This window comes from Podarcis pityusensis, assembly GCF_964106645.2.
Source record: "Podarcis pityusensis genome assembly, chromosome: 10".
NCBI lineage: Eukaryota > Metazoa > Chordata > Lepidosauria > Squamata > Lacertidae > Podarcis > Podarcis pityusensis.
Window position 1 is genome coordinate 41,219,738 of NC_138035.1, and position 144,179 is coordinate 41,363,916.

At 41.8% G+C, this 144,179-nt stretch overlaps 2 protein-coding genes across 3 annotated transcripts; one reads left to right on the plus strand and one right to left on the minus strand.

Annotated features, from left to right (window-relative positions):
* Nucleotides 1-58,510: 58,510 nt before the first annotated feature.
* Nucleotides 58,511-114,193, minus strand: METTL25 (methyltransferase like 25; the record flags this gene model as incomplete). Of its 2 annotated transcripts, XM_080971484.1 has the most annotated exons (12): nucleotides 58,511-58,796; nucleotides 61,152-61,223; nucleotides 62,131-62,205; nucleotides 70,038-70,131; nucleotides 72,027-72,100; nucleotides 75,155-75,184; nucleotides 82,783-82,877; nucleotides 94,368-94,512; nucleotides 95,535-96,173; nucleotides 103,384-103,490; nucleotides 110,347-110,511; nucleotides 113,905-114,193. In XM_080971484.1, the coding sequence occupies 12 exons, from the start codon at nucleotides 114,191-114,193 to the stop codon at nucleotides 58,692-58,694; spliced, it is 1,890 nt and encodes a 629-aa protein (XP_080827610.1). In that variant the 3' UTR covers nucleotides 58,511-58,691. The 2 variants fall into 2 exon arrangements, with proteins under 2 accessions (XP_080827610.1, XP_080827611.1); XM_080971485.1 differs by lacking the exon at nucleotides 95,535-96,173.
* Nucleotides 114,194-114,454: 261 nt separating this feature from the next.
* On the plus strand, nucleotides 114,455-119,303 carry CCDC59 (coiled-coil domain containing 59). The gene is made up of 4 exons (XM_080971531.1): nucleotides 114,455-114,595; nucleotides 116,674-116,899; nucleotides 117,881-117,980; nucleotides 118,967-119,303. Exons 1-4 carry the CDS (start codon nucleotides 114,457-114,459, stop codon nucleotides 119,126-119,128), a joined length of 627 nt encoding a protein of 208 aa, XP_080827657.1. The 5' UTR covers nucleotides 114,455-114,456; the 3' UTR covers nucleotides 119,129-119,303.
* The last annotated feature ends 24,876 nt before the right edge of the window (nucleotides 119,304-144,179 follow it).

The following is a 144,179-nucleotide window of genomic DNA, read 5'->3' on the forward strand; positions in this document are numbered from 1 at the left end:
TCGCTTTCTCAGTACAGTCGTACCTTGGTTGCCGAACGCCTTGGAACTCGGACGTTTCGGCTCCCAAACTATCAAAAACTGAAAGTGAGTGTTCCGGTTTTTGAATAATTTTTGAAAGCCAAACGTCCGGCACGGTTTCCACTTGGCTGCAGGACACTCCTTCAGCCAATCGGAAGCCACGCCTTGGTTTTTGAACAGTTCCAGGAGTTGGAACGCATTCTGTTCGAGAACCAAGATACAACTGTAAATGATCTGAACACCCAGAGAAACATTTGTGGTCTGCTGATTTTCTATGGTACTTTGGTCCCCCTAATTAACAGTTGCATTCCCCTATATCTTGCATTCACCTATATCTTGCTGGACCATAAAGAAGGCTGATCGCCAAAGAATTGATGCTTTTGAATTATGGTGCTGGAGGAGACTCTTGAGAGTCCCATGGATTGCAAGAAGATCAAACCTCTCCATTCTGAAGGAAATCAGCCCTGAGTGCTCACTGGAAGGACAGATCCTGAAGCTGAGGCTCCAATACTTTGGCCACCTCATGAGAAGAGAAGACTCCCTGGAAAAGACCCTGATGTTGGGAAAGATGGAGGGCACAAGGAGAAGAGGACTACAGAGGACGAGATGGTTGAACAGTGTTCTCGAAGCTACGAACATTGACAGGGGAAGACAGGAATGCCTGGCGTGCTCTGGTCCATGGGGTTACGAAGAGTCGGACACGACTAAATGACTAAACAACAACAATATCTTGCAATTATGGGATTTCCCCCACTGTTTCTGAGCCTGGTGTTTTTCCTGCTCTCTTCTCTTGGCAGTGCATAGGCCCATTATTTATTAGATTTGTATACCACCCTTCATCTGAAGATCACAGGGTGGGTCAGTGCCAGATTTATGTACAGTGGTTTCTCGGGTTACAGACGCTTCAGGTTACAGACTCCGCTAACCCAGAAATATTACCTCGGGTTAAGAACTTTGCTTCAGGATGAGAACAGAAATCATGCAGCGGCAGTGCAACGGCAGCAGGAGGCCTCATTAGCTAAAGTGGTACCTCAGGTTAAGAACAGTTTCAGGTTAAGAACAGACCTCCAGAACAAATTAAGTTCTTAACCCTAGGTACCACTGTATAAACTAAACAAGCTATAGCTTAGGGCCCCACTCTCTTGGGACCCCCCAAAAAATTAAAGGAAAAAACACCTGGATGTACATTTCCAAAATATAAGATAAAAAACAAATAAAAAAACTGTTTTGTGTTGTGTAGGCTCCAATGATGTTAGTAATGGGCCCCACCAGCTAGCCTGCTCCCTAAAATATCACTGGTTTGCTCATTTCTATATATAGAGTGCCTACATTCTGCATGGGGTGGTTGCATGGCAACATGTGCAAATGGCTTTAGATACCTATTAGGTCCATAAATAGCATATATTCAACACAAAAAACAGTGGCAATTTGTTGTTGACAAAGGACAGCTGGACATATAATGGGCCCCATTACCTTCAGTAGCCTAGGGCCTCATCAAACCTAAATGTGGCCCTGGGATGGGTCACAACATAAAATGAGAATGCATAATGCATGATAAAACAAAAGCAAACCAAGAAGGCACCTCCCTCAACACATTTAAAAGGCCACAGAATGTTAATCAACCCAAGGCCTGGTGTTACAGTTGTGGCTTTTTTTGTTTAAACAAAGCTGACAGCTAGGTCTGTTTATTCATTCTCCTCCCCACCCACTCCCGCCCCTCGCTCAGTGTTGTGGTATTCTTTGTGTGCCTCTGGGCAGTGCCAGCCCAGAGTACAAAAGCCATTTTGTATGAGCTACCCAGGTGAACACTTGTGGCATGAATGTGCTCGATTGTGCATGAACACCCAGTTTCCTAGGAATAACAACAGCTTCTCAAACACTCATTCAGACAGGACTCTGGCACACAAAATATTTGATATATGGCAACAAAGATGATGGTGATGCCAGAGTCAGAGCTGTCAGAAACTGCAATCACTGCTTTGGTTCAAATAGAGCAACACGGTGCACAAAAAGGGCCCATCCCACCTGCAAATATTGTTTTGCCGACATGGTCCTCCAATATTTGCCCAGTTTTCGTAGGCAACATTGCTTTGTAATTATTATTTCAAGAATGGAATGTCCTTAAAAAAAAAAAAGCAGTTTGCTAGCATATTATCTCAGAACCTAGGGAAACATTCTCATATTTTTTTAATGAAGTGCCGTTTTAATGCAAACATTTGGAACAAAGTAGATGCAAAAATAAATGCTTCTCAGACGAAAAACAAACGGTGCCACTAATCAAAGAGACATGCCTGTCTGGCTCACATTCATTTCACAGCAATTGCTTTCATTGAAGTTTTTTGTTTAATGGCAAGTTGTCATAGAAGCTTAAAGAATTATCTGGAGTGGCTTTTGACCCGGTGATTTCCCGATCAATAGGCATATTGAGACACAGAAATATAGAAGGCATATCTGACAGCCCATCTAGCAAGGAAAATTAGAACTTGGAAATCACAGAGGAATAAAAAATTGGGAAGAACCATGCCAACAATGTTAAGTAACTGTTATTGCCAGTTTGTTACCTTATGGATTACATTACAGCTAATTGTAGCTTTAGTTTTGCTCTACACACAATCTGAACTGAACCAATATGTAGTTGAAATGCTTCAGAATTCTGCTTCTCATTCAACCATTATGGTTGATTTAAGCAGGGTCACCTGAGAAGCTGGAGCCCTTTGTTAAGGGAAGAAATATCAAGATTCCATGCTTTGCTATGCAGTTATACATCCTCTAATGTAGGGTGAAAGACATCAGGGGTCATGCTGATTTTCTATCTAGCACATTGTTTATGCCAATGTTAAGCAGTAACAGTAGTGGTAGCAATGTTGATGGTGTGTTGACACAATAGCACCAGTCTTGTCTCTACAGAAAGAAGACTACAGTGGTACCTCGGGTTAAGTACTTAATTCGTTCCAGAGGTCTGTTCTTAACCTGAAAATGTTCTTAACCTGAAGAACCACTTTAGCTAATGGGGCCTCCAGCTGCCGCTGCGCCGCCAGAGCACAATTTCTGTTCTCATCCTGAAGCAAAGTTCTTAACCCGAGGTACTATTTCTAGTTTAGCGGAGTCTGTAACCTGAAGCGTATGTAACCTGAAGTGTATGTAACCCGAGGTACCACTGTATTCCCACTTGCCAGAGTGGGGTACCAATGTGAATGGCCTACCCTCAGAGATTGATGAACTCTGGTGGATTTTTGGAGACTGTGGAAGATTTCCTGGTGGACAGAGAAAGTGATCCTGTCAAGGCTCTTGTTTTTGTGGTATCTCATGTTTCATTTTACTTGTGTAAATTTTGCACACTGCCTCGATTTTACCTTAGCAGGTGGTTTATCGGTATCTGTATGCATAAATAAAATGAATACAAAGTATGAATTTTGGAGTGAAATAATTTGAACCATGAAAATTGTTGAATGAGGAGATGGTACCCTTTGCTAGGTACATAATTATTACTATTTCTGCATTTCTCCAGAGTCTATCATTTCTCTATAGTCTATATTTTAAATCTGTCCTAGAGTTTATGTATGGGATTAAATTATCCTAATGCAAAGATTTAGGAGGCTTTAGAAAGATACGCACAGACTGTAGACTGTATCTTGTATGCTGCTCTTTCTAGGGCTGTCTAAAAGTGGACATGGCCCTCCAATTTATTCAGTTTTGCACTTTTATCTTGTTCTTAATCACCATTGATTTCTTGCTGTAAACAGGAAAAAATCAATTTTCCATTATATTTGTTAATCAGTCATGGCTGAAGTTAAAGTGTACTTGGTATTCTAAGTAAAACAGTTAATAATTATTTAGCATTTGAAATGCTGGCGCTACACACACACAATGATGGACTACAAACGAGGCTTTTAGCACCTGATAATTACTGCAAACATATCCCAAAATAATGTGTCTCACTTTGATCTATCTTGAAAAGGATTAGACTGTACCCCTTCCTGTGCATACATCAGTGAACACAGAAACCTAAACTGTAGAACTCTGTCATATAAGAAAGATAATGTGTCCAGCCTTACTAATTATCTGACCAGATATCAGCACAGGAACCATTCTCCCCAAAGATCACAGTGCTTGCCCCTCTTATTTATGTGATTGATAATAATGATTCACATTGATACAAATGATAATGGAACTAGAACATTCAGCCATATATTTGTGTAACTGTCTAGGCTACCTATGATCCAGAAAACCTTACAGGTCAGTCCTAATGCTTTAAAGGTAAAAGGTAAAAAGGTGAAGGACCCCTGGGCGGTTACCTTTACCTTAATGCTTTTAAAACTCCCCTATACTATAGCTTCTAGAGGGACGAGATGAGATGGTATTGATCTAGTTAGGTAAAAGAGATATCTTCTGTGCAGAAGCCCATAGTGCAGCCTCTACATATTTGAGTAAGTCAGTCTCAATGGCATAAGATAAAGGTAAAGGACCCCTGGATGGTTAAGTCAATTCAAAGGCGACTATGGGGTTGCAGCGCTCATCTCACTCCAGGCTGAGGGAACTGGTGTTTGTCCACAGACAGCTTTCTGGGTCCTGTGGCCAGCATGACTAAACTGCTTCTGGCGCAATGGGACACTGTGACGGAAGCCAGAGCGCATGAAAACATTGTTTACCTTCCTGCCACAGTGGTACCTATTTATCTACTTGCGCTTGCATGCTTTCGAGCTGCTAGGTTGACAGGAGCTGGGACAGAGTAACAGGTGCTCACCCCATCATGGGGATTTGAACCGCTGACCTTCCAATCGGCAAGCCCAAGAGGCTCAGTGGTTTAGACCACAGCGCCTCCTGCATCCCTCCCAATGGTATACTCCCAGCTAAGTGGGTATAGGATTGCAGGCTAAATGTCTGGGTTTTTGTTTTTATTGTTTGTATATATTTGATCTTGAAAAAATGAGATTTGCAGTGCATCTATAGATACATATTTACTCATTGTATTTGGTAGGATTTATACTCCCAGGTGGGCTTAAGGTTGTAGTGACAGTCTTTTGTCCCCAGCCTGATGTTAATGACTTCACCATTGCAAGAATAGTAGAAAGCCACTGATCTTCTCTCAAAGCAGGGCCTCTCCCTAGAACCTCAAAGATGTGGAACAAATCTGCCTCAAGATCTTGGGTGGGGGAAGGAAGATAGTCACAAGGTTAACGCAAGATGATAATCTAGCAGTTTTGCCTGTGACGTAAATCACAGCAAAAGCAGTGCAGAAAGTTAACATAACTTTTCACTGCATAAAAGGTTAATATAGCAAAACAGCAGCTCCACATCCCCATGAGAAGCAAAAGAATGTGATTGCCCCATTAATCACACTTTTACACTTCATCACATTCCAGTATAAAATATTGATCGATGGCACTCTCAATCACTCATGCTCCATGGTGCTAGTCAAGGGACCATACAAATCTCTTGTAGACTAAATGACCTCCATGCTCTCACTCAGTGCTAGAAGTAACCCCTCTAAGTCATTGTCGAGGTGCACATTCTCAGGGCAATGCGAAGACAGTTTTAGTGCTGCTATGCCTGTTGTGTACACAGAGACAATCAGAGGCCTGGAATGTCAATCTGTCACACGTCACAAGGAGGATATATATTATGCATATTTTCAGAAGTCTTGAAGGGAATGTTATGGCAAGGAGAAGCCAGCTTTTTCATCGCTCTTCATTCCCATTCAAAGACAGAGGAGCAGAAGACCAGCATCTCAACCTAACAGAGGAATGTTTGGGGGGGAAAAGAGAAAGTAACCCTATTCCAAAATTTCATTTTTTGAATCCATAGTTTATAACGTGGAGCTCTGGATGGTGTTTGTAGATATCATTGCATGCCACCTCAATCTCTGAGTGCACAGATCCACTAATTTTGTTCCCTTAATGGCACATTAACTAGGCTGTCACCTCACCAGGAAGCTAGCCTGGCTATTCCAGGAATTTGAACCCTTGCTTATATTTTAACCCTTGCTGGATGAGAAGCATACAGCCTATTCCTCACCTCCCAAACTCATAACAATATCCTTCAAGCAGAAATCTTGCACATGATCATTTGCTTATGCATTTTGAAAAATAATAAAAAGGTGATGGCGCATACCACCAGAAAAAAACACCCGTGTCTCCTGATATAAATTGGGCACCTCTCTTTTACATTAGGAAAAAGACAGACCCATGGCATCTGAGCAAATCGGGAGTGGTGGGTGGGATCCAGGAAGAAGGAAGTAGAAACAACAGATGCAAAAAACTGATGGAATGATTCAAGATATGCATCATCCTTAATGGGACCTACTTCGGTGGCAACAGGCACACACAGTTCTTGTTTTCATGATTTGGTGAAACCAAATAACGTTCAGGCTCTGTGGACCTGGCTTAATTTTAGCTGGAGAATACAGCTCTGAAACAAATTCATTTTACCAAATCAAGAGGATTTTGTTATGGGCTATCCCATATGGGGGGAAAGAGGGGGAGGGAGAGAAATGCTTTAGAGTTTGGAGTGGGGGAGAGAGAAGCTATAAAACCTGACAAGGAAATAAGAGGGGGAGATTTCCCCTTATTGTTCCTCAAGCTCTGTCAATAAAGCATTTCAGAGGGAGGCAAAATAGCATCCTCAGCAGCAGGGTAGATTCAAAGGCCAAGAGAGCAGATGTTCTGTTCTGAACCATGAAAACTCACAAGCTATTGTTTTTCATTTTCGCCCGATGTAACCTCATCCCCTTTGTTCCATCCTGTGAAAACACTCCTATACTCTTTCTTGGCTCTGCCACCACACTTGGCAATGCCACTACCAGGATGGGTCAGGCGCCCTACATGGGCCATCTGGTAGCTTACAGATGGTCTCTGCCCAGAGGCCTTCTGGAGAAGGAGAAAAATGGTCTGCAGCAGGTTGCAATCCAGAGCATGCCTCAGCATGGGACTAGATAGGAAGCAGAATGCAAGTGGAGACTTTTGAATATTTCTAGGAATGGAATTTCTGATTTCAAGGACGCAGAGATTTCACTGGGAGCAGCAGCAGGATTTAAAGGTCTCTTCTTAGGTATACTCAACATCAAAATGCAAAATAACAGTGTGTTTCAAGGGTATTTTCTGTAGTTGCTTAGTTATACTTCATAATAGCTGTGACAATGTAATCAACACAGGCCTGAAAATTCAAATTAACTATAGAAATGTAATCAACAGAGGTCAGAGACTCACTCCTTTTTTCTTTTTACAGATTTGTACTTTTGATACTCAGTACGCAAGCCTAATGCATTGTTGATATTGTCATTCAAAAATGGAATTGGCTAGATATAAGGTACGCCTGAGGAAAAATAAGATGGTCTAGATGGGGAGGGTGAGCAGGCATCCCTAGTTTCCCTAACTGGTGTCCCTCTACACCTCTAGAAACATGGCATTCTCCCTAAAACTGAACAGTTCCAGTAAAAAGAACTGCAACATCGTTGGGTAGGTAATGTGAGACACTGACTCCTTGGAAGAGTATTTTGATTCCTTATAGGAAAGCTAAGTGCTATTCATTTACTCACTTAAAGCCATCTCACTTTGAAATTTAAACCAAAGATAACACCACTAGGAAGGAAGGCTAAAGTTCAAGCTATGTTTTAAAAATTTATAGTGCAATACTATGTACATAGGTTTCCTTGGAAGTAAAACCCATTGAACTCCATTTAATTCTCGGATAATTTCAGCCAAAGTGTACCTTTTGCATCCCTCAGATTAGCTGTACATTTGGTCTACAGCAGTAGGATTTTTGTTCTTTCAAAGCAGGTATTGCTAAAACTCTTATAGGCTTTAAGCTTAATCAAAATTCACAGTGCAAAACGATATTGAGTGTAGAGTCAGTTTTGAGGTCTGGATTTAGCTCTTAAAATTCCTAACCTCAGTTAAGCTGGGTAAAAGCATTTGGAAGACTGGATGTTCCAAAGTACTGAAGTTTTAGAATAGCTAAGTTTTAAAACAATTTGTAGACTTAAACTGAGTTATCATTTAGTCTTCAGCGAAGTTTGAAATGTAACCGCCAATTAAACTAAGACTAAAAGGGTCAGATTACTGATCTAGGTGTGGCATCTGGTCTAAATGAACAGACCCAGAATTTCATAGTGCCGTGTTCCTTTTTCTTGGAATGAGGCTTGATTGATTATCTAAAGTATTCCTATACTGCTTTTCAAGTGCCCGTCCCAAATGAATAAAATTGGCAGAGAGATATCTCTAGTGGCAGAGAGATATCTCTAGATTTGTCTGGCAGGGCAAGAAGCCTCAAATAAAATTTAAGATATTAACTGATGCTAAAGAAAGAGGTGGATTTGCCCTGCCAGACTTTAAACTTTACTATGAATCAGCTGCTTTTTGCTGGCTGAGAGAATGGCTACTTCTTGAAAATACTGATGTGCTGGATTTAGAAGGTTTCAACAATGTATTTGGCTGGCATGCATATTTGTGGTATGATAAGGTAAAAGCACATAAAGCGTTTAAAAACCATATTGTTAGAAAAGCACTGTTTAATGTTTGGATAAGATATAAGGATCTGCTAGAAAACAAAACCCCAAGATGGTTGTCACCAATGGAAGCGAAGGCTCAGAAAAAACTCAATATGGAGGCCAAATGGCCGAAATATTGGGAAATTTTAGAACAAGATGGAGAAAGAATAAAACTGCAGAGCTTTGAAAAATTGAAAAATAGAGTGCGAGATTGGCTCCATTATTATCAAATAATGGAGGCATACAATCTGGACAAAAAAGTTGGTTTCCAGGTGGAAAAATCAAAATTGGAAACAGAATTGTTAGATCCAAAACCCAAGAATTTGTCAAGAATGTGTAACTTGCTGTTGAAATGGAACACTCAGGATGAAACGGTGAAATCAGTTATGATTAAATGGGCACAAGATGTTGGACATAACATAATGATGGCTGAGTGGGAACAGTTATGGACCACAGGTATGAAATTTACGGCATGTAATGCCCTAAGAGAAAATTTAATGAAAATGATTTATAGGTGGTAGATGACACCAGTCAAGCTTGCAAAAATTTACCATTTGCCCGATAATAAATGTTGGAAATGTAATGAGACTGAAGGTACATTCTTTCACCTTTGGTGGACATGCCCAAGGATTAAGACATTCTGGGAGATGATTTATAACGAAATGAAAAAGGTATTCAAATATACCTTCCTGAAGAAACCAGAGGCCTTTCTCCTGGGCATGGTCGGCCAATTGGTGCCAAAGAAGGATAGAACTTTTTTTTATGTATGCAACAACAGCAGCAAGAATACTCATCGCGAAGTATTGGAAGACACAAGATTTACCCACCCGGGAAGAATGGCAGATGAAGTTGATGGACTACATGGAATTGGCGGAAATGACTGGCAGAATCCGAGACCAGGGAGAAGAGTCGGTGGAAAAAGATTGGAAAAAGTTTAAAGACTACTTACAGAAATACTGTAAAATTAATGAATGCTAGAAAAATGTTGGAATGAAGTTATATGGCTTTAGTAGAAATGTTATAAGGAATTAAGTATAAATAGATTAATAGAGTATTAAAGGGAAAAATAAGGTTAGAATGTGTTAAGATAATTATAGGATAGAAAACAGAGGAAGATGGAAAGGAATTGCTGAAACAATTAACAGAAGTGGAATACAAAAAGGGAGGTGTGAGGAGGTCGTGGAAACAAGTGAATGAAAGATAAGATAATGAAATGGTTTTGTTTTTGTTTTATTAGTTTTATGTGTTAGTGTTTTGTAGTGTTTTTGTATTGTGTTGCTGTTTTTTTTCTTTTGTTTTTAAATTGTTGGAAAAATTAATAAATATTATTTTTTTTAAAAAAAAAATATTATCCAAGTGAATAAAATTGGCTAGAACAGTAACTATAGAGTAGTCACAGGTATATTTAGAAAACGCTTACAAAAGCTCTTCTTTAAACAGAGAGCTCAGATTACAGAGAATGCTAAGAAGGTAACATGAGTGCTTGATTCCTTGGGAGAGTTTTACTGTATGGAGATGGAGACTAAAAGAGGAAAGGTTAAGCATAATACCAAATGATTCAGGATGGTGAAATACAAAGGAAACTGTGAAGGACTCCAGACTCCCCCCCCCCCCCAAAAAAAAGGTTATGAATGGGCAACATAATGGCAAATGAGATTCAATATAAAGAAAATGAAAGGGATATATTATGTTATGATTTATTTGTATGCCACCTTTGGGCCAAAGATGTTCCCCAAGGCAGCACACTAACAAGAAAAGAAAACGCCTAAATTTAAAGATGGAGTCTGGACTGGTGGTCCATGACTAACCAAGAAAAAGATGGGGGAGTGGGATAGCTCACTGAAAATGAAAGTGAAAAAAGCCAACACATCCTCATTCAAAGCTGGGAATAATTAGAGGAAAGCACAAAAACAAAACTACAAATGCAATAGCGTCCATATAAATTTGTGGTGCAGCAGGATTTGGAGTAATGTGCACAGTTTTAGTTATTCCATCTCAAAAGGTCATAGCACTGGTGGGTGGAGAAGGGGATAATCAAAGGGTTGGAAAACTTTGCCTATGAGGAATGGCTAAAGCATTTGGGCAAAAAAATGACTACAGCACAAGTCTATAAAATGAGAGAATGAAAAGAGAGAGGATTCTCTCTTCTCATAATATTAGTAATAAGTCTTGGTATCAAATTCATTAGAATTCTATTGAGAGCAATGGAAAGGAAATATTATTTCACACAACACATTGTGGGAACTACCTGCCATAGGACGTAGTTGGACAATAACAGGTCTATTGATGGCTGCTAGCAATAATAGCTAGGTGTCTCCATGCTCCAGCTGAATACCAGAGACTGTCAACAATGAATAAAGTTGTCTTATGTCAGGTGTATAGAAGGATCTGACTTGATGCTTCAGAGAATAGGATAGACAGCCCTTAATACCTGTGTAGAAGAAGGCACATCTGCAGCCTGCTGAAATTCCCTCTTCTACACAACTATTAGCCTTTCAGGAGCCCTACTGTGCTGGTCCCGGGGGGAAGGTTACTGTTACCGTAGTCAAAGTTCAGTCCTAAGTCACTAGCCTGGAGATAGTCCACAAAGTGCGAGGTGAGGTCCGAAACAGGGAGCCGGGCGGGGACAGGAACACTCGAAGATCAGAAGCAGGTAGCCGGGCGGGGAACAGGAACACTGGAGGAACAGGACTGGATGCTGGCCAAAACAGCTCTTCAATGACGACGTTGCTCCCGCAACCTGGGACCGGGCTGACTGCCCTTTATCTTCTCTAAGGCCAGGGGCGGTCCCGGCCCCCAGGAGCCCCGCCTCTCCTGGCCTTAAGGCGAGCACTCCTCCTGGGAGAAACCAGTTCCCTTCGCCTCTCTGCCCTAAGCCTCTGCAGTTCAGGAGAGGCCGAAGGGTTACTGGGCCCCGGGGAAGGCTCACCTGTAGACACTGAGTCCTCAAGCACCTCTGGGGCCAGAATGGTTTCACCTGGTGCCTGCTCCTGAGGATCTGGCACAGGTGCAGGCTCCTCAGAATCTAGGCCTTGCCCCAGTTCAGCCGGCCCTGGAGGCGGGGACTCCTGTGCCGGCTGGGATTCCTCCGGTTCACTCTCAGAATCGGAATCCCAGGCCATCACACCATCCCCCCTCCCAGGCCCCCCCCTTAATCGAGGGTCTGGACCCGGCTTGCTGGGGTACGCCGCATGGAACTCTCGGAGGCAGGCAGGCGCGTGGACGTTGGCCGCTGGTTCCCAGGAACGGTCCTCCGGCCCATACCCCTTCCAGTCAATGAGATACTGCAGCTTTCCCCTGCGGTATCGGGAGTCCAGAATGCGTTCCACCTCGTACTCAGGCTCTCCCTGAACCAAAACTGGCTGCGGTCGGGGACGGTCCGGGTGGAACTCGTCGGGTGGGGCCACCGGACTCAGAAGGGACCTGTGGAATACCGGGTGAACCTTCAGGGTTGCGGGCAACTGGAGACGGAATGCCACAGGCGAGACCTGGTTCACGATAGGGAACGGGCCGGTGAAACGGGCGTCCAGCTTCCGCGAAGATCGAGAAGGGTGGAGGTGGCGAGTGGAGAGCCATACCAGGTCACCGACGTGGAGTTCCGGCCCCACCTGGCGGTGGCGGTCGGCCTGGACCTTGTACGCCTCCTTGGCCTGGCGCAGCTGCTCCATCAACAGCTGTTGCTGGGACTGGAGCTCCTGAAGCCACTCTGTCACCGCAGGGACCGCAGATGCCGGCAGCACATCCGGAAACAACCGTGGATGAAAACCGTAACTGGCCTGGAACGGGGTCTGCTGGGTGGATGCATTCACCGCGTTGTTGTAAGCGAACTCCGCCAATGCTAGGTGGTCGACCCAGTCATCCTGCTGGTAGCTGCAGTAGCACCGGAGGTACTGTTCCAGCACCGCGTTCGCCCGTTCCGTCTGGCCATCAGTCTGTGGGTGGTAGGCAGATGAGAGACAGACCTCTGTTCCGAGGGCCTGGTGTAAAGCACGCCAAAACCGGGACGTGAACTGAACGCCACGGTCGGACACCACACGCTCAGGTAGGCCATGCAGGCGGAAGACATGCTGAAGGTACAGCTGAGCGGTTTCCTTAGCCGAGGGTACGGATGGGCAGGGGGCACAGTGCACCATCTTCGTGAAATGGTCAGAGAAAACTAGAAGGCAGGTGCAGCCACGAGACGGGGGTAGCTCCACTACAAAGTCCAGAGAAACCGTGTGCCAAGGACGTGGTGGAACCGGCAACGGCTGAAGAAGGCCGGGGGGTCGCCCGGTAGGCCCCTTGGCCCGCCGGCAGACATCACAACCAGCGACGTAGCGAGCCACGTCAGCCTTCAGACGGGGCCACCAAAACTCACGGCTTACCAGATGGGTGGTCCGATACCGCCCAAAGTGCCCTGCTGCTGGAGCATCATGGGTCATCCGGAGAACCTCAGCCCGCAGCGGCCCTGGCGGGATGTACAGGCGCCCGTGGTGCAGCAGAAGGCCCTGATGCAGGACCAGCCCCGGGTACTGAGGGCATGACCCTTCGGCCAGTTCCTGGAGTCGTTCCTGGGCCCAAGCGTCGACCCGCTGCTGTTCCCGCACCCGAGCCTGCAGTGGCTCAGCCTCCTGGGTGGCCAGGAATGCAGCCGGTGGTAGGATCGTGGTGGGTACTGCCTGCTGTACCGTGTCTGTGTTGTCTTCAGGTTTCCGGGACAGGGCATCCGCCTTCTGGTTTTGGGAGCTAGGGATGTAGCGGATCCAGAACTGGAACCGGGAAAAGAACAACGCCCACCGGATCTGCCTTTGGTTCAGCTTGCGGGTGGTCTGGAGGTACTCCAGGTTCCGGTGGTCGGTTCTCACCTCCACCGGGTGTCGTGCCCCCTCAAGATGGTGGCGCCAGACCTCAAAAGCCACCTTGATGGCCAGTAGTTCCCGCTCCCATACAGTATAGTTACGCTCCGCCGGCAGGAGCTGGCGGGAATAAAAGGCGCAGGGTAAGAGTGGCGCATCAGGTCCGTACTGCTGAGACAAGACGGCACCGAGAGCCGTACTGGAGGCGTCAGTCTCTACCACAAAGGGTCGAGAAGGATCCGGATGTTGCAAGATCGGCGCTCTCTGGAAACAGGCCTTCAACCCCTGAAACGCCTCCTCTGCCTCGCTGTCCCAGGAAAACGGCGTCTTGGGGCGCAGTAGCCGGGTCAATGGGGTAGTGCGATGAGCGTAACCCGCAATGAAGGTCCGGTAATAGTTGGCGAACCCCAGGAAACGCTGTAGGTCCTTGCGGTTCCGAGGTGCCGCCCATTCCCGAACCGCTGCCACCTTCCCAGGATCCATCTGCACCCCATCTGGAGAGAGTCGGTGACCCAGAAAATCCACTGTCTGCTGATGGAACTCGCACTTGCTGAGCTTCGCATACAGGCGGTGCTCCCGCAAGCGCTGCAGCACGGTCCGGACATGACCCTCGTGGCGAGCTGGGTCACGGGAGAAAATCAAAATGTCATCCAGGTACACCACCACGTACTTGTCCAGCAAGTCCTGGAACACGTGGTTGATGTACCGTTGGAACACAGCGGGCGCGTTGCACAATCCGAAGGGCATAACCAGGTATTCGAACTGCCCGTACCGGGTCCCGAATGCTGTCTTCCACTCATCCCCGGCTCGGATCCTAATTAAATTGTAGGCCCCCCGGAGGTCAAGCTTGGTGAACATCTGCGCCCCTTGCACCCGCTCCAGCAACTCCGAAATAAGGGGCAAGGGGTACCGGTCCGGGGTGGTAATTTTGTTCAGGGCCCGGTAATCATGGCAAAGGCGAAGCTCCCCACATTTCTTCTTAACGAAGAGTACTGGCGCAGCGGTGGGTGAGGTAGAAGGCCTAATGAACCCACGCTCCAGGTTCTTGCGCAGGAAGTCCTGCAAAGCTTCGCGCTCTGGCTCTGTTAGAGAGTATAAGCGACTCACCGGCAGGGGTGCTCCGGGCTGGAGGTCTATGCCGCAGTCAAAAGACCGATGCGGCGGCAGCTGGTCTGCCCCCCGTTCCTCGAACACGTCTTGGTAGTCCCGGTACACGGCTGGGAGCGTGGGTGCTGCCTCCTCAGTGGGTGCGGCCGCTAGCATCTCGGACCGAGCATGGGGGCATGGGTATGGGAAGTGCACAGTCCGATTAACCCAGTCAATCTGAACATTGTGAGCCTCCAACCAGTCCATACCAAGCACCAGGGGGAACCGGGGCATGGAGGCAATGTCCAAAGTTCGCACCTCCCGGTGCTGCTGGAGACACAGGACCAAGGGCTGGGTCTCCCGAGTGACGGCACCCGAACGCAGGAGCCGTCCGTCGATTGCCTCCACCTGTACCGGTTCTGGCTTGTTCTGAAGTGGCACCTGATGATGAGCGGCAAAGGCAGCGTCCATATAGGAGCGGGTTGCCCCCGAATCTACCAGAGCGTGGGTAAGAATCCAGGGCCCACCTGGAGGGTAGAGACGCACTGGAACCATGAGATGTCGCAACTCCACTGGTGAGGGCCCCTCTTGCATGGTTTGGGACCCCACGTTGCTAGGGCCTTCGGCTACCGAGGTTGGTGGTTTTCCTGCGACTGGCATTTTCCTGGGACAGGAACGGGCGTAATGTCCACTCCCACCGCAGTAAAGACACAGGTTTCCCTCCCGACGCTGCGTCTTCTCCGAGGGGGAGAGGCGAGGTCGCACAGCCCCGAGCTGCGTTGGCTCGACTGGCAACTCGGCTGTGGGCGTGGACCTGTTGGGAAGGATGGGCGCTAGGAGCCGGGGGTGCTGGCGGTCCCGGGCCTGGCGACGGTCCTCCAACCGATCGTCTATCTGCAGGCTCCGCTGAATGAGGGCGTCCAGCGTGGTGGGACGCTCCATCATGGCCAACTGGTCCAGTATCTCGTCCGACAGTCCCTCCAGATACTGGTCCCGTAGTGCAGAGTCATTCCAAGACAAGTCTTGTGCCAACAGCCGAAATTCTGTGGCGTAGGCGGCGGCTGTGGACTTGTCCTGTCTCAACTGACGAATCGCCCGATTGGCTTGGCTCTCCTTCAGAGGGTTGCCAAACACAGTCTCTAAGTGGTTACAAAATCCCACATAGTCCGTTAACAAAGGAGAGTCTTGCCGGAGCAGTGGCAAAGCCCACTTGGCCGCCTGGTCCTTTAACAAACTGATCAGAAAGTGCACCTTGGTGCGGTCGTCAGGGAAGTTCCGGGCTCGCCCCTGAATATACAACTTGGCCTGGGCGAAGAACATGGGAAAACTGGCCAGGGTCCCATCAAATTTCTCTGGCAAAGCCACTGGGTACTTGCCTGGAGCTGGGGCGTCGGCCCCATGATCTGTAAAGGTTTCCAACCGTTGCTGAAGCGCCACAACCACATCGCTTAACTGCTGAACGGTGTGGGTCAAGGCCTGGTTCTCCTGGGCCAATGCCACCAGCGCAGCTGCCTGGTCAACCATGGCCTCTGGCTGTTCCCGAACGCACCCCAACGAAGGGGGAGTGCGGGTGTGGCGGGAGCAAACTGTGCTGGTCCCGGGGGGAAGGTTACTGTTACCGTAGTCAAAGTTCAGTCCTAAGTCACTAGCCTGGAGATAGTCCACAAAGTGCGAGGTGAGGTCCGAAACAGGGAGCCGGGCGGGGACAGGAACACTCGAAGATCAGAAGCAGGTAGCCGGGCGGGGAACAGGAACACTGGAGGAACAGGACTGGATGCTGGCCAAAACAGCTCTTCAATGACGACGTTGCTCCCGCAACCTGGGACCGGGCTGACTGCCCTTTATCTTCTCTAAGGCCAGGGGCGGTCCCGGCCCCCAGGAGCCCCGCCTCTCCTGGCCTTAAGGCGAGCACTCCTCCTGGGAGAAACCAGTTCCCTTCGCCTCTCTGCCCTAAGCCTCTGCAGTTCAGGAGAGGCCGAAGGGTTACTGGGCCCCGGGGAAGGCTCACCTGTAGACACTGAGTCCTCAAGCACCTCTGGGGCCAGAATGGTTTCACCTGGTGCCTGCTCCTGAGGATCTGGCACAGGTGCAGGCTCCTCAGAATCTAGGCCTTGCCCCAGTTCAGCCGGCCCTGGAGGCGGGGACTCCTGTGCCGGCTGGGATTCCTCCGGTTCACTCTCAGAATCGGAATCCCAGGCCATCACACCTACCCTCTTGTTCATCTGGTCACTCCATGGTATTCTGGTGTGGTTAGAGTCAAACAAGATCTGTACCACCTGACCATCCTCTCTGGAATGGATTATTCTGATCTGGCAAGGTTCTTCCTGTCCTGGAGAACTCATTGACAAGGAAAGAACCCCACTGAAACTATTTTATTTTGTATTTGAGGCAATGCAGCTCAGACACATCATCTGAACTATAACAGCTGGAGGTGCTGGCCTTAATCAATTGGCCCTCCTGTTGAAATCTGCAAGAGCTTTTAATCTGTCATCATGATGGGAGGTGTTTGTCAAGTTGCACCTGGTGTGAACATCTTATTTAGGTATCACATCACCTAACTGTTGTCAAGTGTAAGAGTTGCGTTCAATTAGCTTTGGAACAGATTGTGAACCAAAGCTTTATTAATTACAAAATACCACTATATATTATTTATTTTGCAGTTTGCATCTGGAATGCTTTCTTAGGTTCTTTGTGCATGGGTGTTTCCATACAATGATGTAATTCTGTTCACAGCAAATAGAATAAATTGGATACTTAAATCTGCTCCACTGACATAGTATTCTGCACATACACCAAGGGTGTGCACTGACCACAAGAAGTCACATCAGAGGCCCTGCAATGTGGGTGCCAAGCACCCACAACAAAAAAATTGTGGGTGCTCAGGCAGCCAGGCCCCCCTATAGTTGGTGCCAGTGGTTCCTGACAGAGGTGGATTTAGGAGACAGTGACTGCTTCAGTCGCACTGAGCTGCAACTATGATTTAGGGACATGCCAATTTTTGGCATCGCACAGGGCATGGCTGAAATTTGAGACCCTTAAGGTCTGCCACTGTTCCTGGCACTACTTCTTCACAGCCCTAAGAACTGCAAAGAAATGATATAAGGAGCTGCATTTAAAGGCATTAGGACCAGTTTACAAAACTATCTCACTAGGACCTTAGGAACATGTTTTTTACACCCTCTGATTCTTGCTGTAAAGATGATAAGGAACCTCGCTGCGAGCCTCACTGATACCCTTTACCTAGGCATCATAACATACTATTTATGAAATATATGGTTGTTATAACAAATAGTACCAACAGAAACCTTCCCATAGTCAGGTTCTTAATGTCTGGATAAAAGCTATTATATACCTAGTTCAGAAATAAGAATGTACAAGCATTAAAATAAGCATTATTATAACCCTCCTAGGCTGCTATTAATTTGTTCTGTGTGAAGATAGCTAATTGACAGATGTCTTTGTCTTTCAGCAGAGATATATGATCTCTAAGCGGCTGGAGTGGAAATCAGAAAACTGCCGAGGCCACAGTGAAGTGTACAATTTTATTATTACTTAAGTGATGTAGATGATTGATATGCAGCAGTTAACTAGTCATCTCCATACCCTATAAGGAGCATGCATCGTTAAAAAAAAAAATGAAACAAACTTATACAAATTTCATGTACAATCTTAGACACATATGATGACTGGGGATATTGAAAAAGCCCTCATCTGCCAATTGAACACAAGATAGATCAGTGGAACATCCCAGATATGCCAGAAGAATGGCTAAAATGAGGTAGAATTTTGGGTGGGAAGCAGGAGGAGTACACTTATACCATATCCTAGAGGTTTCAACTTTTTTGAGTCCACTGCTCCCTTGACCAATTATATTATTTCTGTGGCACCCCTGTGGGGCTCAGGAGCCCAGTTATGGGACACCTTGCCTGCAGAGCTGCCAGCCTCTCACCTTTTTTTGAACACCCTTCCTTGTGGAGTGTTCCCTCAGTCTCCTCTCTTCTCTCATCTCCTTGGGAGTCCTTTGGGTAGCTGCTGCCACCGCCCCTTGTCTTTAAGCTGCCCCCCAGTACCCCAAAGAGATGTGCCTCCTCATACTGCCTCACAGGGGGCTGGAACATGTCTGTCCATTCCCAACAGCAAGGGCTGGCAGACTGGCTGGCTGGGCTCCCTTGCCCACTTGCTTGCTTACTCCAAGGCCACTTCAGCTCCTGGCAACCAGCACCCCCTGGCCAGCTCCTGAGGCACCGTTCACCTGGGGAGCTTGAAGCCAGGGCTGCTGCAACAAAGAGCTGTGCAAGCTTTAGGAGGCAGAGATGCTAGAAGGCATAAAAGGATGGAGGGAAGGAAAGAAGGACAGTGGCCCACAGCACCCCTGGTTGAAAACAACTGCCATATCCTATAACACATTAAGGCTTTATAGTGCCATATATATATGACTTTATAATGTCTTGTATGTTAGTACCAACACCTTGACCTTGGTAGCAGATTGGCAGCCAGTACAAATCTCACAAGCATCTCTCCCCCCACCAAGTAATTAACTGTTGCATTCGGCACCAGCTGCAGCCTCTACACCAACCTCAAGGGCAGCCCCACACAGAGTGCATTGCAGCTATCCAGCCTTGAGGTTACCAGTGCATGGACAGCTGTGGCTAAGCTATCCTGATTTACACCCACTGCCATGAAGAGTCGGACACGACTAAACGACTAAACAACAACAACATGGGAATAAACCCCACTGAATGGGACTTACTTCTGATAAATCAAAGATATTTATTGACTTATTTTAACCATTTATATACAATCGTCTCTAAGTGGTGTGTAGGACAATACAGAAAATATATGGAGGGGGAGAATGAGGGAGAGAATGAGAGAGCTGGGCTATGAATCTCCAGTGCTGTTTCCCTTCTCTTGTCTCCCATTTTCCCCCCTCCCTCGCCTCCTTTTAAACAAGATTTTGTTCCAAGCACTCATTTGAACTGAAGGACAAGTCATTTCTATAATATCCTCACAGGAACTGAGCTTAGAGGGTCAGAAGGACAAAAGGACAATTTCAGACTAATTTTCTTCTTTTCTTTGAACCATTTGTTCCTTTTCAGGGAACTTTGTACCAACTTATAGTTTCTTTTTATTTCAGATTTGTCATTATATGTGAAAATCAATAAAAAATACTTAATTAAAAAAAGCACACTTCCAGTCCTCAAGGTTCTTCTTCATCATTTTATAGAAAGCAAGTGTTCTGCTCCCTGTAACAGAGCAATCCTATAGGTATCTATTTAGAAACAAGCCCCATTGAGTTCAAGAGGGCTTGAAGAGAATTGTGGTCTAGGCATTCCATTTTCTTCTTTACCTTAAGCATCATTGGCACGTGCCTGTCCATTAAAAAACATACAAAGACGATTTCACATCAGGTTTTAGTTAAACTGGAAATTGAAAGTGCAACTGAGAATATTCTGTGGATGTTTCTGGGATATGCCCAGTTTATAGCTCACTAATAAACTGCAAAATGTGGGGAACACATACTGATATGCTGCCACATGTCTATTTTATTCTGGATCATAAATCTACTTTGAAACTTTTTTTTTTGTAAACTCAAAGTCATGTTTAGGCTGTAAAGATATGCTGATCACATGCACTGATGTGCCATTCGTATGCAGGGGAGTTGTGTATTTCAGCCCTGCTTGAACAGCCCTACCTGCGCAAGAATGGTTCAATGGTTCCAAGAATCCCCATTCTAATAATTTCCCTTCAAATTTATGAGCACAAATGGATCAGCAGTATGTGACACACATCTGAGTGACATAATAAAAACTGGGAGTAAGTCAACAGCAAAATGATCCAACCACCTTTATGCATCATCTGTTTCTCTTAACAAAACGATAGGATGGAGTCATTATATTAATTCATATATGACTCTTTAATGTAAGGGTTTGGGGGGCTTTTTTGGTATGTCGAACCTGTCTTGCATTCACTCTTTGCAAGGCATTATGTGGGTGCTTTCTCACAAAAGCTAAATGAACCTTTAAAAGGTTAAATTAGTTGATTCTAGAAATACCCAAGAGAAGCTGATATAGGGCAAGATGAGATCCAAATTCAGTGCTTAACCCTCTGTGATTATACCTTCTTTATTTATTTCTGTATAGTCTTTATTCAGGTTCCAGAGACAAAAGTAGTGTTACCTCCATGCTTTATCACTTCACAGTGCAATCCTATGCATGCCTACTGAGAAATAAGTCCCTCCAAGTTCAGTGGTATATATGCTTAGTGATGCAGCCTAACTGTCACAAAAGATGTTGTAGAAGGCTTTGAAACTGGCGCGATAGCAGTCACAAAACAAATAATGTAATATCGTTTTGCAGCATAAGTGCTGCTCTCATCTTCTCTATCAAAACAATCTCATTTAATACAATAAAAAGTGGGCGCAGGGAGAGAGAATAGAGCTTTAAACGTATCTAGCCCTCAGATTTCCGGAGCAAATCTTGGAAATTGTGTGGGAAGTTTCTGCTAAAGTTAGTATTTCTCTGCATGAGTCACCTTACCTAATTATTACCCACAATGTCTTGTCTAGTAAATCAGCCATTCACTTTGGCTGCACAACTGGAGGTGGGTTTTTCCATGCAATTCCAAGTGTTAGTAAATGACTCACTGTTAACACCACAGGGCATAAACCCACGCCATATATTGAAAACACATGACTTCCCCCAAATAACCCTGGAGACTGTAGTTTGTTAAAGGTGCTGGGATTTGTAGCTCTGAACTACAATTCCCAGGATTATTTCAGGGGTGGGTGGGAGCCATGACTGTTAAGGTGGTATAAATATGCTTTAAAGTATGATGTGGTGATGTGACCAGTTATTGCAAAGGCTCTTGCTTTCCCATTGGAAAGTGACACTACATGAAGGATGAATCCATTGGTTCTCATGGAATCACAGGGGTTTAAGTTGAACACCATACGCAAAGAATAATGTATGGATCCCATCCTAAATTCACTTTAACCTGCATACAGAACAACCCACATTGCCAGATAACATTGTGCCACGACCACCTGAAAGATACAATAATCTGCATAATGATTCTTGTCTTCATTCCCAGTCTTGGATGCATCAACCATCTTTACAGTGTTAGAAAGGATGTTCCATGGTGTGGAATTGTATCCAGCAACATTTTGGGGGTGGGGTCCTATTGAATGCCATCTGATTAAGCCAGCCAGTGCGTTTGCTTTGTAGGTTTTGGCAACACACCAGCTCCTGTATGGCATCGATGGAGCTGTGCAGAGCCAGCTGTATGGTAAGGAGTGAGAGCTAGGTGATGTTTGGTGATTTCTCTCTTTCTCAGCCTTCAGTTCTATGACTGCTTGTACAGCTAATGCCTCTGAAATTCCTTGCCGATATCAAAGCAAACAACAGCTAAGATAGTTACCCTGAAGAATGTTATTTCAGACTTCTCAATTCACCCATACTCAAAAATATAAAAACACGATCTGTGGGAGGCTGCTTCCATACTGTGTATTTTGATCACCTAAAATAATAGTCACTGCAAAATCAAAGGACCGCCACATGATTGTATCTTTTCACAAGGGTCATTGACTGTACTAATTAGCCAAGTTCTTCCAGAGCACTTTATACTGATGTATTCAGGCACTAATAGAAAGGATTAAGATGAGATGAAACCAAAGACAGATCTTTTTAAAAAATAAAATAAAATAAAGACTTGTCAATAGAGTAGTGAATGGAAAAGAATCACTAACCTCTGGGTCAAATCGCCCTGCCAACCTGCTGCCTTAAGGTAGCAGCAATCACTTTTGGAAGACGGATTATTTGTCTAGCAGCACTGCGGTATTTCACACACACACACACACACACACACAGCAATTTGCTTTCGCTGGCTCAAAGGATTGGAATGTTTGCCTGTATTTCTAAAGAGATGGAGAACAGATGAAGCTGATCAAGATAAAGATACGGTCATTGAGCACATAGATTTCCTGTGTGCTCTGCCTTTTGGAACACATTTCCTTTGTCAACATGCACAAAAGGAAAGAGATTACTCAAAATTACTTGAATATTAAAATTCCTATTTAGAATTCCATTCTACCCAGTTTTAATTTGAGGTAGGATTTGCCTTGGCCCAGCCCTGGAACTTGTGGTGTCACCAAGTCCCAAAGGACCTGACATTGTAAGGAAGAGAAGAACAAGCTATCACTTTCCTTTGAGAGGCCATGGGACTCTGCAACCATAAAACCTGACTGATGCACTGACCTCACCCTGGAATGAGGAAGTACAGCTTACCCAGAGCTTATTCCACACCAAACCTCCAAATAAGACATAGGCAACACTTCCCACCTATAGGATCTCTCCATTGATCCTTAGAAGAAAAGATGACAGCACAGGACAAAATATGAACCCAGCCACATTCCATCAACTTGAATATCTCTTACTAAAGAATGGCATCTTCTATTGCATTGGCTGTACAGTAATATAAAGCATACCCAAATGATCTTGCAGGTAGGTTTCCATCCAGGAGGACGTAACGTGTCCATCAGGTGATTTTTATGCAACCAGATCACCACCACATCTAGGCCAATGTAAAATTAAGCATTATTTTTCTTGCTTTCTGCAACGAGTAGCTAGTGTTGGACCCCATAATTTGTTATTGTCAAACCCTGGAACATCAATTTCCTAAACCAGTCGTTATCTAAGGACACTTTCACCCTGCATCTGTAGACAAAGGAGGATCTGAACATGCACCTGCTGTATTTAATCACCTGCTAGAGACCAGCCACCATTGATGGGAAGAGACTTCCTTCCCACATGTCATTGCTTGAATCCTAGCGCTTCTCAATTTAGAAATTAAAGGCAGTATCCTTTTGAATGTATCACTAATTTCCACATATCGGCTACAAAGGGGGTGGAGAAATGTGTAATTGAAGGGGACAGTTAGCACAGATTAAAAGAGCTAGTAAAGGGGAGCCTAGCAAAGGTTTCTGAAATTATGCAGAGTGTGCATATTTTTTCTTCTTCTCTTCTCACAGGATCCCAGGGCCATCCAGTGAAGCCAAATGGTGACATGGGGTAGAGAAAAGGAAGTACTTCTCCTAGGGTTGCCATAGTTTGAAGAGTAAAAAATATGACGCTATGACTACTCTCATTTTAAATACCCCTACTATATGTAGGCTATAGAAGCTGTGATATACTGCTGAGGGGGACAGGAGAAGAGAAGAGGAAAGCTGGTCTTCAGCCACTACAAAGGAATGATAGCCAGAGACATTTTTGCAAGTTTAAAAAACCCACCTGGACAGAAATTTTACTCCTGGAAAAGAGAATGTGTCCTGGAAAAAGAGGACACATGGCAACCTTACTTCTCCATACAGCACATAGTTAAATTATGCAATTTGCTAACATAAAATCTAGTGACAGCCAACAACTAATGAAAGGGTTAGACAAATTCATGGAGCATAAGGCTGTTAATGGCTGCTAGCCATCATCACCATCGTTGTTTAACTTGTATGTTGCTTTTCCACGGGAAATTGTCTCCAAAGTGGTTTACAGCACATAAAAATAGAACAATGAACATCACATAGGAAAAATAACATTGCCATATCAATAAATAAAACAGTAATTTCCATAACTATGTAAAGAACATTTCCTAGTATATGCTAGCCACGTTACCTCAAGATGGTGTGCGTGTGTGTGTGTGTTTATGGGCGAGACTTTAAAATCATTGGCTGATATTTATCTACATTTTACTCAGAGGAGATCTATAGAAATAAATAGGCCTAACTTATGTTCATTAATTTCAGTGGGTCTATTCTGAATAAAACTTAGTCAAATATCACCCATAATGCCTATCTTCTGAGAAAAGAACAGAACACATAGCACTGATATTGTTCCATGTGGGCCAAAGTCACCATCTAATCAAACCAAAAGATATATTATTTAACAAAATTCTGAGATTCCGAATCAGAATGATTTTGCAACTTGTTGTTGCCAAATGTCGCATATTTATGAGAACACTGTAGTTGAAAGGAAGAAAACAAAACACACACGCACAACTCTTCCTGTCCAGATTTATTCCAAAGGACTGTACTGTTCTTATAATATAGGACAAAACTGATGTTAGCCACCCACTGCACCATTTGTACGTTATTCTCATTTCACTCCTACCCTTCATCTGTCTTCCTTATTTAGGCAGTATTTCTTTTAACAGAGATTTAATAGGTATTTTGCTTCAGCTGCATTTTCATCCTATTCCTTCAAGTTAGACAGCGCACATGGCTCAGCCCTGAAAAGAAGATTACATAAAGCTGTGTAGCCTGCCTATTTTTGTTATACGTAACCATCGTATGTAGCAACTTACACTCTGTGATAGAATTTGCTTCAGCTTCTCACCTTGGAAAAAAAATAGAAAGGTTCTGTCCTCGAAGTTTCAGCTTCGCATCTTAAAAAAAAATAAGAAAGCTTTCAGCTCTCACAGTTCTAGCCTGTGTGCCTACCAGAGTGTTAATGGGATGCTCCAATTTGACTTTTCCATGTGCAATTTTGTGCATGCTCATCTACACACGAGCACTTTCAGATGAAGTGTTGCCTATTGAGCAGTGCTTTGAAAAGATGTACTGTATGCACACTATGGTTTTATTTTTGAGTATGTGAGCAGGTATTATTTGCTTGTGCGTGGCCAAAATGATTTTATTATTTGAGTTTTCTGATATACCAGGCTTGCACAAAACAGTGAGTTTAAATAATAAATAAATAAATAAATAAATGTCAAACCCAGCCTCACCAGCAGTCCACCAAGAAGCACCTTACAAATGGAAGTAGGGTATGTGGTGACAAATGGCATCCCGAAAAACATTACCACAAATGGGGTGGTGTGTGTGTGTGTGTGTGTGTGTGTGTGTGTCTGTGAGAGAGAGAGAGAGAGAGAGAGAGAGAGAGAGAGAGAGAGAGAGAAAATGCCCACATAAAGTGCTTCAGCATGTTCACAGCTGGGTAACATGTGATTTTTTTGGTTGGATTTCTTTCTTTTTTGCTTTAGTTTAGTGGATTATCCATGCACTAGGAAAATTCACATTAAACGGGGGAGAGGAGTGAGGACCATGTCACGTGAACAAGGCAAAATCAGGCACACATGGGATGAAGCAAATCCACTCTAAACTATACGTTCAGAGTGGCTCAGTTGGTAGAACATGAGAGTCATAATCCCAGCGTTGTGGGTTCGAGCCCCATGTTGGGTGAAATATTCTTTCATTGCAGGGAATTGGCCCTCATGGTTCCTTCCAACTCTACAATTCAATGATTCTGCTGTGTGTTCTCAGCCGCATAGAAAGGTATACAGCCCACTTAAGACTCCATTGCTAGGAAGTTGCAGCTCATCACAGAAAGCATGATCAGGTCATCTAACCTCCCGACCCCACACCCATGGCCTCGCTCATATTCTCTCACCACCACCACCACACACCTTCTTTTCTCTTCTTTTTTTGCCCTTAAGATGTCAGTTTGGGGGTGGTAGTATGTGTAGTGTTATGGCCTCAGCACAGGATCATCAAAATTGTTTTGACTAGTTTGCTCCCTGATTTCCTCTGTAGTGGAAGCCAGATGGATTGACTGGAACCTGCACACTCACTGGGCGGAGTTTTCTGAGGAAAAACTGTTAGAAGACTTTCACTTCCTTGCCTTGATAATTCAGTCGTCGTCATTCCCCCCCTCCCCCCATTTTGGCACACACAAACGGCGTGGGAAATTTGAGGAAGCCATTTTTGCTCAACCCTAATTTAAATATAATTTGTAATCTTACAAAATGTCTGGAAAATGCTCAAGATTTAACAATGCCAAGCACCAAAAAAAACTAGAGGATGTTTCAGAATTGGGGAGGATCCATAAGAAATCATTCCCCTCTCCTTATGTTCAGAAATGTTCAGAAATGTGTTTAGCACCTAATAGAGAGAACACAGTACAGTGGAACCTCGTGTTGTGTACCATCCTCCTTACGAACACTTCGGGTTACAAGCTCTGCTAACCCGGAAGTAGGTATCCTGGTTGCGAACTTTGCCCCGGGATGCGAACGGAAGTCGCGCGGCGGTGCAGCAGCAGCAGCAGCAGCAGCGGGAGGCCCCATTAGCGAAAGCACACCTCAGGTTAAGAACGGGTTTGGCTTAAGAACAGACCTCTGGAATGAATTAAGTTCATAACCGGAGGTACCACTGTAGTATGGATGTTCTCATACTGCATCTACAAATGTTTAGCTAGAACAGGTTCAATGTGGTCACTGGAAGTTAATTGAATTACTTCTGTTTAAACTGAAATCATAAAATCATCACTAACATTGGCTGCCACCATTAACACAAGCCCATTTTTTTGACTTATGTAAACTTCAAAGAATATAAATCTAGTCAGGCTTAGTGTGGTTTACATTTTAGACATTATATTCAAATTATAACAACAAACTTAATGTAATTATGTACAGAGGTCTTTGATACATGAGAACTGGATTACATTCCTCAACATAATGAAACTTTTCCTCCCTAAATGTGAGTTTTTAAAAGGAGGGTGGGGAAACTGTGGCCCTCCAAATTTGGCTGAACTACAAATCCCATAATGCCTGATGATTAGCCAGGCTGGCTGGGGTGGATGGGAGCTGGAGTCCAGCAACTTCTGGAGGTTCATAGGTTCCCAATCCCTATTTAACAAAACAAAACAAAACAAAACAAAACAAAACAAAACAAAACAAAACAAAACAAAACACAAAGCCTCAAGAGACACTAATATTTGCAACCAAAGGTCCTAACCTACTTCCCTGTTGTAAATGATTAAGAAGTCTGGCTCCTTGTGGATTACAACTGGCAGCTGTAAGGTGTAAAATTTTGCAGTTTATTGTAGGGGGATTTCGTCGTAATCCCTTTTTTCTCTAGGTTATTTGAGAAAGAAAACCCTTTGATTTTTTTTTGTCTGCAGTTTTTATAGAATGTGTATATACATGGTTCTGTTTCTTACATAAAACATGTGCACATCTACAAACGGAACTTGCATGGTGAATTTGGTACAAATAACTGATACGGATTCCTGTGAAAATTCATCATCAAGGACATTCTCACAAAAGACCAGATCCATTAGATCATTGTGTCAAGAATGAAGCAGCCAGGATAATGTCCCGTAGGCACTGCTACATATCGAGATCATGGCATGATCCTGGCCACAGTCACTATTGCCAAATACAGTCATTCGCATTGTCCTTTTCCTGAATAGTGAGAAGCCAGAAGCAGACTTCCTTTCAAAGACAAAGCATCTGAGACTTCAAAATATCAGATTCCTTTCAAAGACAAAGCACTTGAGATTTAACAAGTCTTCATGATAACATCTTTGTTTGCTGATGCAGTGGTTGAGAAATTATTATTGTGACACAAAAGTTAGCAGGCAAAACTAGATTCACAGTGACATCAGTCCAGTTCTCCCCCCCCCCCACATACACACATATCTCAGACTAAAATATCTTACATGCTCCAGCCAACTCCTGATTGTTCCCGCTGAGGCCCTTCTCTCAAATGATCTGCCAGACCAGGCAAAACTGGTCTTCAGCTCCTTCCTAAGCAGGTGGGTGCAACCAACATTCCAAGCAACTTTAGATAAAGAACTCTGAGCTACACAAAACCTAGGAAGAATGGACAGTACAATCGCATGACTCACAACATAAAAACTTCATCAACGTGGCAGAGTAGGTGAGAAGAGAAACAGGACTGAGACAATTTGCCTGTATATCTCCCTAAAGGCACTTTGGCCACCCCATGGCATATATATACATGCCATGGATATAACTGCAAACATGTGTATGGGATTGTAAAATTATTATTATGGTAAATTTGTGCAGTAAACTCCACATTCCACATAAACACAATAAGCACAAATTCCAGAAAATTAGGATATTGCTGTGTAAGAAAGTTGTAGAATCTCTCTTGGAGGTTTTTGAGAAAAGTTTGAAAAACTACCAGCGAGACAGTTATGAAAACTGTCTTTGAGCTATTGTTTAGTGGCTCCATGGAACTTCAATCTTCTAGAGCAGTCACGTCCAACTTCCAAAAGACTGTGATCTACTCCCAGTATAAATAAACTGGCAGTGATCTACCCATTGGATTGATCAGGGTTGTTCAGCTTTTTGGGGGGAGACTTCACCAAAGTTGTACAGCTTTTGGGGGGGAGGATGAGCCAAAGTGGCTGAGCTTTGGGGGGGGGAGTGATTGATCAGGATCCCACGATCGATCATGATCAACCACAGACACCCCGCGATCGACAGGTAGATCACAATCAATCGGTTGGACATACCTGTTCTAGAGCAGTTGCCATATTCAAGAAATAGGAAATCTAAAATGATTGCCTGGTCACTGCGGAGAGCAGAGTGTCTGGTCTCTCTACAGCGAAGGGAATTTCAAGTGTGGTAACAATAGATGAGTGTGTGGAATAAGAAAGGGAAAGGTGCCATTTTGAAAAAAACCATTGTGCATTCTTGCCAATGCATATTTGCCACTGAATTTAAAGAGTGGGGACAATACAAAAAGTATTGCAATTACAAAAAATAAACGTATCACAAAAAGGCTGCATATTAGCATAATGTATGGATGAAAATTATTTCTACTATAAATTAAATAGAAATATATCTCCTGATAATGGGAGAGACTGTGATCAGGTGACCTTTGTCTGCTGTTCAGGTGTTAACTGTTGATGTAGTACTTCAATAAATTAAGACACATGGTCACCCCAACCCCAGAGTGGAGCCAATGATAGATTTTTCTGAAAAGGGCATCAAAAGATGGGCCACCAAAGATTTTCTAGCAGTTTCCAACAAAATATTATGAACCTATAATGCAATGCAGCTGTTTCAGCTGCAGTGAAATATGAAGTGGGATTTATGGAAATTTGCATTTTAGAGGCCAATCTTTCTATACATCAGAAATCAGATGGGTGGCTGAAGAGTGTCTCAAGAGGACAGATTTCATTTCCAAACCTGGATGCAGTAAGCTTTCCTTCAATGGCAACAGCTAAGTTCAGAATACCAGTGACAGTTATAAAAGACATGCAAGCATCCAGTCCAAAATCAGATTCAACTGGAGAAATATAAAAGAGTTTCCTGGGTGCCAAGAAAGGAACCAGACTAGGGACTAGGCAAGCCTTCCTGAGAAAAGTTTTCCATGACTTTAGTCAGTACTGATTTGGGTTTATTTAAAAATAAATAAATGAAGTGCACACATATTATGATTAAAGTGTTGAGGGTGCAGCACAAAATGGCCGTGATGGGCAGCAAATAATAAAGAAGTGCCACTACTCCACCAGGGCCAGGGCTTTTTCAGTGACGGCTTCGACCTGGTGGAATGCTCCATCCACGAGACTAGGGCCCTGCAGGACTTGATCTCCTTCCTCAGGGCCTGTAAGACAGAGCTATTCTGCCTGGCCTTCAATTTGAATTAGCCTGATCCTCTATTCCCTTTTCCCTTTCCTCTTCTATGAAGAAACCCTTTCTGGGACCCCACATTTAAATTCTTATTCACACACCTCCTTGCTGGCCCAAGTAGGACCAACTTGGCCAGTTAATCCTGGTGATCATTCAATGTCTACTGATTGGGTTCTTCCCCCCCCCCCCCAAAAAAAATGACCCCTGAATTTTAGAATTTTATTGATATTGATGCTGCATCTTATGTCGTATTCTATGCTGTTTTATGCTGTTTTAAAGTCACATTTTAATCAATGTTTTATATTTGCTGTTAGCCGCCCTGAGCCCGGTTTTTAAACTGGGAAGGGCGGGGTATAAGTAAAAAAATTTTTACTTATTTATTTACTCCTGTCAAAGACTCTCCAACATAAATGACCTGTTGGATCAGACCCGAGGCCTATCTAACAGCACCTAGTTTCCTCACCAGATGGGAAGCCCACAAGCAAGACTTGGGCACAATAGCATTCTGTTGTTGTTTCCCAGAACCTTGCAATTGGAGCGTGGTGCCTCTGATTCTAGAGGTAATATATTGGGATAGTATTGAATATGTTCTTCGACTTCAACTTCCATCAGGTCTAGTCAGCATGGCCAATGGACAAGGATGTTGTAGTCCAACAACACCTGCACTTACCAGATTGGAGCCACATTTTTTTAAAATAAAGTCTAGTTTCTGTCTGAATATCTTGTCTAGCTTAAAAAAACGACGTGTGCATAGAGACCCTTATTGTTCCCAGAGTGGTTGAGATCATGGCAGCTGCAATACATAAGGCTAAGGATGGTGGTTATTAAGATTGCCCACCCTTTACCAGCGCATCCCATGGTGGATTACAACAATTTAAAATTCAGAATTAAATACAGTAAAAGCAAATTTCAATCCCAGGAATAGGTTGAGTCCTGAAAACACACACCTCTGGCATCAAAGGCCAAGGTAAAGGCGTGTGTCTTCAGCATTTGCCAAACAGTATAGTACAAGACACATATTTATGAGGAGTGGATTCCACAACTTTGAAAACCCATGCAAACGTATTGCAGAATGAACCTGACTAAATTTAGTGGATGGTAGTCAATGTTTGCCATACTCAGAGCAGACCCATTGAAATCAATTTATTTAATGGGTCTAGTCTGACTATGAGTGACTTTGGCTATAACCCAATAGGATTCACTTCTGAGTATGTATTCAAATGATCACACTGCAAAGGAATAAAAGAATCATACTTAAATCTCATTTTTATCCCAAAAGATAAACCCCAAACTTTGATTATAGTTAAAAGTTAGTTGTTGGTGTATTTTCTTGCCTTATGAGACGGGAGTCATTTCTTTCAAAACTCATGACAGATGAAAGGTCACAAGGAAAATGGATTTTACCGTCATACAATATCTATGTAAATGTTCATTAAAAGTCATTAAAAGCATCATTTAATCAAATCATCATTAAAGCGCAATCACATTTCCCAACTAATCATTATAAAATATTAACTACCACTTATTACTCAATCTGTTAAAGTATCTGATCCAAGCCTTAATAGTACAGGATTGGGATTAATGAATGTTGCTGTTATTATGGTTAAATTGCCATTAAGATAATGTTTTAGGCCCTATTTTCCTTCTAATTTTCTGTGCAGGATAACGATTTGAATTTTTGGGGCAAGAAAAAGAATTCAAATAGCTGTCCTGCACAGAAAATCTGCATTCCATTTATTTAGTCCTAAAAGTAATGTTTTGGTTTTTTTACAGCTGAAAAAGATGATATTTCTCTCAAGAGCAAACAAGGGTTTTATACAAATGAGTTATGCACTGCAAAAGCGTGTAATTGTTCTTGTCATATCTGTATTGATCCATATGGCAGAGATTCCTTATAGTCTGGTGATCACCATAAGACAGTAAGTAAGCCATCAAAATATAACCTACATTAGTTGTTCTAATATCCTGCCTGATAAACAATGCCCAGCCATATACTGACCAGGATTGCTGTGGATGATAGTTTTTAAAAGGTAAATCTCATTTCCTAGGCATGGGGGGGAAGGAAGAATTTGTGCTAGTTTAGTTATTTAAGGGAAGGCTGCATATAGTTCAACACAACAATGGTTTGAATCAATTACTGGGCCATTTCAGCATCATCATTTTTTCACTTGTCTCTTTTTTAAAAATCATGTTTCTAGTCCTTATGACTGTAAGGCACTAAAGAATATCGGCAAGGGGATGCAGTGAGGAGAAAAGATTTACGAACAGGTGACCCAGACAGTCACCAAAGGATACCAGGCCAGGAAGAGGCACCTGTGTGCAGCAATGCATCTGGCCACAGGAACTGGCTATAAATCTGTTTTCTGGTGTAACGTGACTTATTGTTGACCAAAATAGGACACCTTATGATTCTATGAAGAACTATTCTTTGTTCATTAGACTGAGCCCACATATCATGTCCAAGTGCTAGTCTGCAACTATGAAAGGCTGGAAGCTTGCAAAGGAAGAAATTCCCAGAATCAACCATTCTGATGTAAGCAAGCTTACTTTTTTATTTCTGTTCTTCTACTGAAATAACTGCAGAGCTCTTCATGTACAGTAGAGCGTATTTCTCCCACCTCCACCCAGACTCTGTTTTCCCAGAGCTCATAGTCTAAGTTTATTGAGCATGGTAAATGGTGACCTCTACTGGCAGTCAACTTTACATCTGAAAAAAGTAGTGCATTTTATGCATTTTATCATAACTGTGCAAGCAAACACAGGAGCTAATATCAGCAAGGAGCAATCTGTTTTAACCAGATGCTGCAAGTACAATAATCCTCTTAAACACACACACACACACAGAGAGAGAGAGAGAGAGAGAGAGAGATCACTGAAATACTACCATTATAAGACACTATTTATATGTATATGTGTGTAATCCGTCACTGCAGGGAATATCAAAGCCACATAACACAACAATGGTGATGTTGCCAAATTCATTACATGAATTTGCTCAGTTCAAAGGACTGGCCATATAGCAAATTGAGCACTATATCCTGGACAAGGTCTTCTCTGGCTTGGAATGTTAGACAAGTACCTGCTGAGACACAGATGGCATTCAACAGACCAGAGGCCCTGAGCCAGTGGCTTCATGGGCGCATAAACAGAATGGCCTTAACTTCTTATTCAATAAAACTCCTATTGATTGCCTTGAAAATATATCTCCTGAATAGAATTTATATAACCCAAAGGGTTGGGAGATCAAGCACGGAGATCATGTGTGCTCATTTGGGCCCAGTTCCCATCAGTGTCGGCTCAACTCCATCCTCATGATGCTTGGGAAGATCTGAAAGGAGATTCTTTGCACATTCAGTTGAACTGGCTCACAGAACTCACTGCAACAGAGAATCATGTGCAATCAGGATACTTGATCATTGAGAGAATTCATCCAGTCCAACCTCCTGCAATGCAGGAATCACAGCTAACAGATGGCCAACCAACCACAATTTTTAAATCTTCAATGAAGGAGAGTCCATCCCCTTTTAAGGTAGTCCATTCCAGTGTCAAGCAGCCTCATACCATCAGAAAGTTTATCCTGATCTTTAGTCAGAATATCCTTTCTTGCAATTTGAATCCATTGCTACCCTCTGGAGCAAGCTTCTTCCATCTTCCACGTAAAAACCTTTCATATATTTAAAGATGGCTATCTTAAAATATCAGTTCCAAGTGTGTTTAGCTGAACACGTGGAAGATCCCCCTTGAGCCCTTCTGATTCAATATGGGGAGAACAAGGTAGCTTTTGTTGCTGCTTTTGTAGTTGTGGGAACAGACCTCATTGTTGCTGATTGCTTTCTGTTCAAGCAACTCTCATGGATTGCTACAGTAACCTCTTCTGACCAGACCACCCAACCATTTGTTTGGTAAGTATCGTTTCTAAGTGGCTCAATCAGTGCTCTTGATTGTTCCTTGCAAATCTTTTATGTGGGTGCAGTCCACTATCCAGATCTAAAGGAGTCTCTTATTGCAAGTGTGTTTATTTGTGGAAAGGGGGCAGTTGATTTTTTTTTCTCGGTCAAGACAGTTGCCATGGGATTTGGGTGATGGGAAAGAAGTATCATTCCTAGGGGAGCAATGTGAAAATGAGTAGGCAGCATTTGCAAAGCTGCCTTTTCCAAATGAGCCAGGAGAGACCACTTTTTAAAAAAGGATAATTCCCCCCAACCCAAAAGAAGCATTTGCCAGAAAGTTTGTGAATTCATTCAGTAAGAGGAGTTTGCCGATTCCTGACAGTAGTCTATTTTGCAGGTTTGTTGTAAAGCTTTATACATATGTACTGTTAGCTGCTTTGCTCATTTAACAACTGCCGTAGAAATGAAAATCAGTAAACAATTTATAATTAATAGCAAGGCAAACAGGAAAAAATGCAGCAACATACAAACTTTCAATCATATTTTTTAAAAATTATATTGGAACATGATTTTATAGCATAGCCCAGAATACTTCAACAGTAACAACAGCAGCAGCAAATAGCTGGTCCGACATTTAACCTTTGCATATTTGTAAAACACACTTTATGAAATGAAACTCTATGTCAGACTCCAATTAATTCATAATGTTGTTTTTAAAGAGATGGTCACGAATCCTATTTCATGCAGTATTCGTATGTGTGTGGCTATGCAGATATAGATGAAATAAATGCAGATATAATTATAGTTAAGGATTACACTTATACAGGGATATTTGACAAATTTAATAGTGTTAATTATTTGGGGATTTAAGAGACTTCTGCTAATTTATTCATGCACCTCCAATTCATAAACTGGTAGTGTGTGTGTGTGTGTAGTGGTTTATATCATAGAATCATATGACGAAGGTCATCTGGTTCAACCCCTTGCAATGCAGGAATATTTCACCCAATTTGGGCTCAAACCCACATAAAGAGTCTCATGCTCTACTGACTGAGCCATAACAACTTCAGCATGTATGTTAAATGAGAGGTTTCACCAAATAGGGTCATTTTTTTAGAGAATACCTTGGAGGTGCAGCGTTTTGTTTCTCTAATAAGAATTGCAAGAACAAGCTATTCTGGATGCTTATTAGTAACCCACAATTAGCGCAGAACTTCCCTAATGATGTTCTGTTCATTTTTAGAGTAAGCACCTTTCAGACAAAGGTCCTCTCTCATGAGAGTAATGCTCCTTTCACTTAACACTTCCAACGCAAGCCAAATAAAGTCATAACCAAGTTCCCATACAATGGATGAGGGATATGGGGACGTGGGGGGTAAGGCCACTGTTTGTTTATCTGCATTTTAAAGAATTTATAAAACCACATGACTTAAGAATCCCTAAGCAGGGTACATAGAATGATGTAAAATAATTATCAATGTACAAACAAATATGGGAAAGATTTAAAAACAGATTAATGTTAACTTTTTCACAGGATAGGCTGGTTGAAATAAATAAATAAAAATAGTGGGTGTCTAAAACAGCAAAACAAGGGTGCCGGCTTAAGGTTAATAGGCAGCAGCTGGTGCCGCCATGAAAACTCAACTCTTTGCAGATGTGGAACAAACGTTGTATGAAAAATGCAAGAGCACAAGTTCCACAGATTGAAGCAGTCCAGATGGTTCAGTGGCCAATGAGCAGCCCCCATAGGTAAAGCACAGCTTGTGAATGAGTCCATGCTGCACCCCAGTGTCCCTGCCCCAGATGCCTACACATAAAGTGGAACATCCAAATAGGGGCTCATACATATGTTTAAAATGCTAGCTTTTTAATGTCTGGATGAATGAAAAGGTCTTCATCAGGTTTTGAGAAAGCCATAAAGATAGTATCAGGTGAGCCTTCCTGGGAAGGAGACTAATCCACAACCAGTGTGCCATCACTGAGAAGATCATGATCAAGAGATGGGAATAAGGTTATGGGGAGACAGACTGAGATGGATTGCTGCTTCAAAGGTATGGGCCAAGTAACCACACTATTGCCTGAATTTTATGTGTCAGCTTTGATGCAGGGAAATCACTAAACTGAACTGCCGAAGATGCACCACTTTACCTTGGCATTTAACTCCTGAGATGTACTATTGTTCGTACCCGCTTTACTTCTAGGATTGTAAGTTGCTTTAAACTATTTTTAACATTGACTTTTTATTGTTTGCAACCAACCCTGAGACCTTAGGGGGAAAGATGCGTAGAAAACAACAACAACGTCAATGAGATAAAGAACTATACAACTTTTAGAAGACATCTGAAGGCAGCCCTGTATTGGGAAGTTTTTAATGTTTGATGTTTTATATATTCTGTAAGCTGCCCAGAGTGGCTGGGGAAACCATCCATATGATGATGATGTGTGATCCAGAGCAGGTTTGGGGATGGCATGGAGAGCAGAGAAGAGGGTTTCCCATTGCATGAGTAGAACCCTGGTACTGTGACGTTCAATGTCACTTTAAGCATTATTATTTTCAATAAAGAAGTGTAAGAAAATTATGGAGATGGAAGGAAAAAAGACCTTTGGAAATGCTGTTAGTTCCAGGATTGCATTTCTCCTCATCCACAGATCATTAACTTCCACTATGAATACAATTATATGAAATGAATAACTATGGAAAAAATGTCCTCTTCCCTTTACTTTTGCCTCATTATATTTTCCCATTTTAAAAGAAAGTAAGCAAGAAAGAAAATGATTCATTACAAAGAGAGACAGTCTTCGAAATACTAATTTAATCCTGCTTTATTTGGGTCAGATAGGATCATTTTCCACATCATGATTTATTTATTTTTTTTAAAAAAACCAAGTCAGAATAATATATATACAGCAAACGAGTGCTAAAGTTCAAATGCATTAAGACTGACTGAAAGGGGAATTTATTGTTTCACCTGTATAAAACATTGTGAAAAACTCCCTACCAAAAAGAAGCCATATATCCTGTACACTAAAGAAAACCTAAGTATTCTAACAGATACATCATGTTTCATTATGTAGGTCTGATACTGAAATAATTAAATTCAGTTGAATGTGTGGAAAACTGGAACAAGTTATGGTTTGGCACATCATAGACATTATACTTGGGGTTTTACATGGGGGTATGTGTTATGAATTTTACCTCAAAGGCTACATCTTATGACTAGATTTCTTGCATTTCCATTTTGCTCATTGTTTTGCTCTTCTGTAAGAACGCAGTTCTAAACTCCCTCCAAACCATGTGTAAGCAGCAGTTTAGAAGGGCCAAGCTGATTTCCTAACTTCCTAATTCGTAGCCAAAAATCCTTTTTGGAAAGCAATCTAAAGTATTGTTGAAAATGTATATATAAGTCTACAATGTGAGAGCCAGTTTGGTGTAATGCACTGTACTAGGAGCAGGAAGTGAAACCTGGATTCAGCTCCCTAGTCCGCTATGAAGTGCACAGAGTGACTTTGGGCCAGTCACGATCTGTCACTCAACCTAATATACCGGTCCCTCCCAGTGTTGTTGTGATGGTGGAGATGGAGCCACTAGGTGACACTAGTCCCCTCACAGAACTACAATTCCCAGAGTTCCTTGGGAAGAGGGATTGACTGTAATTCTGTGAGGGGAATTAGGGATTCCTAACAATGCTCAGCACTCACAGCAAACTACAAATACCAGGAATCTTTGGGAAAAGCCATTATAATTTTTTTTAAAGTGGTATGATACTGCTTGAAAGGTAGAGCGCAGCTGGGGCCAAAGATTCCGGTGTCCTTTTCCTGGAAAAAGAAGCCCATTATAATATTCTAGCAAGAACTTTAGTGGAGGGGTGCGGGATAGATTTGAATCCATTTCTGACCTACTTTCTGTTTCTTGCTGTCACATTTCTGCCTAGTGTCTCACCATCTCTTGAGAGCCTGGAAAAGGTGCCTACATCAAATGCTAATTGGCTTAATTAACTACAAGTCATAGCTCTAACAAAAGCACTCCCTATCTCGTCAGCTTGACCATTAAAAAGTGATTTGCATTTGCATTAGGAGCAGTGGGTACTTAGCTTGTGAAAAGGACTAATGAACCATGTATTTTGTGCTCACAAATCAGGTACTGGTGTGTACAACATAACAGCTCATCAGCAAACAGAAAACCCCAAACTTACTCTGTTTCCAAGGGGAGCTTTTATTAGCCACTAATTTCTCGTTAAGCCTAGCCTGATTTCTGACACAAATACAATAATTAAGAAATATGAAAAGATTTATTTGAGCACAGAACACTGTGCCGTTTAAACCACCAGAAGTGCAGTAATTCTGAGTGCTAATGCATAATATACTATGTAGCAGTATCTCAAGACAACTTTGGGAAGAATAGATATTTTATTTATTCAATTAACAAAATAACCCAAAACATTTTAGTTTAACATTTTCTGTTAAGGGTCTTCCACGTTCACTCAAACTACAAAATGCTGGGAAATTAGAGCCATTAAGAGCCGCACCCTTAATAGATGGATTATTTAGGTCATATATTCATATGGTATGGGATTCTATCTTTTAGTTAATTCCAGCTTTATCACTACCATGGAGCTGGATGGCTGTTGGTGGCAGGGTCCTACGTATGTTTGTTCACTGGAAGAGACACATGGAGTCTATATAACCAAAACTTTGGTGTAACAGAAGCTGCAATTTTGTATTACCCAGATGACAACCAATGCCATCCATAGTGAATGACAGAGCTGGAAGAGAACTTGATGATCATCTAGTCCCATGGTTCCCAACATGGGGCACATGCCCCACAGGGGGGCAATTTGAATTTTAAGGGAGGCATTAATAACTTGAGAATGAGTTATTAACAGTGAATTGCCTTTTAGGCTTCCTCCACATGAATAGGAGCTCACTTTTTGAATTATAAGAATTAAATGTCAAGGAGGGGGCATCAGGATTTTAGAGATGCTTAGGTGGGGCATAGTCAAAAAAAAAAAAAAGGTTGGGAACCACTGATCTAGTCCAGTGCCCTACTGCAGGTTTGGTGTCATGCAGAACCTACTGGATCCTTATCAGCAGTGGATTTAGGGTGGTGTGGGTGGTCCCCCCCCCACAGGGTGCTGAGCTGAGGGGTGAAAAATTATTATTACTACTATTGCATCAATATCTATATTTAGTTTCATTAGCCTAGCAGTATATAGCTGTTGACCTTGCCAACAAAGGTCCGTATAGTTAAAGCCATGGTTTTCCCAGTAGTGATGTATGGAAGTGAGAGCTGGACCATAAAGAAGGCTGATCGCCGAAGAATTGATGCTTTTGAATTATGGTGCTGGAGGAGACTCTTGAGAGTCCCATGGACTGCAAGAAGATCAAACGCATCCATTCTTAAGGAAATTAGCCCTGAGTGCTCACTGGAAGGACAGATCGTGAAGCTGAGGCTCCAATACTTAGGCCACCTCATGAGAAGAGAAGACTCCCTGGAAAAGACCCTGATGTTGGGAAAGATTGAGGGCACAAGGAGAAGGGGACGACAGAGGACGAGATGGTTGGACAGTGTTCTCGAAGCTACGAACATGAGTTTGACCAAACTGCAGGAGGCAGTGGAAGACAGGAGTGCCTGGCGTGTTCTGGTCCATGGGGTCATGAAGAGTCGGACATGACTAAACGACTAAACAACAACAATATAGCTGTTTTTTGAAGATGTCTTTTAATAGCCTCTCTCCTCCTGACTAATTGCTAATAATTTTTGCACAGCAGCGGGGACAGTAGATTTCATTCTGCTTCTCACAGTGGGTAGAGAAGTGATTTAGCTTTTAATTCAACCTGGGCCACAGCTACTGGTTCCCTGTCCTGTGATAATGGAACACCTCCACATGCTGAGAAGCTTTTAAATTTTTTAAGTGGGACAGCAGTAGCAGCAAGACAATGACTTCTCCTATAACCGTAGTGCTCACAGGTGATTACATTCCAATATAGAGGATCTAAACTGGCAGAACAATCCTGAGCTTACTTTGCAAAATGGTTAGTTCAGTATTGCTCATGCAATCAGATGTAGGACCCTCTACACACAAGGCATTACACAGAATAATTGAAGCTTTCTGGAGCCTAATGGTGTTGTAATCACTTTGCAGTGACAAAACTCTACACGGGACATAGGATTTATGAACCAATCACAGAACCATTGTGAACCAATAAGCTGCACCAGGAGCAAATGGCAGATTATTTAAAGGCCACAACATTAGGGAAGTTATTTAAACTGGAGGCAAGTCAAAAGGATGTCATGGATCACAGAAATCTAGTTGAAATAAACCCCAAAGGCAAAAATAAGTCCAGTTTAAAAGTTCATAATTCACAGAACCCTTTTCCAATGGGATTTTAACATCCAGTCCTCTTCCAGTAAGATTTTAAAGTCTCCATCCTCCAGCCCAGCTCCAACAGACAGACAATTAAGTCTTAGGTAATCTTACAGACTGTGACTTGGTGTCTGGATGTGAGGAAATCAGATTGTAGGGGTGAAAGCAAACTCCCCCAATAGGGTTATTGTACCAGTTGGCTCAAAGGCATTGCAGAATTTTGTGATGCGAACCAGTTGCCTTAAGGGCAATGCAGATTTAACTGTTTACACAAGTTTGAGGTGTGAGCTGGAGATACGAGCCAGTATGTCAAACAGGTTAATTGGATGTTGCCAATTTTATTCTAATGTGCAAAGTTATGAACCCAAGGGACCCAAATAAGTTTGCATTACAGAGGGCAATAGCTACTAATCGTGATAGCTATAGGATAAGAGGCACCATGCCAGTTTTGAGGAACCACTGCGAAAGGGCTTTCCCCTCACACCCTGTGTGTGGGCTTCCCCCAAGACATCTGGTTGGGCACTGTAGAAAACAGGATAGGACTTGTATGTGATCCAGTAGGTCCCTCCTAGGCCAGATTGGATGTCCTTTCTTCACCCTGGCTGTGTTTGTGCAGTTGGACAAGAGGCCAGAGTCCAAACAGATGGTTTTTAGTGACCACCAGGGCCACTATTGTGGGGAGCTATGGGAGCCTACTATGGCTGTGTTTGACAATTCCGTGTTCTGACTACCAATGATACAATCTCAGAAGAAAAGCCCGCAACTTTGATCAGTGTATACCTCAGCGCAGTATTCCTCTCATCTGAAAACACTTTTGCTCTAGTAGAAATAGAATATAATATCTATGCTGCTAAAAATAACCAGCAATTAAACGCACAGTGTATAGAATGTCAGAAGAAAACTCTATATAAGGAAGAGTTGTAGCGAACAAGTAATGTAAACCTCTGGTACCTCTGGAGAGGGAATGAGGTTTTTTCCATTAGAGAAGAACAGCGTACAAAACACAGTGCATATGTAAGATTTCTAACAAGCAGATTCATTAAATAACTGGTAGTGATTATCATTTCTATTCTCCCTCCAACAATCGGTTGGTGTGGTCAGTGCTGGCATTTCCCTCCCAGTCACTGTCGCCTGGTTTCCATTAATTAATTATATCAGCCATACTATTGTTTTCTGTGCTTGTTAAACCGAGTGCTGCTGTTGTGTTTCCAAAACATCCTTCAGTACATCAAATCCATTATGGTTTTGGCTATTGTTCATGTATGTGGAAATATTTATGCATCATTGGCAACTATTTTCTGCATTTACGTCACACTCTCTTCATAACATAAGCCTATGCCTTACAGCACCAACTCTGACGGCTTTAAAAGAGGTTCGGACATAACGTATTCATGAGGAAAAGACTATCAGGGACTATGAGCCGTGGTGGTTCTGCTCTGCCTCCATGGTTTGAGGCAGCAACGTTTCTGAATAAGTCAAGAGAAAAAGACCACTGGACAGTTAAGTCCAGTCAAAGGCTACTATGGGGTGTGGCACTCATCTCGCTTCTGGCCAAGGGAGCTGGCATTTGTCCACAGACAGCTTTCCAGGTCATGTGGCCAGCATGACTAAACCGCTTCTGGTGGCCACAGCAGTACCTGTTTATCTACTTGCACTGCTGTGCTTTCGAATGACTAGGTTGGTAGAAGCTGGGACAGAGCAACGGGAGTTCATCCCGTCGCGTGGATTTGAACCACTGACCTTCTGATTGGCAAGCCCAAGAGGCTCAGTGGTTTAGACCACAGCACCACCTGCTTCTGAATACCAATTGCTAGAAGCCACAGGGGAACAGTCCTGTTGTGTTCAGGTCCCACTTGTTGGTGTTCTACAGGCACCTGGTTGGCCACTGTGAGAACAGGATGCTGGACCAGATGTGCCATTGGCCTGATCCAGCAGGCTCTTCTTGTGCTCTTAACATCACCCGGTGCATGTTTTCTTAGGAGTAAGTCCCATTAACTTTGATCGGACCTACTCCCTGGTTAAGTGTGTATGGGACTGCAGCCTTAGTTCTGAAAGCAGCAGTATGCAGGTATGTGTATACCGTACACCTGATTTGGGGTATATGCTGGCAGCTTCACTATATGCTTTTAGGAAAACAAAACCAAATAAGCACGATTTAAATGTCAAACATTCTGCTGGGCTTGTGGGACACTTGTAATGGTGTGGCTTTTAACAATGAGCTCAATTTGCTCAGATTCAAGAGCTCTGCTGCAATGGGAAAGAAGTTTGCGGAGAGAGTTGATTAACTGGTGTATCCCGTTGCGTAAGCAGACAAAGCCACTGTATGGAAATGACTGCAGACTCTGATCAGTCATGAGAACCATGTGCATCAAGACACACAGCTCTAAAATAAAATTATTATTATTATTATTAAGAAAAAGACATTTGGTTTTTGGAATGCTTTCCTAATGCTTCTCATCAATTAAAATGATGCTCAGTATCTGCCAAATTAGATTGGTCTGGGGAGTTGTAACGAAATGATGGAGAGGCAGCAGAAGTCTGGAGAATGACGATGGGCTGAGCTTGGAAGAGATGTCCTAGGGCTCTCGTAGGCATGCAGCACCCACATGTGAAACAAGCTGGCAAGGTCACTTGGGGATATAGAGAGATGAGGAACTATATTCAGTACTGGATAATTCTGAGCATCAGGACACAGTTTTGTGTGGGTTTGTCCTTTAAAAAAACAAAAAACAAAACACCAGACAGTGCTCTGCCTAAGTCATTTCTTTTAAACTCTGGGACTTTGTGGTTAACCACTGAAGCTCACATTTGGAGTACTGTTTTGTTTGTTATAATCAGCGCAAAGCAGAGATGATACAAAGCATTCGCAATGGTGCTAAGTCACTAGCATATAGGCTCCTTTCTTTATATGACGGCAGATCCTCCTATCAAACTGTAAACTGGAATCATAAGCTGCACCACACACCCGCATGGATCTATTATCAAGAGACCTCCAGAGCATTGTTTACTAAAGACAGGAAAGGGCTACGCAAATTAAACATGAAGAATAATAGCTAACCTTTTCGATGTAGCTGGGAAGCTATCATGAGGAAATCATTATGATTTATTGCCCATAAGATCTTCTGAAGTACATTACTAAACATTGTGAAGTATCATACCAGAATACTGATGCAGTGAAGACACAAACTTTTCCCATAGTTTCCCCTAAACAGACAGATATATTTCTGGGCTTTGTACAATGTACTTTGTCATAGCCCGCTAATCTTCCTGTGCTGACTTAGGCCACATTAACACCACACATTTAAAGCACTATGATACCATTTTAAACAGTCACTGCTTTCCCCTCAAGGTTTCCGAGAGCTGTAATTTGTTAAGTGTGCTGAGAGTTGCTAGGAAGCCACTATTCCCCTCACAGAGCTACAGTTCCCAGAGTTCTCTATTGCCCAGCACCCATAAACTACAGCTCCCAGAATTTTATGTTTTGTTGTATTTTTGCATTTCATTTTTATTTGTGTGGTTTGCTTTGTCTGCAGAAGGTCTCTGGCATCTAATGATAGGGTTGTAAGATTGATCCCTGGAGAGCTGCTGCTAGACAGTGAAACTGAGAAAGATCAATGGTCTAAGTCTGTTTAAGGAAGCTTCCATGTTCCTAAGCTTGAGCATCTTTATTTACAGACATCACCATTTTACTGAAAGGAGACCAAAGTACATAGGAATTACCGGTAATTAAAGCAGTATTAAATAACTCAAGGACCGCCTCTTTCTGTATGGACCTACCCAAGCCCTGAGATAATCTTCTGAGGCCCTCCTTCATGTGCCTCCTCCTTGAGAGGTCAGGAGGGTGGCAACACGAGAACGGGCCTTCTCTGCAGTGGCTCCCCGTCTGTGGAATGCTCTCCCCAGGGAAGTTCGCTAGGCACCTTCATTATACAGTGGTACCTCTAGTTACGAACTTAATTCGTTCCGGAGATCCTTTCTTAACCTGAAACTGTTCCTAACTAGAGGCATGCTTTCGCTAATGGGGCCTCTTGCTGTCGCTGCTCTGTTGGCACACGATTTCCGTTCTCATCCTGGGGCAAAGTTCTCAATTCGAGGTAACTCTTCCAGGTTAGTGGAGTTTGTAACCTGAAGCGTTTGTAACCTGAGGTGTTTGTTACTCGAGGTACCACTGTATACCTTTAGGCACCCACTCACCCCACAGAGTGTTTGTTGTGGGAAAGGAGGGAAAGGAGAATGTTAGCCGCTTTGAGACTCCTTAAAGGGAATGAAAGGTGGGATATCAAATCCAAACTCTTTTTTGCAGGTGGCGCTGTGGGTTAAACCACAGAGCCTAGGACTTGCCGATCAGAAGGTCGGCGGTTCAAATACCAGTGACGGGGTGAGCTCCTGTTGCTTGGTCCCTGCTCCTGCCCACCTAGCAGTTCGAAAGCACGTCAAAGTGTAAGTAGATAAATAGGTACCGCTCTGGCGGGAAGGTAAATGGCGTTTCCGTGCGCTGCTCTGGTTCGCCAGAAGTGGCTTAGTCATGCTGGCCACATGACCTGGAAGCTGTACGCTGGCTCCCTCGGCCAATAAAGCAAGATGAGCGCCGCAACCCCAGAGTCGGTCACGACCAGACCTAATGGTCAGGGGTCCCTTTACCTTAACCTTTACCTTTGGATGACATCCTACACCCTTTTAAAATGTGGCTCTTTTTTGAGGGGTGTTATTGGGTTATTGAGTTATTGTTCTTTATTTGATTTTATATATTGTGATGTTTTCTGTGAACCGCCCTGAGACCTCTGGGTATAGGGTGGTATATAAATTCAACCAATCAATCAATACTTAGAAAGGGTAATATGCATTTGCCTATATAGATATCAAAGTCCCTTGACTACCGCAGAACTTAAAACAGATATTATACATAAGGTATATTTATAATTGTATAGCTGGTACAAATTGAGTTTGTGTGTGTGATTCCATTTGAATTTTTAAACGACTGGTTTGCTGTTGCTTTCAAAAACTGTGTGTTCATACACATGTATTTGTATACTTATAATAAAATTTATAATAAAACTAAACAAAGGTTCAAAAGACAATTTACACTGGAGCTCTTTTGATGCAACCTGAACTGCCTTCTTTGACTTGAATAGGGCTGATGGCTCTTCTAGGACTCCTTTCCTAAAAGATGGGTACCTATGTCCCAGAATTAGGTTGGCATAGAAATGGAACAGCTGCCGAGCACGAACAATGCTTCTATGCACAGGCAGTTTCTTTGATTTTTTAATATGCATCTCTTTTAAGTTGGCATAGCGCAAGGATTCTTCAGCCAGACTGAACAGGAACAGCCCTCAGTGCTCTCATGCCCCAAGCTAAGTTTTGCCAAATACCAAAATGGTCACTGCGAAGGATCAGCATTGGGCAAAAGATATATTAGACAAAGAGGATATCTTTGAGCACATGCTGAAGGTAATTTATTATTGCATACAAAAATACATCAGTATACCAAAGGAAACCATTTTCTTTATTTTGACAACCTGAAATATTATTTTAATTGTTCAAGCACTTTCCTGAAGACCTGCCTCTAGTTCGTAACTTTCCACTCCTACTGGAAACAATTTTCAATGAAACAATCTTTCAGAAATATTTTCCATGGCACTCTCTTCTGAGCAATACCATCCAAAATGGAATTTAAAAATCAATCAAAATTTATGGTTCATATTCTACATTTATGAGTGCTGGGCTGAATTGTTGAACAGTGCATAAAGTAAAGTATCATTTAATGTATTTTTCTTTTTAACAATAATATAACATAAATAAAATATGGGATTATATTGTGTTCTGACTTGCTGACAGAGGTGGTTACTAGTGGTGGAATGCACAGCATTGATTTAAACTGGGACTCAGTTCTGTTTTATTATGTTTGACAATTTGCCTGCTGCACACATATGAAAAGGAGACTGACAAAAAGCAAAGATTTATTATGTTGCTTAGCAAAACTTGCCTTTCAAAATTGTGCTTCCTTGCTGTAACCCAAATAAGTTGTACTGGTCCAAGGAATGTTGCTCTTAATTTACTACAACTTCATTGACATGAACAGGATGAAGAACAGCAGATAATCTTATGAAAAGCATATTTTAGGGTTTACTTACTAAAACTGATACCCTCACAGAACCCAGTTTGCTAGGAGTAACTTCAGATCTGTATGTATCTGATGTCTTTTTACCATCTGTGCATCTTATTGATGATTTAAGTCTTTCAATCCAGGACAAGTGAATTCATGATTTATGGTTGAGAAAAGATCCTGTGGTGAGGTAGTGTACTATCAGCTTTAATTCATGATTCCAAGAACAGGCAAGGTCCTGGACAATTTAGCTTTAACATATATGTTTATATTTTTGTTCCGCACTTCGTAAAAAAAGCAGAAAAACCCAGAAGACATAAGCGTAGCATTTGCTGATCTGGAATTTCCTTCCAGGATGTTTTGACACCACCAACCTATTATTCTCTAAGCAGGTGACTTTGCTCTTTTCATCTTAGGCCTGTAAAGCAGTTGACAGTTTGTGAATTAAGGCAGTTTGAGCATCTGACTAATGGTCTGGGTTGTAGCAGACTGGATTTACCATGTCTTGTTTTCCTTGATAAATCCCATGTAGAGCTCAAAAGCAGCTGTTCTTACACAACACCTTTGTCAACATGAATACTAACTGTCACTGGCTTGGAGTCAAAGCCCCCTTTTTAAGGGAGGGATTAGTTCTTTTCTTTGTGCACCATTTCCTGTGTATCTGGGAAAATAGAGCTCTTGTAACTTCCAAATTGTGCAGCATTACCTTAATTTATTGTTCCGCTGTGCCTTCCTTCTTTACTCAGAATGCATTCTATGGCCTAGTTCTCGCAAAGAGCAGATGAGCCATGCCCACACGGCAACAATTCAGACTGCAGGTGGGAGATCCCAGCATACAAAATCAAATTTCTGGGAGAATTCTAACCTTGGAGCGTGCTACAAGTTATATCCATAAAATAAATGCACAGGCTGTTATGATTTGACACACAAAATATATGTTTCTCCTTTCATCTAGGGTTTATTCCATTGATGAAATAACTCGTTTTTTCCATTATTACTATTTATACAGTTTTACAACACATTCTTATGCATGTCCTTTGAGTTCAGTGGAACTATGGGTTAAATGAGATGGTAGACTCCAACACAAAGACCATTTGCACTGGCCAGGGTCCTTGACAGCAATGTTGGATCTTATGGAATACTCATAGATCCCTAACACTTTGATGGATTCTTTATGTACCACTGCTACCTCCTGTGGTGGAGTATGTGGAGAAGCCCATGTCAGCTGTGTCTGGTGTACGGAGTCTCTAAAGAGTGCTTTAGTTGGCTTGAAGTGGACTTCTTAATGCAATTGTCAGGGACTGTGTTGAGGAGAGCTGCACTGAGGAAGAATGAGCAGTGGGACAGTATAGATTTGGAGCAGTGGTTTGCAGAGGGGCACAGTTCAGAAGGCAGAAGCTGGGAAATACTGGATGGGGAACAGCTAGCAGAAGAAACACTAACTTTAAACAACTATATACACAAGGGCCACAGAAAGAAATTGACGTAGACCGATTTTTGAAAACAAATGGATTACAAAAAATCTCTCAAGAAAATAAATTAATGTTGAACTATAAAATAACTGAACAGGAGATAGAAGGTGCCATTCAGAATATGCAACTGGGTAAATCTCCAGGACCGGATGGACTGACTTCTAGATACTACAGATCTTTAAAAGAATGGTTAGTACAACCTTTGAAAGAGGTCTGCAATGAAATAACGGAGGGGAAAAGGGCACCAGAGTCGTGGAAAGAAGCGTATATCACACTTGTACCGAAAACAGAGACTGAAAAGACGCAGCTTAAGAACTACCGCCCCATATCACTGCTCAATGTGGATTACAAAATTTTTGCAGATATCTTGGCTAAAAGACTAAAAAGAGTGTTAGTGGAAGAGATACATAAAGACCAAGCAGGCTATCTCCCAGGTAGACATCTATCTGACAATGTGAGAAACATAATCAATATTTTAGAAAAATTACAAGTGAATATAAATACTAAGGCAGTTTTAATATTTGTGGACGCGGAGAAATCTTTTGACAACATTTCTTGGAGTTTTATGAAGAAGAACTTACAGGGTATGGGGGTAGGCCAAGGCTTTGAAAACGGTATAAGCGCAATATATTCTGAACAAAAGGCTAAATTAATTGTAAATAATGTGGTGACGGAAGAATTTAAAATAGAAAAAGGGACACGACAAGGTTGCCCAATCTCCCCATTGCTTTTTATATCGGTCCTGGAGGTTTTGCTGAATATGATTAGAAGGGACCAGTTGGTTAAAGGTATACAGGTCGGAGCCAAACAGTACAAATTGAGAGCATTTGCAGATGACTTAGTATTGACGTTACAGGAGCCAGAATCTAGTACCAAAAGGGTTTTAGAACTGATTAAAGAATTTGGTCAAGTTGCAGGATTTAAATTGAATAAGTTAAAAACCAAGGTTTTAGAGAAAAATTTAACACCAATGGAGAGAGAGAGGTTTCAGAATGAGACAGGTTTAACAGTGGTCAAGAAAGTTAAATACCTGGGGATTAACATGACAGCAAAAAATGGGAATTTATTTAAAGACAACTATGAAAAATGCTGGGCTGAAGTGAAAAAAGATTTAGAAATCTGGTCAAATTTGAAGCTTTCACTGTTGGGTCGTATTGCTGCGATAAAAATGAATATGTTGCCTAGAATGTTGTTTTTGTTTCAAACATTGCAAATTGTGGACAAAATGGACTGTTTCAAGAGGTGGCAGAGAGATATCTCTAGATTTGTCTGGCAGGGCAAGAAGCCTAGAATAAAATTTAAAATATTAACAGATGCAAAGGAAAGAGGTGGATTTGCCCTGCCAGACTTTAAACTTTACTATGAATCAGCAGCTTTTTGCTGGTTGAAAGAATGGCTGCTTCTTGAAAACACTGACATTTTGGATCTAGAAGGTTTTAACAATGTATTTGGATGGCATGCATATCTGTGGTATGATAAGGTCAAAGCACATAAAGCATTTAAAAACCATATTGTCAGGAAAGCATTGTTTAATGTTTGGATAAGATACAAGGATTTATTGGAAAACAAAACCCCAAGGTGGCTGTCACCGATGGAAGCGAAAGCTCTGAAAAAGCTCAATACGGAGGCCAAGTGGCCGAAATATTGGGAAATTTTGGAACAAGACGGAGATAGACTGAAATTGCAGAGTTTTGAGAAATTAAAAAACAAAGTGCGAGACTGGCTTCATTATTATCAGATAATGGAGGCATATAATTTGGACAAGAAAATTGGCTTCCAGGTGGAAAAATCAAAATTGGAAACAGAACTGTTAGAACCCAAAACTAAGAATTTGTCAAGAATGTACAACTTGCTGTTGAAATGGAATACGCAGGATGAAACGGTGAAATCTGCTATGATTAAATGGGCACAAGATGTTGGACATAACATTATGATGGCTGACTGGGAACAGTTATGGACCACAGGTATGAAGTTTACGGCATGTAATGCCTTAAGAGAGAATATTATGAAAATGATATACAGGTGGTACATGACACCAGTCAAGCTTGCAAAAATCTATCACTTGCCCGATAATAAATGTTGGAAATGTAAAGAAACCGAAGGTACATTCTTTCACCTTTGGTGGACGTGCCCAAGGATTAAGGCTTTCTGGGAGATGATTTATAATGAAATAAAAAGGGTATTTAAATATACCTTTCTGAAGAAACCAGAGGCCTTTCTCCTGGGCATGGTCGGCCAAATGGTGCCAAAGAAGGACAGAACTTTCTTTATGTATGCCACAACAGCAGCAAGAATACTTATTGCAAAGTATTGGAAGACACAAGACCTACCCACTCTGGAAGAATGGCAGATGAAGGTGATGGACTACATGGAATTAGCGGAAATGACTGGCAGAATCCGAGACCAGGGAGAAGAGTCGGTGGAAGAAGATTGGAAGAAATTCAAAGACTATCTACAGAAATATTGTAAAATTAATGAATGTTAGAATGATGTTGGATAGAAATTAAGTGGTTTCCAGCTGTAATGCTTTAAGGGAATATGAAAAATGGGTTGTTAATAGGTAAAAATCTAACGTTACTATTTTAAGACCAAAGATTAGGATAAATAAAGAGGGTAAGGATTTGCTGAACCAACAAATTGAACTGGAATACAAAAAAGGGGGGTATGAGGAGGTCCGGGAAACAAGCTAAGGAAAAATAAGTAATGGAAAAATTTGAGTGGTTTTTAATCATTTTTATTTTGTATTTTCTTTTTCTTTTTCATTTTTATATTGTAACTTTGTATCTTCTTTTTCTTTTTCATTTTTATATTGTAATTTTCTGAAAATCTTAATAAATATCTTATTAAAAAAAATAGAATGATGTTGGAATGAAGCTAGGTGGTTTAAGCAGTAATGCTATAAAGGTGTATGTAAAAAAGGATTGATAACAGATGAAAATTTAAAGTTATAGTATATTAAGTTAAAGAATCATGAGAAAACAAAGAGGGAAAGAAATTGCTGACTTAACTAATTGAACTGGAATACAAAAAAGGGAGGTATGAGGAGGTGAGGGAAACAAGGATATGAATGTAAGTTATGGAAAGATTGATTCATTTTTCTTTTTCTTTTTCTTTTCTCTTTAAGTGTCTTTTTTCTGTATTTTGTATTTTCTTGTACTTTTACTTTTTGTTTTTGTGTAATTCTTGTATTCTCTGAAATTTTAATAAATATCATTAAAAAAAGGAAAAAGAAACACTAGAAGAGAGAGAGTTAACCGATTCACAGTCTCTGGACAGCATTCACCCCCGTTCTCCAAAGACATGGAGAGCTCAGAAAGTGTTAGAACAGAAAGCACAGAGGGTATAAACTCAGATTACAAAACATAGAAGTGACGTAGATTAACATGGGGGGAGGGGGAATGAGCCTTAATTGGGAGCACCGCCATTCTAGGAGATGTTTTTTCTTTCTTTCACTGTAATTATTAAAGAATTTAATAATTAGACGTAAGACGTTCCTTTCGTTTGATCTTCTTATCTTTGGCCACGGGGGAAGGAAACCGATTCCCCGAAGCCTGACAGCAATCCTTAAACGGAAAGATGTGATCCTAACCCCTCACCTGGGAGAAGGTCCTATTTAATTAGGAAGAGTTAGGATTGTGCTGTAAACCTGCCGCAAGTCAAGCCTAGTCCTTGAGACAGGCTCCTGCTGACACCCCATCTCTTGTGAAGGTTCCAAAGGCAGAGATTTCTTGCTCTTTCTCAAGTGACAGGGCCTAAGCAAAAAAGAATACAATTTCCACTATCTTATCCAACAGTAACACCTGCCATCTCATTTCATACTTCTTCCTGGGCTCCTGCTGTGGTGCTCACAGCCTGATTCTTGGGTATGGCTGCTGATACCGTGACACACATCCTGACCTAAGAAACAAGAGTTGAGGAAAGAACAGGGACTGCCTTTAGCTCTTAGCGCTGCCAGAGATTTCTATTCTTGCCCAGTTACTTCTTAAGCAGGGACAATAGATGGCACATTCTTTTGTGGTGGCTGCATTAAGTCATGGCGGGACCTCATGAAAGGCAGGCAAATTTTTTAATTTATAAGAATCACAATAGCTTTAACCCAATGGGAATTCTTTTTTAATATGAAAGTTTTCAACCACACACATACACACCACTAACACACAGTATAATAATCCTGAACATATTTCTTAGCAACTTTACAATAACAGTGTTATGGCAGCATTAGGAGAAATTGATTTTCTTTTTTCGGAATGGTAGAAAGCAATATTAAATAACTATAGTGCAATCCTATTTTTACTCATAAGCAAGTCCTACTGAGTTCAACTGCAGGTAAATGGGGTTATGACTGCAACGTTTGGGATTCTTTAACCCTGTCACACAACAACTACTGAATTCTAGTTAGTAATCATTTGCTTTCTGTGCAATCTTTCAAAACAATTCATATTAAATGTTTGTTTTACTAATTAATAAACATGATTCTAATACGTATGCTGTTAATTGGGAGGTAATTAAATAAACTAAGTTTTATGCATGGGAACAGAAGGTTTCTCAGCTACATTATACGCTGTAAAACTGTTATTAAAAAGTGCAGTGACTTAAAATAACAATCTCTCATTTACTTCCCACTGACAGAACATCTGCAGGTTTTTTTTTTTTTTTTTTTTTTGCATTTTAAAATTTTATTGATTTCCCATTATTTATACATTATATCCATATTTCAATACATCTCATACATTTTGAACTTCCTTCAGCGTCCTTGACATTCATTCGTATTTATATCTTTAAAACACATTCCATATTTCATATTGCCATTCGTTCCTCCCTTCATACATTATTTCTATTAAACAATACTTATTAGTTCTTTACAGTGCCTCTTTAAATCCCACTAGCGTTGTATTTACAAAGCATTTATTCTCCAGATAACCCGCAAATTTCCCCCAGTCCTCAATAAACTTTTGATCCTTAATATATCTGATTTTCCCTGTTAATTTATCCAACTCGGCGTATTCTGTCAGTTTTACTCTCCACTCTGCTACCGTTGGGATTTCTTCCTGCTTCCACTTCTGAGCTATCACAATTCTGGCTGCCGTTACCGCATACTGGAAGAGTTTGCAGTCCTTTCTTCTGATGTCCTTTCCCACAATACCTAATAGAAAGGCTTCTGGCTTTTTTACAAAAGTATAACTTAACATCTTTTTCATTTCGTTATAAATTTCATCCCAGAAGCTTTTAACTTTCTTACACTCCCACCACTGATGATAGAAAGTCCCTTCCTTTTGTTTACATTTCCAGCATTTGTTATCTGTCTTGTACATCTTAGCCAGTTTTACAGGTGTCATATACCACCTGTAGAGCATCTTCATCACATTTTCCCTCAGTAACGTGCATGCCGTAAATTTTATGTTCACTCTCCATAACTTTTCCCAATCCTCCAATTGAATGTTATAGCCGAAATCCCTTGCCCATTGTACCATCACTGATTTTACTTCCTCATCCTTCGTATTCCACTCTAACAATATTTTATACATTTTTGACAGGTTTTTATGTTCGTTGTTTATTATCTCTTTTTGGAATGCCGATTCCTTTTCCTCGTAACCCCTTTCCTTCACCTCTTTTTTAAACATTTCATTTATCTGAAAATAGTGCAGCCAGTCATATGTGAATACTTTAACCTGATCGTATGATTTTACTTTCCACTTCCCTCCTTCATTAATAACCATTTCTTCATACTTTCCCCACTTTTCTCTCATGTTAACTTTCTTTACACTTATTATCTCCAACGGGGATAGCCAATGTGGAGTTTTCGGTTCTAATATATTTTTATATCTGTCCCAAACCTCTATTAGTGGACCTTTAAAAATGTGGCTACAAAATTCCTTATGCACTCTCTTTTTATCCCTCCATAGATACGCATGCCACCCAAATCTGTTATTGTGCCCTTCCAGATCTAGTAATTCTTTGTTCTCCAACTTTACCCATTCTTTTATCCAACACAAACATGCTGCTTCGTAATACAGTCTCATGTCTGGTAGGGCGAAACCCCCTCTTTCTGTTACATCTGTTAATAACTTAAACTTAATTCTGGGCTTCTTTCCTTCCCAGACATATCTAGAGATCACCTTTTGCCATTCTTTAAAGTTTTTTGTACCTTTTAATATGGGTATCGTTTGGAACAAAAATAACAACTTTGGGAGCACCATCATTTTGACCATGGATATTCTTCCCCAGAATGATAGTTTCATCCTGGCCCAGACCTCCAGATCTTTTTTAATTCCATTCCAAACCGGGGTATAGTTATTTTGGTATAAATCGATGTTTTGTTAGTAAGCCAAAGTCCCAGATATTTAACCTTTTTAACAACCTCAATTTCAGTTCGTTGCTGTATTAATTCAATCTTATCCTGATCTAAGTTTTTAACAATCATTTTTGTCTTACTCTTATTCAATTTAAATCCTGCTAACTTCCCAAATTTCTCCATCTCTTCCAAAATCTCCCTTATACTCTCTATAGGTTCTTCCACTGTTAAGACCACATCATCTGCGTAGGCTTTAACTTTGTACTCATTTGAACCTAATGTTACCCCTTTAATTTGTTTATTTTGTCTTATTGCACTTAGTAAGACTTCCAAAACCACAATAAAGAGCAACGGCGAAAGCGGACATCCCTGTCTTGTTCCTTTGGATATTTTTATATCTTCAGTGATGACATTATTAATTATCAGTCTCGCTTTCTGTTCTGTATAAATTGCCTTTATACCATTTAAAAACTCTTGGCCCACCTCCATAATTTCCAAATTTTTCAACATGAAATCCCAGACTACATTATCGAAGGCTTTCTCCGCATCTACGAAGATTAGGCTGGCTGGTTTATCACATCTATCAGAAAGATATTCAATTAAATTAACTATACTTCTTGTGTTATTTCTTATTTGCCTGCCCGGTAAAAAACCCGCTTGGTCTTCGTGTATAATTTTTGTTAGTATCTTTTTTAGTCTTTTGGCTAGGATTCCGGCAAAGATCTTATAATCCGTATTTAGTAAAGAGATGGGTCTGTAATTCTTAACTTGGGTTAGATCCGAATCTTGCTTTGGAATTATTGTGATAAATGCCTCCTTCCATGTGCCTGGGATATCTCTTTCCTTTAGGATGTTATTCATCACGTCAATTAACGGAGTCATCAATGTGTCTTTCATTTCTTTATAGTAGCTCGATGTAAACCCATCTGGGCCCGGTGCTTTCCCTCTTTTCAATTCTTTTATCACTTCTTCTACCTCTTCTCTACATATTGGGGCATTTAGCTGTTCCTTTTGATCTATCGAAATCTTCCTCACCATCTTTTCTTTTAAGTATCTTTCTATTTTTTTTTTAATGTTCCTTTCTTTATTCCTATATAGTTGCTCATAGAAGTCTACGAATCCTTTTCTAATTCCTTTCGGGTCAGTTGTTTCTTCTCCGTTTATTTGTATTTTGCTGATTGTATTTTGTTCGTTCCTCCTTTTAACTTGCCAAGCAAGCCATTTTCCTGACTTATTGGCGAATTCAAAGTTTTTCTGTCTTAACCTTTTGATATTCCACTCAACCTCTTTATTTATTAACATAGCAAATTGAGTTTGGAGGGACTTTATTTCCTGCATTATCCTTTCATTGTTCGGTTTTTTAATCAATTTTTGTTCATTGTCCATAATCTGTCTCAAAATCTCCTTTATCCTTTTTTCTTTGTTTTTTCTTTTCTGGGCTTGAGATTGAATGGAAAATATAAGGTGTGCAAGGAAATAAAGGGGAGACATTGGAAACCGGTGTGTGTGTGTGTGTTTAGGGGAAGTCCAGGAGGGATAATTAATTAGTTTTAATTTGTGTTATGTTGATAATTTTGAATAAAAAAATATTTTAAAAAACAACTTTTGACATTGAGCAATGTACTTTTAAATATAGATATGAATTTTCTCAGTGAGAAGAATCTTAGGGCTCCTTTATGTATTATGAATCATATGTGATGGTGTCTCCTCCACTGATGAAGATTCCTCCTTTTCTTCAGTCCCTTGCCCCCCAAAATCTGCTCTGGGAGGTTAAGGAACCTTCTGCAGCAGATGGGGTGTGCATAAGGAGAAGCAGCAATCACTGAAAATGCCTCCTCTACCTGTTCTGCTGATGGTTGTCTTGTGTTAGCGGAGGGTACACTACTGAATGCCACCCTATTTCATGTGTACTCCAAAATAGGCAAATATATATTCATCACTGCATGAGCCAAAGGGTATAGCTCCCTGCCTTGCCGTGTAATGGGAGAAGTGGATGTTGTCAGTCACATTTCTATCACTTGTGTCAATGCAACATACGTAGGAAATACCATTTGTTTCATGCAAAAACTAGAAAGTAGGATCGTTAAAAATGAATGAGTAACAACTATGCATGGACTATGCAGATGAGCCAAGACAGCACTGAGCAGCTGGGAAATGCTTCTGTGAGATAATGGAGCAGCATATCACAGCAATGGGTGCTTCCTGAGCCTTTTACGGGTGAGCTCTTCGGGGAATTCATTCGTCATCTTTCTTGTTTCCAATATCCACTGCTGTAACCACAGTCCTTTATGGTCCAGCAGCTATTGCACTATGCCCTTAGATGTAGGCAATAGAAGAGACAGCCACAAGTTCCTTCCTGCTTCTTCTCCCAAATATTTTCACAGCAGGCTAAGCTGAATGAGGTTAGTCACAGTCAGTTCTGCCGTGGTAAGACAGATGAGATGGGCAGAACCTTCCTCCCCGTAAGGGCAAAAGGAAACTGAAGATGTTCAAGAGGACAGCTAAAATACAGGAAATCTGGGACTGGAGAGGTTTACATTTTGATTAAAAAATTAAAGGCAGCTGCAGGGGAATCCAAAATAAATTGGGGGCAGTGGCACTGTGGGAGGAGGCATTTGTTTCTTACTGGCTTAAAAAACAAACAAACTGAAATCCCCCCTATGAAGGTGCAAATAATAAGAGGGGGCAGGAGGCGATTTAGATCTCATTTTTCATACATTCAGTCTTTATCGAATTTATTTATTTAATTGAATAACTGCCCTACAATACGCAGCAGAGATACAGGGCATTACATAGACCAAACTCAATGATTGGGGGGGGGGGAGTTCCAGGTATCCAAACACAGAAAAGACAAAGAAAATTACACTGTCGAGAAGGTTTTAAATGCTGCAGGGACCCCTCTATTATTATTGCTCTCACTCGTATAACCAATAAAACAGAACCAGTCCACCAAAAGAAGTTTCTGTGTTTCATTTTCAATGAGTGCAATCTGCCAAGCTTGGCTAACTCAACTGTCCAGGGTTGCTCCTTCTGGGTCCTTCCAGACTCTGGCCATTACTGATATGGCTGTCATTACCAGAAAGGCAATTAAAGGTTCAAAGTGCAAGTCAGCATTCTCATCTTGGAAGAGATTCAAAAGTGTCAGATCAGAGGATTTAACAATGCGCTCTCCAGTTATTTTATCTATTTTGGAGGAAACACGGACCCAAAATTTGTTAACCTTGCTGCAGGCCCACCACGTATGTCAGAAGGTTCTTATATCCTTGCACCTCCCTTCCCCAACAAAGGGTGGAATAGGGAAAGCTGATGTGTATCAAACAGAGAGGTGTGATGTACAATTTCTGTTAATATTTCAACACCAGTTCTCTTGTGGAAGCAGAGATGGATTTAAAGGGGAATTTTCCCCACGGAGAGTTCCAACAGTCATTGTCAATACTGATGTTACAATCTAGTTTCCACGCCCCACCCCCATCATCCACTGTGCTCATATCCTTATTAATCAGCAACTTGTGAATTTTGGATACCAAACTCTTGCAATCACCATCCAGAATGTTAAGAGAAATTCAAAGGATTATGATCTCACAAGGCCTGTTCCTTAACATGCAGTTGCCAGATAAAGTTACCAACCTGATGTCAGGCTAGACAGGCAATCTTTGAGTCCCTGAACTAATTTTTCCACATGTGTTTGGCCAGTGGGGGAGTGTCAGGAATGAAGTCTTTAAGCCTGCAGAGTCCAAACTGTTCAAATTCTTTCACATTGTCTATCTTCAGAACAAAGAATCAGGATGGCAGTATAAAGGGATTAGCGGATAAATGATCTAAAAAGCTTTAAAGTGGGATATATGATCATGGACCTTTCTCTTTTTTTTTTTTTTAAAAAAAAATATTTATTGAATTTTAAAGGGTTACAAAAAGAAAGAATTAAAAAACAGCATATTTAAGAAATACAAAACATCACATCACAATAATAAAAATAAAAGAAACAAGAAAAAGAAAAAAAAGAAAAAAGAAAAAAGGGAAAAAGGGAAAAAAAGAAAAAATACAATAAATCTTCCCATAACTTATCTTTCATTTGCTTATTTCCTTGACCTCCTCACACCTCCCTTTTTTGTATTCTAGTTCAATTAACTATTTCAGCAAATCCTTTCCATCTTTTCCAGTTTTTGTCCTCTATTCTATCTTAATATAATGTAACTTTACTTTCCCTCCTTCACCATTTAACAATCTATTTTTCCTTAATCCTTTATAGCATTTCTGCTAAAACCGCATTATTTCATTCCAACATCCTTCTAACATTCCTTAATTTTATAATGTTTCTGTAAATAAACTTTAAATTTCTTCCAATCTTTTTCCACCAACTCTTCTCCCTGGTCTCGGATTCTGCCAGTCATTTCCGCCAGTTCCATGTAGTCCATCACCTTCATCTGCCGATCATGGACCTTTCTCTTCTACCCCTTGCTCGGCTTAATTTTACAATCCTGTTGTACTATCCACATAAGGCAAAAGTAAAATTTCACACTTCATGTTACAGGTACTTGATGGTATACAAAGGATAGTTTATTTTTGTTTTTCTTGTACATATTTCCTGATTTATAAAACATTAAAACTTTAAAAAGAAGCCATTAACCAAACAGTTGATAACAGCAGAGTAAGTGTAAAAAGAAACCTTTGTGTTTAAAGTACAATAGCAGTATCAGTTCCCAGCATTAGATCAATTTACTTGCATGTGAAAGTCTGTTTCTTCAGAGCCACAACTGCATAGCATCTGGGAGATTTTATGGGATCGAATAATTTTACCAGTCCAGACCAGGCAATGTTGTCCTATAAAATAATACTTGATCAGAGTACATCAGAAAGGCATTTGACTTGAAAGCTCAGATACGGCAATATGTTTTTTCCTAAAAAAATAAAAATCACTGAACAAATTCTGTTACACACACAAAGTGTGTCTAACATTCATCCTCCAGTGTTTGCTTGAAGTTTCACTGCTGCCAATTACAATTTCAAAAGCTATGGTTTTGAAAGGAGGCTGTTTTATTGTTCTTAGTTATTTTCTTGTGAATTTGCTACTAAAACTACACTGAGCTCTTAGTTCATCAGATTCTATCCACTAGCCCAAGAGCCCAGCAGCTGTCTTAAGAAGCAAAGGCAGAACTCTTTCCCCATGCTCTGCCTCACACGAGCTCCTTCAAGCTGATATTATGAGCTGCCCTCTGTCAAGATGTGCGGGAGACTGCACTGTGGCAACAGCATAAGTTAATAGAACTTCTTATCTAAACAAGGTAGGCAGGTGAGACGAGAAGTGCCTTCATTAACGTGCCTTCATCACTTTGGGTTGCTTTTTCTTCCGACACAAAGTCAAAATATCTTATACCAACTTTTGCTATGTCAGCTATATGGCAGGGCTGGCCAAAGGCAGATTGGGGAGGTATCCTTAAAGGGCAGCACATTTGTCAATTATTTGTTTTATTTTTTATATGTATTATGCTCATGAGGCATCATTTGGCTTTGCAGCCTCAGGCACCAAAATCTCTTGTGCTACCACTGGCATAAGTACAATAATAACTAACACTAGCAGAACGGCACAGAAAAGCAATGCTAGATATGCTAGCCGCATGGACATAAATCTCATTCAACAGTAAATTTAGCAAAGTTAAGTCAGTGATGAATGCTACTGAACTGATTTCCCTTTTTTCTTGTGAATTCAGAATACTACTGTGTAGATCACTAGAGGTCTATGAAGTAATAACCTCACATCATGTGAAGTTTCTGACTTCCAGCCCCACTTGCGCAGTGCTTATGAAATCCATATTTTGGTTTTTGAAATCCAGGGGAAGAAGTGCTGTTTTATGTGCACCTGCTGGGGGGGGGGGGCTCATGGAACTGAAGCTTTCATAATTTAAAACTAGCTGGCATTTGTAAAAAGAAAAAAAAAGGGGAAAAGTTACATCGTTATTTAAATATTTCAACAGTTCCTCTAAAAATAACCGGTAAGAACAAAAGCACACATTTATTATAAATCAATTGTTCGAGTGCTGCACTGCAGACAAAATAAAACTCCCTTAGGATAAATCTTCTCTATGATTCTGTGATTCTCTAAAGGACTTAAATTGTGGAGGAAAAGCAGAGCAGCTCATGGATGTGCTTGGAAAAGCAAAGAAGAAGAAAAGTTAGGTATAGATTCAATGGTTCATTATTTGCGAAAGGTCAGATATTCTGTAGAAATTTCACTGCACGTTATCAGAGCCAGCCCCACTCACATGCATGCAGTCTGCTCCTTGGGTGAAAGGATGGAAAAAACATAAGACTACTCTCCTACTTAAATCACTATGTACAAATTTAAGCACAGCTTGTTCACCACCAGCCTTTCTAAGAAGAAGTGATTTCTCATTCCCAAGATCATGAAAATCACCCCCTTTATTTCTAGTACTGACACAACGGTCCATTTCATACATCTGGCAATCTCTGGAGTAGTACGCAAGTGAGATCATGTGAGTGTGGTGATTCCAGTGCTTGCATGAGAGCGGATGAATATGTGAAATGGTCTGCAAGTAGTAAGCTTAAAACATATCCTTTACCAAGATTACAGCTGATTAGAGGACGTTTTTGTCCAAGGGTACACTCTGGCTTTCTTAGATAGCAAAATGTGAAGTGTTTATGGACAGAAAAATTCCCATGAACCAAACAACACTGCTACAGACAGTCATTGAAATTGCTGGTAGTCCATATCAATGATAACTTGATTCTGGATCAGTTAACATGTTACTTGAACAGCTAGGGATGAACCATGTTGCTGAACGTACCATGCATCACAAAGACATACCCGTTGGAAACAGCAACTGGTTGCATATTAAATAAAGGTGTTACCTTAATATTAAGATCATGCAGAAAACAGCAGGATATGCAAAGTCAAAATGGTTTGAGCACTTCAACTACTAACAGTCAAAATATCTGTTTAGGCAATGTTGTTTCTTTATTACTGGTAATTTACTATGCAATTAAAAGAACATAAAAACTTTACTGCAACCGATTTCCCAAAGTAAAAACATCTGCGGCACAACATTGGGAGTGATGGATTGGACACTTAAAACTTTTCCAAATCTGTGAAAATCATGCATGCTGCTGTTGTTAATACAAAAAAGTATTATTCTGCTGTGTCACGTTGCTAAGAATTACCTGTTCTTTGAGGTAGCAGAGACGATCTAGAAGAATCAGCACCTCAATACAGGGTCCCAGAACAACTTTCAACTGAAAGAAACATGTAGCCACCAGTTTAGCCACAGAAGAGAAATATAATTCCATTACCGCAAACAAGTAATGTCCCTCCAATACAGTTTCCATGTTGTTTTGTTGTTTGGTGCTACATTTCATGAAATTATTATATATTTCATCTCATTATTTTACAGGGCTTAATTATGAACTTCAAAGGTACTGGGCCAGTAGTTTTTCACTCAGGCTGACAAGGAGGTACATTTGGTAAGACAGAATTTGTACATGACAGGGGGTTAGTCATTCAGTAATTTGTTATACAAATTATGTTAGTTACATATATATAATTAGCTACAATCTTTTTTCTCATGATAGGTTACCAAAATGGCCCTTGGCATTGATCATGTACTACCAGACTCTTCAACTCTTTCCCATCAAAACAGTTAAGGAAGGTGGGCACTGCCAAAGAAACAGTACAAGTGCAACCTTGCCAAGTCTACCCTATTGGACATCTTCAGAAAAGCAGTGCAATAAAGATCAAAGTCTGTGAAATGCAATAGGCATGGCATCTATTATTAAGTAGCTTTGAGGTATAACTCAGCATGCAAAGCACATTGCAAGTGGCAGAAATCTTGTTAAAAGGGAACCAACAATGAAATGTATTAAAAGGAACGAACAGAGACCAATATGGGTTCAAAAGGAGCCCAACTTTTTTTTATTTTACATTTATTATACTTGAAAAAGAATCTCCATATGTTCTCATTATTCTACTGACACCTAATATAATTTTGGAAGAGAATATGCTCCCAGTTAAGGGTTGGTTTTTTCTTCCTGTAGAGAGTATATCACAATATAAACTGATCCACCCCATCGTAAAAGTTTAACACAACCCAACTGTGGCCTAACATAAACATACAAAACAACTTTTCCGAAACTGTGATTTTACCATATTAAAAGCTTCCAGCTCATTCATTCTGTGCTTGTATTTTTCAAAGTACTCCATTATGAGGCTGTCTGAAATCTGCAATAACAGGAAAATTGATGATGGCAATTAAAACCTACCTGAGGCAGATACCAAAATTATTTTCTCTAATTAAAAATACTTGAAACCCAACAGAAATTTCATTTTACAATCAATAATTTTCCAACTTACTATAATGACTTTGCAGGACTAATTTTTCACTCCCGAAATTGTTTATGTCTCTTACCTGCGTTATTGCTCTACAGCGAAATTATACTTTTTAAAAAAAGGGGGGGGGGATAAAATCACTCTACGCATGCCACCCTAAGCACATTTATACTAGAAAGAAAGACCTGTTGAATTAAGTGGGACATAAATTCAGAGTTAACATGTTTGGTATTGCACTGTAAGGCTGGTGCTCTCTGCTGGAAGTGAAGACAATGTTACTAGATCCTTTGCATACAATATGGGGTAGTCATGCTACATTTGGGGAAGAATTCTTAAAACAGGCATCAGAATATGAAATACTGAATCTCTTAAACACAAGGTTAGGCTCCTTGAAACGTAGGGCATTTTGGTAAAAGAGGCAACATTCTAGAATGTTTCAAAGTAGCTAAAATACTTTGAAACAGGAAAATCATCTGGCATGGGTGCATCATATGGATGCCCTTTGTGCTATGCAACCATAGGGAGTAAGCACATCATCCTTCTTTTTTTTTTTTTTTAATAGAAATTTTTATTGGCTTTTCACCTTTTATAAAGACAAATACACACAAAAAAGACAAAGACAAAAACATGTATAATTTCAAAAAATCCCACTTTCTTAACCTTGTTCCCAGACTTCCCCCCACCCCCCTTCATGCATCCCACTTCCCAAAATTGTGTCAGCAAATTGGTATTTCTCTTCTTAATCATCTTAAAATTTATAAATACAAATAAAATAAATTTTCCTAAGTTGGACTCAAATTCTCTTCCATTGATTTCCCAATTTGTCTTAAATAAAAATCATGTTAACCAAACCCAAAAGTCTTGAGTGTTTTTAGAATTCTATTCTTCCCTCCCTCCCATCCCCGGTTTTCGTCCCTTCCCAATACATGTCCAAAATATCAGTTCTCAGCCTGGGTTCCTCACGTCCGAAGCTTTCAAGTCTCTTTCCGTCCCTCTCCGCCGGTCTTGTTGGTAATCCTTTATGTCGGCCCTCGAATCTCGAAAGAATTCTGTCACCATCCAACCATTTTCTCTTCTCACCAGAACATTTGAAAGCAACTGCTGGAAAATTTCCACAAAATCTGCATCTTCAAAATCAAAATCAAAGTGGAGGCCCCCCTCATATTTCTTTATTTTAAATTCCTGTATTCCATAAGCTCCCAGGGCCTCCTCCTTCATCTTTTGCATCTTTCGCAGATTTGTGGTAGATGAAATCCAAAGGTCTCTTTGTTTATATTCCACAGATGCCAACTCCTGGTTGGTGCTTTCCAACTTTACTTTCTCTTCTTCTTGTTTAGTCTCTTCCACTTCTTTAGTTATCATTTCCAATGCGGCTGTGGATTCTTTCTCATCCAGGTCCTCAATACATTCAGCAGAGCTGCTTATTCCAGAAGTCAAGGTATTGAGTTGTTTATTCATAGCTAATCTCTGCTCTTGTAAGATTCCCACCAAATGAAACATTCTTTCGATTTCCACCAGTAACTTTCCATCCACAGCCATTGTAATTTCACAGACTTCCCCCTAGAGGGAATCTGGTTACTTGGTAATCTCTCCAACAATCCTCCAACTTATTGTTATTACTTTGTTTCCAACAATTTTAACTCAATTGTAACTCATTTTTAACCAGAGGGATCTTAAATAACAATTTTTCCACTTAAACTGTCCGTTTGACAGCTTTGACAGCTGTCAAACTCCGCAGCTCTTCCCCAAGCTCAAAGGCAGGACGCTCCCGGGCCCGGGAGGGGGGGGGTTGTTTACCACAGAAAGAGATCTTTCGACACTCCACTCTCCAGTTCAAAGTTACTTTTTACCAAATCTTGGAAGTTAATGTCTTTTTCAACTCACCCCACAAAGGGTAGACACTCCAGCTTAGATCTTATTTCGTTGCTTTAGATCGTCTGCAAAAAGGGGGGGTGCGGACTCCCTTTTAGTACACCCCCCGGTCGTCTCAAATTCACGGGATAATATTCATAAAGTCCAATTTCCTTTTACTCACGGGTTATTCTTTTCCGTCCGAATTTCAAGGAAGGGAATCAGCGCTCTCCAGTCATGGCTCGCGGCTGCACTCAGCCAAGGTAGCGATCGACTCTCAGCACCACGCCAACCTCCGTATCCTCTCCGCAGCCTTTAAAAAGGCTCTTCGAGAATCGGGGGGGCGCTTAAGGTGCCCGCCGAGTCTTCAGTCCGCAGGCTTCAGCGCCTGCGGTTTTTGGGGGTCCCCGCGTCGCCGGCGCGGCAAGACCCGTCCTCAGTTGAGCCGATTCCCTCCGCAACTCGGAGGGAATCCGCCATTTCCAGATCGCGCCAACCCGGAAGTCCTCAGCACATCATCCTTCTTTTCTACTTGGTCTCTGTATTTTAAATATTATCAGAGCAGTGTGTGGTGCAACCACACAAACAGCAACTATACAGGGGAGGTAGTCCAAGACTTGGTCCTCAGATTCCACAGCCTGCATTCACATTCTGGTTCCAACCATGTCCATAATTGCATGTATGGTTTCAGCCCAAATATGCTACAAGCCACCAACAAAAACTTGGAAAACAAACAGCTTAGGTACGTCAGAGAATATAGCTTCTGTATGTAAGAGAATGAACGGAGGAGAAGGGCAAGGATAAATACCACTGAGAGCAGCTTCTATAAATTTTAGCAACATTACGGGTAAAAGGGAATGCATAGGTTGTAGCCCATTGTTAAACTTCTCAGGCATCTTCTATTGCAAACAAATCAAATAAACTGATTCAAAACTTGCTTTTATTGAATTATGTTATTCCACAAGAGGAAGATTAAAAGCTTGGAACAAGGTTGAGAACTCTGAGTTCAAGCCAAGAATGCACTTCTATGAATGTAAGTAGCGCTTTGTGAAAGGGGCTTGGATCTGGCAGAAGTTTCTGCAGGCAGAAGTGTGTGTAGGCCATTTTTTCCCAATTCCCCCTTCCCCCTGCCGATCTTATTTCACTTCTCACACACTTTGGAAGGTCCAAAGTGTCTCTAGAGCATATTTTCAGGGGGTGTGGGAGAAGATAAGCTGCCCATGAAGGCCTTGGAGAAAGGGGGTGAAGGTGCATGAAGTTACTGTATTTGCGGCCCAATTTAAAATCTCGTTTTAAGTGCAGAAATGTATTTCATCATAAGGGAAGTTAAAGTAAAAAGTGGGCAGGGATTGAACCCAGAAGACTGATGTATACTAAGATGTAGCAGCTAAAGTATGCTTGGCTGTTATGAATAGGCTAGAGATTTATGCCTTCCTTTTTCTGCCTCCCCTCCTAGTTTGCAAAAACTATTTTGTCCCCAAACCAAAACTGTAATCTGGGCTTTCAATGCTGATGTTGAAACAAACTATGGTTTTCACAATCCATGCTGCCTAATTGAGACATCTGTTTAAACCAGGGATGGAGAAAAGAAGTGCAGCAATTCGAATGCTATTATTGATGGCCAAACCACAATTTGCTTATGTCTGAACTGACTCAAAGGAAATCCAAGAAAGCTCCTACAAGTGAAGGAGATATGAAGAGATCTAAATGAGTCAAAAGAAGACTATTCTATACCGATCCCTAAATTACAGCATCTTTAGAATGAAAACAGGAGGTACAAACTAAAAATTACCTTGTATCCTGCCACGCAAATGCTCACATAAAAGGAGAGATCAGCTCACTATGACAGCAGTGGAATGCCTCAAATGAAAAATGTCATATATTCAATTCTTAATGCTTATCTGCCACAGACTGGTTCCTTCTTCTCCAACACCTTGTTGGCGCTGGAGATTTTCGATTTGCATATTTTAAAGTGATATGCCAGCTGATTCTTGTAAATACTACAGCTGTTAAAACTCCTTATCAGATTAAACTGGAATTTGGCACCAGCAGTACACAGATTACATGTTGGTTTATATTTAAACGACAGCCATCCTTGAAATACTGCATTAATATATGTGCTTTATACAGTTTTAACAGCAACCTTTCATAATCCCGTTTTGACAGCAGGACTATATCTTCCTTTCCACAATTGACTGGTAAATGTTCTTGCTGAAATGCTCGTTACAATTTAAGATTCGGATGACCTATTTGCATTATAACTCAAGTTAATAAGGAATGGCAAACCAAATCCCTCAACAGCTTCGAAACTAAACACACCCACACACTAAGGTGGTACGTTTACTTGAGAATAGGTTCCACTGAACTTGGTGAGACTCCTGAATAAATAATGCAGAAGACTGAAATTGCATGTACCAAAGAGATATCTCACCAAAACAAATGGCCCCTATCAAATCTACAAAGCTTCTTTCTGGTTCATCAGTTCTGGATACATGAACAAATTCCTTGACACTGAAGTAAAACCTCTGCTTTGGAAGAACAACTAGATCAACACAATGTGCCTAATGAAGGCACCTGCTACTTCTCCAAGCAAGGAGATAATGGGAGAAGGGCAATTCCCCCACATTCCTTGCCTTGCTTGCATGCTCAGCATTGTAGTTTAATGTCCCAAGAGCTTCTGTGGCTCACTTGACAGCTCCTTTGCTGTCATGAAGAATGAGGTTCTCCAGGAAAGAGGGTGTCACTCCAAGAAAAAGAAAGTGATGCCTTAAGGCTGACTCATTCCTTGGGGGACTAACTGATATCCTCTCACATTGAGGACACACCTCCAGGGATGGGGTGTGTGTGTCTTAGTAGTGCATGATTCACTCCTTAGAAGCGCAGAGATGTTTGACAGGTGTCTGGGCTGCATGCTAACTAGCCTGCCTAGTGTGAAGGTTGCCAATGCTTTGACTGGACAGGCTGGTAGGATGAGTAAGCCACAGTGGTGAAATTCCTGGAAACAAAACGTAGTTTTCTGCATAGGAAGCTGAAAACCAGGACCCGCAAGCCAGCTTTTGGTGAGATGCTTCCTGTTTCACAAGCGGGCCAGCTAGGTAGACTGAGTTGAGAGGTCTCATGCGTGGTTTATACAGAGGTGCGCAGATAAGGGATGTGGATTTCTTAGTCCCTGGGGAGTGTTTTGTGACAAGTCAGCTCTTCAAATAGTGATAAGCTCTCCTCAAACCAGAGCAGAACCACACTGATGGTAAAGGGACCCCTGGCAATTAAGTCCATTCGCAAATGACTCAGGGGTTGCGGAGCTCATCTCGCTTTACAGGCCGAGGGAGCCGGCGTTTGTCCGCTTCCGCAGACAGTTTCTCCGGGTCATGTGGCCAGCATGACTAAGCCGCTTCTGGCGAAACCAGAGCAGCACACAGAAACGCCGTTTACCTTCCCGCCGGAGTGGTACCTATTTATCTACTTGCACTTTGCTGTGCTTTTGAACTGCTAAGTTGGCACTGATGGTACTTAACATCAAAAAGGTTGCAGAGTAGCTTTTAAAATTAACCCTTGGGGTGCAGCTGTTCGAATTTGGAAAGCATGCAGTTCATCTGGACAAATTATCTCGAGCGAATGAGGGTGAAAATATTTCTGATCACCCAAAAAGGGATGAGGTAGAACTGGGAAATGAGCATACAGTACAACATGGCTTCCATAATGGGAGAGAGCCCATGGAGAGAACCATAATGTTGGGCCTTTGGGAAGAGTCACAACCCAGGAGTAGAAGGTCCCAGGGGTAGAAGGTTCATGTAATAGGTCCCGGTTTCAATCCCCTGGCACCTCCAGGTGAGATTATACTCAGAGTGGATGTGTTTGTATGCTAAAACTAGAGTCTCTGAACCAAGATAACTGAGCCGAAGTGTTTGACCTTAAAGGAGAGCATAGAACAAAGACTAACCTTGCCAGAGGCTCCGATGTGGTCTGTGAGGCCACTTTCTCCAAACCATGCCCATCAGCCATAGTCACTGGTGATAATCAGCTGGTGGGTGGGAGGACAAGGTATAATTCTGCCTTGGCTGTGCTGCCCTATTCCCAGCAGGGAACAAGATTGCACAGCCAAGGCAGCAGGATTTAATCCCTGCACATCAGCTGAGTGGGTATTAAAGCCATGTGCAAAAGTGTTACTTGAAGCAGCTCACGTGTGAGAGCTACTTCAAAGAGGCTTTAGGAAAGGGTTTAAGACAGTGCCTGCACTCCTGTTTGAGCTAAAGGAGGAGAGAGAAACAGGATAAGGAGGAACTTGGACTGTTGAATGATAAGGTGTGTTAAAGGGGGTGGGGGTAAGAGGCTACACAGAAACTGAATTAATTCTTTGCACCTGTCTTTTCTACAGAAAATGTAAGATAGGTATCCGTGTCAAAAAGAGAGGCTGAAGAACAGAAGAAAATAGTGGTGACAAGATATGACATTCCAGTCCTTATTGAGAAATGTAAAAGTAGCAAATCACTAGGTACTAATCTTATCCACTTTTTTTCCAAAGGTTACTTTCTGTTAATTTGCTATGTAACCATGTTCACATATCCTGGGAAATGCTGTACAGTTTGTAATATGTGACCCAGGATCCATTTGAGCCTTGCTTATGGCGTTTTTCTAATAACCTCATAGTTGTGTGTGTTAAGTTTCTTTTTTAACTAATTCTCAATTTTTAAAGTAACTTCCTCTATTGAAATTAAATGGGCTTCAATCCAAATTGCTTCGTCTGAAGAGATCTTTAGATCACAGGCACTTGATTTCTGCCTGAAGTAAAACCAATGTCAACGCATTAGAACAATGGCTCTTGCAGGTTTTCTTTAGAAATATAAGCTTGTTAAAAAGAAAACACCAGAAATAACAAACACACATTATATCCAATAAATGTAGCAATAAGTTCCAGATGATGTCAAAAAAGGGCAAGAAACTGAAAATGCAATTCAGTAAACAGAATAATCTGTGAGTCTTCCCGCATATGTGGGGAGAAAAAAACTTCTCAGAAATAAAAAGTTCTGGAGAACATCAAATTTTACTGACAAAACCAATATTGCTAATTTAGTGATATATATTTTCAAAAAAAACACCCTACTCAAAGCATATCTATTGAACATGTGCTGTGCAATCCAACACATGTTCCTTCGGACACTACCCCATTTATTTCAATGGGACTTATTCACTAGAAAGTGTGCACAGGACTGCGGTCTCCATGTCCCTGGGAATAGAGACATAAACGGAATTTCTACCATATGCATGAATTCATATATATATTATTTATTACATATACAGAAAAAATCCCTTAGTATATTACGCAAGGCCCTATTTCAGAAAAAAAATTCAAATAATTCTCTTTAGCACTATTTAATATTTACAGTGAGGATGTTGTGTCCGAAGAGGGAGAAGGAATCCTTCCCTGTTTAGGGAAGTTTTTAAATGTTTGAAGTTTTATCCTGTTTTAAATGTTCTGTTGAAAGCTGCCCAGAGTGGCTGGGGAAACTGAGCCAGATAGTGGGCGGGGTATATAATAATAATAATAATTATAATAGTAATAATAAATGCTCTCGGCATCTGCAATTCCTGCTATTCCACCATCAATGATTTGTAACTTTTTGCTTTTTATTAATTACAGTAAATTAAATTGGAAGAGTGGAATAAAATCTTCCAAATCTTCCACTTGCAACAAGTTGGAACTGATAAGTATGTGTAACTTAAGACAAATCTACAGTAGATATGCATTTCAGCAACTGTCAAGACAACGTAAGGTTTCAGATTTCAGCAGCAGAACTTCCACTAGCAAACAACCCACTGAAATAAACTGTCATCTATGAAGGTGAATTGCATGTATTGAGTAATCAGCTACTTACCTCTGACTCATTGAGTTCAAGCTTTTTAAAAGCTTTTCGAGCATAATCCAAGAAGGAAGATGATTTAGAATATACTTTCCCAATATTACGATCACTGAAATGATAAATAGGACATATTTTTGTTCTTGATGCATTAGAAGGCTATATATTGTCATTCCACAGAGAGCATTAACATAAAGCATGAATGTCCTATCAAAATAATAAAATACATAAAATATTGTTTTATATTTATTCAAGTTTCCTTTTCAACTTCATTGGGAATACAGATCATAGATCAAAGAAGACTGGGGATGCCAGTAGATCATAGATAATAGATTTGTAGAGCTGGAAGGGACCACAAGGGTCATCCACTCCAACCCCCTGCCATGCAGGGATATTTTGCCCAATATAGGGCTTGAACCCACAACCCTGAGATTCAGTGTCTTGTGTTCTACCAACTGAGCTATGATTCCAAATGCATTTGTATTAACTAAAATACTTATTCTTGCATGTTAAAGAAAGAAGATATTATACAGCCCTATACAGGAGTGCCTGGCGTGCTCTGGTCCATGGGGTCACGAAGAGTCGGACACGACTAAGCGACTATACAAATACAGTGGTACCTTGGAAGTTGAATGGAATCCGTTCCAGAAGTCTGTTTGACTTCCAAAACCAAGGTGTGGCTTCCGATTGGCTACAGGAAGCTCCTGCAGTCAATCGAAAGATGCAGAAACTGCATTGGACGTTAAGGTTCCAAAGAACGTTCACAAGCCGGAACACTCACTTCTGAGTTTGGGGCATTCGGGAGCCAAAACGTTTGACCTGCAAGGCATTTGGGATCCAAGGTACAACTGTATTATACAGCCCATAGTTGTATCATGTAGACCAGTGTTCCTTCAACCTTGGGTTCACCAGATGTTCTTGGACTACAAGGCCCATGATCCCCATCCAGCTTAGTCAGTGGTCAGAGATATAAATTGTAGTCCAACAAGATCTGATGACCCAAGGTTGAAGAACATTGATGTAGACAATATATAAGGTGCACAGGTAGGGGGTGGATAGCTTGAAACAGAGTATCTCCAGCAAGAAATGTTTGAATCAACAGGCAGAAGTGAAGACCTATGTTTGATGCCTATGTCAACCAGGAAAAGTCTTGGGGAAGTCACATTCTCTCAACACTTCGTAATGATAATGACTTGCCTTAAAACTGAGAAGCTGAACAGTAAATATTAAGCATTTACTACAGTTGAAACGCTATATGATTGATTAATAATGGCTCAAGGTAGGCATGATTATTCACTCTTTTGTTTGACTTCAGCTGCTTTTCAAGCACGGTTACATAAACCATTTTCAAGAATAATTTGGCTACATTTGCCAAGCTTTGTTAAAAATCAAGACACCACATAATTCACCAGTTCCTTCTGAACGATCAACTTAATTAAAACATAAAGAATTTACAGGTTCAACTTGCTCGCGGTAGAACTTTGCGGAGTCCTATTCAGCGTGGGTGGCACTGTGGGTTAAAACACAGAGCCTAGGGCTTGCCGATCAGAAGGTCGGCGGTTCGAATCCCCACGACGGGGTGAGCTCCCGTTGTTCGGTCCCAGCTCCTGCGAACCTAGCAGTTCGAAAGCACGCAGTGCAAGTAGATAAATAGGTACCGCTCCGGCAGGAAGATAAACGCCGTTTCCGTGCACTGCTCTGGTTCGCCTGAAGCGGCTTAGTCATGCTGGCCACATGACCCGGAAGTTGTACATCAGCTCCCTTGGCCAGTAAAGCGAGATGAGCGCCGCAACCCCCAAGTCATCTGCGACTGGACCTAATGTTCAGGGGTCCCTTTACCTTTATTCAGATTTACAGACCCACAGTTAAAGAGATACTGTCAGCTACCTATGAAAAAGTTGCTGCTCTTTCAATACATGCATTCTTCTCAGGTTTTGCCACCACCGCGAGTAAAAAAAGGAGGCAAAAGTTGTTCTTCCTTAACGATATGAAATTATAGCATACTACCTTCTTTTGACTCCATAAAATTCTTCTACAATAACCTGCAGGACAGCTCGATAAAACAAGGATTCTGTAGGCAGCTGCAAGGAATCAAAGAACAGCAGGGTATTAAGTTGGAAGCAGACACCGCAACTAGAACAACGAAAACAGTGGGCTGTCTTCAACTAATTAATGGTTTTTGTTCATTCCACCTAGTGTTACTAGTATGTCTCTCTTGTTCCCAAGTTAAAGTGTTGTTCTTTAGAAATGTAATGATGTAACCATAATTGTTGGAAAAAATAAACACAGGAAACAGCAAGCACTGAATGGGGCTGAGGAGCAGGCTAGAGGAAAACAGTAAGCCCCACAGGCCAAATTATGCTATTTGTTATGTTGGTTTTACTGCAGAAATGTACCCATTTAGGATTAATCTGGTTCTCTAAAGTCAGAGGGAAAACATTTCGCAAGTTTTCAATGCGCTTTCTACCCCCTAACAACTTCATCTTCTTTCCCCAATACACACAGAAACTCCTGTGCTTCTACAAACAGTGCAATGTGTTGAAGAGCTTCATACCTTTAAGAATGAACTATGTGTTTACATAAGAAGAGGCAATACTTGCACCTCTTTAAAATGCACGGCCAAATTTATCCCCTGTGTAAACTCTACTGGGCTAACGGCTTTGCAGCAGGGACACACTGGTCTGTAAATCTGGTGTGCTGAACAGTCATGCGGCTTGTGTACATATACCAAAAGGGATGATAAATGGCGCTGTAATGATTTAAAGTATCCACAAAAGGAATTTAGATGGAGATTTGAAAACAAAGAATATTGAGTGCCTTGCCAGAACCAAGAATTTGTAATAAATCAAAGCAAATCCTCCCAATACTTTCCCATGTTTATATCTCCAGTTGTATATAACTAATATTGAAGAGAAAATTCATTGATGGTTCACTGGCCCACGTTACAAAGCCATTTCAATCTGACCGCTGTGTTTCTAGTTAAATGTCAGAAAATTAATTGCATGATGTATAATCTGGCTTTATGTTACTCTAATATTTGCCCATAAACTAAGATTTCAGTAATATATAATTCTTACGGAAGAATGGGACTTGCAGCAATACATTGTAAGAAAATAAAGGCAGCTACCCAACTGTAAAAACTGAAAGTGGAAAGGCATGATAGTCTCTTTAAAAAAAGGTTTATGAACGCTGACTACATTACTAGAAAAGATACTGGTGCAAGATTCTGAAAGAAAAGAACACTGTGAGATGCCCAGCTAAATAGAATTTCTTCACTAAGCAGGTCTCCATTGTTCCGTAAACGCAATGAGCCAGCTTAAATTGCCAAATTTCCCCCCACAAATGTACACAAGCACGTGTTTTCTGGGCACAGTTCAAAGTGCTGGTTATGAGCTTCAAAGCCTTATATGACTTGGGACCAGGTTATCTGAAAGGCATCATCTCCCATACAAGCCCACCCAGGTTTTAAGATCCTCGAGAAAGGCCTTTCTTTCTAGCCTGCCAGCATCGAAAGCACATTTGGCTGCTCCCCGGCTCTGGAACTCTTTATCAAGAGAGGCCTGGCGAGCTCAGTCTCTGATGACCTTCTGCCGGCAGCAAAGACATTTTTATTTAGACAGACATTTGGCCCATAAATTGATATGTAAATATGCTGTAGTGGGTTTTCACTGGTTGCTTTTATTGATGTTCAACTTACTCTCTCTATATGTACTTGTATGCTATTGCTGTTTTACTGCATTTGTATTATTGTCTACCACCTTGAGAGAAGGCAAGATACGTATGTAATAAATGATAACAATAAAGAATACATAGCCACATGGCAAAAGGTTGCAGAGGTGGTAATGATGATGGATAGGGGACTTTTCCAAGCAGCTGTAATCAGAGTTAGCAGCCAGGAGTTCAAGCTGTATTGTGTTTACTACTTCCAAACGGTCAAATATATAAGCAAATAGAGAGCCAGTGTGGTGTAGTGGTTAAGAGCGGTAGTCTCGTAATCTGGGGAACTGGGTTCACGTCTCCGCTCCTCCACATGCAGCTGCTGGGTGACCTTGGGCCAGTCACACTTCTCTGAAGTCTCTCAGCCCCACTCACCTCACAGATTGTTTGTTGTGGGGGAGGAAGGGAAAGGAGAATGTTAGCCGCTTTGAGACTCCTGAAGGGGAGTGAAAGGCGGGATATCAAATCCAAACTCCTCCTCCTCTTCTTCTTCTTCTTCTTCAAATAGAAGAATCTGGCAGTGTAAACCAACCTCAACTGACACCTATTCCATAATAAGTCGCATCGCAATAATGAAATGTGAGTCACAAAATGCGTTCCACAGAGAGTGCACTTTCAGCCACGGAGAGTGCACTCTTAAAAGTGTTTTTGGCCTGTCCTGTCTTACCATGTGTTCTTTAAGAAAGCATGCCGTGTTTTTAAGTAGATGAAGATTAAGTCACAGTTCCACAAAACATAAGGCTTTACTTGGGAAGAGCTCCACAGCCTGCAACAATGAGCAAGCAGGGACAAGACTGACGCAGAGGGAAGAAGCTCATAAAGGGTATCATCAGATGCAATTCAAATCCAAATGAACTTTTGGAAAGAGAGGACTGAATGCAGAACGGGTTGCAATTAGGTCAAAAGCTTTTGTTGGATAAGAAATAACTCTTGCTTGTCAAAGGATCAATTTAACTTCATATTTTCCATGGATACACCTTTGGACTTGGAAAAAGAGATTTTATTTTAAATTTGCATGAGGCAGAAAAGAAACCAGTTTACAATGAGACTGTAATCCTCAACCCGGTTATTCAGTAGTCTCCGGACTTCAAATGAGGCTACTACAATGAAAGAGGCTGATAGAGGAATGAAATGCAAGACATTCAGAGTACTTTTAATGTATGCTCTTGCTATTTAAATCACTCTTAATTAACTGGAGAAAATTATGTTTTATCATTGCTCCATGAAGACCAGGCAATAAAAGTGCAATTTCATGGTGCTGATGCAGAATATCAATCTGCCTCCAATTCAAGCTTTGCTGTTTGCTAACTCTCCAATTCCAGCAAACGAGAAGTTCAGCACAAGGTCATGTATTCAAAGTATTCAAAGTGAGAAAACAGCTTTGTCATTGGAAGGGTTAAATACACAACATTACTCACCACTTGGCCAACAGCAACTCGTTCCAGAGCCTTCAGAGAGAAAAAGAAGAAAATACTGATGTGTTTATTCTTCAATCTGAACATATCATAAACATACTTCATTAAAGGGGTGGGGGAATAACAGAATATATGACAAAAATGTGTGTGCTCGCATCCATCACATGTTATTTAAGAATGTAATCACAGGATTCACAATTACAATGAAACATATAAATATATTTCTGCAAATATCTGAGATGATACTTGGCTGTACATTTTTAATTAAAAAACTGAATTAGATGGACACTTCATTTTAGTCTACAATGCACCTAAAATGGTAATGGATTATCAGGTATGCCTGAAAACTATGAAATGGAAATGGAGAAGACTTTAAAGAACTGTTCGGATACAAATTCAATTCTACAAAAAAAATTAGAAATATCCCTTCTATTAACACGTACACTGAATAAAAACTTTAAATGCAAAGGGCTGGTTTACACATAATGATAAACCATGGTTTAGTGCTACATTCACAAGTAGGAAGAAGCCTAAGCAAAACAGCCATGCTGCTTACACATGGTGGTCATATTTTTTTTCCATTGCGCACAGGAAAAACAGAAGTAAACATAGCTTCCCTGATTAGGCACCCAGTAAATAAGATAAGTAGCAAGGTGGGGGAGGAGAATGTGGGGCAAAGTGATAGGAGGAGAAAAGGGATGCAGACCATCCTCAGCCTGTGGAAGAAAAGCAGGCTAAGATGCAGGGGAAGCTAAATCTGTCTGAATATGGACTTCCGGGGGCGGCGCGAACGGCAATGGCGGTCCTCTTCTGAATGGGAGAGGAGGCTCCGCAGGCAACGGGTCGTCCGCTACGGCGAAGCGGAGACCCATTTTGGAAAACCCCAGGCAGCAAGAGCCTGGGGTCTTGAGGCTCGGCGGGCGCCTTGAGCGACCCTCCAAGCGCTAAAGGAACCCCGTAAGGGGCTCCGGAGCGTGGAGGGGGGTTGCGGCGCTGAGAGCTGCTTCACAGCCTGTGGAGCGAAGCCGCGCTGCTGCTGCCGGTGAGCGCTGATCCCTTTTCCTGCTAAATTACGGATTCGGACGAAAAGCAACTAACTTGTGAGTAAAAGACTGAGTCACTTGAAATTAGAGACTTTAAAGGAAAAATCTAAATTGGCTTGAACTTGGCTGAAAGCGGAGAGACGTGGAAACAGGAAGTCCGTCTTCCGCAGCCATTGAACTTGAAAAAAGCAATCAGCTGGAGGAGTGGAGGCTGAAAGAAAGAGATTCTAAGCTTTACAGATCTAAGCATCTATTGAACTTGCATCTTAAAGTAAAGACTTTAAGCTAAAGATTTGGGATTATTACTTGCACTTGACTTTCCTCCTTTTATTGGATTACAAATTAGAAGGTGAAACCCAGAGTCAGGAGCTGCCTGAGCACTAAGGGAGCTGTCAGTACTGCAGATTTGGATACTGTATATTGGAACTTGCAACAATCTGAGGGTATTGAGACCTTTTAAATTTGAAACACTCTTTTTGGAGATAAATAAGCACTGTCTGTAACAAAGTGACCATTTATAAACTCTGCTAAACATTTGTATTTGAAGGTTCTTGGACATTAAATTAGACTCTGAAAGACATTTTAAGCTCCCTCTAGAGGATTGGATTAAAACAGTGACTTTACATGCACATTTTACTTTCGATTCCCTTGTTGTCTGCTTGCTCTGGACCTCTCCATTCCCATGGGAATAACTCAGTGTGACCTTGACTGACAGATAACGTTGGAATGAGTGGCACAAGAAAAAGAGGGAGAGCTAAACAAACAACTTTAACAACTCTAACCTCAGCCTCACAGACACGTAGATCATCTGTACCTACTTTGCCCTCAGAAGTGGAGGGAGAGGGCGAAGCAGAGCAGTTACAATTGGAAGATATGGCCTCAGGAGTATCTGTTTCTGTTCTAGATAAAATTTTTGAAAAATTGGAAGCTTTGGACAAGAAAGTAGATGCGCAATCAGCAAAGATTGACAAAAATACAGAATGTCTAAATAAATTAACTACACAAGTGGTACAGAATGCACAAGCAATTGGACAGTTAACGGAGGCCTCAGCAGAAAATCGGAAATTGGCTGAGGACACCAGACAAAAATTAGAAAATTTAGAGCAAGAGGTAAGACCACTCACTAAACAAGTTGGGGAACATCAGATTTATCTCTCCATGATAGAACTGCGAAATCGTGAGAATAACTTGAGGATTAGATCACTACAAGAGGCAGAAGAAGGACATCTAACTGAGTTTTTGACCAAAGAATTCTCCAAGTTCTGGAATTTGGAAGAAAAGGACTTTAAAATCGTGTCAGCTTTCAGACTTGGAAGATTCATAAAGAAGGAGAGGCCCAGAGACTGTTTGATAACATTGAGATCAAAGGAGGAAAGGGATAAGATCTTGGGCCTACATTTCGTAAAGTCACTGGAGGTTTTGGATAGAAGAATTGAAATCTATAAAGATATCCCAAGACTACTGCTGGATCTTAGAGCCGCCTATTCTGAACTTGCTAAACTACTAAGGAGCAACGCAATTCCATTCAGGTGGGAATTTCCCCAAGGAATATCTTTTACCTTTAGAGGGAGAAAGGTTAAAGTAAGAACACTGGAAGAGAGAGACAAATTCCTGTCTACATACGGAGAGGACCTTCAAAAAGGAATTGAACTACCTTCTGGGCCTGAGGCAACGCCAGTACCAACACCAGCACCTGTGGAACCTGAAGATCCTGAGAACAAGATACCACCCCTTGAAAAATAACCAGATAATTCAGGATGTCTCTGCAACTGTTGAGCTGGAATATTAATGGTTGTAACATTCCGGAAAAAAGGAAGAAAATATTTCATATATTAAAAAAAGAACAATTGGACATTATTTGCCTACAGGAAACACATGTGACAAGGCTCCACAGAAAAGTGTTAATAAATAAAAGATTGGGCCAGGAATTTATATCGTCGGACAAAGTTAAGAAGAGAGGCGTGGTGATATATGCGAAAGAGAGCCTGTCACCTAAATTCTTATTTAAAGATGAACATGGAAGAATTTTGGCAATTGAGATACAACATCAAGGAGAGAAATTGTTGATATTAGGAATCTATGCACCTAACGAAGGGAAATCGGAATTTTACAAGAAGCTGCAGGACACAATGCTGGATTATCTGGACTACAACAACATCATAATGATGGGAGATATGAATGGGGTCGTATCAACTAACATGGACAAGTCACAAAGTCAAAATGTCACAAAAGACGGCAGACTACCTAAAACCTTTTTTGAAATGACAGACAATATGGATTTGATTGACATCTGGAGGACAAAGAACCCACTAGGAAGAGAGGGAACATTCTTTTCTGAAGCCCAACTGACCTGGACAAGAATCGACCAAATATGGATTTCTAGAGGCCTGGCACCTAAGGTCAGAAAAGTGGAAATCTGCCCAAAGACCTGTTCCGACCATAATGCAGTAAAGATGGATATGATACTATTACCAACTGGATCCTTTAGATGGAAGATGAATGACAATTTGTTTAGAGATCAGGAAATTACCAAGAAGGCCCAAAAAGTTTTGAAGGATTACTTTGAGATAAACATGAACAGTATGGTGGAAAAAAGAATAATCTGGGACGCAAGCAAAGCTGTAATGAGGGGATTCTTGATACAACAGAATGCAATAAAGAAAAGAATACAAAGTGAGAAAAAAGATAAGATCTTGGATAAAATAAAAGAATTAGAGAAGAAATTAAGAGTGAATCCGAAGTCACAGCCAACTCTGAGAGAAATTAAACTTTATCAAACACAATATTCTAAATTGATAAATCAGGAAATTGAATGGAAGGTTAAATTAATGAAACAAAAAACGTTTGAGTCGGCGAATAAATGTGGAAAACTGCTAGCTTGGCAGTTGAAGAGAAGACAAAGATTAAATACTGTTACAAACTTAGAGGTTGACGGAAAAAACATCCAGAATCCAATGGATATCAGAAAGTGTTTCCAGAGATACTTCAAAAAATTATACACCCAAGGGCCGCAAGACGATGTAGAGATTAAACAATTTTTGGCAAAAACGGACTATCTAAATTGTCACAAGAAAACAGGACAATCCTGAATTCTAAAATAACACGACAGGAGATCGAACAAGCCATCCAGAACATGCAACTTGGCAAATCCCCAGGACCAGATGGGCTGACCTCCAAGTACTATAAGACATTAAAAGACTATTTGATACAACCTTTGATGGAGGTCAGCAATGAAATTATGGAGGGGAAGAGGGCACCGGAGTCGTGGAAGGAAGCGTTCATCACATTAATACCAAAGTCGGAAGCTAAAAAGACACAACTTAAGAACTACCGTCCCATCTCTCTTTTAAATGTGGATTACAAAATATTTGCAGACATTTTGGCAAATAGATTTAAAAAAGTTTTAAATGAAGTAATTCACAAGGACCAGGCCGGCTTTCTCCCAGGTAGACATCTGTTTGCTAATACAAGGAACATTATTGACATTTTGGAACTTTTGCAAACAGATATAAATACAAAAGCAGTTTTAATTTTTATAGACGCGGAGAAGGCCTTTGACAATATCTCCTGGAAATTTATGATGGGAAATTTAAAAGAGATGGGAGTGGGACGGGGTTTTGAGAATGGGATTGAGGCGATATATTCAGAACAGAAAGCTAAACTGATAGTTAATAATGTGGTTACAGAAGAGTTTAAAATTGAAAAAGGGACACGACAAGGTTGCCCTATTTCCCCTTTGTTATTTATTTCGGTTCTGGAAGTGCTATTGAACATGATTAGAGGGGATCGGTTGGTGGAAGGAATTCAGGTCGGTCAGAAACAATATAAATTAAAAGCTTTCGCAGATGACCTGGTTTTGACCTTGCAGAAGCCAGAGCCTAGTACGAAAAGAGTATTACAATTGATTAATGATTTTGGTCGGGTGGCTGGATTTAAACTAAATAAACAGAAAACTAAGGTTTTGGGGAAAAATTTGACTGATACAGAGTCAGAACGGTTTCAGAATGAGACGGAACTTAATGTGGTTAAAAAAGTAAAATACCTAGGGGTAAACATAACAGTAAAAAATCTAAGTCTATTTAAGGACAATTATGAAAAATGCTGGACAGAAATCAAGAGAGACTTAGATAGTTGGTCAAAATTGAAACTTTCTTTGTTAGGCCGAATTGCTGCAATCAAGATGAATGTATTGCCAAGGATGTTGTTTTTATTTCAAACACTTCAGGTTTTGGACAAAACGGAGTGCTTTCAGAAGTGGCAGAGAGACATTTCTAAGTTTGTCTGGCAGGGCAAAAAGCCCAGAATTAAGTTTAAGATATTAACCGATGCAAAACAAAGAGGGGGCTTCGCCCTGCCAGACTTAAAGTTGTATTATGAAGCCGCAGCGTTTTGCTGGCTAAAAGACTGGCTACTTCTTGAAGACACTGATGTGTTAGATTTGGAAGGGTTTAACAATGCCTTTGGATGGCATGCATATTTATGGTATGACAAGGTTAAAGCAAATAAGGCCTTTAAGAACCATATTGTCAGAAAATCATTGTTTAATGTCTGGACAAAATATAAAGACTTGCTGGAAAATAAAACACCAAGGTGGCTTTCACCTTTGGAAGCCAAGGCCCGAAAAAGACCCAATATGGAGGCTAAATGGCCAAAATATTGGGAAATACTAGAAAAGGATGGAGACAATTGGAAATTGCAGAGTTTGGAGAAAATGAAAGACAAAGTGCGAGATTGGTTACATTACGCTCAGATTAAAGAAGTTTTTAAAAATGATAAGAAACTAGGGTTCCAGGTGGAGAAGTCGAAATTGGAAACAGAATTGCTAGAACCAAAGATTAAGGTACTCTCAAGGATGTATAACTTGCTGTTGAAATGGAATACACAAGATGAAATGGTTAAATCGGCTATGATAAGGTGGGCACAGGACATTGGGTATAATATCATGTTTGAGGACTGGGAGAGGTTGTGGAGTAATGGATTGAAATTTACTGCATGTAACGCTCTGAAAGAAAATGTAATGAAAATGATTTATAGATGGTATATGACCCCATATGACTTGCCAAAATTTACCACCTGTCTGATAATAAGTGTTGGAAATGTAGAGAGTGTGAGGGAACGTTCTTCCACCTCTGGTGGACTTGCCCTAAAGTGAAGGCGTTCTGGGAAATGATTTATAATGAATTGAAAAAGGTATTTAAATATACCTTCACTAAGAAACCAGAGGCTTTCCTTTTGGGTATTGTCGGCCAAGGGGTGGCAAAGAAGGACCAGACATTTTTTATGTATGCAACAACAGCAGCAAGGATACTTCTCGCCAAACATTGGAAAACTCAAGATTTACCCACACTGGAAGAATGGCAGATACAACTGATAGACTACATGGAACTGGCTGAAATGACCGGCAGAATCCGTGACCTGGGAGAAGAGAGGATTGAGGAGGACTGGAAGAAATTTAAGAACTATTTACAAAAGTATTGTAATTTGAGTGAATGCTAAATAAGATGCTAGATTAAAATAACTGAGCACCACTAAATTTAGAAGTTTTTAAGAAAATAAGTAAGACTGTGAAAATTTAGCTCCTTCCGAGAATTATAAGATTATGAAATATAGAAGGGATATAAGAATTTAAATAAGATGATAAATTGCTGACAAAATGTTACAACGATGAAAGTGGGAGCGGGAGATGTGAGGAAGTCCAAAGAAAATGTGAAAATATGTTAAGATAAATGTTATATTGTTTATCATGTTTATTTTTATTGTAAAACCCAATAAATTGCTTTTAAAAAAATAAATAAATCTGTCTGAATATGTTTAAAGGGATTATGCAAACTGAGACAGAGGCTTAGCAAGTCAAAAGGGACAAAGACTGAGGTTCATAAGAAGATCACACAAGGATCAAATGCACATTTGGTTCAAAGTAAAGTTATGTTGCTTGGGATTGGACTAGAACTGCAGCCAGAAGCAGGGGGCAGTTCTAATATTCAGACCTGCTTTGCACATGGCAGACTCTGCTAACCCAGTTTAATTCACAGCTAGCATCTGTGAGAATATCAAAAGCACGTAAATTGAAATTTTAGTAGGTTAAGAAAGGAGGAGATGGTGGGGAGATTGAAGACACAACACAGTGGTCATCCAAGATAAATGTCCCTAGAAATCCAAATGCATGTTATGCCATCTCACCATGTCATGAGACGGCGCATTTGAACTGAAGAAACATTGCATGTAAAGCTATCTTGTTAAAAAGGGATTGAGAGTCTACTCTGACTTTGTAGCCAGGCAGTCATTTTTGCTACACTTAGTTGTGATATCCAACAAAGACTAGTGAAATCAGCAATGGGGTTGCCATGGATTTCTGCCCTTTAGACAATTGTCAGGACCTTCTGCTCTGTGCCACATCTCATCTGAGCTCAAAGAAACCAAGCTGTGCCCAAATTTTCCTATGGGCCCACTAACTGACCATGAATACACCACTAATGGTGTTATTCTGCACTGCCTGATATTTAAGAGACAAATCCAGGTCTGCAAGCAAAACACAACAAATTCCATCACATGTAGATATATTTTGGGGGGTGGGGAAAGAAACTGTACCAAACAGGCTGCCATTCTGGCATTGCGACCACAGAACCAGCCCTCTTCCTTTAAATACCGGCTCATGGGAAAACCCAGTGTTCCGTGAAGGACATCTGCAAAAGAAAGAGAAACAATACAGAAACAGTGTAAATAGGCTGTTGAGAATACTCTAGAGCATTGAAAGAGATTTTTAAATGCTACCTAGTTTAACAACGCAAAACAGCAGTTTGAGAGAGATATCTTACCTGGTGAATACCATTTGCCTAAGGGCCTACATCTAAAAATCCTTGTATTTTCTCAAGGTAAGCTATTATTTCCATTCTAAATTAAATCCCTCATGTAATAGGATCCTCTAAAAAAAAGCAAAAAACCAAACAACCCTGGTACATCATTTACATTGTGCAGCACAGACAATTTATAATAAGATTTCAGCAAACTAACCTAGAATGATGGTTGTTGTTTTAATATATTAGGTGCATTGCCAAGAATCTCATTTCAGCTAGTATTCTCCACATGTCCCCAAACTATGTGATTTGCTTTGCGCTGCTGGTGACTAAGCAATGAGCACATGCTCACTGCACATGCACAGAGAAAGGAAACCTTGGTGGAGACTGGCTGCCCTCATTGAGAAACTATTACTTGTATGCATGAGATCAAGGAGTTTGAGAACCCCAGATGCGTGCTAACACTTGATTATCTACCTGATCATTTGCCAACAACTAACACAGGCATGAGTTTCTGTTGGGTCTTTTTCAGCCCTGGTGAAAACAAAAGCCTTCTCCAACTGGCACTGTTCCACTTTTAACTTAATAATTAGCCATTTACCTAAGGTTAAACACCATCACCTCTGGTTTTCACATGAGACATTTATCTGTACAGCTGCATGGTGCGAGAGTCTTGTGGGCCCACAAAATGGAAAATTATTTGGGCAGCTGAGCAAGATTGGGTAAGAAACAGGAGTGCTCATGATAAACAGATGTGAGAGAGGGACTGCTGGAGACAAATCAATAAGTTGGCCACAGAAGGGAGGAAAACGAGGCAAGCGTCTAAGCGCTGGCTCAATATATATTGATGCAAACACATTCAAGAAAATAAAAGATTTTTAATGGAACATTTAGAAGAAAATTTAAAAAAAATGTTCAAGTGCACTTAACTACTTACTAACAATGCTCCTTTGTTATTATGGTTTAGGGTGGGGATGTCTAATCTGCCGCTCAGGGGATGCATCTGGCCCACCAAGCTCTATTTCCCAGTTGAGAGCAAGCAAATAGATCTTGGCTCTAAACCCCACAGCACTGAGATCAAAGATAAAGCCCTCTGCCTGCTCTTTCATAAAGACAAGGCACTGTTTCCAGGTACCTCACCCAGGCTCTGGAGTGGGAAATGCTGATTGTGCGTATGTGAGACCACATACATGCATGTGTGTGTATGTGAGAAAGAGAGCGAGAGAGCACTGTGTGCCCGAATGTCTGGCATATGTGTAGTATAAACGCAACTGTGCATGTATAGTAAGCAAATGGTGGATGTGTGGTTTGTGTGCGCATGCACATACACTTATGCACTAACCATGCCCAGTGTAGGAAGCTGCCCTTGGAGGGGCGGCTGACCAAAAAAGGCTAGCCACTCCTACCTTAGGGAAACAGGCCAGAATTGCAAACTATATTTTGAAATTTGCTTTGTTCCCGAAACCAGGATCAATTACAGTTTGTCCATGTTTATGTTAGCAAATCCTCCGTCGCTGATATGTGGCTGGAAAGTCACACATCACTGTTTACTTTCCTGAGCCGGGGAAGTCTGAGGACGGAAGTTACGTCTTCTCTCTTCCGTTATGTTGTGCTGTTGCATTGTGTTTTTCTCTCTATGTCTGCTGCTGAAGAGAGCAGGTGCCATTATGATTTGTCCTGTAAATATGGCAAAATAAATCTTAAAATGCTCACATTCATTCTTTCAGTCGTCACTGCAGACTCTGCTGATTAATAGCATGGACAGAATCATCTGACCTGTATCACTGAGCGCTCCGGGATGAAGATTGATATCCATCCCAGGGGAGCATAACACTGGACAATGCCCGGAGAGGTTTGTCTCATACCGGGGGCAGTGGGGGACCCAGGGCATGTTATGGACAGTTTAGACACAAGAAGTAACTGCTTCCAATCTCCTTGCAGAAAAGGGGTGTGTGCAAGCCCTGAGGTTTGTACATGCAACATTAAGGGTGTGTTCACACTACTGTTTACTGTGGCTTCGGCAGGCTCCCACCACTACTTTTTTTTAAAAGCCGGGTTCACATGACGTTAGCACAATCCATTGGTATCCAGTTGCTTTCAGAGAAATACTCCTCTTTGATGAGCTTTTTTCCTCCAGCCAGCTTCGAAAATGGAAACTGTCACTTCCATTGTGGTGCGAGCCATTCAGGCAGGTTTTGCACGTGCGCAGATGAAAGCTTCACTGACTTGGGAGTTCCACATGGGGAAACAAATCACGGAGCCAAGACATCCCTGCCCCCCTCTCTGATGTGAACAGCGGTGGGAGAAAGCGACTTGGAAATGCAGTGGGGAGGAAACGACCTCACAGTGTTTCAAACTGCTAATGTGAACACAGCCTAAATCATAGTTAAGTGTCACACTTGAACTGCTCAGTGTGATGTGGTTTCTTCTATCTTCCAACTCCAAAGTTGGAAAGGGAGGGGTTTTTTTGCCTGTTGCAGAGAGTGGATTTTCCAGAGGCTTTTTTATTCTGCATTTCATGAGAGGAAAGTGTGTGTGTGTGTGTGTGTGAGAGAGAGAGAGAGAGAGAGAGACTGAGACTTTTTAAAAAAAATGATTATGAACAAAGATAAGTATTTACTTTGGAACTGCCGCACTCCAGTGGAGATATTTTGAGGTAAGTGGCTAAAGAAGTACAACTTTCCCATCTACAAAACTACTTGGCAATAAATGCATACAACTTACCTTGACCCTAGAAGTATATATAGAGATACTATAAACCACTTAGCAGAAGGCTGACAGGCAGCTATTCAAAACAGGCTTGTCTGAAGCCAAAATGCATTTAGAACTAGAGCCAGTATACTGAAGCAGTTTTGATTTTCATTGTTAACACCTGACTATTTTTTCAGGCATTTATGGATTGTTAATTCTGCTCTGTGTTTTTAAATTGTTCTTTGTTGTTTAGCTGTCGCTTCAATAATTGAATGATTGCTTTCAATGTATTGTTGTGCCCAACCTGAGATCCATTTGATACAGAGTGGGTTATAAATATTTTAATTAAGAAACCCCCACCTTTTTACATAAATGAAAGAGCAACAAAAAATTCTGATTGAAAGCATCTTGCAGTTTGTAGTATTAAGCAGCACAAAGGTGGAATCTGAGGATAAAGGTGTTATAGGATATTAATTGTATCAAGAAAAGCACAGGATTCCTGATCGCTTGCATCCCGCTTGCTTTTCTTGTATATTGAAGTTCCATAATGCACAAATATTTACAATTTTAATTTTTATCTCATGTGTGTGAATAAAGAAAAATCAAAATGTTTAGGCTTCATTTCAAACCACTATAGGGAAGCAATGGAATACACCCTAAGGGCAAGGCCTAAAAAAGGTGATAAACCTGCCAAGAGATATAACTGACTGACAATCTGAAACAGCTGTCAGTGTAAGGTAATTACCCAGGGCTTGCTAAACACACTGAAAATCTCTGTATTTATCACACACTTATTCACAGGGACTGCTCCATAATTTTCGCCTAAGATAAACAGTGAAGAGTGACTTGATATGGAACCTAATACTCATATGCAGTGGAATTCACAAGGCTGGCACCAACAGCATGTCAGCTATTTAATTATAAAGATTACTACCTCGGAGATAGTCACCCAAAATTGTGTTCATGCTTGGTTTGTTTATAGTGTACAACTATGCTTAAAAAAAAAATGTCGTTGTCTTCCATGTTTATTTATACCCCACCTTTCTCCCTGATAGGGACTCAAGGCAGCTTATGGATAACAGATAAAGAAGAACTTATTGCCTTTTTATTGTTTACTTAGAAGTAGATTCTATGTTGGACAATAAAGCATACCAATTATGAGTTAAGTGCTAGTGTGACATTACTGTAACAAGTATTAACCCTGCAAAAGGTTAAAAACAAACACATAGAACTTTGGTGACAATCCAACACCAAGTTAGATATGTGTGAAAGCTAATATGATGATGATGATGATGATGATGATTAGTATTAGTCTCATCATCATCATCATCATCATCACCATCACCATCAAGAAAAACAACAAGAAGAAGCTGGCTTACAGATAAAATAGGAAAACTAAAAATTAAATCCGTGAGCTTAACTGCATCTAAATCATGGCCTTTAATTATGCTCCAATTTTTTTAAAAAAAAAATATCATCAAGGAAAGACAAATAATTGTAAAATGTGGTACAGCATGAGGAGGACAGAAGTCCTAATAATCTGCTGACTTTGATTTGAAAATAAATAAGGCAAGTTTATCCCTGTTGAAATATTACAGAAAAAGAAGAATGGCCTAATAAAATTCAACCACCACCTCAGCCTCAAACACAAATGAGTGGAATGCATCACTTCCCAGACGGCACAGTACCTTCATGACATAACATTAGAGAAGTCCTAAAGATACACGGACTAACTTTAGGGCTATATGAATTTCAGTGATTGGGTCAAGAAAGCCATAGAAGAACATATGACATGCACTGTTCATGAGTCTTTCTGTTCCCACCCTGTTTCATCAGTCTGGGAAGGTAGCCCATCTAAGAGAAGGAAAGCTCTGGTGCTAAACCTCTGCGGTCTTGCAGCTATACTCATTGGTGAGAAAGGCTTCAGCAGTAAACCCTAGGGAACAATCTGTACTTGCTGCCTTGTGGGACATATTTGGGAAAAGTAAAGGCTAAGGAGTAAACCCTACACAAATCTGGAGTGGAGTCCCAAAGACGATAGGATAGTTCCTTGTACATCTCCTTCCAGCAACTCTGGCGGCCAAGCTGGTGCCAAATGTATTGCTCTGCTTTCCTTTGGACCACATCATTGACGCCAAGAGCGGGGTCTTGTCGTCTGGGCAGCCCAGGACCTCCATATGGAATGCCCAGGCTTGCACCCCAAGAAGGACACTTTGGTACTGCAAACACAGTTTCTCAAAACCCAGAGGCTAAGACCACATTACACAAAACGTTATAATAAACCTTCCTATAGGAAAGACCCATTAGCCATCCTTCTTCTGTTTATTGCATTGATACATACACACACACACACACACACACACACACACACACATACATTAAATAAGCTGCTTTATACACAAATATAAAGAGAAGTTATGGGAAAGGAAAGAGATTTTGAAATGATGCTTGGAAGACACGAAATGTTTTCTATGAAAAAGATGAATGGGTAAGTAATATGACAGGTCTGTTAGAAGATCTTGCATACTAAGTATATGCAATTAATCACTGTAATTATGCATTCAGACAGAAAAGGTGGCTTCTTATCGCTGAAATATTAAGTATTTAAGTTATGAGAACTGGGAATGCGACACAATGGCACACACATCCTATACAGAAAGATATTAAAAACAATACCATGACAAGTGCTAATGGACTAGTTTTCTTTAAGTTGTTTAAAAACACTTCAGTCTAGGCATAAAACAGAAGGCTGAGTAGCACAGAAGTTGTACTGAAAGTGAAACCCTGCTTTCATTGGGGCTCCCAAATGGCAACATTATGCACATCTACTTCTAAAGTATTACAAGCAGGTTTCTCTAGATCTTTATTTTATTTGGCTCTGGGTATATTTCATACTCAGAGAGCAGCCACCATTACAGGACTTGGGAGGCAGATTATATTATTTCGTTATGAGATCGTTTTGTTGTTTTATTGACAGATTCACCTTGCTCTAGAGGATTCTCCAACCTGAGCCCTGTCCAGAGTTGTCAAGGATGCTGTTGTGAAACCATACCACTGAGAACGTCACTCAAAACGGAACAAGAACTGGGAAGATTACATCAGCGGCATTTTTTTTTGGTCTGTGCATTTGAACAGGTTTTACTAATAAGAAGATGGGATCACAACCAACCAGCACTAAGTATCACACTTGAGTGAAAACCAAGAAGCACAGAAATATTTGTCCGTATTCATTCTTAGATTATAGAAAAATCACTTTTAAAAGATGTTCTACAACCATTTGTGTATTGTGTTCTGCATTAAAACTAATGCAATATCCTTTTCAATATGGTGTTGGGAGCTATAAAGACACCTAACTATACAAGCCTTCATATGTATTTCATTTTTTAGCTGAGGTGAAACTCTATACAAATCTTGTAGTGCTTTTAAGATTTAATTAAATACCTACAGAAGAACAGAAATGCAACTGTTTTTACGCCATACTCGTAGGTGGATTTCGGACTTTTAAGTTAGAAAATGAGTCACATATTCCATTATTCACCCTTCATCCTTAATGTCCCCCTCACCCCCAGTAAATAACTATGACTACAATCCACCTTCCACCAACACACATCCATCAAGCACTCTTGTTACCAACATTATCCGCCTCTCGCATTGTTCTGATCATGTAAAATCCCTCCTCTAATCTGTACACTGGCTTCTTGGACACCCTGCACAAGCTTCTTTCATTCAAAATGGTTCACGGCCTCATTCCCATCTCCCCACTTTTATGTTCCAGCACAACTATTCCCTTCACTCATCCAGCTGCATCTTGCTTCAGTTGCCCAAAGGTCTCCTGCTCCTTCATATACGCCACCACACCCACTTCAAAACTGCTTGAAACTGTCCTTCAGAACTGAAGGGCTATTGACTGTCTGGCTCCGAAGCGCCCTCTCCGATTGCATGGAGCCCGGACAGCCCCGTGGTTTTCCCCAGAGCTGAGGGTGATGAAACAATCATTGAGACGGCTAGAGCGCCGGTGGCGGAAAACTCATTCTGAATCAGACCGGACACGGGCTAGAGCTCAACGTCGAGCCTACCAAGTGGCAATGGTGACGGCGAAGAGGGCCTTCTTCACCGCCTCCATTGCATCTGCAGAAAACAGCAGCAGGAGACTTTTTCAGGTGGTTCGCAATCTATCGGAACCACCTGCACCACCGGGGCCTGGTAGGGACCCCAAGATCTCCTGCAATGCTTTTGCAAAGTTTTTTGCAGATAAAGTCGCTCAGATTCAGAAGGAGATAGACTCCACCGTGGGAGCAGGGCCAGGGCGGGAGAGTGCTCGAGTTCTGTCTAGTCCTGTTACATGGGATCAATTCCAATCTGTTACCTCCGAGGATGTGGACAGGCTGCTTGGACAAGTGAAACCGACCACCTGTCTCCTTGATCCTTGCCCATCCTGGCTGATAAAAGCAAGCCGGGAAGGGCTGGGCGATGGGCTCTGCGGGGTGGTGAATGCTTCCCTCTGTGAGGGAGCCTTCCCAGACCCGCTGAAATAGGCGGTCATTAAACCGCTTCTTAAAAAAACATCTTTAGACCCACCCAATTTGGCCAACTATCGCCCAGTCTCAAATTTACCATTCTTGGGCAAGGTGATTGAGCGGGTGGTTGCCAAACAACTCCAAGCACGCCTGGAGGATGCGGACCATTTGGATCCCTTCCAATTGGGATTCAGGCCTCACCATGGGACTGAAACTGCCTTGGTCGTGCTGGCTGATGATCTCCAGCGTGCTAGGGACAAAGGTGAGAGCTGTTTCCTAGTTCTGCTGGATCTCTCAGCAGCCTTTGACACCATCGACCATAACATCCTTCTGGACCGTCTAGAGGGGCTGGGAGCTGGGGGCACTGTTATACGGTGGTTCCGCTCCTTTCTCCTGGGCCGTGTCCAGAAAGTGGTGGTGGGGGATGAGTGTTCAGACCCCTGGGCTCTCACTTGTGGGGTGCTTCAGGGTTCTGTCCTCTCCCCCATGCTTTTTAATATCTATATGAAGCCGCTGGGAGAGATCATCAGGGGGTTTGGGCTGGGTGTTCATCAGTATGCAGATGACACCCAGCTCTACCTCTCCTTTAAATCAGAACCAGTGAAGGCGGTGAAGGTCCTGTGTGAGTGCCTGGAGGCTGTTGGAGGATGGATGGCGGCTAACAGATTGAGGTTGAATCCTGACAAGACAGAAGTACTGTTTTTGGGGGACGGGGGCGGGCGGGTGTGGGGGATTCCCTGGTCCTGAATGAGGTAACTGTGCCCCTGAAGGACCAGGTGCGCAGCCTGGGCGTCATTTTGGACTCACAGCTGTCCATGGAGGCACAGGTTAATTCTGTGTCCAGGGCAGCTGTGTACCAGCTCCACCTGGTACGCAGGCTAAGACCCTACCTGCCCGCGAACTGTCTTGCCAGAGTGGTGCATGCTCTAGTTATCTCCCGCTTGGACTACTGCAACGCGCTCTACGTGGGGCTACCTTTGAAGGTGACCCAGAAACTGCAATTAATCCAGAATGCAGCAGCTAGACTGGTGACTGGGAGTGGCCGCCGGGACCACATAACACTGGTTCTGAGAGATCTGCATTGGCTCCCACTACGTTTACGAGCACAATTCAAAGTGTTGGTGCTGACCTTTAAAGCCCTAAACGGCCTCGGTCCTGTATACCTGAAGGAGCATCTCCACCCCCATCGTTCAGCCCGGACACTGAGATCCAGCGCCGAGGGCCTTCTGGTGGTTCCCTCATTGCGAGAAGTAAGGTTACAGGGAACCAGGCAGAGGGCCTTCTCAGTAGTGGCGCCTGCCCTGTGGAACGCCCTCCCAGCAGATGTCAAAGCAATAAACAACTATTTTACTTTTAAAAGACAACTGAAGGCAGCCCTCTTTAGGGAAGTTTTTAATGTCTGATGCTGTACTGTTTTTAATATTCAGTTGGAAGCCGCCCAGAGTGGCTGGGGAAACCCAGCCAGATGGGCGGGGTATAAATAATAAATTATTATTATTATTATTATTATTATTATATAACTCAGTGTGACCAACTCCCTTACTTTGTTCAGGTCACTCCTCAAAACACGCTTATTCCAGGAAGCTGTCGTAAAGTAAGCTAAAGTACGTCTAGCCAATTAACACAAACTCTTCCTCTGCTTATCACTGCCTCAATCATCTGCTTGCTTTGGATGGCTATAAAGCTCTCTTTTCTTCTTGCAAAACTCTCACGTATAAAGATGACAAATATAGCTATACACAATCCACAAATATGGATATGGGTTTTCCAGAGAATAGGGTAATTTGCATTGGATATTTTTCAGTACGTGAATAAAAAAAAAATTCATTGCAGAGAGCCCACCCAACGATAGTTCCAGTCGGAGCATCTATGTACTCTTTCAAGACACAATAAAAATACTGGAGTTCATGTATTCAGTGAAGAAACGCCTTTATTTTAATGTATGCTTCAAGGGGCAAAAAAGAAAGACTGAAACCGGAATTTTGAATTTCTTCTGTACTGTTTCTTCAATAAAACCCCTCTGTATTTTGAATTGGTCACTTGGGGGGGGGGGACTGTCAGAGAGCTATAGTGAAATTTAATAAGATAATGATTTTTAAATGTTTCAGCATACATATTAGTTAAAAACATCTGTTATTTCCTTTACAGCCATGTTTCAGATATCTCACAAATTGATTCAAACAAAGCAAACATGTGCCATACAGCAATATTTAGAGATGGTATGGAAATGAAATCAAGTGCTTTGATCTTTTCTTTGGAGCACTTCATGAGTTGCCATGGTATCAAAGTCTCTTGCTTTTAGACTGATATTGTGGAAGACAGAAGTAGATTCTTTCATCATTTCAAGAGGGTCAGACATAAAAAAACCTCGTTCTATATCAAACAATGCTTCTAAAAGAATGTGCAGTTCCTTTACATGTCAATGGAACTGAATTTCCAAACGAGGAACACAATCTAAATCTGAGCATGTATAGCTCAATTGATTTCAATGGGCTTGTGTGTGTCTCCCCTCTGGATCATAACCAAATAATCTTTCAACATGCCATGGATTTAGAATCTAATGTGAAACTCTAGCGATTCAAGAGCAGGTTAAAAGTGGAGGCCTGTTGTTTAGGGGTGGCTCAATGGTCTGTCCGTGGCACTAGAGTCTGAAGTCACCTCTCTGTTATAAGAGATAACCTGGCTCCAATGATATGTCACCTTTGTTTGCATGACTGCAATGCCTTGGATGTGGAGCTGCCTTTGAAAATGAGCCCAAAACTTTAGCTGGTACAAAATATGGCTGCTAAAGTATTAGCTAGAACTGTGTATTATGAGCCCAATATTTTTTCTTCTCCAACCCCAATGCAATGTGCTGGTTTTTCTTTTTAAAGCCCTCCATGGTTTGGGATCTTGGTGTGTGACATATCACCCCTTCCTACATGTGCACTGTCTCCCATTTCCTCTCTGACCCTGTGTGCCCCCAAAATCTGTTCCAGAGGGTCCCCCAACCCTCCAGAATTTTTTTTGAGGGCATGTAGGATGTTGGAGGGTTAATGTGACTAAGTTAGTCTTGTCCATAAACATCAGTGGTTCTACTCTGAGTACAATCAGCAACGGAAGCAATCCCTAGGACATAAAAGCTTATGGCACAATAAATTGAAATGCTAAAGTTCATAATCTTTTGCTACAGGAAGCTAACACAACTACCCTTCTAGAATTCACATTTGTGCTTCAAGCAAGTCAACTTCACAGAAACTGGCATGCTGAAACTAACCATAGTTAAGATTATATAGCAACAGTTCTGGATCCAGATGATATGATAAGCTGCGAAAGCTTCCAAACTCCTCCCGGTCACACAGGAGGAAGACTGGAGATGGGGAATACATAAACTCTAAGCTCACTATGGCTCATGCACATTGTGGTAAACTAATGGGTCTTGTGAACTAAACTAATGCAAACGTGTCTGAAATCTAAAGCCAAAGGTTGTTCTTTACTGTAATACTGAAGCATTATTATTATTTTAGTAATCTGCAAGATAATTCTGGGTAAGTTTTATATTTCCTATTTCAGATCATGTTTAAGGAAAGGTATATACATATATAAAACCATTCTGTTCCCATAATGAAATTTTCTGAAACTATTTGCTCTCTAATTATACAAGTGTGCTGTTATCTACAAACCCATTAAACTTCTCTGTTTGTGCATTTACATACTTAAGGAAGTTAAACCAGTTTAAGTGGCAAGCACATTGACATCATAATCTTCTAACGCTTTCCTCCCAACTTGGCTTATGATTGTAAACAGCCACAGTATTTCCAAAGGCCTAAATGCACAACTCACTGTATAATGAATCAGTGTGGTGTTATGGGTACACTGCTAACGGCAAAATCTGATATAAACGTTATGTGGATGGAAATATAATGATGAACAAAAACACATATTTTTAAGTGAAGCCAAGTAAAAACAGCTGTCTTTATAACCACATTAAAGCATTCTGTATTAATAAGCCTATGACCAAATATTACAAATATAAAAGAGAGTGGCAAAACAGGAAAGCCACAGGGCATGCAGAAGTGGGTCTTCTACAAGTCATAATGAAAAGCAGTAAGAAATGAGTCAATAAAAGAAACCAAAGACATTATTAATTAGATTTTTAAAAAAGGACTCAGGTAGAAAAGGCTTGCTGTACCTTCCTGAGTTTCATGCTCCTCTGACAGAAGATGGTAACAGCAGCCGACACTGCAAACTGCCTTGATTTCAGGTCTAGCAGTAAAAAGTCGCAGGGTGCTCGGAGCAAGATCACCACAGGTATGTAGACCCACCACTACACAGTCCTGGAACAGAACAGAAATAATACACATTCAGAATTGAGATCACCATTAATGAATTGTCATACACCGCAAATTTTGAAGCCCACTATGTATGTGACGAGGCAAAGATCATTTGCATTATTCCTCCAGCTCTCTCCTACCTATAGGTGGAAGAGAATGGAGAAATTAAGGCCTCTTGGATTTATTAAGGTCTCTTGGGAAGAAGTTTCCACACTGAATATATTTACACCCAGGCAGTATGCTGTAAAAAGCAGCCACTTAGCTCTCGGGAGGTCGGGTGAGCTCCAGCACACCAGCCCCCTGTCTGCCACTGTTCTCGACGTGAAATATTTCAAGCTTCAAAATTAATAAAATGAGTTAATAAAGTGAGATGATAACTCAGGGACATTGTAAAATTAGCAAAAAAAAATTTAAATAAAGGGAATTTTTAGTCAAAGTATGTTCCTGAAATTTAAGGAAAGTGACTTTATACAGGCTATATGAACATGTTTAAATATAGGGAACAATGGATCAAGGAAATTTGAATGGCAAGAAACTTCCATTTATGAACCAAACCTCCACTTAGCTAAGCCTGTACTTATGAAACATTTAGTGTGGCACTTCTAAATAATAGCAATGGTGTCGTTATAAAACGGATCCGATGCTCTATTTCCTCTGTGCTGTTTAAAAAAAAATGTTATAAAGATGTAGCAGAAAATATTTTTAAAATGAGGTTAAGTAGCCTAGAGTTCTACTTCACAATTTGCCTTATAGTGATGACCAGACCAGGAATTCTATGTAGGAGGGAACGTAGGAGGGAAAGACCACTCCTATTCCAGCTGACTTGGAAAAGGAACTTTCTTTCTTTATTAATAGCCAGCTGAGAGGCTAATAGCATATGTCTCCACATTGGCCACAGAGGATAGACTTTGCTCTGTGGCACCAGCAAGGAAACACAGTCTGCTTGCTCTTAGCAGGACTGTAAAAGTAATAGCAGAATGGGTTTATTCACAAGCAACCTGGATTATAACAACAAGCAAAATAACCTCCAGATCTTCAACAATGTCTCGCAGCTCTGTTTCTGCAGTGACGTATGACGTTAATGGAGAATATATGTTGGCTTCTTTTGACCGGCTTGCTTTCTCTTTAAGGGAAGCCATCTTCCTTCGTTCTTTCTCCTCTTCACAGAGCTCCCTACAATTACTTCTGGTTGAGCAGTCAGTTTCCACAGCGTCAGCAGGCAGAATACTTAGGAATACATTTTCCGGAATGTTGCTCTCTTCGGGCTGCAGCTGAGCCCCCGAGTGAAGTTCATACTGTTTGTTAGTAATACACTTATCAGAGTCTGTGAAAACATCAGCTGTTTCAAAAAGAATGGAATCTGGAGCAGCCACCTGGGCCTGACTTTGAAGACTGTTATTAGTACTTAAGAGCTTTTCACTGATATTTGCTTTACATTTCCCTTTATCTTGCTGTGGCCTTTCATTTGCCTCTTCCAACACTTGCTCTCTGACATTTGCTCTTCCCCGTCTTTGATAGGCTTTCCAGTGTTTCTTCAATTTCCTGTTCCTTTCATTAGCTCCGTGGGTGTTTGTGTTTGAGGAATCAATTCCGTAAACCTTCAGATTATACTGCAATGACAAGAAGGAGCTCAGGTAGCCTTTTCCAGATCCCAGGTCAATAACCTAGAACACAGATAAAAAAATAACTTTTTAAAAGTAGCAGATACTATTTGTAGGCAGCAACTATAAACCATAAAATTAATTGGGGGGGGGGGAGGAGTGTAGGTCCTGTGATTTAAATAGTTCTGTTAGCGTTTATATCTCCCTCAAGGTTAGCACAAGGTAAAACTATACTACCTGATAATGTCACAATGCAGTAATTTAAAATTCAAATGTCCTAGACTCGGAAACAAGTCTTTAAGAATTTGTATTTGGTCTGCAAATTTCTCCCCCGAAAGGGTAATTTACTAGGACCTGAGGAGTGACAAAGAGAAGGTCTTGAGCTCAGGTGCTCCCTCCCTAAACCTCTTCAGGAGAAGTGGCTGTATGCATTGGAAGAAAATATTACATTCAAGCACAGTATGATGTTTAATAACAGCATTTCAATATCATATTTCAGTTGTTCCAATTGGTGTGTGTGTGTGAGAGAGAGAGAGAGAGAGAGAGATCTCATAAACCTTTAGAGAACAGAACTAGAACGCAGGCCCAGTATCGAAGCTGGTGAGCTGAGGCTAAGAGAGCAGTGGCTTGCCCAAGCCCATCTAGTGAACTCACAGCTAAGGTTAGGTTGTATACATATTCTTCCCTTCTTACACACCAGCTTTCTTGTCCTGGCTGGTTCATTCATTCACCTATCCTCAGAATGAATGGAGAACAAATCCTGGTCCCAGGTTAGGTTAGATTCTGTGAGGAAAATATCACTTGAATGAGCCCAGAGGAATTCATTTTGAGCTTTTCGTCTCCATGAAAGAGCTGCTCCCAGACTTCCAGGAAGTGGATTTCCCCATGCTCATTCCTGCTATTATTGAGAAGTGTGTGCTTATAATCTGTTTTTATCGTATACTTCTACCATACCTTGTTGACATTAGAAAACACGGTCAATTAAAGTAACTTTCACTCTGCTAAATAAGTTCTTATTTGAATTAATGTTCAGTTTAGCTTTCATTAAGAATATACAAAAAGTCACATGGACATGTAAAGAGCCTCCAATATTAATGTTAAAATGAATGTCCCACTCTTTTTATGGAAGTGCTTTTGAATCCAAAAAAGCTCTCTATCAAATATGAAGATCAACCCTTAAAATTTTGTCTCACACTATAGAAAGAACGGTTATCAATATTACAAAATGCAAGTATTTGAAATGGACAGAACTTACAAAGGGAGAAACTGATTGATGCTTCCATATACAAAAATACATCTCATACCAGAATCTTCCATTTTCTATAGACAAAGGTCTGAGAGAAGAGGGAACATTCTCTCTTTCCTTCTCAAGCACATGAAATCTACACCAAATATTCTCATCTGCAACTATGACAAAAGGAACTTATGAAATGATTTCCCAACAACTGGTGAAAACGTAACACTCTATATTAATGTAATTTACAATCTCTTTGATCCTTCAACACCTTTGCTGTGGTTTCGATATGCAGTTCAACCTTTCTTTGACAGGAACTTGAGGCTTAGGCTTAAAACAATAATGGATTGTCCTTTACTGACCTCTAGTGTCTGTCAAATTGCCAGTGCTACCTCAGCAAGCCATTTCTACTCAATTTTTTAATCAAGGAAATCACATATGTACATCAACACTATACATTTTTAATGAACATTTGTGTTCCCTTTGAAAAGTGCAGTGAAAGTTATGCTAAGCACATTGAAATAAAGCACACTGGAAAAAGCTAATCCCCACTGAAATACCACTGACTCAACTTGGAAAGGCAATGCCAAGAATAAACTATTAAAAGTGAAAGTTCCAAGACATAATGAAATCTTTATTGGGTTAAATACTATGTCCAAATACAGTCCTTGTAAGCAACAAGGCAAAAACTTTAATGCAACAAGGCAAAACATTTTAATGGCAAGTCAGAAGTAAAGCTTCAGCCCAAAAGCTGGCTGCATGTGTACTATTCAACAGATATTAAAAGGACCAAACTTAAAAAGCTTTATCAAGGGCTATGTTCTATTCTAATGGTTTTTCATGCTATTATAGTTTATATTTGTTTTGTTTTTATCTCATTATAAGCTACAAAATTCCCTGCAACTTAGTTAGCAAGGGAAACATTTTAGAAGTGAATTATTTTTTTAAATTACATAAGCTGGGTTTAAATAGCATGACAGACAGGGAATGCAATTAAGCTGGCAGCTGGAATAGGCCTTTTCCTCCCCCCCAGTGGGCCCCTCACTGCTGGCCTTGGGGCTGAGCCTGGCGAATGGACTCTATCCCCCTAGTCTGTTCTCTGGATCTTTAGCCTTTTGCCATGTATCAGTGGTACATTTCGGTCTTTTCTAATTAACATTTGTTTACAGGTGGTAACCATTCTGCACACATCTGACTGATTCATGATCACCAACACATGCATCACTTTCAACCCCAGAAGAAGGTGGAATGGGGTGGTGGCGCAACGGGTTATGCCCGACCACCGATGAACACAATGGCCCAGAACACTCAAACAGGGAGTCGCCAGTATTTGAAAAGGTATAATTTATCACTGGCTTGCTTTTAAAACCTAGCAGACTATCCGCATGTTCTGGAAGTGTTGGTAAATGCCAAAGAACATTTACAAACACAAGCATACGGTATACACGATTTTGTCTTTGAAATGTACCATAAGAAAACCAGGTTGGGGGGAAAAGTCTCTATCATTCAACAAGTTGCAGTTTCTCATTCACGAAAAAGATTGTTCCCAGACAGGAGCCAGAAAAGACAATCACTTGCCACAGCAGGACAACTGATTCTTAAAGACACTTCAAGTCTTAACGGTTCAAGTAAGGTTCTATTTGCACAGAGCACGGCTACTACCATTATGAGATTGCATCTTCTGCCCAAATAAGACCTAACTAGATGCTCTCCATATGTATAAGCTTTGGGAGAGATTCAATGAGCACAAGCATTTCAGCTTCCTTCCACTCCTTCCTCTATTGCACTAGCAGAATTCCTTGTGCAGGCTTCCACAGTGGATCTCCTTGGTTGAATCCGGCACTATGAGTAGAGAAGGGAACCAAAGAACTGCATTGCTGGCCCTGCCCTCAGCATCATGAATGGCTATCGCTCTGTCTCCTGGATTTCCACACCATCCACGAGAAGTTGCTTATTCAAAAGCTTTCCTGATACAAACATCAATACCAACGTAGAACTATCCAACGTACAACTAAAGAGGTAAAGGTAAAGAACCCCTGGACAGTTAAGTCCAGTCAAAGATGACTATGGGGTTGCGGCGCTCATCTCGCTTTCAGGCCAAGGGAGCTGTCGTTTGTCCGCAGACAGGGCAACAGGAGCTTACTCCGTCACGGTGATTTGAACCGCTGACCTTCCGATCGACAAGTCCAAGAAGCTCAGTGGTTTAGACCCACAGCGCCACCCGCGTCCCATTAAACTATCCAGGCATCAGAGTCAGTGCCATGCATGATATTGGGGATGGGGCTAGCAACACAGTCCACAACCTCCTTCTCCACGTGGAGAATTGGGTAGGACTATTGTTGGTGGGCCGTGCAATTACATACTAGCAAAACCTATTGCGTTACAGGGTGCATTGCTAGTGTGGTGCATAGTCACACAATCCCCCCTAACCCTGTATATCACTGGGAGCAGTGTGGGAGTAACCAGGGGATTGTGGCAACCAGGCGGCTTTGATTAACTAATGAAATGGGCTTAAAGATATCCATTTATGGGTCTTGATACTATTCTTGCCTCTTGTTTATTAGCTTGCATCTGCACTAACTAAGCCAGGAGGTCCTTTCCAAGATACTTCAAACTACATGTAAAACAACAACTTGACTTGGTCCCAACACAATTCAATGCTATTGTAGAGAAAAGGTTTTATATATTTTTTTAGATTATGCCTCAGTGTAGTATTAAAATACTATTACAATTATTTTCTTCATCTAAAACAGGGATGAAGAACCTGTGGCCCTCCAGATGTTGTGAAGACTGTAATTCCATGGTCTCTGAACACTGGCTACGAGTGATGGGAGTTGGAAACCAACAACATCCGGAGGACCACAGGATCCCTTTTTTTTAATCTCAAGGCATCCAAATTGCAGCCATTCATAAAATAGACAATGAACTTGATTTTTTTTTGGTAAAAACCTGTTGATTAACTTCGAAAGTAATAGTTTTCAAAATAAGTACACCAGAGTCAACAGTGGTGCAGGACATTGTTTCCTTGGGGAGGACCATGGGCCTGGAGGTCACAGAGGAGGACGTCAGCGAGCTGGTGGAGGAGCACGACCACGAGCTGACCACCCAGGAGCTGGTCAAACTGCAGGCAGAGGCTGCGCAGGAGCAGGCCTCGCTGGAAGAGGAGGAAGCAACTGAGGAACGGCTGTCCTCCAAAGAACTGAGGGACATTTGCCAGAAGTGGAAAGATGTGCAGGCTTTTGCACAGCGGCACCATCCTGACAAGGACCTGACACGTGACCTTGCGAACACTTTTGATACGAGGGTCATGTCGTCTTTCAGGGAGGTGCTGAAAAGTCGGATGAAGCAGCAGACCATGGACAGGTTCTTCAGCAAGAAGCAAAGAGTGAAAGAGGAACCTTCTTCGAGTTGTCCCCCAGAATCTTAGAAAATGTATGTACAGTACACTTTGGTGATTTTTAAATGCTTTTCTGTCATGTTTAGAAACTTAAATTATTGTTCCTTCAATTTTTGAAATGCTCTTTACAGTATGTGTGACTTTAAAGAGCACTTAATAAACTCTTTTTGTAACAAATTTGGCTTTGTTTGGACTTTTTTTGACCATAGGAACGCATTAATTGATTTTCAATGCATTCCTATGGGAAACCGTGCTTCGCAAGACGAAAAATTCGCAAGACGAAAAATTCGCAAGACGAAAAAACTCGCAGAACGAATTAATTTCGTCTTGCGAGGCACCACTGTATACCGGTATGCACTTTAATTTTGCTATACAACCAACCACCATACCATCACAGTATCTTCTACCACCCATTATACATTGCAGGTAAAAAGTTGAAACTAAGGCCAGAGACTGGAGTCCCTTAAAAAGAACCCTCTTAAAAAGATATGTACTGTTGTAAACCATGTGTTTGTGTTTTTCATAGCACTACACTTTAATTATATTTGGCATACTTTTATGAGAAGGGCTGAAAAGAATCCAATATGAAAAATCTCTCCTAAAGTCTTGCATTTTTTCCATTAACTAAAACCAGGGAGTGCTTTTATCCACCCCACCCCCCATATGAATTCCAGTGTAACCAAAAGGCCATTTGGGGGTATTAGGGATTTGCAATTCTGAGCAAACAATGCAATATTACAATGCATTGATTGACTAAAACGTTTAATCATAAACAGCCTCTATTTTACAAAACAATACAAATACCTTTATTGGCATTCCAAGTCTCTATTTTATATTCAGTGCAAATTGTGGAAAGTCTGGGTTACAATTAAGACTGTAAGAACAGCCTTCTGGATCAGGCCAATGGCCCATCTAATCCAGCATCCTATTCTCACAGTGGCCAATCAGATGTCTGTGGGAAACCTGCAAGCAGGACCCAAGCACAAGAGCGCTCTCCCCTCCTGTGGTTTCCAGCAACTGGTATTCAGAAGCATTCCTGCCTCTATCAGTGAAGGGAGAGAATAGAAGTTATGAATGGTAGCCATCAAAAGCCCTCTCCTCCATGCATTTATCTAATCCTGCTCAAGCCATGTAGGCTGGTGGCCATCACTGCCTCTTGTAGGAGTGACGTCCAGAGTTTAGCTATGCGCATAGCAGTCAACGTTTCCCTTTTCTAAAGGGAAATTCCCTTATTCCGAATAGGGTTCCTTGCAAGAAAAGGGAAAAGTTGACAGCTATGACCATGTGCTGTGTGAAAAAGTGCTTTCTCCTGATTCTTCCAACGTTCTGCTTCAAGGGATTGCCCACAAATTCTAGTTTTATGAAAGAGGGAGAAAAACTTTCCTCTACCTACTTTCTCCAGGCCAGGCTTAATTTTATAAACTTCTACCATGTCACCTCTTACTTGCCTATCTCTAAACCAGGCACCCCCAAACTCGGCCCTCCAGCTGTTTTAGGACTACAGCTCCCATCATCCCTAGCTAAAAGGACCAGGGGTCAGGGATGATGGGAATTGTAGTCTCAAAACAGCTGGAGGGCCGAGTTTGGGGATGCCTGCTCTAAACCAAAAAGTCCCAAACACTGCATCCTGTCCTCATAGGGGTGTCTCTTCAACCCCCTGAACATTTTGGTTGCCCTTTTCTGAACCTTTTCCAACTCTGCAATTACTGCAATCAGATGTCAAACCACACAGTCTAATTTTACAGTGAAGAAGAAGAGTTTGGATTTGATATCCCGCTTTATCACTACCCGAAGGAGTCTCAAAGCGGCTAACATTCTCCTTTCCCTTCCTCCCCCACAACAAACACTCTGTGAGGTGAGTGGGGCTGAGAGACTTCAGAGAAGTGTGACTGGCCCAAGGTCACCCAGCAGCTGCATGTGGAGGAGCGGGGAAGCGAACCTGGTTCCCCAGATTACGAAACTACCGCTCTTAACCACTACACCACACTAGCTCTGCAATGCTATACTCACTTCAGAGTAGACGTACCGAGGGTTGCGCTGAAACAAAATATCACAACAGAACAACGTAATAAAACCAAGTTAAAATATCAATCACGATAACCAGGAATGCCAGGAACTGGTATTGATGGTCAGGGAAATACTTGGGGAAACAGGTACATTTTCAATCGCCATAGGAAACATCCCAGGGTCATAGCCTGCACAGCCTATTCCTGACTTGGAAGTCCCCTGTACACCAGTGGACAGTCATGGGAGTAGCAGTATTGCCTACGGTTCTTCTGCCTGTGGGAGTGCATGTTGAGTCCAAAGTCCCTTCCCCTTAACAGTCCCTAAATATTTAACAGGCTCCTGAAAGCACAAAAACTATACCTATGCGTACCTGTTTTCTGGCTGGACTACTGTACTCTGTCCATGGTCCTGATGTCTAGTTTTTACATCCACATTTCTGACTTCTGACTCTTGTTGAAGTGTTTGATCAAACCTGCAGAGAACTGAATCTATAATCAGTGGTTTCTTGATCGCATTTATTATCCCTAAGGGGCTGGGGCTAGTCCATGGGTCTTTGCTTTAAAGTCCAAAACTGGAACAAGTATGACTTTACTTTTTAAAATAAGTACACAATATGAAATCATAAGAATTCTTACCTGATTTAGGCCGTAATACTTTGCAATGCCGTCTACTAACTCTGACATCAGCTGCACTTCATGTGACTTCTTATTGTTCATGAAGTCATCCGTTTTTATCTCTACTTCTGATCAACACAAAATGCAATTGAATTAGAAGGGTTTAATTTTTTAAAAGAAAATGCACAACCAATTATACACCAATTCTGAAAAGCTGATTTTATTGATTCTTATCAGTAAATATTAGTTTTGCTTAGGCCCAATTGATTTTCATCGAATAAATAAGATAATTCAAAATAATAAGATCTAAAACTTGTTAATAAAAGCTTTTGTCAGTGACACCCCACATCGGGCCATTTTGTTCGAAAGTGTTCACCATGTTGATTTGTTCCTTTTTTCAAATTATTTTTATTATAACAAGAAAGGGGAAATTTCCAATACAAACAGGAGAAAATAACAAAAAAGCATTAAAATCCTATGCAATGAAAACCAGCAGGAGAAGACAAAACAGTTACTAGGGAATTCTCATGCAGACTTGCTAAATTAAAAATTAAAGAATGAAGGAATGAAGAGTTAACATCATTGTTTCCCAACGATACCAGTAATCCATCTTGAGACTTGCCAAAAGGGCTGTGCTTTTAAACATGTGGCAGTATGGTCAAAAGCTGTCATCATACAGCAGATTTTATCAGCTCCCCAAAAAAATAATACTGACAAACAAAATTCAAAGAAGGCAGAAACCAGCCATGTCATTTTTGTGTTCTGCTATCAAATTTTGATGTAGTCAAAAGAAAAGATTGACTAAAGTTTAGGTTTCCCATAAACACCAAATATCATGCTCAAATACGAGTTGCTTCAGTACAGGGAAATCCTGACTCCTAATTGTTTAAAATACAAATAATGGATACTTGAAGGAAACAGTTTAAAGATGCTTTGGTAGCAGAAGCCTCTCAAAGGCTTAAGCACTCCATAGCACCATTGATGTTTCATGAGGCCAATGCTCTTCTGAGATATACAAACAGCTGCAATTTAATTTTAAGAGGGAAAAAGACACTTTTGTAAATGTAATGATAGAAGTGGGTAGCATGTTTCCAAGTTATTTTGGTTATTTCTGAAGCAGACTGTGTAGCTCTTCAAAGCAGTATCTCTGACATATTTTTCTTTTTATGTTGATAAGGAAAATCATAAAAACCAGATGAAAGAATTTCGAGAACAATATGTTTGAATGTTGTAACATTCCTCTCTTTGTGCACATTTCTTTGTCAAAAAATGCAATTTGTTCAAGAACATTTCTCAACAGTTAACAGATGTGCCTCTTTTCTGAAATACAGAAATGAATCTAGGAATGTCTGGAAAACATTCTACATTTAAAGGTCCCAGTGATCATACAAAAAGACCATATTACAACCCTGAAGTTGGGTATTTGGCCTCACCAGGTGACTGCCAAGCAATTCCATTCAACTTAATAGGTTTCTTTTAATGTTGTTAAATACAAGGAACTTATTCTGGATTCAGTTTTGTTCTGTTTTTACGGTTTCAGATTATATTACAATTATGTGCCCCATTTATAATGGTTGTGAGTTTTGTATCTACTATGCAAGTTTTAGGACACTGAGATAGGAAGAAAGTCAGCAGTTGTAAAACATAAAGCAAGGTAAAGTGGTCCCAATTGCCAAGTGGCAGCTAAAATTTGAGTGTGAAGTTGAAAACGAGGGACCTAGACGTAAGAAGCACTAAATGTGATATTACTATGGCTGCCCTCCTGGACCATGCGACTAACTATGCTGGCTCAGTGTGGCTATGATTTCTTTCATTTTTTTGAGCAGTAGCTCCCAGTTTTGAAACTTAAGTTTTGAAACTTACAGGATTTCCAAAAGCCATTTGACATGTGAAATTCAGAGAGAACTATTCAGAGAAAAGAAACAAGATGTTCTGCTGGGAATATATAAGAAATCACACACGGCCAAGTGTATGACTAATAAACAAAAATTTGAACACTATTGTTGCAAAAAAAGAAAAGAAAAAAGTAGGATGCCCCAGTAATGATGTTTGAAGAGATGACTAGGATTGCATTTGTATGCACTTACCTGGAAGCAGGGGCCTTCCTTTTCAATGTGTGTGTGTGTGTGTGTGTGTGTGTGTGTGTAAACTTACAGAAGGACTGCTCTGCTGCCCAGGAAGACTCCCCTGTGGTGAGTGCCTGAGGGCCCTGCTCTTGCCACTTCCCATCTGGCCTGGGGCGGGGCCTGAAGCCTCACAAGGACTGCTCTGCTGCCCAGGAAGACCCCCCTGTGGTGAGTGCCTGAGGGCCCTGCTCTTGCCACTTCCCATCTGGCCTGGGGCGGGGCCTGAAGCCTCACAAGGACTGCTCTGCTGCCCAGGAAGACCCCCCTGTGGTGAGTGCCTGAGGGCCCTGCTCTTGCCACTTCCCATCTGGCCTGGGGCGGGGCCTGAAGCCTCACAAGGACTGCTCTGCTGCCCAGGAAGACTCCCCTGTGGTAAGTGCCTGAGGGCCCTGCTCTTGCCACTTCCCATCTGGCCTGGGGCGGGGCCTGAAGCCTCACAAGGACTGCTCTGCTGCCCAGGAAGACTCCCCTGTGGTGAGTGCCTGAGGGCCCTGCTCCTTCTTGCCACTTACCACCTGGCCCAGGGCGGGGCCTGGCAGGCCTCACAAGGACTGCTCCTGCCACTTACTATCTGGCCCAGGGTGGGGCTTCACAAGGATGGTTGTTGCCACTGATGCTGCTACTGCCCAGGAGGACCCGGAGGGGTGCAGAGTTCTTTTTAACTTGTTTATTATTATTATTATTAAATATTTTCCTTTCCCTTTAGATTTTTTATATATGGGGGTGGGATGGATGTTTGGGTGGGCTTGGGAATTTGTTAGATTTTGATGAATTTGTAATTTTTGCAGTTTTTATTTGTATTGTTTTATTGTTTTCTGGGTTGTTTTGTTTTTTGTTTTTATTGTTTTAAGGTTTTATTGTTTTAGGCTGCGAAAGAATGCCATCAATGGAGGCTACCATGAGGCCTGGGATTGCTACCGTGGAGGGGCGAGGGAGGTATGGCGGTGGGGGCAGATGTTATAGGCGAAGGGGATCGAGATATGGATACGCTCGTACCCCTTCCAATCTGCGCCCCATCCCGAGGGACGAGGGTAGGGTGAGCAAGGATTACTCACCTCCGTCACTGGTGCTGTGCAATGCCAGGTCTATAGGCAATAAAACCGCCACCCTGCGAGATTTCTTTATCTCGCAGGGGGTCGACCTGGCTTGTGTGACGGAGACCTGGGTGCGCGAAGGGGCAACAGTTACCTTACGAGAGATGGCGCCCCCAGGTTTCTCCGTCCTCCACCAGTCGCGGACTGTGGGCCGGGGGGGAGGGGTGGCATTATTAATCCGGGAAGATTGTCCTTTCAGGGCTCTACCATCGCCATCGATCCCCGGCATTGAATGTGTTGGCCTAGTGTGGGGCTCCGAGGAGAGCTTGGCTGTCTGGCTGGTGTACCGGCCACCTAGCGCACCAGCAGCCACCCTGTCAGGCCTATTGGAGGCGGTGGCCGGCTGGGCCTTGGAGTTCCCTAACCTATTGGTATTGGGGGACTTTAACATCCATGCTGATGCCACTCCCTCCTCACAGGCTCTGGACCTGGTGTCTTCCATGGCGACACTAGGGCTCTCCTAGTTTGTTTCGGGCCCCACACATCAAGCAGGCCACACGCTGGATTTGATCTTTGGCGTAGGTATAGATGTGATCATGTCTCCTTTGATGAAGGTGCCATGGTCTGATCACTACGCTCTGAAAGCCAGGATTGACTTTCCACCCCCACCCTGCTTAGGTGGCGAGCCGATTTGGGCTCGCCCGCAGAGGCTGATGGACCCTGATAGATTCCGCCAAGCCTTGCGGGACCTTGCTCCCCCTGGCGACTCATTGACTGAGCTTGTTAAGGGCTGGAATACCCAGCTCCTGGCAGCCATCGATGAGATCGCACCTAAGCGCCCTCTGCGACCCCGCAGAAACCGGCCTCCCTGGTTTACCGAGGAGCTCCGGAAAATGAAGCGGGACCTCAGACGGCTAGAGCGAGTATGGCGGGGTGCCCGTGACGGAGCCTCAAGAACATCTTATAGGGCTTTTATGAAAACCTACGAGATGGCGGTGAAGGCTGCTAAGAAGTCATACTTCTCGGCCTCCATTGCATCCGCTAGCTCTCGCCCGGCGCAATTATTTAGTATAATCAGGTCTTTAACGTCCCTTGAGGGACAGCCAAATTTAAATAACAATTTGACACACAGCTGTGAGGCATTTGCGAGCTTTTTTGCGGAGAAGGTCTTGTTGCTTCGCCATGACCTCCCAGCCAATTTGGATACAATAAAGGAACTGGAGGCCCCTCGACTGTCCTCGGGTCCAGTATTGGACCACTTCGACCGGATATCCCCAGCCGATGTGGACAGACTCCTCCGAGCTGGAAAGCCCACCACCTGTCCTCTCGACCCGTGCCCGTCTTGGCTGATTAGAGCGTGTCCAGACGAGGTGCGGGCCCTCCTGGGGGATATCATCAATTTGTCCCTTGGCACGGGGACATTCCCAGGGGAACTGAAGGAGGCAGTGGTGCGCCCGCTCTTAAAGAAAACATCATTAGATCCTTTAGATCTATCCAATTACCGCCCGGTTTCGAATCTTCCGTTCCTGGGTAAGGTGATTGAGAGAGCGGTTGCTGAACAGCTTGGTGGTTTTCTGGATGAAACATCGGCTCTGGATCCATTCCAGTCCGGCTTCCGCGCTGGTCATGGGACCGAGACGGCTCTGGTTGCCCTAACAGATGATCTTCGTAGACAGCTGGATCGAGGCGGGTCGGGGCTGCTGATTCTTCTAGATCTGTCAGCAGCTTTCGACATGGTCGATCACGAACTTCTAGACCACCGCCTTGCCGACATGGGGATCCAGGGCACAGTCCTTCAATGGCTGCGCTCGTTTCTCTCTGGTCGGGGACAGAGGGTGGCGCTTGGGGGGGAAATGTCATCGCGCCACTCCTTGGTGTGTGGAGTACCTCAGGGTGCGATACTCTCCCCGATACTTTTCAACATCTTTATGCGCCCCCTCGCCCAGCTTGTTCGGAGTTTTGGGCTGGGTTGCCATCAGTATGCCGATGACACCCAACTCTATCTGTTGATGGATGGCCATCCTGACTCGGCCCCAGACACACTGACTAGATGTTTGGAAGCTGTGGCTGGATGGTTTCGTGGGAGCCGGTTGAAGCTAAATCCTTCGAAGACAGAGGTCCTGTGGCTGGGACGGGGCGATATGGGATTGGGGGGGCAACTCCCATCTCTTGCGGGGGCGCAATTAGTGCCAGCACCGTCCGTTAAGAGTTTGGGTGTAATCTTCGACACCTCCCTTTCCATGGAGGCGCAGATTGCAGCTATAACAAAGGCGGCATTTTTCCATCTCCGCCAAGCTAAGCAGTTGGCTCCTTACCTCTCTCGCCCTGACCTAGCCACTGTGATCCATGCGACGGTCACCTCCAGACTGGATTATTGTAACTCGCTCTACGTGGGGCTGCCCCTGAGACTGACCCAGAAACTCCAGCGGGTGCAGAATGCTGCAGCGAGACTCCTTACGAGGTCTTCGCTGCGAGATCACATTCACCCGGTGCTATACCAGCTGCACTGGCTCCCGGTGGAGTACAGGATCAGGTTTAAGGTGCTGGTTTTAACCTTTAAAGCCCTATACGGCCTAGGACCCTCGTACCTACGGGACCGCCTCTCCTGGTATGCCCCACAGAGAAACTTACGGTCTTCGAATAAAAACATCTTGAAGGTCCCAGGCCCCAGAGAAGTTAGGCTGGCCTCAACTAGAGCCAGGGCTTTTTCGGCTGTGGCTCCGATCTGGTGGAACACTCTGTCACAAGAGACCAGGGCCCTGCGGGACTTGACATCTTTCCGCAGGGCCTGCAAGACAGAGCTGTTCCACCAGGCCTTTGGCCAGGGCACAGCCTGACTCCCTCCCTCAGCAATCTTCGCGGAGCTCTGGCCCAATGGTTGCCAGTGGCTTGAATTAATTAATTTTATAACGAATGATTTTAGACTGTTGTTTATGCTGTACTTTTGTACTGTTTTATTGTTGTTAGCCGCCCTGAGCCCGGCTTCGGCTGGGGAGGGCGGGATATAAATAAAATTTATTATTATTATTATTATTATTATCTGGGTGGAGAAAAATCAATGATTTTTAAAACAAAACAAAAAATCGGATTTTTTAAAAAAATAAAATGCTTTTGGGGGGGAAATCTTTCTAAAGATAGTTTTCAATTTACCATAAGTTACATTATAGTCCAAAGGCTATTCATCAGGAAATAAGGATTTGTTTTTAATTATGTAGAATGAGGCTTTATATGCAATGTAATTTTTTTATATAACTGTAAAAACTACTCTGAAAATTTATTATTCCAAAAATGAAATCTTCATCTGGTTGTAAATATTAAGATTATATCTGCAAGAATGAGCCTTTCTGTAAAAAAAAAAAATTAAATCAAGTCGTACTGACTAGTGATTTCAATCATGATTTCAATCAAATCCACCCTGTGGTGAATCAAGTGCTTTTGCCTCTTTATTAACTTGCCTTCGGATCACCTCGTGTGTTGTGTTGTGCGTAGTCCCTACTCATTCCTCCTCCACCAAACCAGATGCTTGTCCCTTCTCTCCAACTTTGGAAGATGTTCTCCCTTCATGAAGCCTCCTAAACGTACCAGAAGAAGTTTCTACCAGAACTTTAGCCCAGCTCTACCTGGGAGCAAGCCTAGCCTCACATAACACAGCCGGACAGCGAGTAGACATATATATAGGATTGTGCTACATGTAAGTTTTAAAGATTTCTGAATTGCTTAGAAAAGGAATCCAGAATGTCATAACGCATGTAAACAAGAACAGGTGAATAGGAAGGAGAAAGCTTTAAGGAGATATAAAAATAGATTCCAAGATTATAACTTACCTGACCTTGGCTGCTGTGTCCTTTCCAGTGCTTCTAGCATCTCTTCTAAGGAGATACACACACCAAGGTTTGGCATGGAGTAATATTTAGCAGCGAGAGCAAAAGCCTGCACGTTGATCAGCCTCTGAGAATTTTCACAGAAAATGTTGTAAAACTCACAGCTATCTGTAAAAAAGAGAAGGAAATACAATTAATTTTGTAATTACCGTATTTTTTGCTCTATAAGACTCACTTTTTCCCTCCTAAAGAGTAAGGGGAAATGTGTGTGTCTTATGGAGCGAATGCAGGCTGCGCAGCTATCCCAGAAGCCAGAACAGAAAGAGGGATCGCTGCTTTTGCTGCACAGCGATCCCTCTTGCTGTTCTGGCTTCTGGGATTCAGAATATTTTTTTTCTTGTTTTCCTTCTCCAAACACTAGGTGCGTCTTGTGGTCTGGTGCATCTTATAGAGCGAAAAATACAGTAACTGTAGAGGGATAACTCCTTTACTCCAAATCTTAATGCAATCCAACAAAAACTGGATACCCACAAAAAAATATTGTCACCTCACCTTTCGCACATCACACTATGGATTCTGATAACTGGAGACAAGAGTCACATTGAGACTGCTAGAATATATATATATATATATATATATGGCATATGCCTAACTAGCCATTATGTAACCTTAACACATAAAATGTCCTTTTGTGATGAAAATGCATATATATTTGTTTCTGCCTTTGGGGGGGGGGGCAGCGGGTTAAAAACCAGCTAGATCCAGTTCACACTGAGTTAATCTGTAGTTTCAATTTACAGTTATGGCAGAAGCTCCTACAATACCAGCTGGAACAAAACAGAAATCAACAGTGTCAATAAACTGTTAAGGATTGCTGATTTCTAGTCTTTTCGAGGTCAGCATCTTGTTCCTTTCCTTTTGCAAGCGAAAATTTGAAAACTGAAGAGCAGGCGGGCGGGGGGGGGGGATATGGGAGTGGGCAATCTCTGCTCAAAAACAAAAGCAGACTTCTTTCACCCATGGCAGAAATGTTCAGCAGCTTGGAGGGAAAGTAAAAATAATCTGCATTTATTTATGGCAGTTCTATCCAGCTCATCCTTCAGAAACCTCAGAATGGCTTAAATGAGGTTTTCAAGTACTGTACTTTCATTTTAAAAGTACCTAAAATATATAGGCACGGTACAGACTTTAAATAATAAAACAGTGCCTGCCAACAAGCTCAGAAATAGGTGTGGTGCAAAAGAAAAAAAATATGAATGGGCAGGGGAGAGGAAAAGAAGCTGCTGGAAGAGGAGCCAAATGGCAATTGGTCCTGGCACTAACCAGATGTGCATATACTATGACCTCACACCCATTTTTTGGTTTGTAAATACACAAAGTGGGCTTCTCCCACTTGAGAACTTTCCTGTCTTCAGGTAAAGCAGATTATGGTGCTGCAGCAAGAGAGAGTAAGTGGCTAAAGTTGACGTTTCTCCACCTACCACTATCTGAGAAAATGAGAATAAGGTTTATCTAAATTTATAATCTGGCAGAATTAGGATGGGCTGCACAATGCTAAAGCAGTAGTAACACATTAAATAGCACATGCTGAGGAAAATACCAATGTCTGGCTGTCAAGTCAGCTATCTAGAAACCCAATGCTACTTTATCTGCAGCTGGATATCAAAATTTTTATACACTGTAAATCTAAATGCATGCTCAGGAAGGAGTTTAGTAGTCATTGACTGAATGAATGGTTGCATGGGAATCCTTGAGTTCCATTAATGGAAATAAAGTAGAGATATAAATGTCATAAAATAATTTAATCTCCTCTGGACGCAAGAAATATATGATTAGTCTGCAAATTTGATTCCATTAGTTTATGACTGCAAATCAGAATCCAGAATTTCTTTCCTGCCCTAAGTAAAATGTAGCATAGCAAAGCTAGGATTACTGGCAACTACTGCAATTGTGAAAGATCACCAGTTTTATCCAGAAATATCTGGGTACATTTTACATTTCATGGCTCCACTGCTTACAGCTTACCATGTCCCAACACTATGCTTTCTTAGATAATTGGTTAAAACAATGTTTCCAATACTAATATTATTGTTCTGGTTAACTTCCCCCTCCCAATACTGTTCCCTTTGTGGTTATGTTTTATTATGTTGTTATGCTGTTTAAAATGTTACTATTAAAAAAACATTTTAAAATATTATTTCAAATAGTTAATTTCAATTATAATAAATACATATGTTATGTAATCTCACAGGGGTTCCCAAACTGTGATCTGAGGGCTTTACTCAGGGGGTTTGCGGCATCTCTGTGGATTTGTGGTTGAAGATGAGAAAAATCAACATTCATCTTGATTTTTAAATTGTATCTTTATTGCTTCTTATATATTGATTTTTAATTGTGTTCTACGGAATTCAAACAGTAACACAATAAAAATGCAAGAAACAAAAGAAGCAATAAATATACCAATTAAAAATTACACAGCATCTGCCACATTATACAAATAGTGTTGCCTTATGTCCTCTTTTTCCCCATATGTCCTCTTTTTCCCGGACACATCCTCTTTTTCATGGGTATGTAAAATGAGAGCCATCATAGCAATCCACGGTTAAAAGCAGAAGTCAGCAAATGTGTCCGCTTCTTTGGTCTTCCAACTATGGCAACCCTGCAACTTCAAGTTGTCCACAGCGGTGGGGAGTTTGGGAACCAATGTGCCTAAATAAATTCAAATGTCTCATTGCAAGCAATGCCGTTCATTGCACGAATATATCATGTACGTGGCTTCTTGGCCTTTGGGCTAAAATCAAGTGCCGTAAATATATCATACAGATATCTGACTGTATAAGCATCTATCTGCAATTCAACATTTCCTTTCCTTTCCTTTATGTTAAGATCATTGATAAATAATGGGTTCTTTCTCTAAGCCGCCTTGAGTTCACTTGTTGGAAGAAGGCGGGGCACAGAGATCCATAAACAAATAATAAAATACAGTGGTACCTTGGTTCTCAAACACCTTGGTACTCAAACAACTTGGAACCTAAACACTGCAAACCTGGGAGTAAGTGTTCCAGTTTGCGAACGTGCTCTGTTTTGAGTGCTACACTTCCTTTTTGAGTGTTATGCTGAGGTCTGTCTGTTTTTGCTATTTATATTGCGTTTTTGTGACTTTTTGGTTTTGTTTCTGGGACTGTGTGGAACCCAGTTCACCTACTGATAGATTGTGTGACTGCAGTACACTGTTTATTGCTTCCATTTTATGGATCAATGGTCTTGTTAGATGGTAAAATTCATGTTAAATTGCTGTTTTAGGGGTTGTTTTCAAAAGTCTGGAACGGATTTAATAATCCATTTTGCACTACTTTCTATGGGAAAGCAAGTGCGCCTCGGTTTTGGAACGCTTTGGATTTGGAACAGACTAACGGAAAGGACTAAGTTTGAGAACCAAGGTACCACTGCAATAAAATAATGGCAAACGCTTTTGTTAATAGCCAGTGGAGACCACCCCCCGCACCCCCCCCCGCCCACGTGCGCTGCGGGCCGCCTTCTAAGCAGCGTGGAGGCGCTTACCGGCGGCCTCCTCCAGGGGGCGCTGCAGAGGCGGCTCCTCCAGGAGCTGCTGAAGCCTCTCTCCGCTCAGCGCTTCCAGCACCGCCTCCGGGGGAAGCGCCACCATCTTCTCCCACAGGCCGCGAGTGTAGAAGTCCACCGTGTGGGCCCGGCACAGCGAAAGCATCCGTCCCAGGAAGCGCGCCACCGCCCGCAGCCGCGCCACCACCGTCTCCGCCGGCAGCTCCGGGGGAAGAGGGCGGTTCGGCCCGGGGACCGGCGCGGAAGCCTCGCGGACGGGCCGCGACATCGCCGGCGGGGGGAACGGATGAAGCCGAGCTGCTCAGGCGTAAAAGGAAGGGCTCGGCGCTCGATTGGGAGAGCCTGTCCGTCTCCAAGGACGCCCGTTCGCTCTCGCCTTCCCTGCCCAGGCTAAGCGAATCGAGCACCGACAGAAAGGCCAGCGATTTCTCTTCATCAGGGCTAAGGCGGCGACTGCCGCGGTCGAAGAGAAGCGGGTCGCCGATTGGATTATGTCATCGGCGCGCGACGAAGCCGAGCGGAAGTTAGCAGATGGCGCCTGTAGCGAGGAAGAGAGAGGCGCCGGGCGCCGAGAAAGATGCTGGGGCGGAGAAGAAGTCGCAGGTTCGCCCCGGTCGGAAACGGCAGTGGAGGAAAGACCCGCGTCTGGTGCGAGGGAGCGTCCGGGAGGGTAAGGGCAGCCAGGAAGGAGCTGAAGGCGGGAGGAGGGGGGCGGTCGTTCCTCCTATACTGGCCCCCTTCCATTGCCTTTAAACTTTAATTTATAAACACTGGGCGATAACCAGCTAAGTCGTACTCTGAATAGACCCATTGGAATCAATGGTGCACGTTGAATTATTATTACTATTATTTCTACCTCGCCCATCTGGCTGGGTTTCCCCAGCCGCTCTGGGCGGCTGCCAACAGAATATTAAAAACACAATAAAACCTCAAATATTAAAAACGTCCCTAAACAGGGCTGCCTTCAGATGTCTTCTAAAAGTCAGAAGAATGTGGCTAAGTTTGGGTACCCATTTCGGTCAGGGTTTAGGCCCGGCTTTGGCGCAGAAGCTGCTTTGGTTGCCATGCATTTGGTTGTCACTAGAGGCAGGAAAATGCGTCCTTGTTCGTTCTCCTTGACCTCCCTTGGCAGCTTCCGATATCATTGACTGTGGTATCATTCTGGCTGTCTTGAGTTAGGGGTGTGTGGTACTTCTGGATCCACTGCTGTCGCCTGAGATTCAAGTGGCTTCGGAGGCGCAGAGTGCCTTCTTTCAGCTTCTGCTGGTGGCCCATCCTGGACAAGGAGAGCCTCACTACTGCTGTCTATGCTCTGGTATCCTCTAGCTTAGACTCTTGCAACACATTCTACATAGGGCTTCCACTGAAGACAGTTCAGAAACTTCCACTGGTGCAAAGTTTGGCGTCCGGGTTGCTTACTGGCGCTAGACAGTTTAAACATATTACAACCGTTCCTGGCCTGACTTCCCTGGCTGCAGATTTGTTTCTGGGCCCAATTCAAAGTGCTGGTCTTGACCTATAAATCCTTAAACTGCCCAGGGCTGTAATTATCTCAAGCACTGCCTTTCCCCATATGACCCGGTCCAGACCCTGCAAACATCTTTGTGTGCCTTCTCCACAAGAGGTCTGGAAGGTCCCAGTACCAACTGGGCCTTTTCTGCAGTGGCTCTCCATTTGTGGAGTGCTGTCCCGGGGAGCCTCACTTGGTGTGTTCATTACGTATCTTTAGGTGCCAGGCAAAAACATTTTTTTTATAACCAGGCCTTGGGCTAATTAATGTTCTGTCGCCTTTAAAATGGGTTTGTGTGAACCACCCTGCAATCTTTGGATAAAGGATGGTATACAAATTTAATAAATAATAATAAGATTAACCACAAAATGTAACATCCTGGCAAAACATTTTATTTAAATACAGTGGTGCCCCGCAAGACGAATGCCTCGCAAGACGGAAAACTCGCTAGACGAAAGAGTTTTCCGTTTTGGAGGTGCTTCGCAAAACGAAGCTCCTATGGGCTTGCTTCGCAAGACGAAAATGTCTTGCGAGTTCCTGCGGGTTTTTTCCCCTCCCCCCCCCTTTTTCTAAGCCGTTAAGCCGCTTATCTGCTTATCCGATAAGATGATAAGCCACTAAAAGCGCTAATAGCGCTAATCCGCTAATCCGTTAATGGGCTTGCTTCGCAAGACGAAAAAACCGCTAGACGAAGAGACTCACAGAACGGATTCTTTTCGTCTTGCGAGGCACCACTGTATTGTTCACTTAGAAGTGAGCTTTGCGGGGCTCGTAGCTTAGGCTGCAGTCCTAACCCTACTCACCTTGGAGTTCAGTTGGACTTGCTTCTGGGTAGACACAGTTAGGACCTCAGGCTTAGTAAGGGCTGCTAAGTATAAAGTTTGACCTTACCTACCTGTACAACAAGGTCTTCCATCAGTTTGCAGAGGAAGAGACAGTGATCACATTCACACATCACAGGAACCCAGCTATGACTTAGTAAGACCATGTGAAAGCAAGGGCTCCCAGAGAGGAGTTTGCAGAAAGGGTGAAGAGCAAGGTTCAGTTCTTATACATGAGCAAGTCAGCTTGCTCAACATTCGAGTTGACGCTATTAACTACAGTTCTTCAAGAGAAGATGGAGCATTATTTCAAAGATCATCTGGAAGAAACATTAGTAAAAGAGAGTGCTATGTTATAACATTTGTAGTTTTAAGCACACTTTTTTCTTATGCCACATCTTTTTCTGGTTTGTATAGGTCAGGGTTTTGCCTTTTGGAGAAAGCAAAAGATCCAACGTGACTACAAGAAATTGCTTAAAAAGGAAAGCAATGCCAATTCTCAGAAGAACATTGGGTACAAAGAAGATTACCCAGAACACCTGAAGCATCTTTACTTAGCTGAAGAGGAAATGCTTAAGAAACAACGGAAGCCTAGGACTGTTCGCCCTTCTGTACCAAAAGAAGAGGAAATTGCAACCACAAAGTAAGAAACCTTTTGGGAACTGCTTTTATCCTATAATTCCTTTTTAAAGGTGAGCCTAGGTTATTCTTCTAGCAGGTGTTTTCACAGCATTTTAGTTCCGTTCAGTGTAATCTTTCATTTTCCAAGCTTAGTTCAGTGAAAAAGGTAGCAACTAGCAGTAACAGCATATAAAATAGTTCAGCTATTTTAGGATTTGGGCCAAATTATAGTAAATTGTCCTAAGGGATGGGGGTGGCGCTGTGGGTTAAACCACTGTGCCACTTGGGCTTCCCGATCGAAAGGTCGGCAGTTCGAATCCCCACGACGGGGTGAGCTCCCGTTGTTTGGTCCCAGCTCCTGCCAACCTAGCAGTTCAAAAGCACAAAGTGCAAGTAGATAAATTCCTACCTCCGGCAGGAAGGTAAATGGCGTTTCCGTGCGCTGCTCTGGTTTCCCCCAGAAGCGGCTTAGTCATGCTGTCCACATGTCTGTGGAAAAACTATCTGCGTAAGTGGACAAACACCGGCTCCCTCAGCCTGTAAAGTGAGATGAGTGCCACAACCCCAGAGTCCCTGACCACGTTTGCTGAGGTTGATAGGAACTGGAAGGCACCACATTGGCTGTATAGAATAAATTTGGGGAATAAAGTTACAGTACATATAAGGAAGTTATATAATTACATATGCATTTTTCTTAATAGTTGCAAACCACTTTTCAAACATAATAAATCTCAAGCAGCTCAAAATAGTTAAATCAGATTTATAGGTAGATGATAATTGCTCTGAACATGATAGATGCAGAATAGCAGACAATGCTGCCTATCTGAAAGGTGGTGTTGGCAAAAGCAGTTCTGTAGGTCAGATGAGCAATAGACTCCTTTCCAAATGGTATTGAGAGGACCATTGAAAGCACTGAATTAGAATTGAAAACTTTGCACGAATAGTATAATTGCATTAATCGAAAATCAATACTTTTACTCACTGGTTTGTTTGTCTAATGCAGGTGCAACACGGTTCATCGAAAATTTAAAACGAAAACCTCAAACCAGAAAGCAAAAGAAGAATATGAGAAAATAAAAGCCGAACGAGAGACGAAAAAAGAGGTAAGTCTTAAAGTCTTAAGTTTCTCACAGAAAGTTAGCACTTTAGAGAGTGGGAAGAGGTGAGAGTTAATCAACAAGGGTTTTGTTTTATTCCCTGGCACTGAAGTTGATGCAGGCAACTTCTTTTGTCTTTTAGCTCATAATAATTTTATGCAACTCACTCTAGTGGGAAAGGGGTCCACCAGTCTGGTTTTTTTCATAATAAGAATTTATTAGTTTTCAATTACAGTCCAATAATAGCTTCATTATAACAATAACAATTTATAAAACAATTATTAATACCAGTCTTTCAAATACCGAATTATATAATTTAGTTAAAGTGGCCCCCTGCATGCTTTATTTGATGGTTTCATGATTTTCTTTATTTCTGCATTCCAAAATCTTACTAGTTTCAATTACATTCCAGTCATACTCATAATCCCTTATACAACAGCTGCAATATTAATAGCTTCTGTTTGTGTTGAAACATTAAATGATTTATAAAACTAAATAAGGAACTCAAACTATATCCTTGTTCTTCCTGTGGCAATTATTCTGTCCATTGTGTTTCTTCCTGTCCTTGTAAGATGTTATGTCTTCCCCCCTCCCCCCCGATTGTTGCTCTCATCAGTCATGCCCAAGAGATCCACCGGTCTGATGTCTTCTCAAACAAGTGCACTGTAGTCCTAACCACAAAGAACAATGCAATAACATAAGCAAATGTGCTTTCCCCCCTGTTTCAGAAAGACAATAGAAAGACAGCATTGCACTTTATCATTAGATAGGTAACTGTGTTGATGACTTATTTTTCACACTAAAAACATTGGAACAAATGAAGGAGGTATCATGGACAAATATTTTTAGATATCACCATTTATTTTCCTAGCATGTATACCTGTAAAAAGATATTTGCAACATGCATTTATATATATATATATAAAACAATTTCTAAAAAAGTACGAAAGTCATACTTCTTTTAATTACTTGGGTATTTTTTATTATTTCAGGCAGCCATAAAAAGAAGAGAAGAAATAGAAAAAGCTCAAAAGCTCTACAAACAGAAGAAAATGGAAGCTTATAAAATTTTAAGTAAAAAGACAAGAAAAGGACAGCCAAATCTAAACTTACAAATGGAGTACCTCCTTCAGAAAATACAGAAAAACCCATAAAATCTTGTTTTTTTAATTACAGGTGCAAACAAAAATGAGCCTTTAAGGTTATAAAACTTGTTATCCCTCCTCAGTATTGGAAAACCTGATATTAGAGAATTGGCTCTTGGGAAAGTGTACAAAATTATGATGAAAGTATTTTGAGGGTACCAGAATAAAATCTGTTTTCAAACTATCTGAACTTGCAAATCTGGGTATCATATTTTTCTACTAGTATTTTAAAATAAATACATGTATCTGCATTAGACCAGCAGTGGTCTAATATTAGCTAAAATCTCTGAATTCTTGTGGTCTTGGTTTTTTCCCCATCCAGCTGTTACTTCACTTGTGTTCTTAGAATGGACATCACACTGTTTACCACATCAAACACGAGACTATTCCTGATTCAATCTCACTTGGTATATAATTGTTGGAAGTGTGATTAATGGACGGAGGCTACTGATATTTTATTACATTAATGAATAGCGGCACTGCCATCAAGCACTAACTCATAATGAAAAGCCTGGTTGACACGAGTTTTATTGGGAAGCAAAGCAATATGTATTGATTTTAAGATAATGAAAAGTGGTTCTGTCAATAGCAGAATCAAAGAAGATAGGTAAATAAGCAGAGTCAATCCATGGAATGATTTTTCTTTTGCTGTATGATGCTCTTTCACAAATGTAACATCTTACTCCTGTGTATCCTCCTTCCAAGTCCGTCGTAGGCCCTGCAACGCTTTGGTTGTGCAATGATAGATGACACATATGGAGATACAGGTCTCTAATGCCAGGTTTGATCACTGAAGCTCACTGTTGTCAATGCAATAAAAAGCAATATGAAGCAGCTCTTATACTGGGGAGATTAAAATACTTTTTTAAAAAATGAAAATGGTATGTTTCTGCCTTTTTGCTTCCATTTGGCTAACACAGGCCTGGAGTGTTAAATTTCACGTGTGTTTTAAGTTTTACCCATGGATTGTAGGTGGGACACAACCACACACACACACCTTGTAATCAGACTGTCTTGCCAGAGTGGTGTATACCCTGGTTATCTCCCGCTTGGACTACTGCAATGCGCTCTGTGTGGGGCTACCTTTGAAGGTGACCCGGAAACTACAACTAATCCAGAATGCGGCAGCTAGACTGGTGACTGGGAGTGGCCACCGGGACCATATAACACCGGTCCTGAAAGACCTACATTGGCTCCCAGTACGTTTCTGAGCACAATTCAAAGTGTTGGTGTGGACCTTTAAAGCCCTAAAAGGCCTCGGCCCTGAATACCTGAAGGAGCGTCTCCACCCCCAGCGTTCAGCCCAGACACTGAAGTCCAGCGCCAAGGGCCTTCTGGTGGTTCCCTCTCTGTGAGAAATGAGGTTACAGGGAACCAGGCAGAGGGCCTTTTCTGTGGTGGTGCCCGCCCTGTGGAACGCCCTCCCATCAGATGTCAAAGAATTAAACAACTATCTGACATTTAGAAGACATCTGAAGGCAGCCCTGTTTAGGGAAGCTTTTAATGTTTGATGTTTTATTGTGTTTTTAATATTCTGTTGGAAGCTGCCCAGAGTGGCTGGGGAGGCCCAGCCAGATGGGCAGGGTATAAGTAATAATAATAATCAGTGCTTTTTTTCTGGGGGTATGCAGGGGTATGCATACTCCAAAACATTTTGTTAACCTTTGTACTTTTGTCCAAGTACTGTATTTATTTTTCCCGGTTTGATCTATAAAATGGTGATTTTCTTGAGTCAAAATGAGAGTACCTCTAAACATTTTTAAAGAAAAAAGCGCTGATATATAAAATAATAAATAACAACAACAACAAAATTATTACAAGGCTTGTATGGTGAAAAGGAGGAGACATGAGCTGGGGATTTGCCTCTGTGCCTTGCTGTATGTAGAGGATATATGCCTAAAACTTGAATGAGCTGATACATTTTGTTTCTCTTGCATCCATTGTTGTTGGTCAACTGTGAAATTAATTGTATGGTAACTTGTATGACACCTAATGGCAGATTTATCTGATACAGAAATCGTAATTCTAGCTACGAATATATATTTTTAAATACCATTTGAGTGGTGTGTTAGGTGTACTGTGTTGCAAAATTCACCCGGCGTTCCTTTAGAATTGTAGAGTTGGAACAAATCCCAAGGGTCATTTAATCCTACCTCTGCAACATGGGCATAGTCAGGGGAGCAGCTGCCCCCCACCAACTAAACAGATAAAACTACCTAACTAACTGACCAATCGAGTCGCAGATAACTTGGTTCTGCCCACCCCCAACAAGAGTCCCTAACATAAATCCTGGCTATGCCCATGCCCTGCAGTGCAGGAATCCTGCCCATAGCTATCCCTGGATGGGCTCAAACCACCAGTCTTCTGACTAACAGGTAGACTCATTGACCCATTGTACCACTGGGGCCTAAGGGAAAGTTACTTTTTCAAAAGTGTATATTAGGAAAAATTGCATACTAAAATGCATCAGGACTTAAAAAAAAAAATTGAAACAGGAAAAATGAAAAATGGAGAAAGAGAAATTGCCAGATTTGTCCATCCCTAGCTGCAAAAAGCAACCATTTACTAATTTATTTAAATAGATTTTCACAGTTACAATAGCTCCTTGCAAAGATTTTCTACTGCAATAAAACTTTAAAATGTGCCTGTCCTGTTTTAGGGAGGAAGTGAGACTATTTCAGCTTGCTTGTTCCTGCTTTAAATGCAGCATAATTGCTTTTCAGAAGCTTTTGGTTTTTAGCCCTTATCAATGAAACCCCACTGGGTGGCGGCATGGAGCTGAAATTCAGCAGCAAGACTACATGATCGTTCAATAGAACAGATAAAATCATAGTTAAAAAGATCCGGTGCTATTTGAAGACCTGGTGTGATTTCAAGAGCTTACAATCTTAGGGGAAAGAAATACATTTTTAAAGCATTGCCCAGGAAAGCATTTATCAACCAGAAATTTCAGTTTTAGGTCCTTGAGGCAGCAATCCTGTACACAGTTGCCCAGGCGTAAATCCTGTTGAACTCAGTAGGACTAAACATCTGAGTAATGGCCTACAGTGTAATCCCTAACCATGCCTACTGAGAAGTAAGTCCTATTGAATTTAATATAGCTTACTCCCTGGTAAATGAGGTTGGGATTACACCCTTCATTTTTATTGGCACCTGGAGCACATATTCAAGGAGAACTGAGCTTCAAGGGGGAAGAGGAATCAGAAAAAACACCCCCCTCTATTTCTGCCATGATCCTCTGCTGAATTTGAGGTCATTTGTCTGAAATGTAGCCTATCTTCCTCACCCCATAATGATTTACTAGTATTTTCCACTGCTAATTGAAAAATTAGTTATTTAATCATTTTTTATGTGTGACAGCAAAATAAAAGTTCCATAAAAGTGATTATGGACAGGAACAATGTTTTATCCGCTCGTTTGCGCTTTTGAGTTCATTTCCCCCTTTGATCGAAAATGATTTTTATTTTATTTTTTCCATACTGATGTTCTGTCAGAAATGAAGGGTGAACCCACAAAGTGACAAACTGTTCTTGTCTCGTTTTTATATTCCAACCTGCAAATAAAATGGCCATTTCTCAGTGAGAATGCCCCTGCTGACACACTGGTATCGTTATCGGCATATTTCCCAAAATAGAAGCAGCAGTAACTAACGGTATAATAGCTTGGTTGTCTTTTAATAGAGAATCTCCTTTTCCAACCAAACCTTGCCAGCTCTGTAGATAAGTGATTTCACTATTTTCAAAATATTTGAAATGAAGTTCAGGCAAAGTTTGGCCCCTCCTGAGGAACAGAATGATACACTGTCCAACATAATGACTACGTTTCTTTCCTCGTTATATTTGATGTCCACTCAAGCAGAATTTTCAGACATTATTCAGCATGATGGTACTTATTCTGTAAGAGCTGTGGGAAAGTGTACGTTTTCAGAGAAGTCCTCAACAACAAACGAGAAGAAATATTGGTGGCACTGATGTGATGCATCAAACCCTAAACCATTACCCTGAAGAAGATATGAACATCTTAGCCTTCAGAACAAGAGGACTCCAGAGGATTCATTTGTAATCACTGGTTTGTAATGGTTCCATCTTCAACTGACTGCAAACAGAACGCTCTTCTACTGGTTTGGGAATTTCACAAACCTGTGGTGGCCAAAAAAAACAACCCACCAAACCTAGCCTTCAGAAGTCACCTTCCCTCTGACTGGGGAGTAAGGAAAAGGTTTATCACTTCTGCTGCAAGCAAACATGGAGCCTTGTTTCTGAGTGAGAACATAATACAGTGGTACCTCAGGTTACATATGCTTCAGGTTACATACGCTTCAGGTTACAGACTCCATTAACCCAGAAATATTGCTTCAGGTTAAGAACTTTGCTTCAGGATGAGAACAGAAATTGTGCTCTGGCGGCGCAGGAGCAGCAGGAGGCCCCATTAGCTAAAGTGGTACCTCAGGTTAAGAACAGTTTCAGGTTAAGTACGGACCTCCGGAACGAATTAAGTACTTAACCCGAGGTACCACTGTAATCTGCGTAGCAATGAGGAAAGAGTTGTTCATGGTCCAACCTACTTCTGGGCCATTTGACAAAAGACAGAAAAGTATACCATAGAGCACTATGCGGATATGACTTTGAGGGAAAAGTTAATCCGATTGCTTTTCTAGTTCAGAGTTTTGTACCAAAACAACTCCTTTTGAGGCAGGATGGTATAGTGGTTAGAGTGCCAGACTAGAACCTGGGAGACCAGGGTTCAAATCCCCACTCATCCGTGAAGCTCAATGGGGACCTTGGGCCAATCACTGCCTCTCAGCATAACTTATCTCACAAGATTGTTGGGAGTTTTAAGAATGAACGGGGGAACCATGAACACTGCTTTGAGCTCTTTGGAGAAAAGGTGAGATATAAATGCGAAGAAGAAGAAGAAGAAGAAGAAGAAGAAGAAGAAGAAGAAGCAGCTAATACAAAAATAAACGACTCATAAATAATACACAACACTTCCTGCAAGCAGCTATAACTGTGAAAATAACTATAAATTAAGTGATTTAAAAATAAAATAAAACAGGTTAGTAGAGGTGAATCTCTTGGTCCTCCTACCAGCAGGAGGAGTCTGCTAATACAAGAGAGAGGTGATTTCCCCTCCCCCCATTCCCCTCTTCTCATAGGCCTCAGTGCCTCCCCTTTGATCTGTTCTAGAGAGGCAGCAGATCCTCCAGAATGTATTTTCAGGGAGGCTGAAGAGAGGAGGGAAAATAGGAATTCCCCTCCCCTCCCCCTCCCATTAGTGGATGCATTCCTCTCTCTGGATCTTAAAGCCTTGTGTTAGGGCACCAATTGGACACAACCCATAGTCTTAAGAGCAAGAAGCAGTGGGTGAGATCCAAAGGTTTCCTTCCATGAACAGAAAGGAGCATTTGAATCTAACACACTAAGTGTAAAGAGGAAGGCCATAGCAATGAGTTTTGGAACAATGATGGAGAAACTGAAAGAAATATGACAAGCAACTAGGAACAGTTTTATCCAAAGGCTTTAATCAGTTGAACAAATCAGGTAAATTAATTGTTAAATAAAAACAGGCAGTGTTTTACCTACAAGAACTATTGCTCCTATTTAGGAACAGACTTGTAGAGTCATAATTTGTATTTTGAACTCTCTAGTGTATACGAACTTCCTCCAAGGGGGGTGGGGGAATGGGGGGTGGGGAGTCTTATCAAGAGAAAACGACTAAGTCAAATAAAGAGCTATTGAGGTTGCACTATTGTATTCTCTGTTGCTAGGGAGGAAGATCATTTCTGCACTTTTCTTAAAGTTCTGCTGGTTGTGATGTCTTTGGATAAGAGATTTTTTTTAAGATTAGCAAAAAGAATGTAAGAAAATTATAGCGAGCTTGACAAAAGAAATATAATGGCAATTGTTCAGTGGATAGGATTCATGCAGGGATTTGCTACTGCAGTCCTTGGACATATAACTTTCTCCTTCTCTGATAGGTAGGTACGTAGGAAGATTTGTAAATTAATCAGTAGTGGTGCAGGTGTACATACCAGAGGGAATTCTAACTGAGAATCTAAAGGCCATGGGGGGCCACTAGGGGGCGCATTGGAAGATGGCCGACAATACCATCTCTCCGACCCACACGGGGTAATTAAGAGGCTGTTATGGGAGTAGGCAGCCTCCCTTGTTCCCCAAGGAAATGGGGAACACTGCCCTTGCCTGCTGTGCCCATAAATCACCCCCTAATTCGAAAGAAGGGGGTGAGGGCCCTAGGCAGAATGCCCCCGTGTGGACCTCGGCTCTCCTGGACGCTGTTTCTGATCGCACACTAGTTGCAGCAATTTGGAATAATTAATTACAAAAGAAGCAAATGCACATATTTCAAGTGAAGAAGGGGAGTGAAGTCTGCTAATTTAAGTGACCTCTGCAAAAGAAGACGAAGGGCTGGAGAAACAGGAATATTTTACGATGAAGATACACCAAAGGCGGGGTATGTTGACAACGGGGCTGAATGGGGGGAAAAACCTTTTTTACTTTCCTTCTATGGGATTTACAAGAACCCCTCCTCATTAGAACCGTCGGTTGAACTGACCCAAGCAGGATGATTAAGGTCTGTGTGGAGATAAACTTTAACCAAAAGTATGCTTTACGGAGACCGAGAAGCAACAAGAGCTTTTGGGAATGGCGCAGCAATTGATTCGGAGTCGCCATCTTGCCAAAGGATTTATAGCCGGGCGGAAGAACAGATTTGTTTTCAGACTGCATTCCTAGTGAATCTCCTCAGAGGTTGAGAGAAAGGAGGCAGATTGGTGAAGATTAATGACGCTAAGACTGTTTTGATGTATGGAAGTGATGTTATATGGAAAACGTCTGGATATGGCTACTGGATAAAAAAAATAATATCCACGCAGGATTACAAACTGTTCTAACCAGCTTGCGGAGACTATCAGAGGTCACAAAGAGAAAGGAAAAATATATGAAAATAACAACAAGAGATGTGGAAAAATAATAAGAAAGGACTGAATAGTACTGTGAACATCATAAGGTTAGATTTGTGGACATTAAAACAGCAGTAAGAAGCAAGAAGTTGATTGGATCCCTTCGGAACTTGAAATATGGGTACCCCCAACAAAAATTTAAAATTCGGCTGTGTAATTTGGAATTTATGTAATTTGGTTTGATTTGATGTGATTGGTCGGTTAATAAAAAATTATTCTTAAAAAAAAGAGAATCTAAAGGCCATGAACAATGGTCAGTTAGTATGATTAACATAAGAAGAACCCTACTGGATCATGCCAAAGGCCCATATAGTCCAATATCCTGTTCTCACAAAGATCAAACAGATGCCTACAGGCTGCAAGCAGCACATGAGGGCAACAGCACTCTCCTCACTTGTCCTCCCCTTCAGATATGTTGCTGGGCTGGAAGGTGGGCAAACCCACATTGCATTGGACAGAATGTCCAACTGCCAATGATTGTTGTTGCATCAGAGATTCCCTCACTATTTAATGCATGCAAGATAAATCTAACTACCGTATTTTTCGCTCCATAAGACACACCTGACCATAAGGCGCACCTAGTTTTTATAGGGGGAATTCAAGAAAAAAATATATATTTAAAGGGAGCACTGAGCAGAGCCTGTATGCATCCCAGGCTCTGCTCAGTGCTCCCTTTCACGAGCCGCGTGGAGCATGTGTGTGGCGCTTGCAAGCTTTTCCCTGAGGAGGGAGAAGGGCAGCCCGCCATTGACTCCGTGCACCTCTTTAAAGGGAGCGCGGCTCCTGGGGGCTTTTCTGGGAGGTGGGGGAAGGGACAGAGCCGCACTCACACATTCGCTTCATAAGACGCACAGACATTTCCAAGTGTGTCTTATGGAGCAAAAAAATACGGTATATTGACCCTCTGCGCCTCCCATTTTGTTCATGTCAGATAATGGTGCCAATTGAAATGGTGATTGTGGACTCAACACTGAGAGACATAATTGCAAGGTGATGAGGATAAGATCTTGTAAAGTAATTATAGCAAGGAAGTGCCTCAGAATGATGGCTCCTTTTTTGGTTTTGTAGGATTAGGTCCCTGGGATGCAGCACCCTTAGCAAACTACAGTTCCCGGGACCTCTGCTTGATCCTTCTTCCTTCTTTAAAACTGGAGATATCAGGGATTGATCTGAAGATCATCTGCATGCAAACACCCTCTCTCTTTTCTTCCCACAGAAAGTAACGTTGCAAACAGAGCTGGGACCAAGGATCTGTGCCAGGGAGAGTTTGTGGCAGAGGACCAAAGGAGGATTCAGACAAGCTGTTTCCCCAAGAGGTGACCGAAACAAATGCTGGCAGTCAGCAAATATCTGATCCTACTGCAGTCTACAACCTGTGAATAAATAAATGGTACCAGCCAGGGAGTGTACAGGTTACACAGAGCTTTCTCAATCAGAGCAGAAAGACTGGGTGAGTGAAAGTGAGGTCACAGTCTTGTATGGAAGGAGATCAGAAAAGAACAGCAGTTGTTGTGCCTCATGAGACCAGGAATGTGTGATGCCATCATAATGGCTAGTATGAACAGAGTTTATTGATAATCTCCTCACACATTCCTGTTTGAACCAGCTGACTTTCAGATGAAACCACAGCTCACATTGCATTGTGCACTTGGGGCTACAGTAGTTTTTTAAAACTGGCCTCCTGCAAACCATTTCATCTTTAGCTTGTGGATCAAAAAGGTTGGCAACCTAGTGCAACATTTTTCAGCTGAAGGGCTGAGTTTCCTCACGAAAGGGCTCATGAAGACCCAGGGCCAGTCATGGACTAGGGCCAAAGGCAAAAGTGGGCAGGGCAAAGGATGTGACTCTGTACAATAGGCTGCATTCCAGCCATGTAAAACCCAGAGGTTTCTACACACCCTGCACACGTATATCTATCCGGGCAAGGAAGAGACATTACTTTAGTTCAAGGACACATTATAGCCAAGCAAAAGAACTCAATGAGGGTCTGAAGCATGGCTGGTGAGGAGTGTGATCTGGGAAGAGCTGCAAGGATCAGATTGGGAGTCCTGGAGGGCTGCATTCAGCCTTAGGCCCTGGTGCACCAACTCCTAGGGCAGAGGGGTCTTCCGCCCCACTCAGTATTTGCTGGCATGGGGCCAGGCCACCTGGGGTGGAGGGAATGGAGGAGGCTGAGCACAGCGTGGTTCAATTGCTGGCTCCTGAGCCATGGGAGAAGAAGCCACAGTGCTGGGCTCCCCACTCAGCCTCCTCCCAACGACGCAACGTCACTTGCACACTATGTACATGATACCACACGTGTGCAAAACACACTGCCTGCCACCCCCAATCCTGGGGACAAGATGACACCTCTGGGATGACAATATGCCCAACTCCTGCTCTAGCGTGACTCTGCCAAATTTGAGTTCATTAGCAGTAATGTGCAGTGATTTTTTTCCTTAAAAAATGTTTAGGGGTACTCTCATTTTCCTGCTCCCATTGAAATACTGCCCCTCAATGAAGCCAAGCTTAGATTCACAAAATGTTTAGGGGTATGTGTACCCCTGCGTCCCCCCAGAAAAAAAGCACTGGTAATGTGTAACTTGGCCTTGACAAATCATGGGAACAACTAGCTCATTAGAGCAAGGGTAGCCAACTTGGTGCCCTCCTGATGTTGGGGATGACATATCCCACCATCGTTGATCATGGGCTATGCTGGCTATGGCTGATGGGAGTTGTGGTATCTAGAGGGCACCATGTTGACTTCCCCTGCATTAGACAGAGTAACTGTCTCTCTTCAGCTTTACTGTTGGCTCTTCTCAGTCTAGTCAGTAACAATGACCACTAGTCAATATTGTGACACACCTAGTTTTATCTCCATTCTAACAACTGACTCTACATTGTGCTTTTCTTGAGGGGGGGAATCATCTTCCTCCTCTCTGTACTCAGATTATACAGTGGTACCTTGGGTTACAGACTCTTCAGGTTACAGACTCTGCTAACCCAGAAATAGTACCTCAGGTTAAGAACTTTGCTTCAGGATGAGAACAGAAATCGCACGGTAGCGGCACGGCAGCAGCAGGAGGCCCCATTAGCTAAAGTGGTACCTCAGGTTAAGAACAGTTTCAGGTGAAGAACAAACCTCTGGAACGAATTAAGTTCTTAACCCGAGGTACCACTGTTCACTATTTAGGTACAGTTCAAACATCAAATGAAGATGTTTCTGGCCCATGAAATTTTACAGCACAATACATTTGTTAGTCTTCGAGGTGCCAACAAGACTATTCATTGTTTTTCAAATAAATCCATACAAATTAGAAAATCATTCACAGCAACTGGGTTGGTTTGGGCAGAATACAGGGCAACATTTGCAATAAGAGTACTTAGCAAGGCTGATGTCTTGAATATGTTGACCACTAATACAACTGTGTGTTATTATTTGGGAAGTATGATATACTGGACATTGCCTTTATATCAAGTACTATTGATTGCTGAGCTGCACGAGTCATTGTCTGTTAGTAATGTGGAGCTTGCTCTGAGCTCTTGCCACTTCTTTGTTGCTGAGCAACAGCATTTGTCCCCTCCAGTTAAGCATTTGTAGCATGTATGTATGGATTAAAAATAAGAATGATGTAGAATGCAAAACACTTTTCTCATTGTTCTTAACTGTTTACGAGCCAAGCAAAAGCACTTGTCATATTACTTGACAAGGAACAAACTGCTATGCCAAGACTGGAGATTCTGGGCCATGCATACTGGATGGAAACCAGGTAACTTCTATCTGACAAGTAAAACAACCTATATGCTTATGAGTTGTGGTGGGTGGGGAGGAGCTGTATGCCGAGACCCTTCGAATTCCTGGATCCAGCAAGTGTTAAAACCTAAGCAAGGATTCAAATTCCTGAAATAGCCAGGCTAGTTTCCTGGTGAAGTAATGGTCTAAGTATGGGTTTAACAAGTGCCAGACGGCAAATGGGTGAGCCCCACTCCCTCAACTCGCTGGTAGTTAGGAAGACAAAGGCCAGAGTTGAGAGCTGAGTTGCGTGAGCTAGAAGCTGGAAGCTGGCAGGAGCCATGCCTGATTTCTGTTGGAATCCAAGGCTTTGGCTATGGGAGAAGCAAGACCTTCTTGGGTGTTAATGCTGTGACCTCCCTCATTGTAGGCTCAGGTTGTGTATATGTGTAAATAAACCATATATCATAAAGACATTACAGTCTCCTCTGTACCTCATTCCAAAGGAAACATGTACCCTAGGTAAATGTCTGGAATCCCTGGAATCTTCCACTGCTTGGAGATTGGGGCGGCATGCAACAATATTCAAATTCTTTGGCTTCACAATATCACTGGTTCCTGTGCTTCATTTTAAAATACAAAGACTTATATTTTTGGTGAGCTTACTTGGAACAATGTGTGCTGTTCATTATAACCTGACGGATCAGTGGAAATGCACTCAAGTTAATCACAATGGAATTTATATTGTTCTACATTTATTTATGGTGAGTGTTTTTATCCCATTGCTGGTTTTAAATTGAAATCAAGTTTGAGTGAAATTACAGGTGCTGATGCTTATTCAGTCAACTTTAGCATCATGCCCACCTGATCCTTGCAGGTTGTAGAATATACGAGTCAGTAGAGCATGAGACTCTTAATGTCAGGATCATGGTTCAAGCCCCACGATGGGCAAAAGATTCCTGAATTGCGGTACTGCAATGCAGCATGCTTTTTAAATTAGGATTTACAAAGTCACTTGCGATGCACTTTAGGTGGGGAACAAAAAGATGGTTGCAGCACTAGTGTGTCTGCGTGGAGCAAATTGCAAGTCCATCAGAATGCAGACTCTCCATTAATATATAATGTATAAATATGAAAATAATATGAAAAAATATCAAAAGAGCCATTAGTAGTCATCATTCTCTCCTTTGGTGCTCTTAATGTAGAAGTGGCTTGTGCCTGCATGCTTTTAAGCATGTTACTAGCCTTTATTTTATGGATGAAATAGCAATACCAAACATGCTGTATGTTAGAGGTTTTAGGATTCATCATGGAAGTTGTAGACTGCTGCTCAATGCCACAATGAAACTGGCTTTGCTTCTAGAATTGGGCCAATGAAATGTCAGCAGTCCTTCTCATTAAAGCAGAGGGATCCAAGGATTGCTCTGGCACACAAGCCTCGACTGTAGCAGGGGAAAGCGTACGATGAATTAATACTAGCATCTCTTATGCTGACATCATCTTGGGATATGATTTATTTATTCATTCATTCTGCACAGCTTCAGACCTACCAACTGCCCTGTTTAAACAATAAATAGATTAAAGATGAGCAAGGTTTTAGGGAGAGGGGAGAAATCAGAGGAGATCTTTGTAGGATAAATAAATAAAAGTCATGCAAACATGTTTCTCAAGGTCAGAGCTGAAATCATTCCACCCTCTTCAGTGAAAACAGCAGCAACCAGCAGCAACCAGCTTCCACTGCAGTCACTATAGCAGAGACGCAACAGAGTAGTCAACCTTGAAGTATCATATGAATAGTAATGGGGGGGGGGGGAGGATGCATGTACTAAAGTATATTTTCTGGGAAGTGAACACAATGTTTCTCTTTAAAACAACCTGTGCTTTAGAATAATCACCCTGTGAGCATCTTACTCGCTAGAATTAGTTCATATTAGCATTATCCAAAATTCTCAGCTGGATCCTAGTTTGACTTGGCTTTTCCAGGGGTCTCTGAAAAGGTTGGGGAACCAGCATGGCCAATGGTCAAGGATGAGGGGAAACTGTGTTCCAGCAACAACTGGAAGGTCACAGTTTCCCAACCTCTTTCCAAAGCTACTAGTTGCACCACAGACAAAACACAGGTATCACGCTGTTCTTACCAGTATATTTCAGTCTGCAGGGTAAACAGTAGCTTGGCGGGTGTTACTGGAGAAACATCAAGGGGGAATGACTTTAAAAGCTGTTCCCCGCTGCCAGAGTCCAGAGATCTAAACCCTCCTTTCTAACTAACACTTTTTAAAATGCAGAAGCATAGCCTCCAACTGTCCTCAAAAGGCCGGGACCGTCACAAAAACCCTTAAGCCATCACAGCTCCTCACTTTGAATGGTATGAAAGAGATCTTGTTCATTGATCTCCCCCATCATGTAAGTGCAGCCTCCAGGACTGGGTCTTCACAGCATTAGATTCCAGGAGAAATGGCAGTGTCACAAGTGACTTCTATTCCCTATATAATTTAGCATACCTCCAATGTTTCTTTTGCAACCAGATGCCAACAGATGACTCATTCCAATCTGAGCCTAACTTTGAAAACACAATTCAGTGGTGAAGCAACCGCCAATTAAAGTTGCAGCGGAAGATCATTTCTTGAGTTTCAGCTTTATTAGGGAGCGTAAACCAACCTCGAGTACCCAGCCATTAATGGATTATGGATCCCAGGCTAGGGGTGATGGGAGTTATACTTGAACATCTGGGGACCCCAATTTCAGGAAGCCGGGCTTAAAATATTCAGCATTTAGGACAACGGGTAGAATCAGTGCTTTTTGCTTTTTTTCAAGAAGAAAAGGTGCCAGGAAACAGACCTTCTCCAGAGCTCAAAAAGGAACTCTTTGGGCTCCAGGTGGGGGGTGTCTCCTCACCAGCCAGACACTTGTTGAGGCTGAGGGGAGGGGAGCCTTCATTGCATCAGCTCACACACCTCCCTGTCTCACATGAGTTGGAGCAGCACAGTGTCTAGCTCAGCTGAGGCGCTGCTTTCCTGCACATCTGCCATTCTCTGGGAGGTTGAAGAGCCTCGGTAAAGCCCTGCTAAGCCTGAAGCTCATGGGGGACCCTCTCCAGAACCTATAGAAGATGTCCCCTTCAGGGCCTTGCTGAAGCTGGTCTCCACACTTCCGGGGGATACCTGAGAGGTGCTGGAATGCTGTTCCCAAGTGTTCTGCCTGAAAAAAAAATTCCTGGGTGGGATCCAGAATCATGCTAATAGGATTGTTCTGCATGGGGGGGGGGGGAGTCCCACTGCACTAGCGGCAGTCCTTGTGGTGACATCTGCTAGTGCACCAAATTAGTTGAATCCAGTTCCTTAAACCATATTTTTCAAGACCTCCCTCCCCACAAAAAAAAAAAACACCTATGCTCAGAGGGAGAAAACAGAGGCATGAAGTATTGTTGGTCACAATATTCTGTCCTCCTCCCCCTTCCAAAAGTTGTGTAAAGATGGACAACAGATCTGGCTTCCTCCCTGCAGCTGTAGATATCTTGGCTAAGATTCAGTCTCAGGTATTCACTCTTTGCCAAATTAGAATTTCCCTTGTCATTTCAATTTAATCAGTCTCTGTTCTCCTCTGCCTGTTTTTTGTTTGTTTTTAAGAGGTCCAATTATTATATAGCTTCAATCAACACGGCTGGCCTTTGATTAGAGGAGACTTCTGACATAGCAGCCAGTGTGAAACAGTGTAGAAAATGCTGGACTTGAAACCAGAATCCAGTTCTGGAGTCAACTCACTTGGCAAGTCTGGCAGGCAAGTTGCTTTTTTCTCAGCTTAAGCTCTCCTCCAGACATTCTTTTATTGTACATTCCTGATGATTTGTGCTCATGATGCTGTTGGAATGGTCATACCCAACTCCGCTTTCAATACTGTTTGCACTTACAAAGGTTCTAGTGTGTCACACTGTTTCATTTGCAAGCAATGCATATCTCATACCCTCCTGCTGAAATGCCTTAGCCTTTTATGCCAATTGCTTTAAAATGGTGTAATTAAAATAAAGACATGTGTATAAAAATGTATTTATCATGAGAAATTCACACTAAAATGCTGATGAGTTTCTATGAGAATTTGGTGAACTCAATTTAAGCCTGGAAAAATGTGGAATGGAGAGAACCAAAATTGACAGATCCTTCTTGCAGCCCATTCATGCAGAATCCATAAGTCAGATCTATTCAGGGTCAGAACAACTGCTTTCATTTTAGGTCTGTGTCCTTTTGTAATTTCCATCTCAGCCTCAGTTTGCTGGTTTTTAGAAAGCAATGAAGGGCTAAAAAAAGGGTCCATTATACATTTTACAGATGCTATTTGGTTGGTTTTAAAAATTCACTGGGTGCACTTTTTGTTTGGTTTTTGTTGTTGTTGTTTTCTGGAATCCTTTATTTTTTATTCTGATTTTATATATTTATGAGATTTGAAAGTCACTTTAAACAACTGAATTAGATAAAGCCAGACACAAAAGCATAAGGTGGATAGGGAGAGAATCATTGAACAGAATTCTGAAACCTGAGAAAGCTGGTTATTCTATTTTCATGCATTATTTCCACTTCAGGCTTTCCATTAGCCCAATAATTGTTGTGGCCAAATTTCTTTCCTTAATCATTCAAAAATATCTTTTCTAGAATTCCTCATTAATGACTAATTTGAAATGGAACTCAGTCTTAGCAATTCTAGGCATTGGAGCTGCTCCCATATATTTTTTTATTTCTTGTTGCTAAGTATCATGAAAAACTATATTTCTGTGTAGGCTTTTTACCTGGAAGTGAGTTCCAATGAATTCACAAATCTCTGAGTATAAGGTTCCAAAGTAGTTTTCCATATGTCCTGTACAAGGAATTAGTCTAACCCTCCCTAGGATGTGAGAGACTAGTTGCTTGATTCTTTTGACCCTTTGGAGAGTGGTAATTGTTTTTAATTGCTCTCTTGCAGGCCTCTCAATTAGATGGAGCTTTTGAAAACATTCTGTTTAACATGATGGAAGCAAGATTTCTTAATGAGCTGGAAAAATACACATTTTTATTAATTGTAACGATTGCTTTAGCTGCCTCTAAGCCTCGTAATAGGAGTGGTTCTCTCCCCCCCCCCCCTTCTCCTCTTCTAGGTAGAAAATATACTACCAGTTGTTTATCACAGAGATGAGAGATCTCATAAAAGATAGACATCTTGCATCAAGGTGGCACTGCTGGCTGCTGGATTCTAGTGTAAAAGATAGATGCAGGTGAGCAGATCATAGGAAAGGTTGAGAAGAATCAAGGCAAAGGAGGAGATTTTTGTCGGAAGCTTCAAAGCAGTGTCAACAAAGCACACAATCTTAGCAGTACAAAGCTCAGAAAGTGACAGATGTAGAATATTTTAAATGTCCACCTAACATTGATCTTTTAGCTTCACTGATTCCTTTCTGTGACAATACCGTTCAACATTTCCACCCACCATTCAACATTCCCACCCATCAGCTGGTTATTTACAATGAGACTTGGGTCCAAACTAGTTCTGTGATTGTTTTCTACAACAATATTGTTATAAGTTTGGGGGTGCCTGGACCCCTCTTCGAATTCCAGGGTGCCCAACTTTCAACTTAGAATGTTAAAGATGTAAATCATCTTAAAGTATAAGGCAGGCTGACTTCCTGTAGAAGTAATCGCCTGTAGTAAATGGATCATTAAAAGAGTACAAAGAAATGGGTGATGACCGATTAAGAAGGCCATTAACAGATACTTTCTGGTCAGGGCAGCAAATGGGGGAAGCCCCTGCCTGAGGTGAGAGATAGATAGAATTGTGCTGGGCATTGAGGTAAGCAGACAATAAAATGTGTCGGTTTTGGAAGCTGGAGGGTGGGGTAGAACACGAGGTGGGTGGTCTGTTTTATGCTGCAGAGAGGGTCAGACATGAAATTTGGGGTCTCTTGGAATCCGAGGCTGCAGCAAGTAAGGAGCAGGACCCTCTTGGAATGTGAATGCTCTGTACTCAGGTTGTATATGTATATATATAAAGAAACCATATATCATAAAGACACTGCAGTCTCCACTGTGCATCATTGTCCAAAAAGAAACTCAGACCCTGGTAAGTGTACCTGGTATCCTGGCAATCTCACACTACTTGGAGATTGAAGTGGCATGTAAAAATATGTTGCTAAAACATTGGTTAGCATCAAGGCAGCAGAAGCAAATGCCACATTATTCCTGTAATTGTGATGGTACTATGATTCAAATGAATTTAAAAGCAAAACTGCCCATACTTGGATAATTCCCCCCCCCCCCATCAGGGTAGAAAACCTTGTTTTGTTTTCTTGCTTTTTGCTCTAATGTATCAGAAATGTTGAAGCATGTGTAAAGCATGAGATGGTGTTGAGTGTGGAAGTGAAGTGGCAGTTGTATGTTTCACAGCTGAAGTAACATACAAAGTCATCTAAAGAATGGGTGTAAGGCCATTATGTCCAAGGTCTAAAGCAGGGTTGGGGAAGTAGAGGCCCAAGGGCTTAATGCAGCCCTCCAGGCCTATCTGGCTCTCAGCACCCTCCTCAGGCCACACACCTTATTTCCAGGCCACACCATTCTCTGGCCCTTGCCTTTACACCTCAAGTGTTTTTGCCTGACTGGAATTTGTCCCTGATACCTGATTATGCTTCTTGTTTCCCTGGATGGACAATGGAGAGTGGTGTACAAGTGCATATAGAAACTAGCCTAGTGTACAACACTAAAATTTGCATTTATTTCTCCACCCACTTTTGCCTCACTGTTAATTTTTAAAAGAACGAACCGTTTTTAACAAAGAGAAATAGCAATGATTAGTACAACACCGTAGCCAACACCAAAAAGCTAACATAACACAGAGTTTTTCCAAAATCCCTTTTTGCTGTACAGTGGTATCTTGGGTTAAGTACTTAATTCGTTCCAGAGGTCCATTCTTAACATGAAACTGTTCTTAACCTGAAGCACCACTTTAGCTAATGGGGCCTCCTGCTGCCACTGCGCCGCCGGAGCACGATTTCTGTTCTCATCCTGAAGCAAAGTTCTTAACCCGAGGTACTATTTCTGGGTTAGTGGAGTCTGTAACCTGAAGCGTCTATAACCTGAAGTGTATGTAACCCAAGGTACCACTGTACTTGTTTTAAACTGCCACTCTGCCCCCAGCCATGTCATCTCCTGCTGACCCTACTTAAACCTCTACCTTTATTTAAAATCACCACTTTTTTCTCTCAGTGAATCACCATTTCCACTTTATTCAAACCTCTGCCATTTAAAACCACCATTTTCATCTTGGTGATTCTCTATCCCCTTACTTACTCAAACCTCTGCCATTGTTTAAAACCACCATTTCGCCTCTCCGAAGTATGTGTTTAGTCACATAAACAGATAATTTATGCTAGCAGTCTGACTCTAGCTAGCTAGCAGTTTGCTAGCTTGAGTGGTTTTTAAGCCTTGCTTGTAAACCTGGCAATGACAGGCTAGCTTGTTACATTTCCCACAAGTGAATGATGTCATTCCTAGGAGGAGAGGGAGAAACTACAGCTACCTTTGCAAACCCGCTCCTTAGCAAACGTTGCTAAGTGATAGACTTGGTCCCACTGAGCAAGCCACAGAAAATTGCCTGTATTCAGGTGCTGCTTTAAGAAATACCAAGAAATCACCCAGAGAGTTTTAGATCTAATTCCTGCTGTGTTCTCGGTGAGAAAATTACTGCTTTACAATAAAAACATAACTGCCACAAAATGCAGGCTAGCAGGCCTGGCTTAACCTGAATGGTGTGATTGATGTGATTTTTCTTTAGCCATTCACAGCTAGGATTGCATTAGTCCTGCATGCACATTTTTGTTGCAATGCTCTTTGTGAAACAGCTTGTAAAGCATTGGTTGTCCACTAGGGATGGGGGAACCTCAGGCCCAGGGTCCAAATGTGACCCTCTGGATCCTTGGCTCTCAGAGGTCTCTCCAGGCCATACCTTCCACTGACCCTACTTCACATTGTGATCATTTTTTGCCTTCTCTTGCTTGTCAAGATGGAGGATACAGAGGAGTGTGTGAGTATAGAAACTACCCTATTGTAAAATTGGCATTCATTGCTTTGCCCACTTTTGTCCCTGGGCCTGCCCAGCACTGACATGTGGTCTCCAGAAGGGAATGCAGCCTTCAGACTAAAGAAGGTTCTCTGCCCCTGGTTTAGATAATTCAGAGCTATGGGGGCACCATATTTCTTAATGGATATATAGTATGACTCACTTATTTCTGTCTCTGCCCTCAAGCAGACCTACTGGACCCACTGGGAATACTGCAATAGTGATTCAAACCTTAATTTAGCACCAAAGATATGTTAGGAGGAATGGAGATGGGACACAATTCTTCCTCAAAGGAAGACAACTGAAGTTAAAATTGAGAAGAGAAAGCTAACAGGACCTAGCAGAGCTCAGTGAAGGAGGAGCAAGGACAGGGCGGTAGAATGTTAAGTAACAGATTCAATGGGAAGTCTCATGGAAAACGTTCATCTGGCCGATATCAAAGGATGCAAGTAATTTGGCTTGGTAGGTCAAGTAGGGAAAGCAATTCCAGACTTCAGATGCAACAGGAAAAAGGATGCAAGAGAGAGGAAAAGGGAGAAGGCCAGTGTTGGATGCAACTGCATAGAATCGAGAGTTGCTACAAGCTTAGAGGGACATAGAAGGGAATTGGACAGATGCTTGGAGAACGGGACCACTACTCATAATGGCTGTAAGGACCTTCCATTTTCAGAAGCTGCTGAATACCACTTGCAAGGGGGAAGGGTTAATGCCTCCAGGTGTTTCTTGTGGGCTTCCCAGAAGCACCAGGCTGGCTGCTATGGGAAGCGAGATGCTTGGTGAGATGGACCTTGGTATATGTGTAGTGTCAGGTTCCTGCATTGTCAAGCTGCCCATGATCAGGGCCATGGAGTCTGCTGCCGCCCTTTCTTACACTTGCAACATATTCACCTAATCCTTCTGAGTGAGTGGGCAGCAGTGAGAAGGGGTGGAAACTTCTGCCCTCTTGCCATGATGGATTGATCTTGGAAGGAGAGACATGAATACGGGAAGCCTCAGCTATGCCAGGGAGAGGTGGGTGAACTTAGAGAGATGGTCTAGCTGAGAGCACCCTTCCCATGCCTCCCCCCTCCCCCAAAAAAACACTTCAAATTATCATTCTTTTGGTCTGACAAAAAGATTTCAGACACCTGTGACTCTCTTTTCTGCCTGGGGGGCTAGGATATTATCTGTCACATTTTACATCTCTTAAGCAGCAGAAATATATTGTTGTTGCATTGCATATATGCTCGGCTGGACATAATTTTTTAAAATAAATAAATAAAAAAGATAAATTTAAAGGATCAAATTGCCTCTTTGATCTGAGTTAAAGGAGTTATCCCCAGACTGTCCTCAGAAATCATCCTTAATAAGTGAAGACAAACTTAATGGACTGATTTTCTATAGAGTTCCTTCCCTTTTAACTGAGCTTGTTTCGTTTTATGGGAGCAGTAAAAAGCTCATATCTTTGCATCTGTTAGCATCTAATGGGACAAACACCTGCTGTTTTCTAATTGATGAATCTCGGCATGTTAGTATTCTGGGTACTGAATGTCTGAATTATCTCGAGGTGTGTGTGTGACTTGTTACAGAACCGAGTAGTTCATGATACCTTATTCATATGGGAGCACCTGAGACAGCAAGAATGCTACAGTGCCTAGTGACTGAGAGCCCCCCTTGTTGCCAGGTAGAATAGAAGGCCACCCCTTAACAAGCAAGTTCACAACAGAACACGTTTTTTTCTCACACATCTCCAGTAAGGATGAATCTATTTCACGGTTGAATTTTCTTCACAGCAGCCCCTAAAACCCTTCACTCATTCTGCTTGAGTGTTTTCAATTTCCTAATTTACTACACTCTAAAAGCCCTGCTTACTTTGTACTGGGGGAGCAATTTCATCTGTTCAGACACTTAACACCATTAATTAAGCAATAATGCATATACCCATGAACATTAGAATCGGGTAAACACATCCTCCCTCTTTAATTATCTGGAAAAGAAGAAGAGTGTTATGTAGCCAAGACATAAAACCACATGTCAGTTGGCCCCTGTTGTTTGTACCAGCTAGGCCTAGCGTAGCACCCAAATCAAGATGGGCATTGTAGCCTAGGCCAGGGTTTCTTAACCTTGGGTCCCCAGCTGTTCTTGGACTACAACTCCCATCATCCCTAACCAATGGTCCTTCTAGCTAGGAATGATTGGAGTTGTAGTCCAATCATAGCTGAGGACCCAAGGTTGAGAAACACTGGCCTAGGCTATGATCTTAAGGCCAATTTTGGAAGTAACTCCCACAGAAACTGAAGCATAACGGTTGTTACTGGAATCACTCCTCAGGGGAAGTTGCTGTTAGTGGCATCAAAATAATAAACGGGACTTAGAGGATGGAGAAGGGTGTTCTTTCCGGAATCTGCTACCCAAAAAGGCTGCTTCAAATCACTTCATGAGGCTAAGAGCCAGTGTGGTCTGGTGATTAGAGTGTCAGACTCTAGTGTCAGACTAGGACCGGTGAGACCAGAGTTCAAATCCTTACTCGGTCATGAAGCTCACTGGGTGACTTTGGGCCAGTCACCGCCTCTCAGCCTAACCTACCTCAAAGCATTGTTGTGGGGATTACATGAGGAGGAAGAGAACCATGTACACCACCTTGAGCTGCTTGGAGAAAAGGCGGAATAGAAGTGCAATGCAATAAATAAATAAATAAATAAATGATGGCTTGTGATGTGCTGCAGCAAGTTTAGGCACACTTCACATGCTGTTGAAATGCAGCACACATTCTTCTGAAGGCTAAAGCAAAAGCACTGTTGCCGTTAATGGTTCAGTGAAAGCTTAGGTTGAAAAAAACCTGTTAACCTTTTGCACAACAAACCACCTAGCAGTTACACAAAGGATGAAATGTGCACTGATTGCAAAAACCCATTGCTCTCTGCTCTTCTGGCTCCATGTTCTGCGAGTGGCTTTTGACAGAGATGGTAAATGCTTGCACTCTGTGTCCTAACCATTGCTACACAGAAAACGTTCCCACATTCAAGTGATTTTAATGCTTATCAAATCATGGTGCTGAGAAGTATTTAAACACATGAAACACTAGGAATGCTTTTGAACTTTATTCATTTTTTAGTCAGAGGCTTCACTGTAGCTTATTTTGTTTCCCAAACCAAAGACTGTAGCCAGCAATCCAAAATGCCACTGCAATGCAAAACACCATACATTTAAAGCATATTCTATCCTCCCCCGCAAGAATCATGGGAATTGCAGTTTGTCCCTCACAGAGCTACAATTCCCAACACCCTTGACCAACTATGTATACAGCCTCAGATTAAAGTGAGCTCTGACTGCGTTAATTAGATCCTGATTTCTCTTAAGCTTTAAAGTACGAAACCCTGTGCAAAGTGCAAAACCTGCACAGTTGCTAGAAAAGCAAGAGGTAATTCTAGTTTCCTCTTACCCCAGTGGTTTGTTATTGTTTTATCTATGTATCTTAAGTGAAACAGACAAGTTTTGTCTGGGATTTGCTCTGAGACCCACAGAGAAATACTAGATCTGTTCCTAAACCAATCCAGTGCTGGCCTCTGCCACCACACCTGTGCTCTGATTCTACCTCTGGACCACAAGTCTCCATTGTCAGGTCCTGCCCAAGTAGGGTGATGACATTCCTACAATTCTCCCTCCACTAATTGCTGGTTTATTGCTGAGAGAAGGGGGTTTTAAGAAAAGAAAAGAAAAGAAAAGAAAAGAAAAGAAAAGAAAAGAAAAGAAAAGAAAAGGCTAATGTTCATTGTGAATCCAGAACTAGGATGTTGCAATTTGTAATAAAGGGGCAAAATCTTTTACTCTTTCCCTTCCTTGTACCTGCTTATTGAAACAAGGAGGAGGAGGAGAGTTTGCATTTGATCTCCCTCTTTATGACTACCCTAAGGAGTCTCAAAGCGGCTAACATTCTCCTTTCCCTTCCTCCCCAACAACAAACACTCTGTGAGGTGAGTGGGGCTGAGAGACTTCAAAGAAGTGTGACTAGCCCAAGGTCACCCGGCAGCTGCATATGGAGGAGCGGAGACGCAAACCCGGTTCACCATATTACGAGTCTGTCGCTCTTAACCACTACACCACACTGTAAATCCTACCAAAGCTAGAACGGCCACTTAGAAAAAAGGAGTGAAGGCTCTTGTGCCTTTAAGAGCTGTGTAGAAGAGGGCATTTCAGTAGCTCTAGCTTGTGACTTGACAGAATAAAAGGAACAGGGAACAAATAGATAGTATCATATAGTGGACCAGATGCAGCTTCCCTCCCTTGAGCTCAGAACTTGTTCCCAGTTTACCTCCACAAGCAGAGATCGGACATGCTTCCATTTTGAGGTCCCAGATCTGCCCATTCTGACACAGCTAAGCAGCACTTGCTGGTGTTAGTTTCTGCCTTGCCCCAAGGTAAGATATCCTTTCTCTTTCCTATTGACCGAGGGGAGGGATCACATCTGATCAGGGCATAACTGGCCCTGTGGAATGCCTTTCCACCCCATCCACAAGGCACTAAAATGCATAAAAGGAAGTCTGTTTTAATTGAGTTCTTGATGGCTCCAGATAACAGTTATTCAGGAAACTTTAGGCCATACTCCCAGAAGTACACTCTCATCATTAATTGATTATTCAATGCTGTTTTTGGAATCCATTAAGGAGGACTGTTATGAAGGAGAAGCTCAAAAAGCTTTTGAATCACCACACCGAATGTTATTCTAAGCCTCAAAGGAATTTGTGAGGTAGTAAGGTAAAGACTATACTTGAAATGATTGTGTTTGAACATGTTTGTATGAAATAAGAGATGTATAAATATGACCTGCTACTTCATGTCTCTTTCCCCATTTTCCAAAAATGTTGGGGGGGGGGGGTTTCCACACCAAATATAACATTATCAGACCCTGCATTTTGCTGCCCCACTTCACCACTGATATTGAGCTACACAGTAAAGTCATGTCACACATTGCATCAAACTAGACAATACCACAAAAAGTCACATTAGGGCAGTAGCATTGAGACACACATTTGTCTCTCGTTGCTAGACCCAGCACTGGATTTTTGTGTTAATTGAGGTGCTTTCCTAACAACTGGATTTGGAATTTTACATTTCCCATGTCAAACAGTGTATTTCCTATAGAACACTCTCCAGATCTCCTTATATTCATGGGAATCCATATACCCACAGTTCAGCATATTTTGAATTTTGGCACTAATGCATTTGCTACAACAGCTAGCAAGAATACAATGGATCAAACTTTCTCCACTCTTTATGTCCATACCAGTAGAAACTAGTCCTGCTGACTTACTACCCATCAAACAGGTCACAGAAGCCTTACTAGGAAAAATATGGCAAATCATCTATATCCAAGAGGAATCCACATACATCTGCCAGTAGGCATTCTCTGGAAGAGTGTTGTCTTAAAAATGCTACTCATTGTTCTCTGTTCTTTTCTTAATGATGCAATTAGCATGATGATCTGATGAATATAGAATTTGATTTCTTGCCAACAGCAGTGTTGAAATGATTCTTTGAAATGTTTTAGTTCCACAAAATATTCTTTTAAAATGTATATCCAGAAGTTAAGTGCTATTTGCACAAAGTCAGAGCCTTAAAGATAATCCCATCAACAACTGTATTTTTTTTAAAAAATGTGAATGCTTCTGGAGATTTTTAGGCTGGATAGGAAGTAATTAAATGATAGATAATGTTTTCACTCCAGTATACACTCTGATACACCTAAGATATGTTGATTTGAATGGGCCCAGGCCAGTGTTTACAAGAACAATGAAAAACACAGAGTGAGCATATTATTGTGACACTATCACAAATTGTCTCAATAAAATTCCTATCTAGCATGGTTTATTAATTTGTTTATTAAGATTTGTAGGGATGGATTTAGCTAATCCATCATGCTCCAGGACTTCCACTAGCACAATGGGGTTTTCCCCAGTCTCCTCCCCCCCACCTCCCCCAAATTTGAAAGAATTCCCAGAACAGTGCATGTGAGGAGGAGTGGGGGTACCATTCCATCTGACAAGCAGAAATGCTTGTGCTAGCTGAATGATCTGAAGAGCATAACATTGAATTCCTCTCATACTCTGCTCTTTGAGCAATTTACCAGGGTGGCTGAATTATTCCATCCACAAATTTGTGAAGAATTCATTCCTGATGTGTGAATAATTTATTCTTGATTTTATATGGGCAGAATGCAGCTACTTAACATCATTGTTAGATGATGGTGGAAGAAATATGGAACTAATATTAGGAGAAAAAGATAGTTGATATGGGAAACTGATATGTCAAGATGTCAT

What these genes read in the sequence shown, in the direction of transcription:
- CCDC59 (XM_080971531.1), top strand. Translation starts at nt 114,457, where the DNA reads ATGGCGCCTGTAGCGAGGAAGAGAGAGGCGCCGGGCGCCGAGAAAGAT. An exon ending in GAGGAAATTGCAACCACAAA is followed by an intron (nt 116,900 to 117,880) that starts GTAAGAAACCTT and finishes TGTCTAATGCAG; the next exon opens with GTGCAACACGGTTCATCGAA. An exon ending in AACGAGAGACGAAAAAAGAG is followed by an intron (nt 117,981 to 118,966) that starts GTAAGTCTTAAA and finishes TTATTATTTCAG; the next exon opens with GCAGCCATAAAAAGAAGAGA.